Below are 143,372 nucleotides of genomic sequence, written 5' to 3'. Positions count from 1 at the left end.
GATGTAATTTTTGTTGACAGAAGTCCTGCCGAATGTAAACATAAAGGGAATTTGGGGGGAAGCTCTTACTTACACCAAGATTCTGTGGGAAATACCAACAGTGATCTTGTTTCAGGTGCTGTGTAGTGTCTCCAAGGGATATTTGCCTTGGAAGCTGCAACATAAGGCAAGGTGTATGGTTGACTCACCTGGTATATGATGAAGCAAAAGAAACCCCAATTGTTGCTTGCCTACACACATGTACTGATGCTCTGTTTGTTTCATATCTCTTTGTTTCGTAATTACAGTTTGGGGCTAGGGATGTGGGAATGGGAAAGGAAGATTTTGATTTTGTTTGTGTGAGAGTGTGTGTGTGTGAGAGAGAGTGTGTGTGTGTGTGTGTGTGTGTGTGTGTGTGGTAATACTAACCTAAGAAATAAATTCAGTTCTACCACGTATCAGATTTAGTCAATACCTGGCTGTTATAGTTAGCACATGTAATGTATCCCTGCAAAGAAATATTGAGAAGGCAAAAAAAAAAAAAAAAAAATCCGAATGTGTATAAATGGAAAATATCTTGCAGACCTGCAGGCAAATATACTGGGGCTGAGTGCCCCTCCCCCTCAAAAAAAAATCAAAGGCCAGAATTAATTAACACAGGGAGTTAATGCCCCCAATTATTTTCTAGTTTTTCTCATTTTCTTTCTTATGCCCTAGGCCATCTTCAGGATTATTCCAGAACTCTGTTATGTTCACTCCTGCCTCTGGCTTGCAAAGCCTGTCCCTTTACCTCAGCTAGCCTACCTTCCTGGTTCCTGATCCCAAGCTATTCTATAGTGGCAGAAGATGATTAGCCTTTGTTCATCTGCTCAGTTATCCTTACATCCCACTCCATTGGACTTTATCCTTATCTTCAGGATAGAGTTGGGCAATGAAGGGGGTTTTAGGGGGGCCAACTATGGTTAGAGTGTTAGATAGTGGAAAATAGTTTTGGAACAGTATTAATTGTTAGGGAAAGTGTTTAGGGTAGGAGAACAGTCTTCTGGGGGTACTGGTGCTATTTGGAATAGAAAGATAGGGGATTGAGTTGGGAAAATAATGTACAATAATTGAAGCTTGTTTCCAAGTCTGAAGCAGAGAATTGGATCTGACTCTAGAAATCTGGTTAAATACTGTTTCCATTAAGCACCACTCCAGTTAATGTCAACCACAGTAGGTACCTCAAAAGGTGGGGAGTCAACAGAGGTTCATGGATGCAGGTACCATATCTGAGAACAAGCTGCCTGAGCCTAGAATCACCTGCCCACTTTATTATTTATTTATTTACTTATCTATTTAATTACTTAGCTTTTTAGAGCTGCACCCACAGCATTTGCAAGTTCCCAGGTTAGGGGTCAAATCGGCGCTACAGCTGCCAGTCTACACCACAGCCACAGCAATGTGGGATCCGAGTCGAATCTGTGACCTACACCACAGCTCAAGGCAATGCCAGATCCTTAACGCACCAAGCAAGGCCAGGGATGGAACCAGCATCCTCATGGATCCTAATCAGGTTCATTAACCACTGAGCCACGAAGGGAACTCCCTCCACTACCCACTTTAGATGGGGCATCTTCTCTGCTCTCTGCCACAGCCTGTGCCTAGCCCATTAACTGAGAGTAGACTAATCAGGCCCTTGAGTGTGTGAGTGTACTCCTCCCACTGTAGAGGAGTTTGTAGAAGAGAATCTAGACATGTTTCTTGGGTTAAGACGTCTCGCCTTATTGATGTTTTATAGGCAGACTGTCCTTACCTTCAGATAACCATTGATGGTGGTTCCCTGAATTTTTAGACCTATACTTTACACTCCTTAAGATTAGGCTGAAGGCCATCCCTTCTTCTCAGGCTCTTTTCTTCCCTAAGAAATCTCTCTCTCTCTTTTGCTTTTTAGGGCTGCACCTATGGCATATAGAAGTTCCCAGGCTAGGGGTTGAATTGGAGCTGCAGCTGCCAGCCACAGCTACAGCTATAGCAGTGTAGGATCCAAGCCACTGTGACCTATGCCACAGATCACAGGAATGCCGGAGAATCCTTAACTCACTGAGCACGGCTAGGGATCTAACCTGTATCATCTTGGGTACTAGTCAGGCTCATAACCTGCTGAGCCAAAACCAGAGCTCTTCTTCCCTATGAAATCTCATTCACACAATGACTTCAGTTATACAGGGGCTCTTTCATGCCTCCAGCCCAGTCTCCTATTCTGAGCTCCAGGCTTCATGGATGCTTTAAGGGCAACTCACTTAACACATGTAAGACTGAACCCAGGATGTCTCTACAAAACCTGATTTTCCTCCCAGTGTTGTCCCCGGGGCAGACACCAGCATCTGTCTAGGGGATCAAGTCAGAAACCTGTGACCTTATCTCATTTCCCCATATCCAATCCATTGCTAGGTCCTTTTGATTTTACCTACTTTGTATCTCTTGAGTCTGTCCTTTTCTCTCTAATTCTACCCCTACTATCCCCATCTAAGCTACTTCTACCTCCCTTAATAACTAGTACTGCCTCCCTTTCTAACTGGTCTGTTTGCATCTATTTTGACTTTCCTCTTGCGTGTTTTCCAACTAACTCTAGTATGCTCTTTTCAAAGGCGTATCTCGTGCTAACATATTTTTCCCTCAGGGATGCTTTCTCAGCCCTTCACCTCACAGATCACTGTGGCAATTTTACAGTTCTGAGTGTGACTCCTCAACTACAGCCTGCCTTTCCCCATAGACTGTCAACTCTTGGGGAGTAGTGGCCATTGCTGTGTTGGCTTATTTTTCCCATGACCCTAGCTCTTAGTGTGATAGACAGCACAGAGTAGGCATTCAGCAAATATTTCCCATAATACTTAGCACAGAGTTCTGTACTTAGTGCTCAATACAAATTGGGCATTTATAAAAATACCAGATATCAATGGAGTAAAATGACATTCAATTTCAAAAATGGATTGATAATCAGTTAACAACCTATCTAGAAGTACAAAGGAAGGCTGTTACCCTCTATCTTCCGTTAAATACAAGGGAATATTTGTCAGAGTTTTTGGCTGCAAGTGATTAAAGATGAGTCTGGCTAATTGTGCAGAGAAGAAGCTTGTTAAAAGGGTGTGGAGGGGGCTAGTTCCTGCTGTGGCTCAGTGGGTTAAGGACCCAATGTTGTCTCTGTGAGGATGCAGGTTCAATCCCTGCCCTTGCTCAGTGGGTTAAGGATCTGGTATTGCCACAAGCTGTGGCATAGTTTGCAGATTTGGCTTCAATCTGGTGTTGCTGTGGCTGTGGCATATGCTGAAGCTGCAGCTCTGATTTGATCTCTTGCCCAGGAACTTCCATGTGCCACAAATGCAGCCTTAAAAAGAAAAAACAGGAGTTCCCATCGTGGTGCAGTGGTTAACGAATCCGACTAGGAACCATGAGGTTTTGGGTTCAATCCCTGCCCTTGCTCAGTGGGTTAAGGATCCGGCATTGCCGTGAGCTGTGGTGTAGGTTGCAGACGCGGCTTGGATCCCGCGTTACAGTGGCTCTGGCATAGGCCAGCGGCTACAGCTCCGATTGGACCCCTAGCCTAGGAACCACCATATGCCACAGGAACGGCCCAAGAAATGGCAAAAAGACAACAAACAAACAAACAAACAAACAAAAACAAAAAAGGAAAAAAACAAAAGGGTACAGGGGAATTCATACAATCATTGAGAGGGTGGAATAACCAGGCTAGAAGCTAAAGTTCCAGAAACATGCCTTCAACTATGCAATCAGACTGGTCTGATGGGGAAACTGTGCTGCTACCACCACACACTTGACACTATCTGTTCTGCTGCAACATCTGCACCGGAAACTAGCCTTGCTGCTCACACTAGTGCATCTGATTGGCAGAGCCCAGGGTCATATATCTGCACTAAAGCTGCAAGGGAGATGGGAAAGTGAGCTGCTCCCCAAACATAAGAGGCATATCGAAAAGATGTCAGGCGCCACCAACATGACTGATGTCCTCTCCAAATGGACAGTCATAAAGTCTTCACTTGTCCCTAGATCATAATTGTGCACCTGGATATCGGCATGTATCAATAAGCATAGTTTATAGATGAATGATAAGTGCTGTGCCCAGGGTGCTCTAAGCTCTTTCCCTGACTTTGTAGCTGATTTTGTCTTTCACCAGTAAATGCTTCAGTTCAACCATCTAGAAAATTAATGCAAAGCTATCTACCAAATGCTGAGAATCAGCAGTAATAGGAATGTATTTTGAGGTAAAAAGCACTTTAAAGATGTACCATATCATTATTTAAAATAGATGATTTCTAATGAAAATGCTAAGTTTAAAAGGCCTGATGGTTCCTCATGATGCAAAATGGGCAATACTTGGTATATTAGCTTAAAAAAACCAGTCCCAAAGATGTTTGCCTAACTCTCTTTCCCACTCTTCTGTGGCCCATAGGAGGCAGAACCATGCAGGAATGGTAATGGGTGTAATCAGTCACAACACGCGAGCTTATTATATTGGCTGCTTGCACAGTTGGAGTTTTCTGAAGCTAATCACAGCCCTTTTGCAGAATTCACTGGGTTGGACTTGCTAACACATCCTCATCCCAGGTAGCAGGTCAAGAGGCAGAGAAATGTCAAATGAGGCCCCTGATAGCACCGTCTGCCTACGTGCCCTGCAGCAGGAGAGACTTGCACGTGAAAAACACAAATCCCTTTTCTTTCAGTCGTGGGCACTGGAATCTTTTTCAACAGGAGAGCATCAGCAATTGATTTCCTCTTACAGCTCTCCTTTCTTTTCTAGTTCTTTTTTTAAGAAACATGTTTTAACTACTTTTTTCTTTTTTCGTAAGATTTTTATTTTTTCTATTATAGTTGAAATACAATGTTCTGTGAATTTCTGCTGTACGGCAAAGTGACCCAGTCTCTCTCTCTCTCTCACACACACATATTCTTTTTCTCACATTATCTTCCATCATGTTCCATCACAGGTGACTAGATGCAGTTCCCTGTGCTATACAGCAGGATCTCATTGCTTATCCACTCCAAATGCAATAGTTTGCATCTACTAACTCCAGACTCCCAGTCCATCCCACTCCCTCCCCCTCCCCCTTGGCAACCACAAGTTTTTCATCCATGTCTATAAGTTTGTTTCTTCACTGTAGAAAAGTTCATTTGTGCCGTTTATTATATTCCATATATAAATGATATCATATGATATTTGTCTTTCCCTTTCTGACTTACTTCACTTAGTATGTCTCTAGTTCCATCCATGTTGCTGCAAATGGCATGATTTTGTTCTTTTTTAGGGCCAAGTAGTATTTCACTGTATGTACATACCACATCTTCTTAATCCATTCATCCATTGATGGACATTTAGGTTGTTATCATGTCTTGGCTATTGTGAATAGTGTTGCGATGAATATAGGGGTGCATGTATGTTTTTCAGTGAAAGTTTTGTCCAGGTATATGCCCAGGAGTGGGATTGCTGGATCATATGGTAGTTCTATATTTAGTTTTCTGAGGTACCTCCCTACTGTTTTCCATAGTGGTTGTACCAATTTACATTCCAACCAACAGTGAAAGAGGGTTCCGTTTTCTCCACACCCTCTCTAGCATTTGTTATTTGTTGACTTGTTAATGATGGCCATTCAGACCAGCGTGAGTGCTATCTCACTGTAGTTTTGATTTGCATTTCTCTAATAATTAGTGATGTTGAGCAATTTTTCTAGTTCTATTTTTTTAAGCTTGGTAGCCTTGGTTCCATTCTTCCCCAAGGCTGCCAGTCAGCTCTTTGTCACTAAGTCTTCTTCAAAGAATGGCATCCCTAGTCTCTCAAACTCTCTTAACCTCTTGCAGTCTACCTCTTTTTTCCTATCACTCTCCCCAGAAATGCCTTCATGGATCCTCATCCTTCCCTGGAACCCTCCTTATTTTCCCATTCATCTATCGAGTCTCCAGATTTCCAAGATAGGTTCACAATGCATCTATGCCTCTCCTTTTTTTCCTAGCAAGCTCTGATCATTTCTTCTTTCTCCCTTTTGCTCATCACCTGGAACAGATACACTGTTCTTCCTGTGATAGACAATGCCTCCGCAAGCAAAGAGAATCTCATGAGAGGGCCCCCACCTTATAAGGTGTAAGGTGCTTTCTGTGGATTGTGGCAAGTTCTCTTTGCCTGTCAATAAAATGGGCCACAAAAAAGACGGGTACATCAGGCCCTGGCATCACATTATACCAGCTGAGCTGATCCTAGCTTAGCAATAATTTAGAGAACTCTTCCAATCTGAGTATACCCAGGTTTATTCAGTGGCAAGCTTATTTGAAGGGAAAAAAAGCATTGAGGGTACCTTTTTTTGGAACAGTCACTAGATGCAGGCACTCAAAAAGGTTTTTTTCTGAGCTGAATCTGGCACCTGGTCAGCCAGTGATTGACTTTGACAAAAGAAAGAAAGGCACAAAAGCCTTCCCAAACGGCATACAAATTACAGTGGGGTGGCCATAGACTGCGAGGATGTTGGCGGGAGATTGAGTATTTATTAAAATATCTTTTGTCAGCCAGATTTATTTTCGTCTTTCTTCATAAGATGTGATAGTTTTGCATCAGCGCATCTAAATGAAATAATTTGCTAAAGGTCAAATGCAATTCCCTCCAGCCAGCTTTCATTTACCTTCTAATTAATAACTAAATGTTCACACATGCATTAGCCTGAGGCTCATGCATAAAATTGTAACTGCCATTTATTGATCACCTATTATATCCCAGGCATTGTGAATACATTATGTCAAATCCTCACAGACTCAGAAGGTAGGAATACCCATTTAATAGAAGAGGAAAATGATGCCTAAAGAGGCTAAGTGATTTGCTGTTGCTCATGCAAATTAGCATCTGAAGGCTGATGCTCCTTGCCTTCTCGTACCACGCTGTAGGGCAGCAGCTTCTTGCAAGGGTTTGATGGCTGGTGCCATCTGCTCTTCCTGACAAATGTGAAAATGAAAGATCAGTACGGAAGACTATGACTTTCCGAGTCAAACACTTCCCCACTGGAGGAAGTTGCATTGCCCAAAGCTTGTGTTCCTTGATGGCTGTCATGGTGCTAATAGCTGGGTAACTGAGGTGGAGACCTTGGAGAGTGGGGCCAGAAGAGCCTCTGAAACGATGAAAGCTTTAGGAAATGAGCCTGCTGAGAAATCTTTGACTCTACTGAGCCAATGTGGGCTAAACTTCTCTAAGAAAGTACGTGTCTTGGTATATTTCAACTCATATTACTTCTCTGGGTGGATGGGTACCCTGAAAGGTCGGTGAAAATAGATCTTCCTCTGCAGAATCTAGGTGAGAAGCCATTCTTCCTACTTCTCTATTGACTATTGACAGTCGCCCAGGCATTCTGGGAAGGGAAATGACAAAGATTCCTGGTATCAGGACCCTATCATTACAGGGAAATCTCATCCTGACAGAAGGAGAGAGGAGGATGCACGCAAGTATCTGGGGGGAAGGGGGCAAAACGCTGTCCAGCACAAGGTTCCTTTTCATTCAACTCTGTTTTCTTCCCATGTCTTCTCAGTTGAGGGAGGGGTTGCAATGAAATCAGAAGAACATGCTTTGAACTGGCAAGGCAGATTTGGTCATGCCTCACCTGGAGAGGCAGGTTTGAATAAGGCAAAATGGAGATTTACAACAAAATAGTGATTTTTTTCTCCTTCTCCTCCTCCCCCCTCCCCTCCCCCCTTCTTCTTCGTGGCCGCACCCTGGCATGCAGAAGTTCCCAGGCCAGGAAGCAGTGACCTGAGCCACAGCAGTGAAAATGCCAGATCCTTAACCCTCTGAGCCACTGACGATTCTCCATAAATAGTGATTCTTAAGTGTGGGCATTAACAAATTAGTTTGAAGTTTATTATCAGGTCATTACTTCGACAGAGAGGCAGGCAGAATTGAAAAGTAGGTAAAGCAAGTTTCTCGTTTTCTGTGTTCTGGACTTCCAAACTCTACAATGAATTAGCCATTATACACATCTGCTGCTTATTTTTTCTTACATGCTACTTTCAGTATTGAACTTGTAAATTCATCCAAACCCCTTTTAATTCTCTTAATATTTTAAGTTTGAACAAACCAAGTAACATTTATTGAGTAGTTATTTGACGCCATCACATTGAACTTGTAAATTCATCCAAACCCCTTTTAATTCTCTTAATATTTTAAGTTTGAACAAACCAAGTAACATTTATTGAGTAGTTATTTGACGCCATCACATTTAAATGATAAAATCACTACCCTCTGGCCTCTCAGAGTTCTCCTTTCCATTATGCCTGTAATTTTGATACATTTCCATCTGGTGGTAATTCCTTGCTCCAGATGCATAGATCCAGGACATTACCTGGTACATAAATCACTAGAGTGGTTTCTCAAAAGAGAGATGTAAATTCCTTGCATTAAATTGCCTGGGACCTATTACCTTGTTAAAACACAGATTCCTGAGGCCCCACGCTACATCCACCTAATTAGACTCTTTGGGGCCTGGGGTTCAGGCATCTCCATTTTTAAAAAACATCCTTGCTGGTTCCAATGTAGGTTAGTTTTGAGCGTCATTCATTTTGAGAAAAACAGGAATGTTAATAAGAAAACCTAAATATACAGTGGGCAATATAGAAAGTGATACTCTGTAGAGAGCTTGGAACAACATACAAAGAACTACTACACAAAAATCTATGTTTAGGTTAAGTTCTTCGTCCCACTAGACTTTGATGACTATCAATCATTGTTCCTTTGTGACTCAACTTTTCCTTTTTTTCCCTTTAAGAAAAACGTCTCGATTTTCAATTACTCTTGGTGTGTAGACTAATCCCGTGGTCTCTCCTCACAAGCTACGGGAAGTCTTTCTCATCTTGCAGGTTTTACTGGAAACCTTTAGGACACTGATCTCTTCACAGCGTCTCATCACCTGGTCCAAGTCCAGCCAGTCTCTTTCCTATATAAGCCTGGCTTTATTAATCTCGTGAAAGTACCTAGACCACATTTCTACATCTTGTGGTTCAACACTCAGAGACACAGAAAAGGAAACACACAAAAAAGGATAAGACAAAATGGTAATTTCTAAAATTAAGTTTTTTTTTTTTTTTTCTTTTTAGGGCTGCACCTGCGGCACATGGAAGTTCCCACACTAGGGGTTGAATGGGAGCTACAGCTGCCAGTCACAGCCACAGCCATGCCGGATCCAAGGCTCTTCTGCAACCTACACCACAGCTCACGGCAATGCTGGATCCTTAACCCACTGAGTGGGGCCAGGGATCGAACCCACATCCTCATGGATACTAGTCAGGTTATTAACCCACTGAGCCACAACTGGAACTCCCAAATTGCTAATGTTAAGATTTTTAAAAATCTTAATTAAAGATTGGAAAATGTCCTTTTGGCAACCAAGTCACACCTTTCCTTCTACAACTGGTTCCTCCAGATGTGGCAGAGGAGTGATTTTTGCTTACCTGGATGATTATTCTTCTGCTAAATTCATAGCTACATGTATCCCAGCTGTCTTAATTCCTTTCCCACTACCTGGATATTGAATTTATAAAAATCAGCCAAACCTCTTTTTTCTCTTAGTATTTTAAATTTGAACAAGCCAAACAAGTTTTGAAGCATTTATTGAGTAGTGTTACTTGACAATATAACACAAATACATTTAGGCCTTCAAGGGCAATATATTAAACTGATCTGCAAAATGTTCCTCTTTTACTATATTCAAGACATTTTGTTTTCACTTGCCAGTTCCTGATGAAGAAATTAAATATTCGTTTTGTTTCATCTCCAGCTTCTGCCTACTGGGAAAAGATTCTCTAGCAATTATCACAAAGTGTCAACAGAATGAAAATCATTTGGATATTTTGTTAGTTGAAGGGAGGGGCTGGATTGTCATAATGAGGTATTACTTGTATAACATAAGAATTATGGTAGTCCATCAGTTGACTAGTGAGTCATTCATTCATTCATCCATTCATTCATCATTTCAACAAATATACATCAAGGACCTACTTTGCTTTGTAGTGTTCTAGGTGCTGGGAAGGAAAGATAGATATGAAATTGGCTTTTCCATCAAAGTATTTGTCAGAATTTATGGAGGATAAATGCAAGACAATATAGATGGTACATGTCTATGTACAGTTTTCTCACAGAGATACTTGGTTCCTGAGGTCCTAGGCAATTCAGAAGGGGAAAAATTCCCAAGGTAATGTTGGGATTCGGTTTGACTTTCATAATATTTCTACCCCCAGTTCGAATTGAGTCCTGGAGTCTTCTTTTCTCAACGAAGGAATGCCACCATCTGCCTCTGACCTTGACTTTGTGTGCCTCTGGATTATTTTCTTGATTTATTGGTACTCCTGGAAGTAATTCCTCATCGGTCCTCTTAACAACTTCAACCTTTTACATCTCTTAGAGAGCTTGTGGGAAGCCTTGAGAGAGCTGCTCCCAAGAGCTGTCAAGTTGTCAGAAATGGAAGAAATGTTTCCAAAAAAAAGGGGTGCAGGCCCCACCGAACATTACTGTGGGTCTTAAGCAAGGGTGAACCTAGCATTCATTCGACTTGATGGCATGAAAGATTGCATAGCCCCACTGACACAAATGAAGGTGGGCAGCCTTTACTTCCAAATTAGCCCAACTGTGTTCCGGACAGAGGAAGATTCTGTTGCGTAAAATAGTTGAGAAGAATGATTACGTGTTTGTTCAATGTTATGTAGATCATTTACATTAAAACTGGGGGGTTCCCACCTATGGGCTTTGGAGCCAGGACATCCTTGTTCCAATCTGGCCCCAGCCTTTACTCACAGAGTGATACCAGGCAAGTCACTTTTCCTTTTTGGATTTCAGTCTCCTTATATATAGCATGAGAAAAACAGTAAAACCTACCTTCCAGGGAATCTTGAGGATAAAACCAATAATTCCTTTAGCACATTGTTGGTTCCCTGATACATGCGAACTATTACAATTATTCATAGTTCAGAAGCACTTCACATTCTGCTTCCATTTCTCAGGGTTGCACCATTCTGGAGACTTGTGAACGTGTCCTTTTAAACTTAAACCATGTTATTACTGATAATTACTGTTACTACTGATTCATTCATCCAACCCATGCATTTAACGAGACTTGGAGTCCCTCTGCTCACAACAGTGGCACTTATTACAGGGTGGCTGTGAAAATGGGCACTGCCCGTGTGCCTGAGACCTAGCAAAGTCCAGAAAGCTGAAGAGAACCTGGCAGCTCACAGAATGAAATACATTTTTTTTTTTCATTTGGCTTCCTAGAAATCGAAGTCCAATGGCAAGTGCAAAAGTGATGAGAAAGACGGCAGTTATGGCTTCAGTTGTTACAGTCAATTGCTTCTGTTCTCCAAGCTCCTTCCTGTCCCAGGGACCCCCACGTAGACACATGGAACCACTGAGAAGTGTGAATGGGAGCCCCCATATGCCTTGGAGTCTGCGTGGGATTTTCTGGAGCCCTGAGAACTTTTGTAAATTATTTTCCTTTTTCTTTTAATAGCCACTTCCAAGGCACGTGGAAGTTCCTGGGCCAGGGATCTAATCTGAACTGCAGTTGTGGCAATTTGGCAGCATTTAAACCACTGCACCAGGCCAGCCATTGAACCTGCATCTCTGTAGCAACCTGAGCCACTGTAGTTGGATTCTTAACCCACTGTGCTGCAGTGGGAACTCCCAATTTTTTTGGCTTTTTAACTAGGTAACTCATCCACATGGCTCATACATTAGAAAGTATACAATAGTCATCACGTGGAATTTCTCCTTCCTCCTAGTACTCACCACCCTCATGCATAAACCTCATTATTTCTTATTTAAATTTCAGGTTTACTGCTTGGTAGCATCCCAGAACACCTGGCTTCATAGGGGTGGAGAATGAATGACAGGGACCCATGGTCAGGAGGGCTCTGAACTTGGCCTAATGCTCTGCTCTTGCTCTCTTGGAATTCTTGACAGTTTTTGAGCATCCTCAGTTTCATTTGTCACTGGGTCCTGCACCTTACATAGCCTGTCCCACATGCTAGACATGGTTCTTCACTTTGCCTTTTTGCTTAACTATAAGTCTTCAAGATCTTCATATTTCTATATAAAGAACTTTCCAGAGTTCTCTTGTGGCGCAGTGCGTTAAGAATCTGGTGTTGTCACTGCAGCAGTTTGGGTCGCTGCTGTGATGCAGATTTGATCCCTAGCAGGAAACATTTCACGTCAGGAAAAAAAAAGAAAAAAGGAAAAATGTAAAGGAGTTCCCATTGTCATGTAATGGAAATGAATCCAACTAGTGTGCATGAGGATATGGGTTCCATCCCTTGTCCTGTTCAGTGGGTTAAGGATCTGACGTTGCTGTGAGCTGTGGTGTAGGCTGGCAGACATAGCTCTGATTCGACCCCTAGCTGGGAACTTCCATATGCTGCAGGTGCAGCCCTAAAAAGCAAAAACAAACAAACAAACAAAAAAAAAAACAAAAACAAAAAACTTTCTTCTTCAATTATTATTATTATTATCATTATTATAGCTGCCCAGTAGTCTATCCTTGAGGATTTGAAAATATATGTATAGCTACTTTAGGAGTCCCCCAGGGATCCTTGTTTCAATTTTCCAGTCCTTTGATGCTTTCAAACTTGGTTGAGAGAAGTACCAGAAAAATCTTCCCTCTAGGTGAATCTCCCATTCCGCCTGCATGGTTTTAGAAGCTCTCAGGGGCAACCTCTTTACAGCCCTTTGGCCAGCAGTGCCCCCCACAATGGGTTGTTCCCTGCCACCCCCATCCTACTTTACCTTTCAACTCCCTGTTACAGAGATGCTTGACGCAGAATCACCTGAGCTCCATCTGTCACCGCAAACCACTTCTGTCTTTGCCTTTCTTTGAAGACAAATAGTTTGGACTGAAGGATATAGTGGCCACCAGAGACCCACGTTTAGAACTCCCCATCCATTCCTTCTTTATTTCTCTGAATCATCATTTCTAAATAAATCTAAGGTCTTGGCTCAACAATTTGCCTATTTTTGAGAAGACATCTGAGGCCCTCCACCCCTCCAACCAGAGTCATGTCCTGAAGCTCATAACTTCTTTTGAATCGGACAGTACCTCAGTCTCCATTCCGGACCTGTATCTCCAAAACCCCCTCTGGGAGTTAGAGATGAGTGCCCAGTCCTTCAGGAAACAGCCCCACATAGTAGGACGTATAGCCTTTCTGAGCAGCCTTCCTTTTGGAGAGAACAGAGCTTCCTCTGAAGCCTACATTCCCTGAGAGGCTGGTGCTGGGGGCCTTGTACCTGGGCACATGTCCGGCCTGCCACCTGTCCTCTGGCCATGGCTTGGGTTTGAAGTCATGGATGCATGTCATTGCGTTAGACTTCGTTGACTCAGTGTGAGCGGTAAATGATGGCAGCTATCCTGCGGAGCCCAGAGAGATGCTGGCAAACAGAAGTGCATAGCAGCCACTGGGTCTTGGCCCTTCTAACGTGCTGGATGCTGCACCCACTGGTGTGCACTCATGCAGCACAGACCCACAGAAGTGAATGGTGAGGCAAGTGGGTGGGGCAGGTCCACCGCATTGCTGCGTTACCGCCTCTGTTCCCCACCAGAGAACCACAAACCCCCAGGGGCTTACCGCTCCTTGCTTCAGTCAAGCCGTGCTCTCGGCATCTGATAGGAAGATTATCTAGATGCTAAAAAGGCACTTTGGAGTCCAATTCCGCTGCCAGGGAAAGCTTCCAGGTGCTCTGAGACTCCACCGGGAGAAAACAAGGCTGCAACTCCAAAAAAAGCGGCACATCCACTACTCTGGTCTCAGTACACTTGATTTGTTTAGTTTATTTGAATATATGATAACAGAAGTGTGGGGTGGCAAGAGCTAATTAAAATAAGAAAGAATGATCTTAAGAGAGAAAGGGGGAACAGGCAAAGAAGCTGTAGATGGTTTCTCCCCACACCTGCCAGCAATTAATTAATCACTAATCCGTTCATTATTTCTAACTTAGGAATCTCTGTCCCCTGGATAAAAAAAAAAAAAAAAAGGTTATTATTTTTAAATGTCTAATTAAGATGTGTTGAAAGACAATCTCTAAAATGGGTTTGGCCAGCTAATCACATCTACAGTGTGGTTGGGGGTTGCTGAAGTACAGTCCTGGGCTGCCTGGAATTGGAAAAAAAAAATCTTTTCTCATCAAAATGCTGAGCCTTGAAGCCCTGTTTTCCTCCCAGCTCACTGTGTGTTGCTTCTCACTCCAGGCGTGGAGGGGGCAGGGGCAAGGACAGAGTGAGAGCATCCGCAGTGGTCTCTTCCTCCTTCCTGCATGGAGCGGGGTGGTGGTGGGGGGAATGGAGAATTTCCACTGCAGTCGGCCTGGCCTCCTGGTTGGAATATCTATATTTATAGCAGCGTTACTGAGACATCATTCATGCTCCGAAATTCACTCTGGATTATATTCACCCACTGCAATTCACTCAGGGCTGCATCTCCTCTTTGGCTGAGGACAGGTGGATGGAGTTCTGAGTTTTGGATATTTCCATCCTGAGCCAAGGCCGGGTGCCAGGTCCAGCCCAGAGCCACACAGCTGCTTGTGGCCCTGTTTTTCTATTACCTGCTCGCCCTTCTCCACTCTTGGCAGCTGGGGATCTTTCCCCAAAGTGATTTACGGCGCTGTGTGTCAGGACGGGTCTGACACTGATTGAGTCCCTTATCTTCCTCCTGTGTCCTCCCCGCTGACAGCCTCGCCCCCAGGTATCAATCAGTGCAGCAGCTCCCCACTCCTGGGTGAGCCAGGGGCTGTCAGGGATGTGCTCTGACTGTCATCTTCATCAGAACTGCCACCTGCCCTTCACAGCTTAAAGAGTCTCTTTAAGGCTTACAGGGGAGAGGAGCTGCATAAACTGCCACAGCTTGGGACGATCCCGTGCGTTTCGCACAAATTTGAGGAATGTGGTCCCCAAATTGACTCTTTGCTAAAAGGCAGCACAGGGGACATTTATCCGCATCAGCTATTCAACCTCCAAATCCCCTTCAGGATGTTGAGGGGGTGGCGGCAAGCTCCCCCCCCCCACCCCGCAATTGAACATGACGTCCTCTTAGCAGGGGCTAGAGTCACAGAGCGAGCTTTGCGAATTCTAAGGTGGGGCTTTAGAAGAGGGCACATGAGGATCATATAGGAGAAAGGGACATAAAGATGCCAAATGAACCCAGGAATGGCGGGTGTGGAGGTGTAGCCCCCGAAGACTCCACAGGACACTAAAACACCGGAGCTGCACAGAATGAAACAGAAAGAAGCTCCGTGTGAGCCTGGCTTTGGAATCGGCCCCAAATGCAGTGACATTTTCTTTTTTGGCTGCTTTGAAAAAGGAGGAGAGGAGAAAATGTAGACTCTGACATTAAAGCTGGATGGGGCTGAGACAAATTGAATAGTTTTGAAGGTTTCCCCAGCACTGGGGAGTCCGAGGGCATGTCTCTCCGGCGCTTCCGCGAGAGGCGGGTTCTCTTTTCCTTAAGCCCAGAGAAAGCTGCAAGATGAAATGGCAGCTTTCAGTCCAGGTCCTGGCAGGGCAGTTTAATATTTATCATCGTATTGGCTGGGGCTCCTCACCCCCTCTAGGTTAACATTTGCAACAAGAACTTGACTGTGCCTCTGAGTGGTGAGGGGCTTGGGGCTTGGGGCAGGGGGGAGGCCAAGGGGCTGAGCTTCTTGCTCTCTGGCAGAAGGTACCCACAGACAGCCCCATCCCAGGTCGAACCAGGCTGTCTCTGCCTGGCTTTGCATTTGACTTTAAATGCAGATCCAGCTGGCTGACACCCCCCCCCCCACCCGCCGCATGTGAATGGCATCTTGATGGAGCAGAAATCTCATTAAAGAGCTATTGACCCATCTGTCTGCGAGCTTTTGACTCTTTGCTAACCTTCTGCTTGTGGCCTGTGATTCCTGAACGTGGGAAGTGGTCATTGGAGAAGAGATGAGAAAGAGGAATGAGGCAATGACGGCATGTGACACGGACTAGCAAGGACTTAAAGGCCACTGGATCTATAATGTCCTCTTGGCCACCACAAAGTGGAGACTCCTTGTCCCCAGGACCCCAGCACTTTGGGGGCCAGAGTGGCTCCAAAGCCAGCACGTCTCATTCACCTTCGCCTCCCACAGTCTCCAGCATGGCTTCTGGGCTGGCACCCACGAGAATCTACATCTGTCTTTGTCTATGTTAGGAAAGGTTAGAAACACAGGAAAACCTGGGGGCCAACTGACACAAGAACTGGACACATCTATGGGGAACCACACGCATCCAGGATGGAAGCAAATTCCATGAACAGATTAAAAAACATGACTTATTTTGTTTTAATGCCACAGACATTTAACGCCACCAGTGCCAGACTACAGTGGTCATACCTGGTTCAGATTGCAAGGCGAGAATTTCATGTGGCATGCAGGTCGAATCTGCTTCCATTGGCTTTGGCTGCCACCATGCCCCCCTTTTTGATTAGTATAGCTGAATAAACTTCCCCCGCCTTTGGGTTCTGCTCCCACCATGCAACACAAATTGAAAAAGTGGGGTGGCAGGCGGCAGCAGTGGGGGCTGGGCTGGGGAGGGGACCGCGGGGACCTTCCATCTTGTTAATGTAAGACTTCCTTATGTGATGGGAGCCGGGAGCAGCCTGTAATGAATTTCTCCTCTGGTAATCATTCACCAGTGCATTGTGACCCGTGTGTTTTTGCTGTGCTACACATTTCCAGACTTTCGCAGTGACTTGTCAGCACCTAGTAAAAATGAATTGGACACGACCCATCTCTTCATGCGATGCCCTCCCCAGCTGCCTTTCGTCTCGGTTGAGAGAAGGAGTAGGTGGGACCACCTGGAACGGCAGCCGTAGACTTCGAGGCTGTGGTCTGATTCCAGGCCCATCTCGCAGGCAGAATAGCGCGGGCGTGCCAAGTCTGTGGGTGCTTTTGTTACACTGAGCCGTGTTCTTTGGTCCAAATGGTTCCAAAGTGGCCTTTGCCTTTTGCACCTGTTGTTTCTTGCTGCACGATGAGCTGTGCAGGCAGTTTCTTTCACTGAGAAGACATGGGTGCAAATGGTGGTACAATTAGGCATCTGGGCACCCCATGGGTTCTTACCAACTTTGGTGTGAAGATGCATTGATGGCGGGGGACAAGGCTATTGTCTGAGTCATAGGCATGAGCGTTGCCATCTGCAACTGTAATTCGAGCCACGTGGTCAATCGTAAGAAGGGGTTTATAACCGGCTTTTACTGCATTTGTGGATCATGATGATTAAACAACAGATGGGAAACCCAACCAAGATTTCTAATCTCTACCTCCTCACTGATGGAGTGAGTGAGGGCTGAGGGAGTCACTGCATGGCCTGTGTCTAGAGCTGAGTCTATAATCAGGACAGCTCCCCCCCCTCCCGGTTTTCTCTACTTGGTTTGTACACTCTTTCTTATCAGACCACAGACCACTTTTGCTTTTGAAAGGATGGTCCCTGAATCTTGGGAATGTTCCAGGAAGCCCATGGTGAATAGGAAGTTTCTCGATTCCGGTTGCCAGATAAAATACGGGCTACCCAGTTGAATTCCAATTTTGGATAAATAATAAATAAACTTTCAGTTTGGTATATCCCAACTATTACATGGTATTTTCACTTGGAGGGAAAAAAATGCATAAAAAATGTGGTAAATTTACATATCATAAAACAGACTATTTTAGCCCTAAGAACAATCCAGTGGAGTTACATACATTCACAATGTTGTGCAAGCATAACCACTATCCATTTCTAGAACTTATTCATCATGCCAAATTAAACAATAATACCCCATGAACAATAATACCCCATTCTTCCCCCCTGCCCCCCCAGCCCTTGGTAACCTCTAATTTACTTTCTCTTTGAAATCTGCCTATTCTTGGAGTTCCTGTCGTGGCGCAGTGGTTAAAGAATCCGACTAGGAACCATGAGGTTGCGGGTTTGATCCCTGGCCTTGCTCAGTGGGTTAAGGATCCGGCATTGCCATGAGCTGTGGTGTAGGTCGCAGACTCGGCTCGGATCCTTTGTTACTGTGGCTGTGGTGTAGGCCAGTGGCTACAGCTCCAATTAGACCCCTAGCCTGGGAACCTCCATATGCCACAGGAGCAGCCCTAGAAAAGGTAAAAAGACAAAAAAAAAAAAGATATCTGCCTATTCTTGGTATCTCATATTAGTGGAATCATACATGTTCCTTTTGTGTCTGGCTTAGCTTGCCTTAGCATAATATTTTCAAAGTTCATCTATTTTGCAACATGTTTTGGAATGTCATTCCTTTTTAAGGCTGAATAATATTCTGTTGTATGTATAGTTTGCTTTCCATTCATCTGGTGATGGGCATTTGGCTTGTTTTCACCTTCTGGCTACTGGGAATAGGGCTGCTATGAACATTGGTGGGCAAATATCTGCTTGATTCCGTTTCAATTCTTTTCTTTTTATGGCCACACCTGCAGCATATGGAAGTTCCTGGGATAGGGGTAGAATCAGATCTGCAGCTGGGGCCTAGGCCACAGCCACAGTAACACTGGATCTGAGCCGCATCTGCAGCCTACATCACAGTTTGCGGCAACGCCAGATCCTTAACCCACTGAGCAAGGCCAGGGACTGGACCTCCATCTTCACAGAGAAAACATCAGGTCTTTACCTGGCTGAATGAGAACTCCCTGGCTTTCAATTCTTTTGAGTCTATGTATTTGGAAGTGTAATTGCTGGATCACATGGTAATTCCATGTTTAACAGTTGGAGGAACTTCCCTACTGTTGTCCACAGTGGCTCATGGTATTTTTATTTGTTAAATCTGGTGACCTTCCAACTTTTCCAACAGTATTTTATTTTATTTTATTATTATTTTTTATTTGTCTTTTGTCCTTTTTTAGAGCTGCACTTGCAGCATGTGGAGATTCCCAGGCTGGGGGTCTGATCGGAGCTGTAGCCGCCGGCCTACGCCACAGCCACAGCAACGCCAGATCTGAGTTGCATCTGCAACCTACACCACAGCTCACAGCAATGCCGGATCTTTAACCCACTGAGCAAGGCCAGGGATCAAACTCGCAACCTCATGGTTCCTAGTTGGATTCGTTAACCACTGAGCCACGACAGGAACACCTCCAACAGTATTTTAATCTGTGTATATGTACTTATTTATTTATGGCTGCACCTGTGGAGTGTGGGAATTCCTGGGCTAGGGATCAAACCCATGCCACAACAGTGACAACACCTAATCTTAATCCACTAGGCCACAAGGGAACTCCCTATTTGCATATATTTAACCTAAATTATCATATTTAAGCAAGTAGTGCCCAGCTCTATACCAGAACTTGTGGGCATAATTTCCCAGTTCAGGCTCTAGAAAACTTACTTCCACATTTTCCATTATAGTGAAGCACAACAGCAATAAGAAAGAATTAAATCAGTGACCTTTTAGTCTGTACAAACTGGGCAGCTTGATGCCTGCCAGAAAGGGGAGTTTATACAAGTCATTTCTTCAACAAATGTTTTTTGGGCTTGCACAGTGTCAGGTATGAGTTGGGGGTCCTGATACAAAGGTGAATGAGATGCTTCTCCTTTATCTTCACTTTTGCTCCAGCCGGGTTTCCCTCTGCCTCCGAATCTCTGCACCTGCTGGTCCTTCTGTCTGACACGCTCTGCCCCTGCACTGCTTATCATCTGGCTCACCCAGGGATGTCAGGATGCTCAGGGGCAGCTTCCCTGGCCCTCCCACACACTCCCAGCTCTCTGAACTTCACTCTGTAGCTCCTGCCATGATTGTCAGGACAGATTTGTGTGGTTATATAAATGACCTAAGCCTCTCTCTCTAGATTGCAAGCCCCCTGAAGGCAGGGTCGGCTGTGTATACCATTGTCTCCTAGCCACCTAGCAAGTCACATAGTAGGCATTTAACATAAAACAGGTTGATTATACGAATGAAGGCATGTCTACCATCTTCCCCTAAGAGTTAGTGGGAGATAGACAAGCAAGCATGTCAATTTCTATGTAAACGGCTATTGGTGAAGGGCTCTGGGAAAAAGAGCTGTTCTGTTGCAAGGGAGCTTGGATTTGGGCCAGCTCCACAAGAGAATTGTGCTGGAAGATGTGCTTCCAGCCTCTCTGCAGAGGGGAGGCATCTGCAAAGCTTTATCCTCATTGCTTTGTACAGCACAGATTCAGACAACCGAGCAGAACTACTTCATCAGCTAGTATGTCAGAGTTTGGGGCTCAAAATTCATTGAACACAAATCTTCACTGTACACCTGGAAAAAGCAAGATGTGCATGACCTTCCCAAGGTCACAGAACTAGAAGCATACCTGAGAAGCGTGGGTGCCCAGCTCTGGAACCTGTTGTCCCACCTCCTCAGTACTCCAAGTTCAAGGGGAGAGGCGCACTGGTAGATTGCAAAATCCTTTAAAGTCTTCTCTGAACTCCCCCAGGAGTTAAAAACAGTTGGCTGGAAATAGAAATGTGAATGCTCAAGGAGAGGTGAGATGAGAGGTTGGGGGAGGGAAAAAAGTGAAGAAAAAGGCAGGTCCAGAAAGGCCGTCTGCCAGAGCCCTGGAGTCAAGGCTTGGCAATGCGGCGGGGCTGCCAGCGGGCGCTCGGAAAGGCTGTGCTTCAATTCCCCGCGGAGGCAGTCAAAGGCTTCAGGATGGAGATTTATTATCGGCGCTGGGCTCCAAACCACCGCAACCTGGCTCTTGCTGGTTCTGAGAAGTCCGGGCAGCTGTGGAGGCTGCAGCCCGCCCTTTGCAAACAGAACTGTCCCAGTTTCCAGGGGAGGCTGGTTTGAATCTGAGTAGAAGAGGGTCCATGCCGGACCACAGCTGGCCGGGAAGAGAGAGGACACAGATGTTACTATCTGGATAAGCTGCAGAAACGACTTGACCTATGGCTCTCTCGGATGTCCCTCGCCCCATCTTCAGGGAGACTAGGAGACGCGCATCCTTCCGCCAGGAGAAGAGCAAAGGAGAAGGACTGGCTTCGGCGGTGGGCGGGAGCAGGCTTGGGGCTTCTGAGGGGTGGGAGTTCGGGGGCAAGCCGTGCCTCTGCTGGTGGGAGTTCGGGGGCAAGCCGTGCCTCTGCCTGCGTCCTTGGACTTCCTCGCACCTTCTCTTTGGTTGATGGGAACTGGCGTTAAAGTTACTGTGAAGCCGCGGGCGGCGGGAAGGGAGCGCCAAGGGCCCGCACAGGTAGCATTTCCTATTCTCACCAGCGCTTTCTTACCTCTCTCCCTATCCCACAGGGAAGACGTTTCCCTGGGAGTTTTGCTTCGCTCAGCCTGCGACTGGATCCTGAAGCGTGTGAAAACTGGAAGAGACTCATCTTTCCCTGTGTTCTTCAAGCTCCCCACCCCCATCGCCACCACCACCAGCGTTGCCGGGGCAGAGGCACTTCGGCATCCAGATGGGTCCTGTTTCCCTCAGGGATGGGCCTGTTCCAACTTCATTTCGCTGCCTCCCCTGTGGATTGGGTAAACATTTCCAGAAGGATGCAGATAAGGAAGAAGAAGAAGAAGAAAAAAAAACCAACACCGCTTATGTAAACACTAGATGGCTAGGGACCAGGAGATATTAGTTTATTAGGGCTTTAAAAATACCCACAAGCTCAACTGAAGGAAAGCAGAAACTTGCTTTCATTTTAACCTCTGTTATTGTTCCTAGGGTCAGTAATGCCATACAAGCAAGCATCTCAAGAGACATGTGATATCATAAAGAGCGCAAGAGGGAGTGAGAGGGGAGCTGCAGAGAGACGGCTGGGGTGACCTTACTGGCCAGTGGAGTGGGGATAGGGTGCACTCCAGGGCTGCCTTTTTCTCTAAATTATTGAAGGCGGAAGAGTGATGCAAGACAGCACCTCCTCGCTCCCCTTGGAGACTCTTACCTGGCTCCCCAGTTTTGATACCGTTCCCCCTGTAGATGGCGCTTTCATTGCCCTGCTGTGTGGTGCTAGGAAAACAGCAAACTCTCACGGCAGGATCTTTATATGCTGTGCCTTCTATTATGAAAGCTTTCCCCAGGTACTTTGCTTAGCTAACTCCTCATCTTTTCAGGCTTTAGCTTAAATGTCACCACCTCAAGGAGGCCTTCCCAGATCAAGCATTTAGAGGCAGAGTTCTCATCAGGGCTCTGTAGAAAGGAATCTGGTATCCATGAGGACTCGGGATCCCTGGCCTCGCTCAGTGGGTTAAGGATCAGGTGTTGCTGTGAGCTGTGGTGTAGGTCGCAGATGCTGCACAGATCTGGCATTGCTGTGGCTGTGGCATAGGCTGGCGGCTACAGCTTCAATTCGACTCCTAGCCTGGGAACTTGCATATGCTGAGGGTGCGGCCCTAAAAAAAAAAAAAAAGAATTTAGAAGTAGTGACCCTGGAAAATTTTTTTTTTTTTTTTCCAGGGCCCAGGGGCATATGGAGGTTCCCAGGCTAGGAGTCCAATCGGAGGTGTAGTCGCCGGCCAACGCCAGAGCCACAGCAATGCTGGATCCAAGCCTCATCTTCGACCTACACCACAGCTCACGGCAACGCCAGATCCTCAACCCACTGAGTGAGGCCAGGGATCGAACCCACATCCTTGTGGATGCTAGTTGGGTTTGTTAACCACTGAGCCATGATGGGAACTCCTGGAAATTCTTTTTAAGAAAAATTTCCAGGAATTCCCTGGTGGCTCAGTGGGTTAAGGATCTGGTATTGCCACTGCTGTGGTTGGGTTTGATCTCTGCCAGGAAACTCCTCATGCCCTAGGTGCAGCCAAAAACTAAACAAACAAACAAAAAAACCTAAAAAAATATTAACAAAGAAAGTTTCTAAGACATATATTGTATTATATCAGATTTATTGGGTTTCATTATGATGTGCTGTTGACTGCAAAACAGATAAGTTATATTTAATATAATTAACCCCAAACCTGTAACACCAGTAATAAATAGCTGTGTTTTGGAAACATGAACTCAAGTGACACAAATATTATCCCTTTACTATCTAGTAATTCTCTATTAGATCGCTGCATATATTGCCTTCCTCAAATTTACTAAAAGCAATCCTTATGTTTTGGCTGTTTGCTTTCCATCCGCTTCACTGGAGTGTGAGTTCCAAGAGCTTAGAAAATCAGGAATTAACTCAGACATTTCTTGAATAAATGATTGAACTGAATGTGAACGAAGCTTCAGGATGGGGGCAAATTCAGCTGCGGTTCTCTGCTTCAAGTCTCGTGTGTGTGTGTGTGTGTGTGTGTGTGTGTGTGTGTGTGTGTGTGTAAGTCCATAAGAAGGTTTTTCCCTTCCCCTCCTCCTCTGGCAACTTGTACCGTCTAGGAGTGTCTTTGACCTCCTTCAGCTTCCCGTGGCCAAAATCTAGTTTGTTATGAATCCCCAGGCGACAAGATCCTTAATCATTTTGTGAAGTCAGGCCGCTTTTCCTTTCTCCTGGGCCAGAGGCTCTTAAACTTGAATGTGCATTGGAACCCCCTGGAAGGCTTGTTAAAATGTAGATCCCTAGGTCTTCCTTTCAGAGTTTTTGATTCAGTAGGCGTGGGGTGGAGTCCGGGAATGTGCAACTCTGACAAGTTCCCAAGAGAGGCTAATGCTGCTGGTCCAGGGACCACATTTTGAGAAGCACTGCGACCTTGCAATCACCAGAGATATTGACAAGCTAATGTTTGAGCAGAAAGGAAGCAGCAGAAGTTGCAAGGGGCTGGCGTGTCTGCGGAGGAGGAATGTTTGTAGGCATCTCAGAAATCTACCAGGCAAGGCTTTGAGCTTAAGTAGCCCACCTGGCCAGGTAGCCTATTACATGTCTACATCATATTTTCATTTTACAAAAGGCCAGGTAGCCGATCTACCTAATGACTTCATATAAAAGTGCTGAGAAGCACTGTCCCAAGAGAATGACCCACTGTCTTGATTTGGCTGGGACTGATGGGTTTCTTAGGACATGGGGCTTTAGTGCTAAAATCCAGGAACATCTTAGGCAACCTGAGATGCTTTGGCCATTCCGAACCCAAGTCTTTTTGTCTCCAATTAAAAAAAAAACATGCAGAAAAATAATCTCTGGTATAATGTTTATTTAAATAGTAATCTTAAAAAGGCTTTATACAAATCATATAAACACAGTTTGACATTGTTGTTTATTTTTTACATTGAAGAATCACAGTAAAAGCTCTCAAGTTCCCTTGATCTGGCTCAGCCAGCGAATGGTCAAATACCTTTAACTGCAAACCTTGGAAAAGTTAACCTTCTGTGTGACAGTTTAACACTTTCCTTTGTTTTCTTGCCATTCAGGCTCATTCCTCGGGCCCTCATCTCTGTCAACTCCCCATCCCCATCTAGGAGAGGAAGCAGCCCGGTGGTCCTGTGGACCGCCTAGTCCGGGAGAGCGTGGAGGTAACGTGTCATTCAGTACAAGGCAAAAAAGGAGATCAATACTGTGAGCTGGGTTTCCCAAAGGGAAGGACTCAAGGAGATGGTCAGCTAGCCTACCTGCAGACAGGGACAACGAAAGCACGAGGGATGCTCCTGGGCAGGTTCCACTCGGGCCCCCGCTGTCTTTCTGGCTTAGAACAGACCAGCCTCCAGTGCTGGCGAGAGGTATCTACATGTGGCCCTGGGCAGCCTGCTCTCCTTCACCATTCAGAGCCCACTCAGGGCCTCAAACCAGCCCATGGTGACTATGGATACAGGACTGTTCGGGGGATGCAGGTTGAGCTGTACATACTTAGAGGTGAACTGCGGGCCGGAGACAGGGCTGGTCTTTGGGGGGCTGTAAAATGGCCCACAGGACAGGAGGGGCCAGGACGCCTGGGGCCTGCTTCTGAACTCTCTTCTTCTGCAGGCCAACTCTGGAAACCCCTGGGCTTGCTAGCTTCCTGAACACTGAGCTACATGGGAAGGCGGAGAGGAAGGTGGGCAAACGAAGAACTTGCTTCTGCGGCATGCCCGGCTCGGGGGCGGGGTTGGGGGGGGCAGAAGCGAAGCCCTTGGGCTTGACAGCTTTGCTTTGCATCTCTAACTATCACTGTGCCAACGAGTGCCGAGATCAGCCGTGACACTCGGGCCCTAGGTCAAAGTCACAACAACACCACTGAATCCCACGTGACCATTCACATACACAGTAGATACAGAGAACTCAAAGGCGGCCAAAGACACACACACATATGAATAAATAGCTGTCGGTATGCACTCTCCCTCCCTGCATCCGAAGCACTGGGACATTAACCATCTGAACGCGCATCTCCATACGTTAACATTGAAAGGAACCAGCCAGCCCCATTCGCCCCGGGTCTGAGACAAATGAAATTGTGGGTGACCATAGCAGCAGAAATGGTCTGACAAGTTTACCATGGATGAGCCACGGGCTGGGCATACTGTTTGGGCTTCCAACGTATTTCCAGCACGCAGGCAGTCCTTTGCCGGTACAACGAAATCAAGATTTGGATCTCGACGTGGACAGTCTTATCCTTCACACAGTCTCGTGCTATTCCTGATGCCTCCCCTTTCGAGGAGTTGAGTGTCCTCTAGGGCTATGACCACCGCTCGGGTGGCAGGGCTCACTCCATTAGTAGGATCAGCGGTGTGGGGGCCACCGGGCGCGGAGCCACCGGGCGTGAGGGAGAGGAACGCCTTCACTTGTATGATATTCACTGATTTCTACATAGAAGGAAAATACATCTTTTTCTTCATTTTTTCAAGGCACTTAATAAAAAAAATACATAAACTGGTGTGTGTGTGTTTGTGTGTGTGTATGTGTGTGTGTGTGTGTGAGAACAAGCCTCTCTGGGGCTGAAGCGGTGTCACCACTCTGGTCCATAGTGCTTGCAGACTTCCGGTTAGAATCAGCTCACAGCCATCCTCATTCTGATGCCTCTGAAAGGTGGAGGTGGCGGCTGTAACCCCGAGGAGAAGTCAGTTACTCGCTCATCAGAGAGATCGGTTCATTCGGGATGTCTCTTCCAGTCTGCTCTGTGTTTGCCATCACATGATCACAGAGGATGGACCTCTTCTTCTCTCTCCGCTGTGCTCCTTTCCTTCCAGTGGTCACCAGTTACATCTCACTGATAGAGAAACATACCAATCGCCTGTGTTTCCCCACCCCCATCACAGAGAATATCAAACAATGCTGTTTCCTGGGGCTTAGAGACCTGAGAAATGTGTGTGCGTGTGTGCCTATGTGTGTGTGCATGTGTGTGTGTGTATGTGCGCATGTGTGTGCACGTGTGTATGTGTATGTTTTAGAAGAAGAAGGAGGAGGAAGGAAAAGAAAAAGCAAAACCACCACCAGAGGCCCCACAAAGTAGCCTCACAGCCACAAATTCTCGGTCTAGATTGAATGAATGGCTCCTATTCACAAAGCATGTTAAGGCTTGTCCGCTTCTAACATGGAGGCGCTTCTATGGATTTTGACATGTGAAGTTTCCTTTCTGGTTTGTTTTAAATCACATATAAGAAAGAGCTGTCCATGCTGACCCTAAAATGGCAATTTTCCCCTGGATAAAAAAAGTTAAAGGCAACAACATCCTACTGAAATGCTAGGACTGGAAACGGCAGCTTGTCAAGTTGGCTGGCAGAACCTACACCACAGCAAATCCTGCAAGTCATAAGACGATCAGAGGACGGGAAAAGCTGGGCGGCCTTTGGGGGATGTTATTTCCTAAGGATGGAAAGTCTGAAAAGACCCTTTGCTTTCCAAGTGTTGATTAGAGAAGGCAGGGACTAGTGGTCACCACTCTGCTCTATACAGGAAAAGTCACTCTCTTCTGCCTCTGTGAGTTACCCGCAGACCAAAGAAATAAAATATAATAAGAACAAATTCACAAACAAAATAGAACTGTGACCCCCAAAGAGATGAGCTCCCGTCTGTCCAGCAGGGATGCAGCCTCGAAGTCCCAGGTGGTCATAACCCCCTGCGTGGCTGCCTCGGCCCTCCCTCTCGACCCGCCTGTCTGTCCACCCCTTCCGTATTCTGCATTGCTTTGATCGAGATTATGGCATTCAGTTTCCAAAGGGAAAAAAAATGTAATCTTCACTAGCCCCTCTTGCTGGAATGAAACGTCAGATGTGATGTGGGTGCAATCCGTCAGGCCTCCGAGCAGCACTTCTGGTGGTTCATCTTGACCTTGTGCTTGAGGCCGTCGTAGAGCTCGAAGTTGTAGTTCTCCAGCGTGGTGCAGCTGCGGGAGCTCAGGCCCGAGTAGGAACAGGTGCAGTAGAGCAGGAGCCCCGCACACGTGGCCCCCAGCAGGACGCCCAGCGAGCTCATGGCGATGATGGTGATGAGGATGGGATCCAGGGTGTAGAGCCAGCTCTTCTCCTTGTCAGCCAGAGGGGCCCCGGACCCGGAGGTCGGGGAAGAAGAGTTGCTCCAGTCCACCACCTCGTACTCATCTAGGATGCAAAGTACACGAGAGATTGCAGACACTACTCCTTTGAGGGTTAGATCACTGAGGCTCCCCCAGCCCAGTTCAGATGTTCTTCAGAGCCCAGGGCTGAACCCATAGGACTCTTGAACTGCTCTGCCTGGCTTTAAAGCCCAGCCCTGCCTCATCCTAGCTGTGTAACCTTGGACAGGTTATTTCATGTCTCTCTATCTCTCTTTTTAAAAAATCTTTTTAGGACCACACCTGCGGATTATGGAAGTTCCCAGGCTAGGGGGCAAATCAGAGCTATAGCTGCCAGTCCACACCACAGCCACAGCAACATAGGATCCGAACTGCATCTGCGACCTACATACACCACAGCTCATGGCAACACCAGATCCTTAACCCACTGATAGAGACCAGGGATCGAACCCACAACCTCATGGTTCCTAGTCAGATTCATTTCCACGGTGCCACAACAGGAACTCCCAATTCTGTTGTTTAAGCCACCCAATTTGCGGTGCTTTGTTATTGCAGGCCCAGAAAACCAATATGCTTATATTTTTATAGTGTGGCCATGGCATGACCACATCCATAGTGAATTTTGTGGGATTTCCTAATGGTCCCATGAAGAAGGCAGGGCGATGGCATAATTAAAAAACAGATGAGGAAACTGAGGTTTTAAGCCAGGGACGAGTAACTCACTCGAGTTCCCAGAGTTAACAAGCAGTTACACTTAGGAATAGAAATCAGGCTTTCTACACCATCACCCTTTCCTCTCTACTCCATCCCAGGGTCTCTGCTGCTTGATCCACTGCAGCCTCTCTGGGAAGGCCAGGCGTGCAGCTTTGCCCATAAAAGGAGCGTTAGACCGGGCTTTGCAGGGAGAGCCTGCAGCCAGTTAACAAGGTGCTGTTTGGGTTAGTTACTCTGTTTCTATAACGACACTTGACGTGTTTGATGAAGGTCAGGTGAAAAGCAGCTAACTCTATAAACGGCTCTTCTCTTGGTCTAAAGCTGTTCTTTGAGGGGAACCTTGGTGATCTCTCTTGGAGATCAGCTCTGGCGCCCAGAGATGCCCAGAGACACAGACCTGTGCTGCTCTGAGTCAGGGGAAGAAATGACATCTGTGTATTTGCTCAGCGCCCCTCTGGCCAGGACTCCTGCTTCAGCCTCATGAAATATGTGTATGTGCAGTGGGAAAAGAGTGCTTTCAGTAAATATGAAAATGCGAGATGGGCTGTGTGGACGGGAAACCTAAATCCTACAACAAGCTCCAACCTGGAGTCTTGGAGAGTGTGAGACAACTTCTCAAAAGCCACGTGACTGGAAAGTGCAGCAGGCCTGAGAGCATGTTCACACTGATGCTTACTGACTCTGCCCTTTTTGGAAGGAGGTCAGTGGGGTCAAGCAGTGACATGTACAGAGGAGCCTGGCTTTCACTTCTAAAGGCTTTCTTCAGATTCAAAGTTCATCAGTGTCACTAGCTGCCTGGAGGAGGAGACCTGGTTCAGATGAGGCAGAGGGAACTCGATAAACTTTCTCAATTTCCAATTTTGACCTTGACAGACCAATTGATGGTTTCTTCATTCCTCTCTGGATTCTTGTCCCTTATATATTTCTGACTGATAGTTCTAAATCCTGGCCCTCCAATACCCATGGCATTATTTTTGTGGATGTCTTTATAGCCAAAGTTGAATTTCAAGATTATCTGCTAAATCATAGCAATTCTCACCATCAATTTCATCCTCGTAGCCCTCTCTGCCATGTAGTTCTGGGAAGTCCACTGTAATGAAAAAGAAAACAAATAATCAAGTTGTAACATGTTCCATTGCCATGGCAATAAAGCAGCGCTGCCCCCTTCCTGAGAGTGACTTCCAGCCCTGCCAGCGGCCAGAGAAGCACATCTGCCTCTGGATCATTTAGTATGTCCACTACTGTATCCTTTCCCCTTCAAATGGCTTCTCTTTACTTCCAACAATAACCAGAAGAGCAGAAACAATAAGAAAGGTCTTTAGGGTGAGTAAATGCTCACCTGTGCCTTTATAATGACTGCTGCTTATGACCAAGGCCGGTCTGAGTTTTATTGAAGGCCACTTGAAGGGCCCCTCATAGCCATCAGCTGTTGCCATGACTGTGATGCTGCTTGGTATAACACCCTGCCCTTCCTCCTATTCATGAGGCTGAGAGCCATGAAGCACCATAGTCTTTCTCCTCTGGATTTCAAATAAGCGTATGGTAATTTAAGGAAGTCACATTTCAGTCATTACATGACTTAATGTAGAAGTAGAACAGGGAAGACGTATCATGCCTGCCCACCTCCACGTATCTGCGCCAATACCTCTTCTTCTTCCTTCCCAGTCTATTTTTCCTGTGGGCTTTCTTCTTGGTTTAGAATAGATCAAACATGGGCATCCAATCTGATGAGCCCAGGCTTGAATAGCGCTAAGTTAATCTACTCTGAATTTCCTCCAGTATTATCACTCTCTATCTTTTTCTTTTTTATGGTAATTTTTTTGGGGAAGGGGGGGGAATACAGGTCTCTCTCTATTCACCATGCTGTCCATCTTATAGAAATCGGAGTCAATGGAAATGACCTGTCTAAAACGGTAAAATATTTAAAAAAAAGAGAATCAAATATGTGGTAAAGAGCAGAGTCTTATCGTTTCTTCCTACCTCACAAGTTAATTATGCCATCCTGGCTGTCAGCTCAAGATGGTGCAGGTGAATGTATGTGGCCCTTTAGGAGTTTTATTCAACCCAAAGTCAGGTGAACAAGCTTGTTGTTAGCACTATAAATTGATACCGCAAAATCAAGGCTTAACACAACCCCCAAATTTCAAACAGCTAAAGCATCAAGCAAAAGGGAAAAGAAGAACTCCAGACCAGCCTAAACGTCTCTCTCAGGAGTACAACATCTTGGGGAAAATGTCTTTGACCATGACCTGACCTGAAGATCCATCCATCACTGCCACACTGGAAATTCAGCCTCTTCCTGGGGGCAGTGGTTTTCATTGTGTTAGAAGTCTGCCTCCTTACTGGCCAAAATGCTGAAGCACATTCTCATCCTCTTGGTCACCAGTAAAAGATGCAGAGGGCAACTTGCCACGACCCTACTTGAAAGGATGGATGCCGTGTGGCACCCAAACTCCATAAATCCAGCCTCTTCCTGGCATGTTCAGAACACAGAAACTGGCACCTGCAGGCCACTCCAGCTTCCCCACCTCAGTGCCCATTCCCTGCATTACCCTTCAGGCCTCTACAACACACACAGGCTGTTTCCTTGGAAGGAAGATGGAAACATGAATCAACAAGAGGCAGGTGGTGTCTGTCATAGAGATCAAATTGAACTTGTGAAAATCGAGCTTTTTTTTGTTTAACCTTTGAAAAAACAAACATGGAAGAAACCCATCACATTCCCAACAATTAGTCATTTTGAGAGGATGCTCACATGTCTTAACACCTTCATGGTTAAAAGATGCAGAACGTTGGATAAAAATAGGTGAATCAGCCGAGGACAAAGACCATGGGGCTTCTGCCAGTGACTTTGGGGCCAAATCCTGTTCCTGCTTTTAAGGATTCAGTCTCTGCCAAGGATGTGACAAATCCTTGGAGGTGAGAATTCCATCATGCTCCATCTCACATCTCAGGGAAGAACTCTTAGAATGCTATTGACCGTGGGCTGGAAAGGAGTGGATGTGGCATTGATCTTGGAGAAAAAAGGGTAAAAGGGATGGAAATGATGATGAGAACATTCTGTCCCAGGAGATCACAGCCTCTTGTCTCTGCAGGCAGAGGGCTGGATGAGATGACCTCCCAAGAATGGGTCCATTTTCAAGGTTCTATGAAATGGATTGCCCAGATGTGGCTGAGATGTCTGCACCTGGAGGATCAAAGGCTACTTAAGGTGAAGAACACTTTAGGGGCTTGACTTGGCTTTTTGCATAATCACGGCTCCCAGGAGTTTGGGTGAGTGGGAAGGGGTCAAAAAAAGGGATACATTAATCAACATTTTCAAAAGCGCATCTGTTTACAAAGCCTTAAAGAAAGAAAGGCACCCTGGGGAAAAACCCAATAAAGGGAACATTTGCACAAAAAGCATTTTCCTGTGATAGCAGTTTTCTCTGGTCATATTCTTGATATCTGTGTTTGATTAAAAGCTCTCTTCCTCAAAACCTCTTTGCCCTTTACAGGCCACTTTCCTTTTCTGTTGAGCCCAGGAGGTAAACCTCAGCCTGTTTCCTCAGGATGCTGGCAGGGAGTGTGGTGGTTCACAGAGTCCGTGCAGTTGGAGCAAAGAAAAGGGAAGAGTGGGTTGGGGGAGGGGAAGAGGGGAGCCAGGAGTTCAAGGCAGACAGTGGAGGTGGCACCTACCGGGAAGGGGACATGACACAGGATGGAGACTTGGTTGGGGACTCGAGGCAGGTGGCAAAAGAATGTGAGGACCAGGGACCTGGAATTAAGTCATTTTTTTTTTTTTGTCTTTTCAGGGCCGCACCTGCGGCATATGGAAGTTCCCAGGCTAGGGGTTGAATCAGAGCCACAGCTTCTGACCCTCACCTCAGGCACAGCAACATCAGATCTGAGTCGTGTCTATGACCTATGCCATAGCTCATGGCAATGCTGGATCCTTAACCCACTGAGTGAGGCCAGGGATCGAACCTGCATCCTCATGGATACTAGTCAGGTTTGTTTCCACTGAGCCACAACGGGAACTCCGAAATTTTTTAAAATGAGGATAACTTGGCAATGACCCTCCAGGACTGTTTTAGTGGATGGGCGCGTCTGTCAGTATGAGGCGGATGAGAAGCAGTGGAATGTGCCACACCTTTCGAGAACACAGGTCAGGAATGGATGTTCCCACCCACACAACTTCCACTTTCAACCTCTGTGCTCATACGACCCCGTTTCTTTCTGGGTCCCCATGTGGATTCAATCTCAGGCCAGTCTGACTCCAAAACCTGAACTCTGACTCTCAGTACTGCATTAGGGCCAGAGAAGACCCTCCCCTCACCTGGTCCAGGCCTGCACTCAAGCTCTCTGGGTGGGCACAGGAGACTGCAGCTTCCCTATGTCATCACTACCCCACCCCCACAGAAAAAAAAAAGGGGCTGCTTTCTCTTAACCCTAGTGGGCCGGATACACATTCTCTGGCTCTTTGCCTGCACTGTTTGCTTTGATGGGAACTTGCAAAGACTTCTCGTGAATGTGGAGATGCGGTGATCTGAAATTTCGGGCTTCACGGTTTCCATGATAGGCATTACCCAGAGAGAGAGGCCTGATCTGCATTCTGAAAAGGGCAGTTTTCACTTACGGACTGAACCACCAATCAACCAACCCTCCCTGATTGACAGGCTTTACCACGTGCCCAGGAACCACATGGAGGACTTTGGGAAAGGAACGTGTATGGGACCAGCTGTCCACAATCCAGGGCCTTCAGTGTGACTGGGAAGGCCTCGCCCATGCCAGAAGAGCATCAAAGAAAGAGGGGTGCTCTGGAGGGAGCTCAAAGTGCTGACACAGTCTGGGGCAGAGATGGGGCAACAGAGGCTGCTGGAGAAAAACTGAGCGTGGGGAGGAGGCTGCTACAAGAGGTGGGGTGGGGAGTTCAGCTCCATTTCTGTTTGATGGATAGGGATGGTCTCAAATATGGTGCCCGAGCCCCTTAATGCAAACACTCATCTCTTGGTTTGGGGCCTGAATTCATTTTTATCAGATCCGCTGAGGAATTCAAAAAGACTGCCTTGCCGGATGACAATCTTCCACCCTGTATCTCCCTACGTGACAGTCAGGTCTCTGCCCTGCTCCCTTCACTGGTTGCGGCAGATCAGCAGCACGAGAGCAAGAATTCATGGGTGCCTGCAAGGGAGTTTCAGAGAGGTTGGGTAATCAAGCGAGCAGAGGTGCCACTACTTACAAAACAAGGAAGACACCCAGTTGAGCAAAACCTGGCCATTTTCATATTGACTTTGCATCTCAGCTGAATGGTCCCCTTGTTTCCCTTCGCGTCACTGAGAGGTGGGTTAGGTACCCAGTGAAGAGTGATGTAAAGTTTCACCTAGTTCCTATTATCCTGACCTTCCAGGACAAAAGACCCCATAGTGGCTAATTTTTGGATATCTTAAACTCAGTTCCCAGACCAGGGATTGAACTTGGGTTGCAACGGTGAAAACGCCGAGTCCTAACCACTGGATCCCCAGGGCCCTCCCAGTGGCTAATTATTAAACATTCCCTCCACCCCAGAAGAGTCACATATTCTCCTGCAACACAAGGGCACCAATGGGGAAACAGCCACGCCCAGTTGTGGGCGGAGCCTACTCTAAGGGGATGCATTTCTGGGGACTGGAGGGCAGTTTGGGATCTGGCGGGGTAAGACCACACATGCCATCGTGGGAAAGGCCCCGACACTCCAACCTGCGAGTGGAAAACTCCTCTCTGAGCATGGCTGAGGTCAAGACAAGAACTTTCTAAAACTTGAGAAAGACAAAAGCATTTTAAGTTTTCCTTCCCATTCTTTTCTTTCTCTTTCCCACTTCCCTTACGCACACACTTTCCTCTTTCCCTCATTATCTTCTGTTTTGCTTTTTTCCCCCTCTCTTCAGTTAGGGTCCTTTTGGGGTTAGTTTGCTCTTCTGCAGTTGCAGAAAAAAATTTCACCACGCCTCATGTGCTGTGGTCTGCCGTGAGCGTCGGGTCTTTGACATTGATTGTCCTGTTTACTTTTGGCTTCGAAACAGCACTTCACATGGTCACTAGGAGACTGAGGAGTCTGTCCCAAACCACTGGATACTTTTTGATAAAGGATTGAAGGCTGTCCATCCCTGGGCACTTGCACACCAATCGCTTCCGGACACCAGCACCAACATATGCTGGTTTTCACCGAAGAGCCCCTTCCAGGCCAATTCGGGGCAGTGGCTTGAGAGGCCTGGTGGAAACGGAGGCCAGGTTGGCCACCAGAATCTATAGCAGAGACTCTCTAGGGATGGTACCTGAAGGGGAGCAGCATGGGATATGGAGAACACTGGATGGCGAGAGCTCTGCGGGGAGCACTGCTCTGGGAGCAGGCAGCCTCCTCCTCATCCGATCTCTGTGATGCCACCCAGGGGTGGGAGCCAGGATAAGCCACTGACCTCCCTGAGTCTGTCTGGTCCTCTATAAAGTAAGCACTGCTGTTCTTTCCTGCTCGAGAATTCTATCATCTTTACAGGAAGAAAACTCTGAGTCTTTCTGTAGAGGGTTGCTGGTTGTAGACAAGGCAGCTTTTACAGAAAAGGGCTCACATCCCAGTCTTCACCCCAGGTCTTTTCTCTCCTGGATGTGGTCACACCCTGAAGACATCTATCTTAAAGTGTGTGTGGAGGGAGAAGAGGATGCAAAGGACCAGTGACGGGAAACCATGAGGTTCCATATTTTCAATGCTTGTGCCTTTGGCTTAGGAACTAGTCCTGTTAATGGGCAATTGACAGACACAGTGGGTAAATGATGCCCCAAGTTTTAAGCCTCCACTTTAGCTGAGGCAGGGCTGATAAAACCTGGTGAGAAGCCATTTAACCCACATGTCCACTCAACCTGCCAAACGGCAACCAGCCTTTAAATCAAGGATTGAAGAGATGCTTACACAGGAAATCATGGAAATCATTCATTTTCACAGGTACCAGGTGTCATCGCTTCTACTTTAAAGAGGAAGAAATTGAGGAAGGAGGGTAGAAAAATGCAATAAGTCATTGGAGAGATCAGCAGTAGAACTGAGAGTCGGCCACATTTTCGACACTTTGTTTGGGCTGTGATTTATGTGGGATTAGCCTCTTGGCCACTTGGAACCCTTGTTGAGTTGATTCCAAGTTCCTGAACCCCCCGAGTCAGCTAAATCACTGGACCAGTCAGATGGGAGTCGCCTTCAGAAAATTCTCTCAGCCATTTTGTTTTGATCCCAGCAGGAAACGCAATACTGTGATCTAAATAAATGAGAAATCATGAAGGACTGGGAGATATTTCTTGGCCCTTCGAAGTGTTTAATTTGGTTTAATATTTAGTATTGGCTGAAGGTTCCCACTCCCTACCACACTTAATTTCCCTAATTCAGTTTGTTCATCCCCAGTTGCTATAAGGAGCCAAAAGTTCAGATGCAGATAGAAACTTTGCCAAAACTCCTCCATTAGAGAGTCAGGCTACTTGCGAGCCGTTCATCCCGTGCTGGGTTTGGCTTGAATTTAGAAACACCACCAGAAGATCCTTTATCATGGGTTTTTATCTCTTGGGCTATAGCCAAATCTACGCAAAGTCATGGAAAAAAATTTTTTTTGAGATTTCCAATGGTTTCAAGTTGGAAGTTAAAGGGAGTTTGGTTTGTGTTATCAGAAGAGTTTGAACATGATTTTCTATTATTTTTAGTTGAATAACCAGGAGGAAGCACTAAAAAGGATTGGAAATACCAACTGCAAATGAGAAGGCTGGGAAATGACCTAATAATACTTCCAAGTGTGGAGACAGACAAGCAGCTGAGGCCAGAATGGCTCCACTGAGCCCCAACAATGGTGTGAAAAGAAGAAAAAGGCAGGCAGCAAAATGTTTAGTTAGAAACATAGGCTTCATGGTTGTGTAGGTTGGGGAAAAACCCAGTAATGTTGATGGAGGAAAATTCTGGAATCTCTCCCTGGAATATATCTTTGAAAAATGAGAGAGATTCTCCATGACCATTAATGGGTGTGCCAGCAAGAAACAGGCTGTTCTTTTGTTGGCTATCTTCTCTTAGGGTAGAAAGATGGGAAAAGAAAAGTTCAGGGAGCAAGTGTCCTCTCCCCCCCACTTTGTTCTTATTTTTTCCTGAGATGTTAGGGAAAAAAGTCTTGTATCTCCACATGTCAGGGAGTTACCCCATGGACTTGGACATTTTTCCTCTCCTCCAGTCCCAAGGTTCAAGACATGCACTTACTGGAAACACCACTCAGGTGGAGAGGTTTGGTCCAAACTAGGAGAAGTGAGAAGATGAAGAAGAAAGAAAACCACATCCATGTCCAATGTGAAAAAAAAAAAAAGTCTTCTTAAAGATCACCCCTCTATTTTGTAGGTCCTTGGGAAAAACTCTCTACACACAGTATCTCGCCAAGAGAGCTTGCTATGCTTAAAAATTAGGTTCTTTTGAACACAAGGATCCATGACTCTGTGATAAGATGTGAGGGGTTCCTAAAAGCCTCCTCTCTCTGCCCATTCAAGGGATGACGCCCTCCCTGCCCGCCCGCCCCGCCCAGAGTTTGCTGGTGATTAAAAATTGTGGTTATGACATAAGAGAATGATTCCTCCAACTTGAGGCTTGGTCTCCTGTAAACATGCAATTACTTGGAGGAAGCAAGCAATTAAGCCTTTGTGTCGGGAACCTGACATGCTTTTCTGGCAGAAGGCCTTGGTGGTGGTGGTAGGGGAGGCAGAGAAAGTCTAAGAATGCCAGAAGACAAGAAAAGGGGCTGCCAAGAGAGGAGGAAGGTGCAGAAAGGGGAGGCTGGAGGTTGAAGATGGACAATACCTGGCGCTGATAGGTGGATAGGTGCAGACAGGTCTTCCTTGGGGAAAGAGGAGGAGAGGGCGGCTCTATCAGGGGTTCAGAGCCAGGAAGTGGTGATGATGCTGAGGGCTCAGGGCTTCCCATGAGCACTGTCATTGAGCTCGCCCTCTTGGTCTACAGTTGGCTGAGGTGGATGAGGAACCCTGGGGGCTTTCTGAGAGTTCACCTCAGCCCCTGACTAGGTCCTAATGACTATCTCCCTGCCCCAGTACCAGCCTTCGGAAGAGCCCTAGGCAAGGACTGCAGGAGACTGCACTGGCCCCAAGGTCCTTAGGCCTCTCCTCTCTGACTAGATGGTAGTAGGGAGGTGCAAAGAGAGGAAAAATTTCTTTTTTTCTTTTTTCTTTTTCTTTTTATTTTTTTTTTTTAGGGCTATGCCTGAAGCCTATGGAGGTTCTCAGGCTAGGGTCCAAATCCGAGCCATAGCTGCCAGCCTATGTCACAGGCACAGCAACTCGGAATCTGAGCAGTATCTGTGACCTACAGCACAGCTCATGGCAACACCAGATCCTTAACCCACTGAACGAGGCCAGGGATTGAACCCGCATCCTCACGAATACTAGTTGAGTTCATTACCATTGAGCTGCGACGGGAACTCCAAGTTTCTTAACAGACTGTATGAGCCTCAGTAACCAGCGGGCTGACTGAGAATAAGACTTTGATCAAGGCCACCTCAGGCTCAAAGCTGTCCCTGTACTCCCTTCATTTACTGGAGCTGGCTGCTCTCTAGCAAGTTCCAGAGAACTCCAGTCCAGGCAGCCACTTATTGAGTCCTGCCACCTAAGAAAGAAACTGCTGCTGTTGGAAGCCAAGACATGGTAGACTATCGTTCCTGGTCTGGATCAGAGTCTTTGCCTTTGGGCAATGTTAGCTAATGATATTAAGAGGGTTCAATTTTGCACAATCACACATAGAAGACAAAACAACGGTGGTACGTGTATGACATATGTTTGATGACTTATCTGCAGCTCACCCACACTTCACTCTCATGCTGCTTTCTTTCCCAAAGCATCGAGAGTTACATCCAAGCCTCATGCCTGAGAGGGAGTAGTCTTGGATTTTTGGCAGGTTGGGGAATGCTAGAGACGTCCATGTATGGCCGGCCACACTATCCATTATGTTCAAAGTCATATTACTGTGACTCTTTCATCCTAGGGCACAGTAGGAATCAGGGCAGCAACTCTTGGAGGCATCGGTGTTTTGAACTAACGAGTCCCTTGGCTTCTCCTCTATTTGCCACTCCCTGCTGGAGCCACTTAGGACTCCCAGCTTCGCCCGCACGGTGAAACCTTCCCCTGGAAACCACCTCACCTCCTAGTACCTTCCCCTGGGTCACATTAGCCCTGAACCTCCTTGGAAAGAAGCTGGGCGCCTCCTGTCAGCCGGGCAGATCTGCTCCTCCCAGGGCCATGGTGGGAGCCTCAGGCACAAGGCCCCAAGGACTGGAGACTGTTTTGTCATGTGGGCTTCCTTGTGGCCGCTGGAATATTGTAGTTTGCAGCAGGATACTGTGCACTGACCTTAAAGGATGTTTTTTACATGAATTTTTTAGCAGAAAACATAAATAAATAACAGCAAGGCACAGCCCAGTCACTCTTTGAAGAAACCAAGTGGAACTCATTAATCATGGAGAACAGGGCTCTGCCTGCTGAACCCAGGGAGAGAATTAACTCCTGGGCCACAGTGGCCACAGCTCCAGCAAGATGCCACATAGAGCCAGTCCCCTATTTTCTACAAACTGGCATTAAAAATAGTAGTCCCTGAAATTAAAATTCTCTTCAGCTAAAACCACCCAATGTCTTCCCTGGCAAGCACTCCACCCACTTTAGAAAAAGAGAGAGAGAGAATATTGCAGAGATGACGTGGCTTGTGCACATGGCGGAGGATAAAATGGAGGACGTCCGTGAGTTTGTTATCCTCTAAAATGAGGGCGGGCTCACTTGAGAAAGCAAACCCTAGCCATCTGAAGCATTTATTAAAATGAAAACAGGCACATCAATTTGACCCAGATATTCCATCCCAGAGAAACGTGCACAGAGACAACCTCGAGGATGTTCACTGCAGTGTTGTTTAGCATAGTAAGAAAAACTAGACATAACCTGATAAGCCACCAATAGGGGAGCAGTTAATAAACTATGAGACATCAACATGATACAGAATGCTAGACAATAGCTAAAAAGGATGGGCTAACCCCGTTGGCTTGGGCCAAAGTGTCTACAAGGCTTTGTCAAATGAAGAGTAGCAAGTTATTCAGCAGAGTGAGCAAATGTGAGACCATTTACACAAGACCAAAGCAAGCTCCAACCAAAGCAAACCGCATCATTAGACATGCCGTATCTATTTGTAAAGGTATAAAATAAGGCCTGGAACTATCTACCTCCAGCTGTTTTTCTTGGTTATCTCTGGGGAAGAGAGTGGGATGGTTAACAATGAAATTGACTTCTTTAAAAAAAAATTTTTTTTTGCACTTTTGAGAATGCAGTCATGTATAACTTGTAAATTAAAAAGGAATGAGAAGAAACCTCACCAGGTACCATCCTAAAATTTCCCCTAATGACCTTCTTCTGAATCAGTCACCACTCTGGTCATGAACCCCCAAGAACAGGTGTTTTCTCCCCTCAACACCCTGTCCTGCCTCAGCATATCTATTGCGGACTCTTCCTATTTCTTGGTTCGATGCCCATGGGGCTTTAGTTTTTATTGGGAGCTTTGAGGTTAGTGACAGCAAAGCTCAAGAACAATTACTTTACGGGGAAGAGAGCAGAAGGCTTCTGTGTCTCCTGCCCTCTGGGCTTGGGGCAAGAATGGTTTCTGCTGCTTTCCTGAAGCACCAAGATCCTGCACTGTGTATGCAGAAACCATGCTAAAAGGGGGGTTGTTCTGTGGCAAGTCCCCAAAACTTGGATCTCTTCCATGCTTAAGTTTGGGGTCAAAGGGAACTCCTTCGCACAGTTAGTGCAAATGTGCTCTGGCTGAAGCCTGTGGCCTGACACCTTCTAAGGGTGCAGGTTTCTGATTGCATCTAACCTCTAGATGTCCTTCAATGCACCTGATCCACGTCAGGCTTAATTAAATCCTACGCTATTCCTAGTTTTTAATTTATTTGTAGAAGGCGATCTTTCCCCTGCTGATAATCAGATCATCAGCTGGTGTTCCCCTCTCCCCTCCTTTTCCTCTGGTTGGTCTTGTTTTGTATTTTCTTTGGGCCGTCATTGAAGTGGATGAAAGGCAAATTACAGCTGCGAGAGTCCCAGTGATGCACACAATCAAAGAGAGAAAACAAGCCGCACCTACAGATCTGCAATTTGGCTCAGATGTGGAGCCCACAACGCAGACAAATGAAAACTTAAAAATGAAGCCCTTTTCATCAAAGATTACAGAAAGGCCACAATGTTTGTGCAAAACAACTGCAGAGTCAGTGAAGGGAGGTGATGAAAGCAAACACAGGGCCACAGCCAACTGGCCGGACTGGGGGTATCTAGGCTAGGAGGGCAGTGTCTTGCTTCCACCACAAGGATGCACATTTAAACCAGCATAAAGGGCCAGGTAGGAGCCAAGATGGACCATACTGAGCCTTGACATCTGGTGTTTATGATCCGTGGAAAGACAATTTCTGTAACATTTATGCTTGGGTTAGGTCTGAAATATCATACTGATAACAGTGCTGTGTTTGACGCCTAAGATTAGAATCCTAACAGTCTCTGCTCTTTTGGGGAACAGAGAGTGCCTGCAGAATAAGTCTTGGGATTAGAATCAAGGCAGGAAAAGCAGTGATGAAATTCTCCAAGGTGGCTCCAAAACCAGTAATGCTAACGAAACACAAGCAATAGCTAATTGAATTCACTCTGGCAAATTTGGTCCCAGGCCAGCCCACGAAACTGTTGACTGAGCCTCGTTCTAGCTTGAAATAAACGCCTTTTGAGAAGCTTTCATTTCATCCTTTGCTAATAGGAACAAACAGCTTTAAGGATAGCCAAATGTGGAGTTCCCAATGTGGCACAGCAGGTTAAGGATCTGGTGTTGCTGCAGCTATGGCACAGGCTGCAACTGCGGCTCCAAGAACCAAATGTTACATGGACAAAATGGGTAACGATGCTTGTCTCTAGAGGAAGAAACAATGCTCTAACTGTGGACATTCTGCTCTATTCTCCTGCACAGGACAGACAGTGACATCAATACTGAGCCATCTGTACTGACAGCGCTTCCTGTGAGATCTGAAAACCCAGAAGCCTGTTTCCTGTAGTGCCACTTGGGCAGCTATAAAAAGCACTCCTTCCAGGATTTAGGTCTAGAGAGGAAGAAAAGCAGGATTCTGGCAGAAATTGGGTCTCCTAGATGATTTCCCTTTTCTTGGGACTTTTAGGAATGTTCTCAACTCCAAGGAAATCTTCTGGGTTGACGGAAAACATCTAAGACATGTCATGAATAGGAGGTGGTGGAAGGTCCTTCCGTAGCCCCTTTTGCTCACCATCTAGAACCACAAAGAGCTGGGACACTGCCTTTCCTAGATTTTTTTTCACCCCTAATAAATACCCATCTGATAGAGACATTTTATGCAACGATTTCACTACCTACTCAAGAAAGAGAACCAGAAGATAAATACCTGTCAACAAGATCTGGCCTTCTTGGGGGAGTGGGGGACGCACCTGTGGCACATGGAGGTTCCCAGGCTAGGGGTTGATTGGGAGCTGCAGCTGCCAGCCTACGCCACAGCCACAGCAACACGGGATCTGAGCCGTGTCTGCAACCTACACCACAGCTCATGGCAACGCCGGATCCTTAACCCACTGAGCAAGGCCAGGGATTGAACCTCCATCCTCAAGGATACTACTCAGGTTCATTTCTGCTGAGCCACAATGGGAACTTCCAAGATCTGGCTTTTTGAGTACGTTTCCCCAAGTTTCTCTCCTCAAAGTGTTTATAGAACTGTTCCTTTTATAAAATGCTCCACGACGATATTTCCAGGTTCACAGCAATCATATAAGTATCTTCATTATTTGCTCCAAAAAATGAAGTCTGGAATGTCTTTGAGTCTTGAACATGCTCTAAGTTCCCGTTTTGTCTGGGAAAGTGCTCATAAATTGGAGAGCCACGTCCCCGTGGAAGTCATAATTTGGGAGGCAAGGGGTAAGATGTCGCCACTTCTTCACCAAAGGAAGTGATCTGTCTCTGCAGAGCTGAGTACATGATTCAGCTTTGCTGGTCCCCCTCCCCCCTGGGGTCCTCTGAATGTAGACGCCAATCTCCAGGGATGTGCCATCAAGAGAAATTTTGTGGAATCACACGGAGCAATTTAGCACTTAGCAACTTTTGCAAAATCCCACACCAATCATAAAAGTTGGCTCAGCTGCACAAATTGGATAAAACTCCTAACAAGCAAGTCATAAAAATAAAAGAAGGGAAAGCTGGCATTTAGCCTCAAGGAGGAAACCCACCTACCTCCCACAGAAATGCCTCATAGCTCAGAGGTGATGTGTAAACTCTGGAAACATCGGTTTGTTCAAAGCCTACATTTCAATTTTGTTCTCACAAGCCAAGATGGGGGGAAAAAAAAAACCCAGGTGTTTGTATAAAAATATCATCATTTTATTACATTCCACACAATACATTTTCAAATAATTTCCAACGTCCACAAGATATTTTGACACACAGGCAACTGAGCAAATGCAAGAGATGTCACAGATATAGGGCGAGGGGATAAGAATAGGAAGTAAAAATCTTTTAAGTTTTCTTGTTTAGTTGCTGTTCTTTGGTAATTTTGGTGTTTACTTGCCTGCTAGTTTCATTTTAAAGACAGGATCTTCTTAAAGATGGGGTATCAACCTCAGAACTATTACTGGATTTCCTATCCTATTCTGGCTTTCATTCCAAACATGTGAGACAAGGGAAAAGAATTTATTTTCAGCATTCTGTTTTATCAATGGCAATGCTATGATCCTTTGTTTTTTTCTCCTGCCTTTACAGGCAATTAGGGGATAGCAATTGCTAGCATAACATCAAGGAAGGGCCTTCCACCCCTGAGGTCAGGGTTCCCCTCCTAGAGCTGTTAATAGGGAAGCTCTAAGGCAAACACTTGACCAGCCTGAGCTAGACCTTCAATTCATTCATTCATTTATAGTGCTATCACCTCTTTGTCTTCTGAGAAGCAATTCTAAACATGCATACATGCATTCACCTGTCCAGTCTATTTTTCTTAGAAGAGAGTCACCCTTCCCTCTCTCCATGGAATACAGGATTTTGCTTTTTAAAGCGGCAAGGCATGACATTTTACAGAAGAGCTACCCTTTTAGCACAGTACCTGGATAATACCATGAAAGTTGCTGGGGCTGAGAGAACAGAGAGAGATGAGAGGGAGGGAGGGAGGGAGGGAGCAGGAAAGAGGATTGTGACATCCCCAGCTGAAGTGCATCATGGGATTCACAAAGATTTGAGCAGTCTCATATTCTCAACGACAGCATGTACATAAAGATGACGCCACATGGGGCATCAGATAAAGATACAGCAGATTCGCAAAGTTGTTATCTTCTTTTAAAGAAGGGCAATCCTCAAGGGTGTATGGGAACTCAGCTGCTACACTGGCTGGACTTTCCAGGTATAATTCCCTGACACCAGGCCTCCACGAGGTGCCTGGAGGGATGTCAGTCATTTTGAGGGAATGCCTGGTGCCAAATGCACCACTGGCTGTGGACACCTGAGATAAAAAGCCCTTAGTGACCGGCAAGGAAGTCATCCTAAGGTGTCCATGGTACCCGGCTGCCCCTCCTCCCTCTCCCCATCCTTCTTTGTCCATCTTCAGCTGGGGGAAGACACTTCTTGAAATCCCAAGGTAGCTCATGCTCTAGCCTTTCATCTTTTTGCTTGGTAGGGCTGCTGTGGTTGAGACAGACCAGCTCTTTGAAATAGAATAAGAGTGGGAGAACACCATTCTTTCAGGGGGATGAAACAAACCAGATGGGAAAGTGACTGTGTGTGTGTTGGAGGGACCTATGTGAATATTCTGAAAGAACGCTAAGAGTCTCTCTCTTCCAAGCAGCACCCCCCCAAAATCATTAGTATTTTGTTCCCAGAAGGTATCCTGAGGCTTTCAGCCCAGGCAACCCTCTTTGGAGAGAATCTTCTACTTCCCCAGTGGGTTCCTAGCAGGAAGGTGAGAAATAAACACCCCCAAGGTGGAGCCCCAGCACACTGGGAATCTTGCTAAAATACGCACTTTCTATCAATGAAATTGACTTTGTTATTGAATCTATCCTTCGTACAATATCATTAGGCAATTTATCCCTAACATCCCTCTCCCTGCACTGACTGCTTAGAGAGGACAAATGGGCAGCAATGGATTTATCTTCATTTTACCTTCTCCTGATGATGCAGCAACATCTGGAAATGCCAGGCCAGCCTAGGAGGGTGTATTTGCCAGATGCCACGAATGTTTTAAGGGGGAGCACATCGGTACATTAAAAAAAGAATGGCAACCTTTTATTCTCTCATCATATTCAAATACCTCAGGTGAAGAGCCTTAGGTTTTAGTGGCTCTCCATTCAGGCACACATGAACACCATGAAAGGAAAGCAAATGACCCCTTTCCCCCCATAGTTTACAAACGCTACTACAATGACCAAGATCACATCAAAGAATACGTTCTTTTTAACCTTCTTACTCCACCCCATCCCGAGCAGGGCACAAGGAACGAACGCCCCTGGTGAGGAGGGTTTGTTTTGTTTTTTTTTAAAGACAACGTTTCCATCCTTCCTTCTCCTCCACCTCCTCCTGCTCTCAATTTAAGACGACAGCTTCTCCTACATCAGTCTCGGTCTTGTTATTCTCTATGACTTATTCCAAGATTGGACTTAACCGATAAAAGCTAAACATTCATTCGAAGCTTCTCTTTTATAAGGCAACATGAGACAGATTCGCTTCAGGGCTGGAAGTCGTGATGGTTCCACACGCACCCAATGGTGGCTACTTCAAAGACGCCTGAGACGTGACAAGGGGTCACGTCTGAGTGCACCGGGGGACCCTTCCTCTTGGGTCAGGCGGGTTGGGCATGGGGAGAGGAACGGGAGGGGCCACAATTCTTTTCACTGTGGCCTCTAGTTTTTTAGGTACCTGGAGATGACAATGGTAGCCAACAGAAACCCAGCCAGAGCTAGATAAGGCAACAAAAAGCTTCAATCTCTTCTCCAAGTAAACAAAACTAGTACAGTATATTATTTTCTGGAACAGGTACCCCGGGAGAAGTAACACAAGAGTTAAAGGGGGTCCTCTCTGAACACACCCACACACTCCCCCCCCCAACAATGAGCCAGTCTCTCTCTCACACCCACGCACACACAGAGCTATTCACACGCGCAGATGTGTACTATGTACAAACACACAGATCTGGGGTCTCCCCTCGAGTCTCCGGGCGGGCTGCCCACCGGGAGGAGGGCCGGGATAAGGCAAGGGGAAGACACAGGGAACCAGTCTCCGGAAGGAAAACGGTGAGCCTTGAGTTGTGAAGTGCTTCTCGTGTTCCAAGATGCAGCATTAGAGTTGGGGGCGGGGGAGTTGGAAGCAACCAAAGGGGGGGGAAAAAAAAAAAGAAAAAAAGAACCCAAGGAGAATGGTCGGGATGGATAAGAGCGCACAGGGTTTGGGCCCCGAGAGAGAGAGATGTCTGAGCGTTCACACAGAGACTAGGCGAGGAGAAAAAAAGTGCAAAATCGAGGCAACGTGTTTGCAGTCTTTCTTGTTTGTTTTTGGGTGCCGTCCTTGCTTCGGCCCTCAGCAGTGCGAGCTGCGGTCTTGCTCTAGCTTAATGGTTAGGGTGGGCTCCACCGCCAGAGGGGCCCCGTTGGTGTAGTGGGAGGTTTTGTAGGTGATGGAGTGATCGGTCTTCTTGGCCGCATAGCGGAACCGGTGGTAGTGGAGCACCAGGGCCAGTGCGACGGAGACCAGCACCAGCACGGCGCCCCCGGCGGCCATAACGTAATACCAGTAGGCTGGGATGGGCTGCACGGGCACCGTGTCCACTGTGGGCTCCGTCCCTGGTAGGAGGGTGCCCCCTGGTGGAGAGACACAGAAGAGTGTTGCTAGGCTGAGAGCATGCAGACTAATCAAAAAACTAATTAAAAAAAAAGAAAGAAAGAAAGAAAAGAAACACACACATGCTTTGGAGCGGATAGGGAAGGGGACAGGGGAATAAAGTGGTACTACGTATTCAGTGTGTGCCAAGCACGTTTCAATGATTGATGCTATTTCCTACTTACAACCTTGTGAGGTAGGTACTGTCAGACCCATTTTACAGATGAGGAAACAGGCTCAAAGAAGTTAAATGAATGGTTTTGCAGCACGTAAGTGCTAAGTGTGGCAATGAACCAAGAGTTGTATGATTCCCAAACTCTTCTTTCTGTTAAACCACAATTACTCTATAATACAGAGAAAGATTATGATCACACACACATACACACACACACACACACACACAAATACACTCAAGTGCATGATGCTGAAATGACTTCTGGGCTCCTATAGGACCAATTCTCCAAATGGGTGGAAATACAGTATTTGGTCTGGCTGGCCAGCATTCTCAATGTGTTCATTAGGCTGGCTGGACTTAAAGGTGAATTCCACTTTGGTTTGCCAAGGCTTCCATGTTCATTGAATCAGCCTGGTCTTGTCTAAACAGGTCAGCTACCACTGTCAAGCAATGATTAAACGCATCTTCTTTTTTTTTTTTTTTAAATTGAATGGAGGATTTAAAAAGCTGATTGGAAGGATGTTGCAACCAAAAAAATGTGGGCGCAAAATGATAGTAGGTATGTGTGAGCGAGAGTGAGTAAGTGAGAGCAGAGGGAGGGAGCTCATTCTAATCATGGAAAAGACAGAGGAGGGGAGAGAAGCTAGCAGAGGATTTAGAAGGCAACCACATTCACTGGCCAGCCTCTGGTTACCATGGAGATGATGTCGTAGATTTAAGCCCAGGGTAACTCTGGGGAGAGACTGGCTAGAGTCCCACTTGATGCAAAACAGTGCTACAACCTGATTCTCCAAACGATTTACATCAGATGAGAATCTGGCCCAGAATGGGGCTAGGGGCTGTGGAGCTTGCCGAAACCAGACATGATCTTCACTTCTGAAAAATGATGCACGCTTAACCTACGAAAAATTCCTCCCTAGCCGCTTACGTCAACTGATGGTGGCCAGAAAGATGCATCCTCTCTATCCATGGGGTACCCCAGGTGGGAGCCACGGGCGGCAGGTGCTACTGTCTGTCCGTGCACCATTAGTCCTACTCCGTGGATGTCTCTCTGTTCAAGACGGAGAGAAGGCTCATTTATAGTTTCAGTCTCTCTCCCTCAAGAGACTCAGAGCTCCTCAAGCAGAACTCACTCTAGTCTTGGCTTCTACCTCAGGGTAAGCACCAAGAAGGCGCTTCGTAAATGCTCATGATTAAAAGACTGAACTGAGGTAAAGACTCCTACTTCTGAGTCAATGTTCGCCAACTCCTGCAGCCCGAACCCCAGAGCTCCTCTCTTTGATCTGGGAAATAGCTGAGGGGAGAGCCAGACCTTCTGATGTCTTCTCAGAAGTGCTAGAAAGATGAGAATGTTTTTCTTGGAAAATCTTCCAGAGCCTGCCCACCTTCCCCGCTCTTAAGCCCTCGTTCCTCTAGTTTTAGGGATCCCGTTCTGCCAAGGTACAGGGTTCACTGGAGCCTCTCAGGCCATCAGAAGTGCCACGGGGTTGGAGGGGCAGTGACAAGGATTCGTCGCACAGCATATATTCTGGCAGCTGCACCTACAGCCCCCAGTGGAAAGATCTCAGAATCCCAGAGTCCACCCCCCCCATTATCTTCTTCATTCCTCCTTTTTTCCTTTATTCCCAAACCATTTCCATCTTTTAATGATTTCATTACCATATTTTAGAAAGCGCCCTCCTTCCCCCCTCTCTTTGTGACTGTACTGAAAATCATGCATAGGAGTGGAGAGAAAGGGAAAGCGAGGCACTGCAAACAGCTCCTTGAAATGGCCAGCTCGCGAGTCACAGGGAACTGGTGTCAACTCATTATTCAGGTCACCAAGAGGAGCTGCTGCCTGGCAACCAGGCTGCTGTTGGAGTTTCATGTGGGCTCAGAAGACTGCCCGAGAAACAACACAGTGTGCAGGCATGGGCTCGAAGTTCCTCGGTGACGCCTCCCCGCCCCCAAAGGGCATCCTCAGGTCTGCCTCTGACTTCGATTTGGCTCCACGGTGGGGCTGATCCTCTAATGAGGCTGCAGCTCACCGGTGGGAGGAACGCAAGGCAGTAACTCCACGGGGTTTAACTCCCCCACCCTCTGCGACCGCCCGAAGCACCCAGGCAGACCACAAGGCAGGGGCACGTGTTTCTGTCAGGCAGGAAAGAGTCACGACTGTTCACGTTCCCATCGTCACCACACAGTCTCAGTTCAAAGGTTTGCTTTCCTTCAGCCAAAATGCAGATTTTCCACATTAAATGTAACCCCCAGGGCTCAATGCACCGGGGGCTGGGGTCTAAAGTGTCGCTTATGATAAAGACAAAGTTGGGGCACAGTGGGGAGGACCAGGGACCCCCTGGAGAAGGAGAAAACCTATTACGTGGATTACAGTTTCAGAATCAGGGACAGACCTCTGACCTCAAGTTCTGCTCTGCTTTGGAAGATAAACTCCACTTTAGGTAGGAGACCCTCTTCCCCTTTCTGCTAATACTCCCCTCCCCAGAAATGGTCATCCTGCAGAAAATTTCAGTGACAAAAGCCATTCAGTAGACACTGTATTGGCTCATTAAACATTTTCCTTGGACATTTGTTTGGAGAAACGAGAACGCAGCCTATGGGAATTCGCGCTTTTAACGTTAAGGGAGTTAGAACAGAGAGGCCACACCTAACAACCCTCCTCTCACCCCCCTCATGCAATTTTAGGGGACCCGAAGTTGGAGTTTCTTAGAACATCTCCAGCTAAAGAGACTCAGCTCCTACAGGCCGGGGTTTGCTGGTTTGGAATCTGGCTTTGTGGTGGCTTCAGGGGCTGTAGGCTAATGAGGCTGTGGTTTGCCAGCCAGAGAAAAGGAAGGTGACAGATCGGCAGGGATTAAATCTCCTTACAAGGCACCTCTCCAGATAACAGCAGCAATCCCAGGAATGTCAGATAGATGGCTAGACGGATGGATGTGTGCCTGGATGGATGGATGGACTGGTGGGTAGATGGATGGGTGGGTGGATGGGTGGGTGGGTTGTTGAATGGGTGGACAGATGGATAGAAGAATGTATGTTGAACCAACATTCAGGTTCCCTGGGAATTTTTTTTTTTTTTTTTTTTTTTTTTTTTGCTTTTTAGGGCCACACTCATGGCATATGGAAGTTCCCAGGCTATGGGTCAAATGGAGCTACAGCTGCCAGCCTATACCACAGCCACAGCAATACGGGATCCAAGCCAAGTCTACAACGTACACCACAGCTCATGGCAACGCTGGATCCCCAACCCACTGAGCGAGGCCAGGGATTGAACCTGCATCCTCATGAATACTACTCAGATTTGTTTCTGCTGAGCCATGGCAGGAACTCCTTGGGAAAATGTTAATGACCTACTGGTACTTTATAGAATAGTTATTCTTGGAAAGTGCTAGGTTCTGTTAGCTCATACTGCACCTCTAGTCAAACTGCCAAAAGGTACCCTCTTCAGGCAGATGTGACCTAGGTTGGTGACTGGCTGTATTTTAGCCTCATGTGCCCCATCAGCCATATGGGGTGGCCAGGCCATTGCCTTACAACCTGGGAGCCTGGGCCATGTCCCCCAGGATGGGAGGAAGAACGCAGGTGACTTCAACCTTGCACAACACCGGTGATGTGCTGACTGGATGTCTCCTTTCATGGCTCTGACTTCCCCACTTGCTCACATACCTCCCCACCCCACGAAAAATGCTGTTGATGCCTGTTTTATTTTTCATTAATTTCCACCCTCTAATTCTCCACAACATTTTCTCATTGTGCAAGAGAATGAGAAACAGAAATTTAAATAGTCAATAACCCCAAGTGTATTTGCAAGGTCGAGCAGGCTTCCAGCCACAAATGTTCTGAGCCCCCCCTGGAGAAAGGGGGGTGATGTGAAGGTGGGGGATTTGGATTTTTGAGAAACAGGAAATTCTAAGACGAGGAGAAAAAAAAATTACACAGCATGTAGGTTCCTTTCATTCCTATTGTGCAAATAGGGTTACTGAACTAATAAGTACTGGGGACCATAACCAGAACTACAGCTGTAATGAGGGGACACCTTCTGGGGGCTGGGCTCTGGGCTTCCTGTGAATCAGCTCTATTGCTTGTGACTCTCAGATGGGAGAGCTGAGAACCTGAGAGGATAAGTGATGTGCTCCTGGTTTGACCTGGAGGAAAATTGAGGTGGAGGGCAGAGCCGTACATGGTAAAACCCTAGAGATGGCTCAGAGACCTTCGAGGAAGCTCACACTGCTGAGAAGTGGCAGCACTGGGACCAGAAGCGTGTGGACCAAATCCTCTGCCTGTGCTGGGACCTCGGGGTCAGATAATCAGATCTGGCTCCTTGCCTCTTTCTCCACATTTTGGAACACAGCTACCCTCATTGCATAGGGCTCATGGCTGCTTTTGTGCTGCAGTGGCAGGGTTGAGTGCTGGCGACACCGTGTCACGAGGCCCCACGTGCTTGCTATCCGTCCCTTTAATTTTTTTTTTCTTTTTAGGGCCGCATCCATGGCATATGGAGGTTCCCAGGCTAGGGGTTGATCGAATTGGAGCTGTAGCCACAGGCCTACGCCAGAGCCACAGCAATGTGGGATCCGAGCCGCCTCTGCAACCTACACCACAGCTCACAACAATGCCAGATCCTTAACTCACTGAGCCTCCTCTATGTCTTTTTACAGAAAAAGTGTGCAGAGCCCTGTTCTAAGCAGGGAGGAACAGAAACAGAAGCAGCCCTGTCCCCTTCCGCCTCTTGCGTCTGTCTGAACCTAAGAATGGTCTCAGGCAAGTTCTCACGGAACCACTGCAAAGAGGAAGCATCTCCTACATCTAGGCCGATGACACATCCTCCGGAGTCTCCCAGGTTTCCACAGACATGTTTCGAAAGACACCAAAGGTAAATCATCTCTCTTGGAAGGGAAAAAGAAAAAAAAAAAGAAAAAAAAGACTCCTTGCAAAGAAGAACTGCTTTCAGGGCTGGCCTGTCTGCAATCTTTTATGGAGAGGTAGAAAGTGGAGAGCCGGGTGAAGGGGGCTTTGCAGATAAAAGGTTTATTTAATTTGAGAGATTAAACAAACAAAAGAGAAGGTTGGCTCCTCTGGAAAAGTTTACAGAAGATAGTGGAAGAATGTGGTCACGCCCTCTGATCTGTTTGGAAGAAGAATGTAGAAGCACAAAACATCCCTGCAAAGGGACTCTCTGGGTTTGCCTGGGAAGCAGGGCGTTTGTCTGTAGGGGGAACACGGGAAGGTCTCCGCTAGGTTAGTGGGAACCCGGTGGCTCCTCTACTCTGTCTAAAATGCCTCTGCATTCAGATCCGTGGCTGGCTAAGCCTCAGACGCTTGTCCTCTCTTCAGTGGCACTTGGGCTACTTCTTGCAAACTAAGGCTTGTCCTTTCTGTCCTTGGCGAGGGGAAAAGTCAGCGTAAAAGAATCTCTTCTCCCCTTAGAGAAACTGACGTTGGCAGCTGTTTAGATAAATGGTAAACTTGGGGGAGGAAGGGGGCGTGTCAGGCTTCTGGGATGGGAGAACCTCACACAAGATGCCTCGCTGGTGGTTGTGTCCCCTTAGGCAAGCAGCGGGAGCCGGGCAGTGAGTGGTTCACACACATTGCACCCCCATGCTTCCCAGCTCAGCAACAGCTAGCCCTAATCTGGCAGCTGGGGACCCTGGGGGAGGGGGTCAGGGAGCGGGAATCACACCCCGCAGCTGCCTATCTGGAGCCCTGGCAGAATTTAGGAATACGTCTCTGCCTTTCATCAGAGGATTACTGCAAGGATGCCATGCAACCCTCGCTGTGTCTCGGGAGTGCTTCTAGCAGAGAGAGCCAGAGGAGGAAGAGAAGCCAAAGAGAGAGGGCATTCGAGGCCAACCCCAGGTCCAGTGCCCTGGGATGGGGGTCATTACACCGAGGGGCAAAGCCTCGGGGAAGCAGCTGCTTTGACAGCTTGATGGAAATGAGGGTGGGGATGGAAGGAGAGATGGGGTTGGGAAACGGCAGGGATGGGTCCGTTGATACCAAATAAACAGAACTCCAAACCCGATGCCGAGGGTCAAACCCTGGCCAGCTCTGTCATTTCCCCAAAATGGGTCCCCTCTCCATCCAGGAGACCGCCTGTGCTGTCCACTTCCGCCTGGTTTTACCTGGAAGAGAACTTCAGAGGACTATGGAAGTGAAGCCCAAGAGATGAAGCCCTAGGACCTAGTCTGAGACACAAAACCCACGTTTACAGCTGTGAGTAGGAGCTAGTGATGTTCCTTTTAGCATCTGTCAGTGGTGGACATGGCACTTCTGAATCCTTCAGTCTCACTACTGCTCACGCCTGGGATTTTGCCAGGTCTCTGACAGGTAGGGGAGCAGACTCTGCTTCTCTCCTCCTGCTTTGTTCAAAGCCCACAGCCTCTCATAAGAGCAAGAACTCCTTCTTCCCCTGAGACCGGCTAAACATCATCACCTGATTGACAATCATGGTACTCTGATTATGGGCTTTCTATATGTTTCCTGGCTTCCTTATTATTCTTTTTACTTTTATTGAGAAATGAAAGTATTGGTTAAAAAAAAAATAGTCCACCCCCTTAATGACACCGCTTGGTGGGTCTATCCCTCCCCCAACCCTTTACACACATTTTTTCATTTGTTCAAGCTCAAGTTCTAGAAAAAGATACATGACGGCACTGTGTCTACAGCCAGGGCTTAAAAAAAAAGAAAGAAAGAAAGGAAAAAGAAAAGCACACCCAGATTACATTGTTTAGAACAACGGCAAAGTCTTTTTAAACATCACATGACCACACAGCTTATTCATTCTCTCTCCTCCTTGTCCCTTCTCTACACAGCTCTCTTCTTCGCCGTGGCTTGTTTCTCATCACTCCTGACTCATACCCCAGTACACAATCAAAGTATCCCCACCAAGCAGAAACCACAAGGGGATTTGAATAAAAAGAAAATGTCTCATGGCAAGAAACGAGTAAAAGGCAGAAAACGAAAGGCACTTCAAAATAGAAAAGATCAGGATTATTTAATAAGACCCGGTCCAGAGGCCACTTTTATTGCATTTCCTTGAAGATTTATCTAGTACACACTGGCCTCTTCTGAAGAATAAGATTGCTTCTGTCTCATGATTAATTTACAATGAAAAAGAAAAACAACCCACATTAAAAAAAAAAAAATCCCAAAATACAAAACCAAACCATTCTAACAATGCATGTGCCTGTTGTTAATCGTGTTTCACCATTAACTCTGCATATCCTGCTTGCCCAAACCTGATTTCTCTGTTTCTCTCTCTCTCTCTTTTTTTTTTTTTTTTGCGTGAAAAGCCCTATTTAATCCCCAAGGCATCCACGCTCCCCCCAAGAGAGGGCTGCCGCTGCCAGGGGCGGTCACTAGATGAGATAAAGCCAAGGGTCCTCGCTCCTCTCCCAAATGGAAGGCTTCGCTCAAGTCAAAACACAAGGGTGCGCGCTCAAGTCAGAGGGGCCTCAGCCTGATAGAAGCCTCCTCCCCGGGTTCATCTGGCTGCCAAGTCAGAGTTTCATGTCACACTTGCCCGTGTGATCACCACGGGCCACTCTCCATTCCCATCCTGCTCTCCACTCCTCGGCCAAGTCTCTGCTCCCCATGACTTGGTTTCCTCCTTCCAAAGATGCTCGTTATTTCCCAAGACAACAGCCATGGGCCAATCCATGCCACTGTGTACTGCCTTTGCTTAACCCCCAAACCAGCCCGTTGGGAGTGCACTGGAAATTCTTACCTTCAAGTCCCTAAGCCCTGTGTTTATTTTGGCTAAGTGAGCACTGCGGCTCTGAGGATATTTCATTTATATATTTTTTGCAAGAGAATATGACTGGCCTGTGAAGCTTCACGGTAAACACAGCCTCCAGGATAGCACATGTGCCCTGGTTTGTTTATTCTCTTACAGAAGCAAAGTGCTTAGCCACCTCACTTGTCCATCATGGACCCAGACGTGCGTGCTCACGCAGCATAGTGTCTGCAGCGGTGGCTGTCAGCCTCTAACCAGCCTTTCCTGCGAGCTTTGAGTCTCAACAATCAGTAAAAGTCACGTGAAACCACATAAGCAGGTCTCACTTTCCCAGCATCAACATTACCTTGGGTCCTGAAGGTTAGAACTTGAATTTCAACTGTAATCCAAGCCGTTCGCTTTTGATCTTAGCCTTCCTTTCAATACTTTAGACTTGCATTAACATAAATCTCACACCCAAAGAGCACCAACACAGGCACATGAAGACTCTTAATACTTTCGAAGGTGCAATGGGGAGAGGGGGTGGGGTCCAGGGAGGCGGGTGGCAGGGTGGGTGGCAGTGAGAAAGAAAGATATTCTGTGTAGGTCTGTCATTCCCCATTCCTCCTCCTCATCTACAGACTTAGAGCTGTGGGTGATGAGTGGCAAATTGGACGAGATGATTTGGAGTCAGGGAGCGCACGCAGCTAGGTGGCAAACCAGGAATTCATCTCTTTCTAGGCAGGAGCTGGACAGATTAATGAGGGTGAAGACAACGAGTCTAGACTTCAGATATAAAAATGACTTTCCTTATCTCTGAAATGCTGCCACCTGGGGCGTTAAGGCCAGCCAATACAAACAGGGCACAGTAACCCTCACGATTGTTTGCATAAAATAGGTTCTGTCATTAGGTGAGGGTGAGTGTCTCTGAGTGTGCCCAGGCCAACTCCAGTGAAGCACTTATAGAGGGGCGTCTTTTTTCTTTTTAGGACTGAACCTGCAGCACATGGAAGTTCCTGAGCTAGGGGTCCAATCAGAGCAGCAGCTGAGGCCTAGGCCACAGCCATGGCAACACCAGATCCAAGGCGCATCTGTGATCTATGCTGCAGCTTGTGGCAATGCCAGATGCTTGACCCACTGGTGGAGGTCAGGGATCGAACCTGCATCCTCACAGACACCATGTCGGGTTCTCAATGTGCTGAGGCACAACAGGAATTCCTAAAGGGGCTTCTAAATGCTTAGCCTTGGAACCTGGGTGTCAATGAAGAGGACTGCAAAGAGGGCGAGACGTGGAATCTGCTGCCTTAAGCAGGACAGACATTAGCACCCCCAAGCCTGGCGGTCTTTCTTCTCTCCCGGGACAAGGCAAGCATCCTACATTCCTCTCTCTTTGCTCTGCTCTCTCTTTTACTCTCTTAGGGAGAAATGCCCTTTTCTGTGGCTCAGTCCTGTGTTTCAAGAGCTTTAACTCCAGTCACCAAATGTGCTTCCTTCTTCCTTTTATCAGACACCAGCTCCTGAATTCTGCAGCTTTTCCTCCTTAGGATTATCATTCCTGTGTTTTTCCCCCAACTTTCGTCCCTCACACAACTGCCTGCCAGTGTACCTCCCCGAGGGTTAATTGAGACCGCTGCCTTGCTACCCTGTAACTGGAAAGAAAGCATCTTTGGGCAAAAATAAATCATTGCCACCTCATTTCACTTTTAATTTACTACTGATTTTTTTTTTTTTTGTTCCGTCTCCCCACAGCCTCTCCATTCTCACCACTCATGCATTTTCAGCCTCATTGCTCTCCGTTGGACAATGCGAGGCTGAAAGGTTTATCTGTAACCTATTTGTCTCTATTATAGGTTTCTAAACTTTAATTAAACAAGAGACAGTGAGGATCTCAATCCGCCTTTCCCCGCCTCTACAGGTGTTGTTGGCGCCATCTAGCGGTGAAAAAGGTGGCATCTATTTTCTCTTAAAAGCTTTGTCAACTTTGGAGGTTTACTGCCTCCACGAAATTCACATCACTTGGGGGGAAAGGAAAAGGCATGCAGAAATTTATTACAAAAAAAAATTTTTTTTTTTACCTTTAAAATTCTCACCTGCAAAAGCTGAGATGGGTTCTGGAAAAAGAAACAGAAAAAAACGTTGAGTTAGATAAGGGGAAGAAAGAAGGTGAACACGGGGTATGGTGAAGAGGAGTTTCCTCGAGCTTTTTTGTCCTACCCCATGGAAAGGATCCCAGGTTCTCTACAGGCTCTAGCCCATGTCCAACACATCATTATCATGGAGGCCAGGTGGGTGGGGAAAAGATTCTCAAAGTTGCTTGGGAACAAAAAGTCCTTTATAGCATAATGGGTCCCCGAAGCATTGTAATCAGTCACTTACCACTGATTACTTTCTCAGAGCCTGGATTACTTTTAGATGCCCGGCCTGCAGAGCTGCCTGAAGGGACTAGGGTGGTCCCAGGTGCTTCTGATATCATCAGCCCCACACACACACCCGGGACCCAAGTGCCAAGAAAAGCACTTGGTGAGTTATTACAGTCACTCTGCAGACTGGAAGTTGGTCTCCTTCCTTCTCAGGATTCCCTCTTGCTTTGGGGAATGTCCATGGCTCTGATGGGAGATGGCCCTTGGGGTGAACTAGGTGAAATACATGCATCTCAGGTGGGCTGGCTGCTCAGCACTTCTGCCCAAGGTGACAGTGTCCTTCCCGTGCTGGTCACCTGACATGCAACGTTTAATCCTACAACTTTGGGACCTGAGGCATTAGACGTATTAGCTTCAAAGCAAGATCGAAACTCTGACACTACATGCCATGGTTTGCCCTGCCATTCATTCATGTAAAAGAACGACTTGGGTAATTGTGTTATCACTCTGATATAACGTATGTACTATTTTTGCTCACCAGCGAAGGCTTCCATTAAATCCATCAAACCTTTCCAGCATGTAATTCTGACTGGCAGTTGCTCTTGTCCTCCAGCATTTTTTTTGCTAAAAGCTGGAGCCTGATGATGGGGTCTTGGCACCCTGAATCTCCATATCCTCAGTGCATGTCTATTTCGGAATGGGAGTGGGGACAGAAGCCCTCCCCTCATCTCACACCTCTCCCGTCCTGAATGCAGCCTAAGACACAGCTGCATTCCCCCCTGGCCTCCTGCACAGACTGGCACTGCCCCACCCACTGGGTAACAGCTGTGTTTGAAAATGATGTGCAGTCTCCTCTTATACATCCCAGCCCTTGGAAGAGCCACGAAGAGACAGATATTCACGTACCCATACAGTTCTCCAGTGGGACATCGGTGCTTATCCGAATGTCATCAATGGCAATTTCTCCTGAACGTCCTTTTCCGATAACTCCCTCGAACACAATCTAGAAGCCAAAAGAAAAAGAGTCATGGTTAACTGAGCTTGCTGGCCCGAACAGTGCAATGATTTCCAATTTTCTGTTAACTGCAGCTTAAGGTGTGTGCGCGTATGTGTGTGTTACTGCACCTGGTACACATCTGTGGACCACATGGCCATGGCGCTTGAAATCTTAATTTAAAAAGAGTTGGTTCAAATTAAAGGCATATTTGAAGGGATTAATATAGATATATATATATACATATGTATGTGTGTATATATACGTATGAAAGTGATGGATATTGTTGTCCAGTAATTAGGAGGTATTGACTAAAAGGACCACAATCAGAGCATGCTTAAAGGAGAGCTGGAATTTCCGTAGCTGCTGTTGATGTTTTTCCCTCATGAATCTTTCAAATGCCCAATCCAGGCATTTGGAAACTCAGAGGACTTGAGCAGGACGGGGGAAGGGAAGAAATGCAGTAGACAGGTTTGATTCACTTTGGGGGGTAATGCTGGCTTGTGGCTCCATTATTACAACTAGAAGGGAAGTGCCTTTCCCTCCCCACTAGTTTACTGAATACCTCCTATGTGCCAGGCACCAGGACAGTTACAAAAGCCCTGCCCGGAGAATCTCACCACCTTTCTGTGAGACAAAAATGCCAACAGGAGAACAGATACTGACTCACAGATGCTGAAAAAACTTGATTTCCAAAGGAGGCAGTTTGGGGGCGGGGAGAGGGTGGGGGGATGTGTTGGGGGCGTGGGATGGAAATCCTCTAAAATTGGATTGTGATCATCCCTGTACAACTATAAATGTAATAAATTCATTGAGTAATAAAAAATGATAAAAATAAAAAATAAAAAATGTAAAAAACAACATGCCAACAGGTGCTGACAATACAGTGCTCTGAACACAGGAGATTGCATTTGAATGGGAAGGCGGGTGGGGGCGGGGAGGAGCTCAGGATGCCTTAGGGGTCCGGGCGAGCGAGCAGGACTGCAGGCTGCACACGGAGCCCCTCTGCTCTGTGGTCTCCAGGCAGCCCTCACTCTCGCCCTCCCCGGGTTCTCTCCGCAAACGAGAGCACACGTCCTCTGGCAAGCTGAGCGAGCAGTTGGCCGCCTCACCAGCCATCTGTTGCTGCTTCTCGTCTGGGGAGGAGCAGGTTAATGCTTTGGCTGGTTCTCAGTCACCTCTTCCACAGCGTGCCTACTCCTACCCAAGTTTCAGCCACAGCTGCCTGTCCCCATCTGTGCCTCGGTCTCTTGCTCTGTGGGGGCAGAGATAATAGAACTCAGCTCCTGGAGCTGGTGGGAGAGAAACCACTCACTTAGGAGTCGCTCTGGTCTGCTGGCCCCTGAGCACATACAGCTACCCTCCCCTTTCCGTGTTCACACTCGCTGGGCCAGGGCTAGGAGGCTGCTCCCCTCTCCTCCTCCTGGGAGTCTGAGGGGCTCTACAGGCCTCTTCCCTTGCGTGTGGAGGGTTTGTTTGTTTGTTTCCCTGGCTTCTGTGTCCCTTTGTCAGCCTACCTGGTAGCAATCTAAAATAAAATGGAGAGAAGAAACATTTGTTGGAGAAGATTTCAGCAATATAAAAGGCAATAAGAGGAACAAAGAAGCTAGTCTGGGGGTAGAGATAGGCACATTCTGAATAACAAATAAGAGTGTCATTTAGTTGCCATGGTAACGTGAGAAACACAATGAAAACAGCGGCGCTTAACCGCGTTCCCTAATGATGAATGGGCACGGCCCTTTGAAATACTGAAATACAGATCACAACGATCCCCTTGGATCTCCGTATCGTCTCGGGTCGCCACCCCACCTGGTACTCCATGTCGTAGCTGGGCAAGATGATCCGCCCGTGTTTCCACTCGCTGCCCTGGTCCTCGCGGATGACCCAGAGGAGCTTGCTCTCTTGGCTGGCCTCGCGCACCACCTGCAGCGCCACCCCGCGGCCGCCCGTGGCTTGGTACTGAAACTCCATGCACACGGGGCTCCTGGGCAGGTGGACGGGCGGGCTGATGAGCCGCGCGTACTGGCCCTCTCTCCGGCCATCACTCTGCAGCCGCAAGAAATTCCGGTCATCTGCGGGGGACACAAACCCAAACAGAGGTTCCTGGTAAATGCCTGGGGGAGAGAGACACCAGTTGGCAGTTGTGGCCCATGTGGCCGAAAGCTGGGAGAGTTTGGGTGTCTTTTGTTTATTCATGGACGTGTGTGTCCCACTTTTAAGGCTCCTTCAGAGCCGTGATTCGAATGCTGCATCCGCTTGAAGCCCTTTCTTGAGTATTGCATCAAGTAGGTACCCCCTGCCTATTTCCCTGCTTTGCTTCTTTTGTGCTTTTTACATATGGCAGCCGGTGGGCGTCATTGGCCTTTATGTCTTGACTGGTTTATTTGTGCTTGTCTTTTCCCCCTAGATTTTGAGAGGAAGGCCAGACCCACGTTTTATTCATCCATGGTTTACCCAGAGGGCCAGTGCACTCTCATGAACTGAATAAGAAGGGGATGAAGTGGATGCTAGACTAGAGGATGATTCTGGCCAGGTGGTTTATGCTTCAAGCCTTTATAATCTTGGCTGGGCGCTGTCCAAATGAAAGACATTTAAAACCTTCTGTCTCCAGCAGTGCTACTAGATGATGCCTGGCCTAGTAAATGCAACTGGAAGCCCAGCATCGAACTTCGAGCAGAACGAGGAATGGTGGCTGAGGGAATGGTGGCTGAGGAGGGGTGATCCAGGTGGCCTGTTCCTCACTCTCGCTTCCCTGCATTGGCCTTTCTTAGAGAGCCAGGCAAACGCAGCCCCAGTGAGAGAGGTGCTGTCATCATCACTAACAAAGGCTATGGGTTTAGCAGAGAACATACACATACTGGGAAATTAAGGTTTCACCCAGACAAATGTTGTTTGAAGAACATATCTTTCAGCTGATTAGATTTTATTTATTTATTTCTGATTTTTTTTTTTTTTAAGGGCCGCACCCATGGCACATGGAGGTCCCCAGGCTAGGGGTCCAATCAGAGTTGTAGCTACCAGCCTATGCCACAGCCACAGCAATGCCAGATCTGAGCTGTGTCTGCAACCTACAACACAGCCATGCCGGATCCTTAACCCACTGAGCGAGGCCAGGGATCAAACCCGCAACCTCGTGGTTCCTAGTGGGATTCGTTTTTCCTGCGCCATGATGGGAACTCCTGATTAGCTTTTACATACATCAGTACTCTGTGGGAGACCGAGTTCCTATTCCTGCTGGCAGGCCCCATGCCTTGTAGACATAGGTGTGGGGACCTGTACCAGCAAATCCAGCTCAGGGAGGAGCATGGCGGCCACTTGCCCAGAGAATAAGATGGCCTTTGAGGAGAAAACCTCACTGCCTCCTTTTGGCCCTGAAACATCTTCTGTTGAACACTTCTGCAAGACGGCGGGGGCACTTCTGCGCCACCTCCACAGCACATCAGGCACCTCAAGATCATGTTAATCTGAGACTCTGTACAGCGTTTTCTTCCTCCCCAGGGACTGTGGTGAACATACTGGGCCTGCCAGGGAAGGAGAGGCGAGGACTCCAGAGCCCAGAATCAACAGGGCGCGCCTGGACCACTGGTTTGCTGTTGTTATTCCTGCTGATGTCATCTTTCTAGTGAGAGCGGAGCCTGTGACAGTCTTCCCATCAATGGCCCAGGAACAGCTCCTTCCTCCCCTCCTCCTGACCCCCTCTCTTCCTCTTCCCCGTCTCCCTGAAGCCCATTCAGGTTAGATTCTCCAGGACTATTGCTCTAGAAGCTACCCACCCCTGGAGTCAAATTAGACCAGTTTAGGGATTCTAGTTTGTGTCTCCTTAACCATCCAGAAGCACATTGGTCTAACCCCCCCCAACATGGGACCTCTTCAAGGCCAAAGTCAGCACAGATCAGCAGGCAGCTGTCTACAGCAGGGAATTTTAATGATGGTGATCTGCTGAGGAGACACTGGTGCCACAACCAGATACTCAAAGATCTTCCACACCTATGCTCTCCTATCAGATCTCATTACTACCGCTATTAATGATAATAATTGTAAGTCACATTTGCATAATGCTGTACAGGTTACAAAGCATGTTGATATGCACTCATAATTTAATCATTGCTATATGCTTATGAGCTAGGTCTTATTAATCTTTGCACAGGATGCAGAAACGGAGGCTCAGAAAGGTTCAAGTGGCTTGTCCAAGGTGGAGTGACTAGAGAGCAGCAGGGCTGGCCTTGACTTTGGGTTTCCCCACCTTCACACAGCAGGCCCCTCACCACAGCTGTGCCCCCAGTTCTTCGTCCCAAGTCCTTGCAATCAATCACACTCTATTCAAAGCAAAACGGCTTCTCTACTGGGTGCTGTTCCCCTTTCTCCTCTTACTGGTAATTCTCCACCATCCCCACCCCATCACCCCCACCTCCACCTACCCCATTTCCTCGGTGGGTTCTTCTCCTAACCATGCTGGCACATTTCTTCTTTTATTTTTTTGTCTTTTTAGGGCTGCACCTGCAGCATATGGAGGTTCCCAGGCCAGGGGTCGAATCAGAGCTGTGGCTACCGGCCTATGCCACAGCCACAGCAACATGGGATCCAAGAGCCACGTCTGCAACCCAAACCACAGCTCACAGCAATGCCAGGTCTTAAACCCACTGAACTGGGCCAGGGATTGAACCCACAACCTCATGGTTACTAGTTGGGTTCGTTAACCACTGAGCCACGATGGGAACTCCTAACCATGCTGGCATATTTCAACATTAATTCACTTCTTTTCTCAACACGTCGAGCATTCACCTGCTGTACCACTGATTTTACCTTGTTTTTGAAAAGACTTGAGGCCCTTGTGCATGCGTTTCAGCAGGTAACCACCTGCTGCCTCGTTCTGTAACTTAACTGGTTCAGTGTGTCTTTCTTATCGCCCCCGTTAGACCCTAACGACCTGGTCTTACACATAGAAGGGTTAATGCTCTTTCTGCCCCTTGACAGTGACAGATATACGCCACTACTCAGGAAAATTTTGTTCCCGTGAATGAATGACACACACATGTATAAAGGATGCGATGAGGCTGTCTGTTGGAAGCAAGATCAGAGGGGAAGTCGGCTAGCCTCTGGTAATCCCTCAGGTTCACATAATCTCTTCACAGTTCCTGCCCATTCTCCTGAGCCAAGGCCCTTTTCAGAGGTGAGGCGATTTTTTTTTTCCCAGACTTTCCTTAAGAAACATCGATACTGAAATATGAATATGTATAAATACAAATGCACAATAACTTTGGCAAAGGGACTATACCTACAACCAAACAGGGTGACCCATAGAAGCATCGAGTCCGCTGAACCGCCCGTGAGAAGCCCCCAAAAGCTCCCGCGCCCCAGTCATTTCCAAGCTTTGACTGTTTCCACCTCACACACAGAGGAAACCAGATTTCGGAGACATTATTCAGCCTTCTTCCTTCACAGTTTCACAAATAAGACCCAGTGGCTGCCTGAAAATTGCTTGGCAGAAATACTGTCACTTGTGTGAATTTACATTCTTAAGCAGCAGGGGAATCATAGCATAATGGTTAGAATTTAGTAAGTAAAATGTGTGTGGAGGTGCAAAGAGCCCAGCCGGCTGGATTTTATCCGGGTCTGTCTTATTTACCCGTCCTGTTGCTGAAACTTCAGGCACGCTTAGGCTAAAGGTTTCACAGACGGCCTCCCCCCGGGGGCTTGAGTGGACCCCCCTCCCCCTTTTCCCCCCACTTTCCTCTCTGCTCTCCTCTCTCTCTCACAATAAGATGATAATCGCTGTGCATGATTTAAAGGACCCCTGGAAGACCAGGGAGTTAATGCTGGTGGCGTGCTAAGCACGAGCAGCTGAAGGATCATAATTCAGTGCTGACATCTGAGCTAATCCACTAGTTTGCAGAATCTCAAGACAAGCAGGCCTCCGAATTTCACTTAGCTAAATCATTTGTGCCCCACTTGTCTGTTAAGTGCTATGAGCTCGAGGGAAGAAAGATGATATGTAAATTTAAGGAATTAGCCGTAGACATCAGTCAGAGGGACGCTGAGCTGCAAAATGTCCCTGCCTGTCACTGAGAAAGGACTGATTAGAAGCAGGACATCATGAAGGAATGGCATTGGCCAGGAAAAGCCCAGGGAGGGGGAGAGGAAGAGCGGGGGCATGAGAACTGACGTCCGTGGAGCACTTCGAGGTGCTGGCGCTCACACCAGGGGCTTTGGTGCCTTATGTAGTCTTCCCTGTGCACTAAGTGTTACGTTCTCTGCTTTTACCACAAAGAAAAAGGAGGCTCTGAGAGCTGAAGTCACAGATGCCCAGAGAATGATGTGAGTGGGATTCGTGGCTTGAGTAAAATCGCCAAAGCCTCGCCTCTTTCCGGGCTGGAATCCTAATGCTCGCTCATCTCTTAAAGCCTCAGTCTTCCCATCTGCAAAATGGGTAGAATAACAGTCATACCGATAGGGTTGTAAGGAGGGGTAAATGGAAAGAGCCCTGTAAAGTGCTTTGCATGGGAACAGGGACACACAGAAGAAGCTCCGTAAAAGCTATGACCTGTATTTCTACTATGATTACTACACACACTGCCTCCAGTGCTTGCCTTTTTGGGTTTTTTTTTTTTTTTAGGAAAAAATAGTCAAAAGAGCACCAATAACCCAGAAGACCAATCTAAGACTCAAAGGAAGTAACATTTGGCTCAAGGATGGTAAAGATGTTCTCTGAAATGAGATGGTTCCCAAATCCATCCTAACTCCAGAAACCAGCCAGCCCCAAGTTGTACACCAGCACGGTTTTACCATGTCTCTTGGGTCAATCTACAGTAGATGAAATAAAATAATACATACTTTTTTTTTTTGGTCTTTTTTAGGGCCTCACCCATGGCATATGGAGGTTCCCAGGCTAGGGGTCCAATTGGAACTACAGCCGCTGGCCTATGCCACAGCCACAGCAACACCAGATCCGAGCTGTATCTGCGACTTACACCACAGCTCACAGCAACGCCAGATCCTTAACCCACTGAGCGAGGCCAGGGATTGAACCCGCAACCTCATGGTTCCCAATCAGATTTGTTTCTGCTGTGCCATGACGGGAACTCCAAATAATACATATTCTGGAATAAGAGTGGGACCTCAAAAGATCGTCGAGATGGGGCCAGCCCTGCTGCCCTGAGGAACCACGCTGAACACATCCCCAGAATAGCTGTTCACCCTTTGCTTTAAATTCTCCAGAAGAGGAGCTTCCAGAAACCAAGTAAGTCAGCAATGTGTTTTCTGGGTCACAGCCCTAACTGTCCAAAATTTCTTAAATTCAGTTTTCAGCTTTCCTGCTGTCCCCCTCCTTTTCCTGATGGAGTGCAGCCAATCTTTGTCCTCCGACGTAGAAACATTTTCACTCATGAAGAATTAAGACCCTGGTCTTTGTTTCCTCAGGAAACACAACCCTTGTCTCTGTGAATGTCCACTTTTCAGGCCTTTGGTTGTGGCCACTGACCCGCCTTCACACCAAGTGCTTCAGTTCTTTTAAGACATGGTCCCCCCAACTGTGCTGTGAGAGAAGCACTGTGCTATCCATGACATTTGTTCTTCTGGAATATTCTAACGTATGGCTCACCACTGCCAAACACAGGGGAAGTTTTACGCCAACAGTGGCTGTTGATTACTTGATAGAGCAAAGGGTTGACATGGCACGGGCAGGCTGCTTTACTGGACTGCTTAGACTTTAGGGGAAAAGCCCTCTGGATTGTTAGGAGGTCCCCCCAAATGGCAACTGACTGACTAAGAACCAGCCCTGGAGGCTGTCCTGTTCTTGTTGCCCATGGCAGTACTGTCAGCAAGGGAGAGCTTCCAACAACAACAGCAGCAAAAACAATGCAGAGGAAATACATTTAGTCACAGAAAGAAAAGGAAGAAAATACATCCCAGAGATACAATCCCTTTCCTGCTGGACCTGACCTACTTGGGAGGCACTTTGCTGAGACCCTGACTCAAAACATCTGTTGTTGCCCAGGACACGGGGAAAGCAAATCGCAAGGGAATGAACAACAGGAGTTGAAAAGGGCAGAGAGGAAGTGCAGAGGACAAGGTCATTTGGGCGTCTTAACCGGCTGCTGTCTCTAGAAAGGGTCTCCTGACATTTCACCTGGCGATTTACAACCACATCTGGCTTCAGCTGCCTGAGTGTCAGGGGATCACGTGACCTGCTTCTGGCCCAACAGCAATGGAATCAGTTGTGCCGACACCTCAACCAAACCCTGCGATAAATCACCAATCTGATCCCCTGGCTATCGCGAAGCCAAACACACCATCTGTCCAACACACACATCTCCTGGCTAACACCTTGCCCTCCTACTAGAACAGCCATCTGAAAGAATATTTAGTGCTGCAGGAGACCAAGTCTCTTTGTATAGGTCATGCTTAAAACATGAGTCAGCCCCTCGGCTGGCCTCCCAAGGTCAGCCTATCTCTGCGAAGGTCCTTAAATTAACAACTGGTTAAAGGAAACATTGACTTTGGATGAACCTAGCAGGATGTTCTCAAGGTTTACAACTGACCATCTTGTGGCCATTTGGGATTTCAGGTCTGGGCTTTGCAGGAGTCTACCTAGAGCTGTTTTAGGGGTACGTCAGCTTTCATGGCGGTTTGCAGTGGGGTCAGTCTTGTTATCCCTCTGCCCCTTCATTATCAAGCTACACACTCCACCAGTTATGACTTTGAGAAAAAAATGAATAATGGCTTCTCCTCTCTGCTGCTGTCTTTTCTACAAAGCCAGAGAGGTTTTCCTTCCTCCTTTCCTTCAAAAAGGGCCTCTGTACTTTCTTCTTCCAGCTGAAATTATTCGGAATACTGGCTTTCTTTTAGCCAAGCTGTTCCTGGTCTTTAATTATCTAGCATGGTCTAAGCCTGGGAAGTTCCCATCTGCATTCGTTGTGGTTGTGCCCCGGCCAAGCCACAGCAACCTCTTTCCGAAGGCAGTTCAAGCTAATGCCAACCAGTGTCTGGGGTGTCTGCCACCATCAGTCCCATCTATGAGGAAGGTCTTTTGAGATCAGAGAATTTCATCTTAATTCACAGAACCATTGTGAACTCACCACCCCAACTCAAGCGCATTGTAAGCAAGTTGAGTCATCAATTATTTCCTTTCATTTCTTTGTGACCATCTACACACCATGCCCACCCGCACTTGATCCTCTTGTGTGTATGTCCCCCAGGGAATCACAGCTTTGGTCCTCCACTCGTGGGGTTTAGTCAGTGGCCCGATCTTCATGCACACAGCCCTCGAAGAAGTCAGCAGGCCTACCACTTACATCTGAATGCAACAGCTGCCAGTTGTAAAATTTGGCTATTTCAGAACATTGTAGTCTTGACTTACTCTCACTCGGACCTGCTTTTGCATCCAGAGTAAAGGTTCTGGTTTCTCAATCCAACATACACATAAATGCTAGTCAGCCAAAGCTCTGGCCTTTGATAAAGGCGTACCATTCCAAATAGCCTTGGCCTGTTTTCTTTGTATCACTTCCATGACTGGAAGTTGTTGAAGTAATACCGTCATCATACTTCATGAGGACAAGAAATATACCAAAAAACACCTATTTAGGGGCGACTCTACACTTGCAGATTCTGAAACTGACCTGGCATCATGCCCTCTATCTCCAGGCTTCCTGTCTCATTCTTGATGATGATGATCATAACGGTAACGATTATTGATATTACTTAGTATTTATTCTTTTTGATGGACTGAAATAGCTCCTGGACTGTCTAATGCTATGTAACTTGCTTACTTTCCTATGGCTGCTCACTAAGGTGGAATGACACAGTGACAACACTACCAGCCACTGAACACACTCACCAAGGGATCAGAGAGAAGGCACATTCATCCCCCTAATTATCTGCCTTTAGGTTTACACCCAACCAAGGAGCAACAGCATCAGTAAGGGCCCTGGAAATTACTCTTAAGTTCATGCCAAAAGGTGCTCCAGCTGGGCTGACCAAGACAGCATCCTGTGACGGTGGCGCCTTCTCTATCTGTGCCGTCCCACACAGAGTGGGTACTGTGTCCTTGGCACATGGCTGGTGTGATGGAGGAACTGACATTTTATCTGCATTTAATTTAATTAATTTATTTATTTGCTTTTTAGGGCTGCACCCACGGCATATGGAAGTTCCCAGGCTAGGGGTCGAATCAGAGCTGTTGCTTCCGGCCTACACCACAGCCACAGCAATGTGGGATCCAAGCCGTGTCTGTGACCTACACCACGGCTCATGGCAATGCTGGATCCTTAATCCACTCAGCGAGGCTAGGGATTGAACCCACATCCCCATGGATACTAGTCATATTTGTTACCCCTGAGCCACAAGGGGAACTCCTATCTGTATTAAATTTTAATTCATTAAAATTAAAATAGCCACTTATGGCTCGCAGCTACCGTGCTAAACAGGGCAGCTCTAGACACACGGGCTCACCATAGCATCTCGAGGAGGTTGTGCCTTGTTTCTTAAAGACCTCAGTCTGATCTTCCTCAAAATTCTGTTTCTGTGCAATGCACTTGAGAATGTCCATAGGAGGTACAGTGGCTTTCACTAGGGAAGACATTTCCTGTGTCATTGTCATTACGGAGCAAAGGCAAAGTACCTTCTGGGAGGACATAGTACTGCCCCCACCCCCAGCCACCAGGGGTCAGTGAATTCGGCACAGGGTCCCCAGGGGCTGGTATGAACACACTCCAAGCCTCTAAGCCACAAGCAAAAAGCTAAAAAAAGAAATTCCGAGTGTCTTGAAAGACTATCTTGAAAAACAAAAACAGTGGAATAAAACCAGTGGGTGTCTTGTTCAGCCTTAAGCAACCATTACCACTAGCCCAAAGAACAGAACTAATTGCTTACTTAAAAGGAAAAGAAAAAAACAAAACACGAGAAAAGAACTAAATCAGAAAACATCTCAGGAATGCAAGTAGTTTCCACAGACACTTCTAATCAAATAGCCTGTGTATGAAATTTCAACTTGGCTATTTCCTTTCTTCTTTCCTCCCTTCTCCCTCCACACTTGACGGAGACACCTCCTTTCTTAAGGGTAATTACGTCTGTTTATCTATCTAATAAGGGGATAAACACAGGGCACACGTCTCGTAAAGAGCAGAGATGTCTCCTCTTTGCGGAGTGGTGAAGTGTGGGTGACACAGCGGCTTTCAGGTTTGACTTGGAAGGTCCTGAGACTCTGAACCCATTAGCATTTGCCCTGCCCCTAGCCAAGCACAGCTGTTTCCTTTCTCCCAACTGCTCCCCTCAGGGCCCCCATTTTTTTTTTTTTTTTTTTTGAGGAAGAAAGGACCACCCTGAACAGAAAGGGCTTTCTGTCTCCTCCTGCTTAAAGCCCAGGATCATATTTTGTAAGGAGAAGGAACATGGGAACTATCATGAATGATCTTTGAAACCATCAGAGGATGGACAGAAGGGCTCTGAGAACAATATTATGATTTTGTTTTCTGGAGGCAGCGTCTAAGTGCCACTTTCCCAAACTTCAGGGCTTCCTCTGGAAGGGGAAAAGAATTATTTTCTTTCTGGATGTCTTAAGGGAGAAACACCATTAGATCTAGCCGTTCCTTCTGGCCCCGATTTTCTTTCTGTCCCCAGCCAGCCAGCCAGCCAGCCAGCCAGCCAGCCAGCCAAAGGTTGGACCTCTGCCCGTCCTGTGAGATTGCTCTGAAAAGCGCTCCCAAACCGCAGGGTGTAATGAATCAAGGAGAATGAGGGCAAGGATGAGGGTTCCCAGCCAGTAGCCGGGGGCCACGACGGGGCATCAGGTGAGGGTGAGGGCTGGGCGAGGAGGGGGCAGGGGGACGTGTCAAAAGGAGAGTAACTTAAGCTCTCCCCAAAGTGTCACTTGCTAATTGGTAGCCTTGGAGCCTGGACAGGGCTGACCTCAGGCATTCTTAGAGAAAATCTGCTCAGAAGAGTGTAAGAGAGGAGGCTGAATTTTTAGAAAGGTGCTGAGGATGGATGCTGAATAAGGAGCAGTAAACCCTCTCTTGCTCTATCATTTACATCTCTTTGCCCAAAGCGCCTTTGCCGAACTTCCCTCTTACATGCACTATGCACACGCAAGTGTGAGCACACACCACACGCAGAAACCACAAACACACTCAAACACAAACATGCGGACATACCCAAACACATACACATAGATTCGCACGCAAACGTAGACACAAACACACACAGATTCACACATGCATGTAAACCAAACACATGCGTATACATATTTATAAACACACATCTACACATAAAATCACAACATGTGCCCATACGCAAACCCACAAATACCTTGAGAGAGAAACACAAACACAAACACATACACACAACTCACAAACACATACATATAAATGCTATGCAAACACACACACGCACATACCCCACAAACCTTCTTTATGTTCAGATCAAAAGTGGGGGTTGGGAAAAACAAGCAATTAATTGGGCCAAGTCTCAAAGGAGAGGAAATGAAATGAAAAAATCCAGGCTGGGTTATAAAAATAAGTATTTTTTTTTTCCAACGTGCAGGAGTCTCATTATATTAATTAAACATTATTGCAGTGAACGAGAGGGGGGGAGGGTGATTAAGGCTGGGACGAGGGTAAGTGTTCTCTCCTGTTGCCCGAGGCCGTGGTGATCTTCAGATATTAATCTCTCTGAGCACTCAAATGCTGAAGAGATAAACACTTGAAATATGAAAATGTTTTTCTCTAGAGCAGACGCTGTGACCCTCCGGGAAAGCGAACGCAGGCTGTGTCAGGAGGCGGCCCGCAGAGCTCTCCCAGCGTCTGTCCCACTGCCATCCCCTGGGGACAGGGGACATGGCCAGTCTTTGGGGTGAGGGGCAGCAGAGCAGCTCTGGGGGACTCTCCAGAAGGGGAGGTCCCTCCCTCCTTTCATTCTCTAGTCAGGCAACATATGATCGTCTGATTTCCAGAATTAACCCCTTTCCTCTCAAACGCTTATGGGAGTCTAAGATCCAGGAACACTGAAAGCTAATGTGTGGTATGCTGGAGCGAGATGGGCCTGAGGGAGCCCCTTGTGAGCTTTTCTGGGATTTTGCAAGGCAGCTGTTAAATGGGAGCATTCTTTAAAATGAAATGATATAGGAGTTCCTGTCGTGGCTCAGTGGTTAAAGAATCCGACTAGGAACTATGAGGTTGTGGGTTCGATCCTTGGCCTTGCTCAGTGGGTTAAGGACCCGGCGTTGCCGTGAGCTGTGGTGTAGGTTGCAGACGCGGCTGGGATCCCGAGTTGCTGTGGCTCTGGCGTAGGCTGGAGGCTACAGCTCCGATTCAACCCCTAGCCTGGGAACCTCCATATGCCGCGGGAGCAGCTCGAGAAAAGGCAAAAAGACAAAAAAAAAAAAAGAAAAAGAAAAAGAAATGATATAAAGTTATAATGAAATGAATTATATTAAAAATGAAAGAAATTCCTCCAATGCAACAACACTCCCTAATTATTTTAATATGTTTTACCAGCATTTATATCTATTGTAAGGGCAGGATGGAAAGAAGCCCTCCGAGGCTATGTTACTGCACTTCTGGACTCCACCTCCGATGATGTCACGTTGGTTGCTCCCATCCAACCACAGTGGCAGGGTTTACACTGGGGGGAGTGGCAGACATTACAAAGCAGACACATATATCTTTTAAAACTTGGAGAGCTGGTTGTTAAACATTTACTAGAACACCACTGTAAATGCGTGTGATGACGGAGAGAGGGGACAACTCTTGCTTCTACCTGTTTAGAAGGGCTAAAGGCAACCCCTCTCTATCAAGAGTGCCAGGAGAAGCTCTGAAAAATGGCTCTCTGAACACAGAAGGGCGACATCACAGGATTTCAAGGACCGGCAATGACATTATTCGAGAGGCCAAGGCCAGGCAGCCCTGCTAGACACCCATGGGTGTGGTGGCGTTTTAGGACTTTGACTTGGTTGGGGACAGAAGTGGGGATACCTTTCAGAAGCACAGTCAGACGCAGGGCCAGGCGTTTCCCAACGTGCCCTTTTAGGAACGACACCCACTTGGAGCTGACAAGAGGCTCTGTGATGGTGGTAGAAGTGCTGGCCAGGGGAACAAAGGGACATTGATTCGTCCCCTCTCCTAGGACCTCCCAATGGCTCTTTCTTTCTTCTCCTTTTATCTTGGCCCCTCTCGCTCCCTCCCCGCTTCCAGGCTGCACAGTAATCACAAGAGAGGGCTCCGAACCACCAACCAGCTTTTCTGTCGGGTGACGTCGTGAGCAAAGGCTGGTGGTTTGCGGGCAAAGAGCAGAGGACTGTTCTGTGGTGAGCAGTTACGAAGCTTGTCAGGGGCTGCGGAAAACGCGGCACAGGCTGGCCTTAACCCTCTCAGCTCTTCACTGGCGGCTGGCTTACCTGGAAAAGTCCTGTCGCTGGGGCTGGAGCTGCTGGTCCAGGTGCTCCTGAGCCACTTGGCATGGTCATACACCCAACCACAGGGCTCCTCGGGGAAATCGAAGTTGCAGTTGAATCCTGAAGGGAGTTGCAAATCTTTGTCTGAAAGGGGGGGAAAAAAACCCCTGAGTCCAAACAAGGCAAATGAAATGCGTTCAGAGAACAGCCACCGTTGGTGCTATTTAAAAGGCTGGCAAGGCCTAAGGGGAGAGCAGAGGAAGAAATGGCTTCCTTTGCTTATTCGCTGAACTCATCTCGGGGCTTGCTGGCTTTCGGGTCAGCCTTTGGTCTCATCCTTCCCAGGCATGAAAGTCACGTCTGCCAGTGGTTCCCATAGTAAGCAATTATAAATGAGGCCACCAAATGGCTTCAGGCTCTCATCAGCCGCTTCTCTCCACCTTGGAGAGCTGACAAATGCGAAAATCGCTGTCCCAAAATGCCAGTGAAGAATGTCTCCCCGGTGCCTCAGTGGCAGGCGGGATCCTGCCAACCCGGCTCTCAGAAGTGATGGGCGACCCACTGGCATCCGGAGGGCCCGATATTCGAAACGGGAGAGGTGCTGGCCAGGGAGGGGATGGTGACCTCAGAAACAAAGGAGGCTGTTTGCCCCCCTCACCTCCTTCTGACAGGTCTCTTGTTGCAGAAGACCAGTCAGCTCGCCATCCTGCTGGGGAGGCCCTGCCAGGTGGACGATTTGACGTGAGGGGGGCCAGGTCAGCCCGCTGACCAGCTCAGCACTGATGCGGGGGGTGGGGTGGTGGGGGACAAGAATTTCATCTGGCCCTGGGTGCCTGAAGGCCAGGATTCCAGGGCCAGCAGAGGATGGACATCTAAGAGGAGACCACATAATGGCTTGTCCCCGTCCACACAACGGCTTGTCCCCCTCTGCTCCGCTATCGGCCTTCAGGCAAATCAATGAACCCACAGAGTTTCCTTGGAGGTTCCACTCAGCTCTAAAAATCCAGTCTGAGCTGGTGCCAAACATGTGATTACATGGGGGTGGGAGTGGAGGTGGGGGAAGGAGAGGAAACGGGAACCCGGATTTGGACTCTTGCCGGCCGAGGCTGCGGAGACAGCGGAAAAGTGTTGGCTAACGCTGGTAGCAGGGAGGAAGTGGGGTCTTTGGCCTTTTCGCTTCCCTTCTCAGGGTTCCCAGAGAGGCATTTCCGTGGGGAAGGCCTAGCGTACAGGTTAGGAAGTCTAAGGGAACCAGAGACGGGTGGAAAGCCAATTGCTCACACCCCGGGGACAAGGAGGGCTCACCTCTGGGGGGGAGGGCTCGGCTGGCCTCAGGGGCTCTGTCTGTGCCTCCCCTGCCCAAGAGAGAATAGTTGCTATTTGCCCACCCTTGGCCAAAGTCATCTTGAGTCGAGAAGAAACACATGGAATCTATTACAGAAACATCAACCTGTGGCTTGGAAAAGTCAGCCCGGAGACCTCACCATCCCCTTCTCCCAACAATTTCTAAATTTCTATTTTTCCGTTCGAAAATATGGAGTAATTCAATATACCATAATTCCTCTCTGATGTTTATGTGCGTACACTATCTCAGAAACCCAATTCCACAAAGAGGTCTTTTTGCAAAAAAAAAAGAGAGAGAGAAGGGAGGAACCACCAAAGAAACCTCAAATGAAACAAACCACTCTAAACGGGAAAATTACATTAAACTTCTGAAAGTTTGCAGCAGAACCCTTCCATTTTCCTCAGGGTTGCCGTTTAGATCCAACACCCATCTTCTGCCCTCTACACAGCTAACCCTGCTATTCCGACACCATATATTAACTCCCCATGCCTTTGCCTGTTGGCTCTCCAACTCTTTTAAACATGTCTTGGAAGATCCTCCAAGACATTTTCTCCTCTTCATAAAACAAAACCAAGTGCATTAAAATGTCAGAATTCTGCATTCAGCTATCCCTGACCGAGAGGGGTTCCCCCCCCCCCGCCCACACAATACACAAAAGCACATTCCTAAAAGCATATGCATTAAATTATCATTTTGCAGTCACACAACTTCAGCATTTATTTTTGGCTCTCCTCCCGTCCTTCTTTGCAGCCATTTTTGGGAGCCGTCCACTCGATCGGCACAGCTCCTCACACCGGCGAGGGGTGTGGGTTCCTGGATTGCACCGTCTACCTCTGGACTCGGTGCTCCGCCTTGAAGCCTCCATCCCTTTCCCAGCCTCTCCACCAATCTTCCCTCGTTTGGTTTAGTGAACATTTAATAATGATCCGTAATGTACTGTAAATTGAGGCCGTCAAGCATTCAGTTCTAGCCAAAAATGCCAGGTGTTCCAAAATTTGTGGTTTGTCAGGAATGTCCTCATACTCTGTGACCTTAGCGGGAAGATAGGATGTCCTTTTGGGCTCTGCCAAGTATGGTTTTTTTTTTTTTCTCTAGCTCTGATATGCTTAGAAGTTAAAATGACAATAATACAGATTTCCCATGTGACATGATGGGAAGTGAGGAGCACCTGAGTTTCCGCACTTCTGCCTTTGTCACTGACCTGCACTCGCCTCGTGGAGGAGGGGCTGCATTATCTCAGAGTCATAACTGTCAGGGGTGGTGAAACACACAGGGCAACGCACTTACGTCATCGTGGCTAACTGCCGAGTTGACCTGACCATGCTGCTCCACTGACCTAGTCACCCAGGTGACAGCCAGCCCTTCCCTTGACTGTACTGTGGCGACACAGCTTAGCGGGAAGAGCGATCCCTGCTGTGGATCCTAAAGACCCGAGGTGAGGGCTAGGAAAGGAGACTTCTCAAAGGATGGGTCCTGCTTGGATGGGCCCTTGTCTCAGCTGATGACCAGGGAGGGGGGGGGGGTGTCACGCCTGTACGACTGTCCTGATTATTCCAGTATCTGAATGCACCTAGATAGGTTATAAATAGCCAGTGCCTCTAAGCAGCGCACCTCCCCAACCTTTGACCCAGGGGACCCCCAGGGCCCTTCCCCAGCCACCTGTCTGGGTGGGGTCAGCCCCTGTGCCATCCTGGGTGAAATAAAACCCAGGCCCCATCCTCACCATCCTCAAAGCTGCAGTTCTCCCCACACTCCGTGGCCTCCTCATCAATGGGGTAGGGGGTGGTGGTCTCTTCGCTCTTCACAGTGGGTCCCAGCGTCTCTACCGTGGGCTTCGAGTCTGTGTCATGGCAAAGCAAGGGAAGTGAATACTGCAGGCAGAGCCCATGTCAAAACCCAGCGGGAGGAAGAAGCCAAATACTGCCTCCTCTCCCAGCACACACCTTTCAAGAAGGAAGAAGAAAGGAAAACCAAGGTGAACACACACACACACACACACACACACACATCCCTGAAGTCACTTCTGTGTGCTGTCCATGAAGTCAGGACTGTGGCTTGAGTTAAGGAGAACAGTTCCAAGCTGCAGAAACAGCTGTGACAGAGGCTCAGACACAAGCCCATGTTCTTTCTACACAGTAGAGACCCTGAGGCCAGGACAAAAGGCCACACCAGGCAGTGATGGATGTGGGTGACACTGACCCCAGGTAGGGCTCAAGCATGCTCTGGGTATTCTGTTTAAGACACAGGCATGTGACACACACATACAAACACATACACACACACACACACACACACACACACACACACACAAGCAATGAACGACACCCATCTAAAATGGTTTGAAAAAAATATGGATTAAGGAAGTGAGCTTCTGCCCCATGGAAAATACCTATCTGTGCACAGCCCCTGGGGTGGCGGCTGACGTGCCTCTGGCCCAGCCCTGCTTGCTTTGGAATAGGCCTTCTCTTTGCAGCCTTCTCTGAGTCAGATGGGCCTTTTTTGAACCAAGGCTAACCCGACCTGGGGGCCCACCTATTACAAGATAATCAGAAGCACAATGGCTGAAATCACGGCAAAGCCACACAGCTCAGGAGGTGTGACCCCTGATGTTATTGTTCGTGTTTGCACAAAACTGGATGGGAAAGAATATGGGCTCAAAGGGACTCAGACTCCATTTGGTGGAAATAATTTGGGGCTGCGCCTTTAGGTCAGGGTGTGGCAAATTCACACGCTCCTAGGATGCAGATGGCTGCTCTAAGTGGGGATGGCCCACTGGGGTTTGGGAGAGTTAAGGGTGGAAGACAAGGTGGCGGTGAGACCCGGCACACCTGGTTTCCAGGAGGCCATTGCCTTGAGCACCTGAAGAGCACCTGAAGGGGGGTGGCCCAGTGTGGCCAGATCGTGCAAAAAGACTTTTTTCTCCATATAAAGAAAAAAAGAAAAAAAATCCCCATGGAAAATCTCCAGACCTATCAATGTTGGCAACTTATTCAAAATACTGCAAGCAGCAGGCACCCAAACCTGGCCGGATCAAACCTGGCCGCAGGCAGTCAGCTCTGACCTCGACTCTAGGTGATTCATGTATCCATCCATTCACTGGCTTATTTGCTCACGCTAATCATTCATTCTGCAACTATTCAAGAAATGAATGACACCGTGAGTCAGGCTTGGGTGGGACCAAGAGGAGTTCTGGTAACCTGCCTTGAGGTCCCCGTGTTGTGGGGTGCGGTCTTCCTCCCAAAGCCGCCCTCCAAGGAGACTCCCAGAATCAGCGGGTGCATGGTTCCTCCCATTTCTATACCTGTCCCTTTGCACCACTGTATGTGATTAGGAGCCTTTGTCAGGCACCCTTCAGGATCCCATTTAATAAAGCCGGGAGCCGAAGGAAATCGCTAAATACGCTGAATAGCTTTTTCACGGTCGACTTCCCATCTTTCTGCTGTTAAATACTATGCACATAACCTTTCATACTTCCTTTCGCCGTCTCTGCCTCTCGCTTACAGTAAATAGCAAATAACCTCGAAGCGTCCTAATTTGTAAGTTCAAATTTGTCACTGTGTCACAGAATCTCAAACTCCATTGTAAAGCAAACTATGGGCAGCAAGGCAAGAAGTAATCATTGGGAACACAAACAAGCCAACAGGTGAAGCAGCCCTGTCCAATTATTTAAGCTGCTGCAACTCAAGCCGGCCCATTATTTTCCCCGTTTTCCTTTTGGGGAAGGAATGGAGACGGGAACAAAGATGAGTCGCACGAATAAATGGCAATTTCGAAAGCAGAGAGCCACAGGGCCTGGGAAAGCAGTTCCTGGAAATGTTAGGTAGCCGAGGGGCTGAGCTGGTTAAGTCCAGAGGCGTGGGGCGGGGGTGGGCGGGGCGACAGCGAGAGGGCGGGGCGTGTGAATGAAAGTGGGGAAACGGCAGCCAGCCTCCGTGTCCACTGTGTTTGTTCTGGACACTTAGAGGTAACTGCCCATCAAACTACAACACTCCCTGGCAATTGAAACCAGATGTCAGAGATTTCAAAGGGAAGGAGGCTGGGCGGAGGGTAACAAGCCCCCACTCTGATCTTCCAAGGAATGGCCAGGAGGACTTTGAAATGAGAAACCTGCTGCTGACCATCGCCTGTGTCACTGGGGCCAGCTTGGGGTGGGGGTGGGGCAATAAAAGGAAAAGGCCATTAGCAATTGTCCAGTGGGTCATAAAACAGGGCTGGCCTGGGAGAGGCCCGGCCGGGAGGGGTGGGCCATAGGAGGGAGGAGGGTGAGTCAGCCCCCAGCCAGCGGAGCCGCTTCTGGCAAGTGGCTCAGTTTCCCCCTCTGTGAAAGAGGCATTGGCCCAGATGGGTGACTTTTTTCAAACTGTATGTCGCCCTTGTTTAAGAGGTTGTAGATCAGTCTAATGGGTCGTGACTTGCGTTTTAAAGTAGACGCTATAACGTTTCAGAGCGTACTCACATGGTAAGGCTGAGGGCTGCTTCGGGAAACTTTTCTTTGAGTCACATTTACTTATTTTAACAAGTTTATTAGGTGCCAGGCAGCAGGCTTAAGACCTTTATAACAATTATTTTATTGAATCCTCATAACAACCCAGGGGTGTAGCTATACTAGGTTACCCCCATTCTTCAGTTGAGATTACCGAGATCGGCAGAGGCAGGACTTGAACTTGGCAATCTGTCTCCAGGGTCCAGGCATGTAATGATATCCCTATCCCATAAGCACACACCTGTGTGTGTGCTTGTGTGTGTGTGCGTGCACACGCATGCTTGTAAGTCAAGTGGGTTGGCGATGTAAATTTATTTTAAATTGCGGATGATGGTCAGAAATGTTTGAAGGCCACTGGCCTAGAAGCCCTTGGCTCCCCTGCATCTCTCACCTTTTGATTCTGGCCATAGAGGCCAGCTTGTGTCACTGCTGGAGGGCAGTTTTCAGCACCTGCCAGAGGACAGGTGATGCACATCCAGCAGGCTGCAGGGAGCTGTGGCCTCACTCCTACGTGATGGGGAATAAAGTGTCTTCCCACTAAAACGTGTTCACTGGGGCTTGCCTTCCATCCAAAGGTGAGAAAGGCTAATTTGGGCCCGACTCCCAGCCTGCGTGCCTTAACGGGACTCCTCCTCGGCGCCATCCTAACCGCTGCGCAGGCAGCACTTTCATCCCTGGGAGCCAAAAGCATTTCTCTGACATGCCCTTATTAATCCTTCACGGGGCCCTGCTGGGTGAGCTGCTGACAGGTACAGCACAGACAGGAAAATGGAGATACCCGGAGCCCTGGGTCCTGCCTGCTGCTCTTGCTGGCACTGGCTCGGCTCCCCCGAGCTCCGTTTGGCAGGCAGTGAGCGAGCTACGCTCTGGTTGAGTCTGTGCCAGCTCTGCCGGGGGAAGAGGGCCGGTGCCCAGAGGGGAGATGGGGCCTGACTTGAAAGGATGGGGTGCTTCCAGGGAAACAAGAAGGCCCAGTGGGGCTTGTCCTCATTCAGGAAACTCAGAGATGCTCCCAGGGCCTGGGCCGCTGGGTGGAGGTGGGATCAAGCAAGGCTCTGGCCGCACCGGCAAGAAGTCAGGTTCCCAGCAGCTCCCCCGCAACAGGGTCCCTCCTGAGCAAATAAATGCCTTTTACAGATGTGGCTTCAAAATGAAAATGAAGTCTCTTAGCCACTGACATCTGGAGGCCAGATTCAGACATAAACCGATTACTTTATTATCATGAGCCTTTTTTTTTCCCTCCCCTAAATCAACAGCCACAGCCCTCTGGCCTGACGAGTCAGGGTCTAATTGAATTTGGGTGGGTGGTGTGTGGTTACAGCTTGTTTTTGAGAGACTCAGGTTGGAGGACCGAAATGATCCTTTAAAAAGGACAAAGCGCGATCCCTTGAGAAACTGTCCTGAGTCCAGAGGTTGCAATGCAGGCAAAGCAGAGCTTGGCAGGGGGGCCCAGGGCAGGCAGGGGTCCTCAGAGTTTCCAGCTGATGGGGCTTCACCAGTGATGGCTGTACCTCTGCCCCCGTCTTGTCACAGTCTAACCCCGCAGGGCATCCCAGGAAGCCGGGGTCACAGGACCACGTGAGTGGGACCCGCAGGGGAAAGGGCCTTACCTGTCCAGTCACAGCCCAGCACCTCTAGCCGCATCCCAATGCCCGCTGGCGACCACCTCTCAGGGTACACCCGCACGTACTGCGCAGGAACAGGGTCGAACCTCCGGATGTCAGGGGTGTCATAGTGCATGTTCCCTTCAAACAGCTGCAGGGGAGACAGGCTGCTCAGTCTTTCTTAGGTGGGACCCCCTCCTCACTCCTCCCTTTGGCCCCCTCCCCTCCCGTCGTCTCCCCTCCCCTTACATCCAACCAGAAGGTGGCTTCAGAGTTAAGCCACTGCTCATTACGACCTATGGAGGCTCCATTCTCAGACCCAGGGTGTTATTCATTTGCGAGGTTATGAGGGTCCCAGAAACATGAAAAATGGGGAGCAGGTGAAAGTGGAAATTGCCAGGTTCTGTCTTCTCTCCTGAGATTGAAACTGAGGATTCAGGAAAGAATTAGGGTCCAAATGAGTCTTAACTGGACTTTGTTAGAAAGTAGAGAGGGAGTTTGGGTTCTTTTGTCTGTTCTTTTTTTTTTCTTTTTAGGGCTGCACTCGCTGCACATGGAGGTTCCCCAGGCTAGGGGTCCAATCAGAGATACAGCTTCTGGCCTATGCCACAGCCACAGCCACGTCAGATCTGAGCCTTGTCTGCAACCTGCACCATAGCTCACGGCAACACCGGATCCTTAACCCACTGAGCCTGGCCAGGGATTGAAACCTGTATCCTCATGGATACTAGATGGATTCGTTTCTTCTGCACCACAACGGGAACTCCAAAATAACCATCCTTTAATGCTTAAAAGTCTAGATTTAGAAAGTCCAAGGGATCCCTGAGAGGCTGAAGGGACAGTGACCAGCCCTTTCCTAGGCTAATGACAACTTCCACTGTTTCATACATTGATGGTCTGAGCCTGTGTTACCCCAACCTTTGTTTAGTGGAAGAAATTCTGTCAAAAGAAACGTCAGCTTGAGCCATACTACATGAAACTGATGAGAGTGGGGCTGCCCTGACTGAAGGTGGGGGACCCAACCCACAGCACACCTGGGGACCTTCGATTTAAGGGAATGCTGGTGTCAGGTGTGCCATGGCCCGTGGCTGATTAGCCACCTAGGAACGCCGCAGAGCCATCTCCTCTTGCAGGAGGCCCACAATTCCAGAAGGGGGCGCTCTCATGGGAGGACAGGCTCTGACCCTGGCTGAGATCATCTCCTTTCCCAGGCCCCCAGAATGGTCGAGAAGAGCCAGGGACAGCTGGCCCTTAGGGAGCCTGTGGTCCAACTTCTCTTGCTTCCACTGAAAGTTCCAGTTACCAAACCCCGAGCCTTTCCAAGTCTCTGGAATTATGAGCTGGGAGTTTACATCTGGTAATCCTCCAACCCAACCCTTGCCTCTGCATTCAGAATAGAAACATTTGCTTAGCAAAGGGGGTGATAGCCTTTCCTCATTAGGGCCCTGCTCTCCTGAGGCAAAGGAGAGGTAACTTAGCAATGAGGGTGGGAATGCCTAGCTGACCAGGAGATTAACCTGGAGAGGGACAGAGATGCGACATCCTCTCCCCTTCTTGGGGTGCCTCTGTGCCCTATGTTGAGGGCTGACCTTCACTCCTCCGATGGAAGGGGTGGGTGGGCTACACTGGCCTGCACTTCTGGCCTGGAGGTAGTTTCTCTTGCCTCTCTCCAGCCTTGGCGGGAGAGGAGGGAAACATCTAAGCAGCTGGGAGCAGGAAAATGCAAAGGCGTGCAGCAACGGAGTTGATTTTGGAAGTCACCCCCTAGTTTCTATAGTTGAGCCTCCAAGAAACACATCCCCTTTGGATGTCTGGCCAGTTCCAAGGAAACTTGATCTGAAAGAGGGTAAAAAGAGGGTCCCAGGTACTAAAAAGGCAGTGTTGGGGGGTGGTTAGGCCTTTGGGCTCTGGAGTGAGACTCGTGTCTGAATCATGGCTCTGCCACAGGTACCGAGTAAGCCTGGGCATGACATCAAGGCTCAGTTTCATCATCTCTAAAATGGGAGTGACAAAAGGATCTACCTTCTAGAGATGTTGTAAGGATTTAAATAAGGCCTTTAGCAGAGGGTCTGGCACAAAGGAATCTTTCAGAGTGGCTTATAAGAGTTTGGTGATGACTGTCTAGATGGGAATTCAATGCCCCCAAATCACCCTTCTGTTTGGGCCAAGGTTAGGGGGTCTTCCGGGAATAGCCTACCTTCGGCTGCTGGGTCCTGGGGTCCTGGATATGTTCCCAGTCCTTGCCGTTGAGGCTGTAGGCAACTTTGAACTTGCGCACAAACGCCCTGGCTTCCACGGCGGTGATGCTGTCTCCTCCCCGGGCCCCCTGGATGATGACTCCTTTCACGGTCTTAGGTGCTCCCAGGTCCACCTGAAGCCACTCCTCACCTGGCTGGGCCTGAGGGATGCGAGGGAACCAGCCCGAGCGGCTACTGACCAGGCGGGCGGCACTGGGGCTCCAGAGGTACTCACGGGTGGAGGAGGCTGAGATCTGGGAGTCGGCGATGAGGCCCGAGAGCATCCCCAGCATGTTGGAGCAGGGGGCGTCTGCGGAAAGGGAGGAAGATACAAGAGGTCATGCTGGCACCCTGTGAACAGGGACCACCCTCCATCAGGAGGGAGCTGTGGAAGATTTACCCCACTATCAAGCACTTTACGTCAGAACCGATTTCTTCATATTTCATGGTACTATAGCCCTGTGGTTACCAGACTGCTTGGCTTTGGGTCTGCTTTGTCACTTACCAGCTGTGTGACCTTGAGCAAATGACTGAATGCTCTGAGCCTCAGTTTCCCTAGGCCGAAAGGAGGGCTGATGGGAGAACTTACTTCTTGGGGGTTACTGCGAGGATTCCATGGGTTGCTCTACAAAGCTCGCAGTGTCTCATGCTGTAAGCCAAGGATGTCACATCCTTGTTGGTGACAGAGTCCGCACAGACCCTCCTGGGGGTGGCGGGCACAGGGGAGCTCAGCTGAGCCTTGAATTGTTACTTTGGTGATTGTTTCCCCATTTAGATGTAACCCTTCCTGGGGTTCGGTCTTTCCGTCCGTGTGTGTGTCACAGCTCTTCACGACCCTGCATGGTTCCCATGTGCTGTTCTCACCCCAGATGCTCTTCCCTCAGTCCTCATCAGCCTACCCTTTAGTCACCCCCGAGCTTAAGGGTCATATCCTCAGAAAGGTTGTCCACACACCTCCAAGCAGCACTCATCCAGGTCCCCTCAGTCACTCTTAGAGCATCACATGTTCATCTCGGTGTATAATTATTTCCGTACTTGCATTTGCTTATTATCTATCTTGCCCACCAGCCTGAAAATTCCGCAATGTCAGAGACCCCATCTGCTCGTTCCCTACCCTAATTCACTTCCAGCTCCCAGCGTGGGGCCTGGCACACAGCAGGCCTTTCATAAGTATTTGTGCAGCAAATATGAGTGAGTGGAGCGTGAGTGAGGAAACAGTACCAGGCAACAGAGGGTGTAGAGTCAGTGTGCGTTCAATACCGTATATATAGAGCCAGTGTGCATTCAATACCGTATATACAGAGTCAGTGTGCATTCAATACTGTACAGACAGAGTTACAGGTAAAAGCGAGCCTTCTGGAAAGGTCACAGGGTGCAAGCATGCAGTTTGCAGAGGGCTGGAAGGGGGAGCAGAGCCCAGCACACAGTCCACTCCCTAACCTTAAAGGAGCCCCACTTCACCTGTGACCCGGCAGCCGAAGAGCTCCAGGCGGAGGGCGATGCCTGCGTGCCAGGTCTGTGGGCGGACCCTGACGAAGCGCGTCAGCAGAGGTGCGTGCAGCTTGTTCAGAACCACCTCCGAGGCATCATTGTTGGCTTGGAACACCTATAACACCAGACGCAATCCATGTTATTGCAATCCCTGTGTGTAGCTGCACTGCAGTCTTTGAAGGGGTGGGGGAAGTTCTGTTCAATTTTATTTCCCTTAAGCTTAAAAATAATCAGTGGTTTTGTGGTTGGGGGCTGTTTTAGAAACATTGTGAAAAAATTTAATTTCTTACACCGCTCTATCTGGAAAACAATAACTGGTCTTCACAAAAACTTTTGGAGGGAAGGAAAATTTTGCCTCTGGACCTGAGAGCAAGCCGAGGAAGGTGCCATGAAAAGGAAAACACTGTCAGAAGCTGAGAGAGAGGGAGAGAGAAAAGAAACTATCCTTTAAAAAATGGAGCAGCAGAGTTCCCATTGGGGCTCAGCAGAAACGAATCCGACTAGGAACCGTGAGGTTGTGGGTTCGATCCCTGACCTAGCTCAGTGGGTTAAGGATCTGGTGAGCTGTGGTGTAGGTTGCAGATGCGGCGGGTCCTGTGTTGCTGTGGCTGTGATGTAGGCTAGCAGCTGTAGCTCCAATTCGACCCCTAGCCTGGAAACCTCCATATGCCATGGGTACGGCCCTAAAAAGCAAAAAAATTTAAAAAAATTAAATAGAAAAAAATTTAAATGGAACAGCAATGTCATCTTTTAGGGCTTGCGCCCCTCCCTCACTAGCTTGAATTTGACTTTCCCACTTGCTCAGGTGGCAGCCATATAGAAAGATTTTCAGGGTATCATAATCACAAAGTGCTTCACAATTGTTTTTGTTGGTTACTTAGAGGCCTCCCTGCTCCATGGATGGGTGAGAGGGTGGGGGGCACTGTGTACCCCCAATGCCCTCATGTCCATGTCTTGGTTCTTTCTGGTCTTTATCGCAGGGTCAGGGTTGCAGAGAGACCTTTCAAGTCCTGCTCTGGCTTCCTCTCACTGCAGTCCCCGCCCTGTAATGAAATCCATCCCTGTCCCCATCTGACCAAAGACTCTCTTATGGCAGGAAAGCCTTTTCCAAGGAGCTTCTAATCCAACATGGTAGGAGCAAGTTCTAGCTCACCAGATGGCCCAAATCAATAGCTGCCATATGGACCTTATGCTTTTTTGTGCTTGCCATTAAAAAAAAAAAAAAAAAAAGGCAAAAAAGAATAGCTGGGACCAGTCTACGTGAGTTTCTCTTGGTTTTTCTGGATAAAGGTGGAGCAAAAAACCAACTAACCAACCACCACTCCTAAATCATACCTGTCATGGGCTCTGACAACCAAGGGACTGTTAGTCTACTCCTCGTAGACAGCTCTGCAGCGACCAGCAATTTCTCCTGGGGAGGGGCACCAGGTGCTTCAGCTCATGGCACCTTTAACATATGAGCTGTCTGGGCCCTGGCAGGGCTGAGATGAGAGGAATGGGGAGACTACCATATTTGAATGCCATTGAGCCAGACACCGTGTAAACACAATTTGGTTTATGGCTTACTGGGAGGTAAGTATTATTATTTCCACTTTATGGATGATAAAACCGTGGGAGTTCCCATCATGGCTCAGTGGTTAACGAATCCAACTAGGAACCATGAGGTTGCAGGTTCGTTCCCTGGCCTCGCTCAGTGGGTTAAGGATCTGGTGTTGCCGTGAGCTATGGTGTAGGTCGCAGATGCGGCTCGGATCCCATATTGCTGTGGCTCTGGCGTAGGCTGGCGGCTACAGCTCCGATTCAACCCTCAGCCTGGGAACCTTCATATGCCGCAAGTGTGGCCCTAATAAGACAAAAACAACAACAACAACAACAAAACTGTGGCCCAGAGGTGTCTGTCAGGATCTCAATCCCTTGCCATGTTTTCAGGCTTTAGGTTTGTGGTTTCCTCCCTTGACTCTTCTAATACATTGGCAGTGTTTATGTTGGTGGCTAGGAGTCATGGAGCCCTTGAGGTCCCCAAGCACGGGTGGCATGGAGGTAGAGTTGCTGCTCAGTGATGTGTTCCCAGTGTGCTGATCACACCACGCAGAAAGCTCTGGGTACCAGCAAAGAGCAGCACAGCTTAGAGCTAATTAACCATGTGGTCCTTTCTTCCTTAGGAACCGTAACTAGGAACTCTGCCATTTGGCAACCTAGAACCTTCTGAATTTCCCCCTTGCTAAGGGCACAAGTCAGAGCCATTTAATAGCACCCCATGGATAGTGGGGGTGAAGGCTAAGAGACATACTTTTGCAACCAAGTGAGGGGAAGTGGCCTATTTAAGAGGAAAGATGAGGAAGAAACAGGTTTTCCTGGGTCCACTGTATTCAGCTGAAACCCCTTGTTCTTGGTGCTGAGCCCATCAATTCCAGGAGCACTCCTGCTCCCCCCCCCCCACCAATCTGGATGCTCCCTCTCCTCCCTTGGGGAGCCTCTGCCCTGGTCCTCAGGCTGCCAGTTTCCTTCTCTGCTGCTCACCAGTCCCTTAGCTTTGCTGTGGCTGCTTCCAGCACAGTGACTGAGGACGAAGGGGGCGAGGAGACAAAGCACAGGAAGGAAAAGGGTCAGGAAGGCAGAAGAAAGAGGGTAAGATGCCAGGTGCCCAGGAGAAGGCCAAAGGGAAGAGAGAGATGCTCCAGTCTCTGTGATCTAATCATGGGGAGGGACCACTGGAAGGAGGGCCCAGGCCTCACCGTGCCTGTTTCTTGGCTTCCTCCGCGGCTTTGAGGAAAGGGATGGAGGAACTGAATCCAAAAGGAGATGAATCAGTTCTCCTAGAATTCAGCATGAGGCAGAGGCTTTTTGTTTGTTTTCATGTTTTGTTTTGGCAAGGAAGGAGCAAAAGCAGCCCTCTGCTCATTTCGGACGGGTGCTGGGAGCAGCGGGGGGGGGCACCGCTGGCCTGCTCCCCGAGGATGCCGGCGATGACTGTGTGTGGCCTCCATCAGGAGATGCTAAGGAGTTCGTATGGGGGGGGGGCTTGACTTGCCACGTGAATATATAACTGGAGTGTCGAGCACATCTGAACTTTAACACAGCTGCTAATCCACAGCAGACACATCACGCTGGTACCGTTTAGAAACACAGCACGTCTTATGTGTTTTTAATGTCCAATTTTATCTCATCTGACCCCTTCATTTCTCAGCCTTGGCAGACAACATCAAGGAACCTTTTTCTTTCCTTCCTCGGTAAGGAAAGGGCTGTGTCTTTGGACAGCCCTGGGGAGGCTGGCTGCGTGTAGGTGTAGGGGGGCCCATGGGCAGTGGTACACATCTGGGGAAGGGGCTGGTCTTCCCGTGGATGCTGGCTTTGGGGGAACGCCCTGGATCTCTGCCTACAGGGGCATCACCCAGAGAGGCAGGCAGGCCCATGGTTTATCGACCTCAGGCCATCTACCTGGTTGCTCAAATTGAGCTTCAATTCTGCTTTTTAGTTTTGCTTACTCTTCTCCCACCCCTGGAACTAAAGGAAGGCTCTTTCCACGTGGCCTCAAGTTACCTTTCCTGTTTCCAAGCCTCGTTGTTTTCAGTGTCTTGTTTGCTCTTGACCTTGTGCTCCTATCTGCCCTCTGCTCCTCAGACCCTTGGCTGAAGGAATACCTACCACCTTATCTCACTAAATGTTTCATACACCTCTCCCGCTGAGGTGGGTGTAGTGGAAAAAAAAGTCCAAACACCACGGAACCAGGAGCCGGACTCCTGTTAATTAGTTCCTAAGTGTCGACAAATATCTCGAACGCCCCCAGGCCCCAGTTTCCTCCTCTCTGAAATGAGGGGATTGTATGAGTTGATTTGTAAGGTCCGTTCCGGCCCCAGAGTCTAAGGCTCTCCTTCCAAGAGTTTCTCAAGTAGAGCTGCACTGGGAGTGTCCACTTTGTAACAGGGCGTTTTTAGTTACCATTGTCCCTTACAGCTTAAGCGCTTTTGTGGGCAAGTGACATGGATTTTCATACACTTCGCAGAGTGCCCAGAACACATTCTGAGTGCCCGCACCCCGAGGGCGAATATACCTTGTTGATGCTTTGGGTCAATAACAGTTCAAATGATTAATAACAAAGAGTAATGAATAACACCTTAGTCCTTATATACTGTCTTTCGCCCAAAGACATCAAAGTGCAATGGATGAAAGTCCACTTTTAATGAAATATTAAGCAGTTTCTATTTCTCCTGACCCATTGGATTTACAAGGTCTCTATTTTTCTCCCTGCACCTCCCTATTTATAGCTGGTAAATGCCATCATATATTATACATCTTTATGACTTTCTCAATGCTTCTGTGGTTTCAGAATCACCCTTCATATGTTTTCTGATCAAATTCTCTGAGATGGATTCTTGGCTTCCAGTCTAGGCATTGCAAGGCAAGGGGTGGTATGCTTGGGAAATGATGCCAGGAAATTGGTTTCATTCCCTGCCGACTCACTGAATCACTATAGGCAAATCAATAAACCGTAGGTACCTTGGTTTCTCCTTCAGGAAAATAAAGTCACTAACAGGCTTGCAGATAGACGCTAAAGTTTACCAGCCCTCTCTGCTGGCTCCAAGGCCCGCACTACAACCCAGGACAGATGTTAGATGGGCAGCTATGTCACCAGTAACAAAAGGGTCTTTGTTCCACTGGGGGAGTTCACGTTTGGAAAGCCACTGACTCCCAAGCCCCAGCTCGAGGCCAAGAATTTTCTTTCAGACCATAACTTTCTAGCGGGGAGTCCATATTGCTGAGAAAAACCAGTGGCTTGTCAGCGTATGGCACACCCAGATAGGCGGATATCAAACGTGATGACCATATTTTAACATCTGCTTTAAAAGCTGGATGTCACAGATGGCATACATTTTTGTGAATTTTAAAAGAAAAAAAATATTATTATGGTTGCTTTTCCACCCAAAGCAAAACCAGAAGTTCAAGGTGACCCTAGTTTTCTTAACAGGTGGGGACAGCATTGATTATGTTTGAATGATCAAATATGCATATATATGAAGCTATGTTGAACATAGAGATTCCTTCAAGTGTACCTCTATAAACTGAGTTTGAAAAACAATTTAGGGCACGGAGCAGTTTGGATAATCTATTCGGTGCCTCACTGAATTCTGAACATAATCCAACACTTTCCAATTGATTCTCAAGACCTTTGGTTTATTTTCAGTAAGACAGAACCTGAAAGCAGCAGCACTTCATGGATTTTCTGATTTGCACCTCTGGGGGAAGGGGGGCATCTGCCAATTAAATTGGCTGCTATCCAATATCCCAGTTTGGTTATTATCTACAACACCCCCCCACACACACACCTCTCCCCACCCAGGAAAAGAAAATCAACATGTTTCGACCATGCCTGTGAGCTCATAAGGCATGGACTATAATACAATGTAAAAAAAAAAAAAAAATAAGAGAAGAATATATATACTCTAATAAGAAACCTTTGGTCAGAAAGCATCACCGCCTACCTTGGAGGCCTCTACCCTGGGGGTTCTCTCCCGGCCCTAAATCCCTCTCTAGACATCTTTATATCTGCCCTCAGCATCTGGGTGCCCAGGCCAGTATAGACGCTCCACGTCCATCAAGGTCTTGGAGCTCCTTGGTGGCTGTTTAACCTTCCTCTGCGAGGCAGGCTCTTGGTGGACAGGTGCAAGCCCACGTTCCGGGCACCGCCTCCCACTTGAGCAGGGCTTCGTATTCCGTCTGCGCACACCCGTCTCCTCATTACCCACAGTGTGACCCACGGTTTATTTCTATTTTGCTGTAAATATCTGAACGTGGCCCGCTCCAGGGACCGCACACAATGCAGGAAATTTTTCAAAGACAACACAGTGCTGAAGCCCTGAGGTAGAAATTGTGCAGGAGATAGTTGTCGTCTTCTTCTTCCTGTTTTTGCTTTTTACATAAATATTTCTCTCCACTAATAAATGTTTCATTGCATCCAAAGTTCTCCTTTTCACTCTGCTTGGCACAGACACTCAAGGAGGAGAACAAAGCAGGCCGAGCAGAGAGGTGGCAGGAATGGGAGGCGGCGACGAGGAAACCAGTAGCACATTTAAAAAATCTGTCTCAGGAACAATGGTGTCATTGCGGAGCCAAGTGCCAGCCCTCCCCCTCCCACCCCTTCCCTTGCATGTTCTCTAAACCCAGCCATTGAGGCTACATGGAGAAATAAACTGTTAATCAACGGTTGCCGTTCTGTTTAATTAATTTGTTGCAGCAAACAGGCGGGGGCGGGGAGGGGGGGGCGGCTGCACTTGGGGAAAATGATGTTAAGGTAATGGGCTTTTTTTTTTTTTTTTCCTTTTCCTGTTTGTAAATCACGGTCCTGACATTTCTCTCTTAAAACTCTTCCTTAAAAGACGATAAAAAAAATTTTTTTTTGAAGTGGCTTTCATTCTAGCAAATGTGGGAACTTAGCCAGATACAGAATCAGAAGTGATGTCTCTCATATATAAACTCAAGACAGAGAGACAGAAAGAGACTAGAAAGGAGGCCGAGGCGGGGTGGGGGGGGAAGAAATTCCCTACCCACCAAATGCTCCTTTATGATCACGATACCCTCCTGGCTCCGCCTCCTTTACTTTAGGGCTGTTTTTGTCATCAAGCAGTTTTGCTGATGTGAAGGAGGAGACAGAGGAGCAGGCGCTTGTCATGGAGTGGAGGGTGGGGAGGGGGGTGGGGGGTGCTTTCTTTCTGGGGGTGCGGGCGGGGGTGGAGGTGGGTGGGACGAGCCCATCTCCATCTGTGTGTGCGCCTGGTGGGCCCGTTAGATTTACTGCGGGATTAGGTTACCCCCATCGAGACGCTGAGCCCTGGAACACAGCATCCTAACAGGATTAGGGTTTCAGGATTGGAGACAGGAAAGCATCACGGAGGAGAGGAGAGGAGGGCAGCTCAGGGATTTGGGGCTGGAGGAGAGATGGGGTGGGGGACAGGGGAGCATCCGAGCCTCCAGGAAGGGCTGGAGGTCCTCCGGCGAAGGTGGGGCAGAAACAGCCATTCTAGCCGAGCAGGAAGGCCCTCCACACCGAAAACCCACGTTGTTATTTTATTTTTTCCCTTAGATTCAGACTTTATTTTTTAAATTCTTTTTACGGCCACACCTGTGGCATATGAAGTTCCCAGGCTAGGGGTCAAATCGGAGCTGTAGCCACCGGCCGACACCACAGCCACAGCAACACGGGATCCGAGCTGCGCCTGCGACCTACACCATAGCTCATGGCAACATCGAATCCTTAACCTACTGAGTGAGGCCAGGGATCAAACCTCCATCCTCATGGATACTATGTCAGGTCCTTAACCTGCTGAGTGATGGGAACTCCTAGATTTAGACGAAATTTTTTTTTAACTCCATGAATTTTACTATGATCGTGGTTTTGCAAATGGCCACATTATTTACACCTTTAACTTCCAGGTGGGGAAAAGAGAGGGGGAAGGGTACAGGGAGTGAGGCTGCTGAGTCCACTTGCCACCTGCACTGCTCTTCTGGGTGGAATCTTTGTAAATCACAGAGCAAAGACCTTGACCAGCCACCTGGTGAGGCGTGCACCCAGTGCTCACCTAGGGACGCTGGGGTCAGGGCAAAGCGAGTGCTTTCCTAGCCCAAGCCAAATCCTGGGACAAACCCACAGGTCCTGCTTATCTGCTCTGTCCCACTGGCCCCAGTGCACAGTGGGGCCTGGGAAGCAGGAGGAATTTAGCATCCAGGCTATAAGCGCCATGGAGGCTGGCCTCAGCTCCCGGAGACAATTCAGCACCCATGGGAGTTGGGCGAAGCCAGCCCTGGGAGCTTGATGGAGAAAAGGATCCAAGCTTATGTATAATGAAATTTTCCCTTGAGCTTCCTAAGTGGAGAGGCTAGAGGTCTGAGCTCATCCCACGGCAAATGGATAAGGGACAAACTTAATTACCTAGGGCCCTGAGTTCTTCTTGGTTATCATTGAGGGGGGCAGATAAACTGGGGGGCTTGGGTTTGGAAAGAACATCAGCCCTCTTCTGAACACACCTGACCCTAGATGATGCAATCACACCATGACTTCTCCAGTCTGATACCCATTACTGGCTGATGGTTTGAGTTACTTTCTTAATCTTATGTACAAGAAACACAATTACTACAATAAAAAGGAAAAGGGAAAGCCGGTCACCCACCAGGGGGCTTTAAAAAAAGGCACTTTTTGAAAACTCAAAAATGTTCATCGGAGGAATAATTGCATTTCTAACTGAAGAATGAGGGGTACCGTTTACCCGAGGCAGCTCAAGGACAGGCCCCATCAGATGCAGGGAGAGGTCTGGATGACTTATCAGGGCCCTTCCAGACCTATGATTTTAAAAGAGGCAGATAAATATCCCACGGGGCCTTGTTACTTTTTAAATTGATAACTCGCTCCTGCTCGCGAAGAGCTCTGTGGGTCTAATACATTAATTATATCTGCAGAGAGCCTTCCATCCACAGATCCCAAGGTGCTCTGCCAACAGCACCATTCCATCTGGGCGGACGGGCACACTGAGGCCTGGGGCTGTGAAGAGACATTACCAAGGTCACACAGCGCAGCACCCAGGAAGATCTGAAAAGAGACGCCACGTGGTTCCAGCCGGCAGCCAGCCGATCTGGGGGGTTTGGTTTTACGACACCCCCCTCTCTCTCTCTGCCCCAGTCTCTGACAGCTTCACAGAGGGTTTTACATTCTCAAATGGCTTTCACAGTGATTTGTTTTGATTTGGGAACTAAATAGAGAACAGAGGATTTCTGAAGTGGACGTCTTTAAAATTTGTTCAGAGGGATGGGGCCAAAGCAAACGCAAAGCAACTTCCTTTCAGCGCTGCGTCCTCGGGGTCCTGTGACGGAGCCCCAGGTCCAAAATGATGAGCGCTCAGGGCCTTGTGTCCAAGCTCGAATTGCCTCCCGATTGTCACGATAGCGGAGCCTCTCAGGAACACGTCCCCTTCTTGACCCTTGGACTGAACATCGAGGAAGCCAATTTCCCCCTGGAGCCAAGATGGCAAGCCAGGCCTGGATCGGATCGTGGGAACACCGGCCTGAAGTCAAAGCCTAGTGACAGGTGCCTCCCACAGGGACTCCCCGGTTCCCTATGTCCCTGGGGCAAATTACTTCGCCTGAAAGCTTCAGTTCCACAGTCTGAAACACTGTTAAATTTTTAAGCAAAGAAGCCAGTGCCTGAGGGTTCTCTAAGCCCCCTGGAAGTCATTCCATGAATATGATGAGCTCAGAGCACTTCTGCCACTCATTACGGGGTAATTCTGAAAACTCCTGCACCCAAACCTTGTTCGATCCCTCCCATCCTCAATCTGTCCATCGGGATATAGATATCACCTGACAGACCATTTTAGCCCAAATTTCTTCCAAATATATCAGAACAGCCCAGCAATGCTATGACTAAGAGTGAGGTAACCAGAGCCATGTCAACAAGAAAGATGCCCAAGTTTACCAAATAAGGGAGAATTGAAGACAAGGGCTTTGGTTGAGACATCTAAAGGCATGGCCTCTGTCCTCCAGCCCTGACACCAGCCTCCGTCTCATGGCCTCTGGTGCAGACTCGTGGAACCAGCCTCTCAGAGGTGAGCAGCATCTTGGCCAAAGTCTCGTGCCTTCCAGCTCCTTCCATCTTTTCTCTACACCCCTCCCTTGGTCCGTGTGTACATAATTCTGCCTATAATTATAGACACATACACGAAGCTTCTACTACTGTATTTACAACGTTGTCTCTATGTTTGGGGTGTTATTAATATAGCTGGGGAAACCAAAAGCAGTAGTTTTACACTTGCGGTTCCTGAAGAAATATATGTGAAGCAATTTGTATAATCTAAGGGAGCACATGGGCTGGATACAGGCTCTAACAGGCGGAAGAGCTCGCTGCTTTGTGGTTACGCCATAAATACATATCAGGAGGGTCTGCCCCGTAGGAAAATCCTAGGTTCCTTTTTTTTATGGCATGGGGAGATAGATAAGGATTTGGGGATGTGCTGTACATGTGGCCTGTGTAACTGGGCTGCATTTTGCCAGGAGGATGCTGGCCATACCCCAGCAACAGTGTAATGCCTTTCTCATGGGCAACCTCACCGTTACCTGCTGGATGGAAAGAGACTAAGAAGAGGCTGCTTAAAGGTCATGGGAGGCTGGAAAAGAGTTCTTTAGCCCTCCTTGCTTCCTGACCATGAGTAAGGCTCCTACTCATCCCATAGGCTCAGGCTTTGCTTCAGCCCAGCCTGGGTCCAAATAGTAAATAGTGTTTTGCAAGGTAATAGCACAGTCATCCCCCACCACCTTAAGCACTCATTAATCTTGTTTTTCTCTGACGTCCCCAATTCCCTGGTCTTTGGCATCCTGCACTGGGGTTGACCGTGACCAGGGAAATGAAGTCAAGTTCTCCCATTTCTGCCCCCAGCATCAGCATCCCCTCCTCACACTCTGTGCCCTGATTTTGCATCTTCAGACCCACCTGCCTGCCTGCCTGCCCCACAGAGCAGAGTGGGCTGCTGCCTCCACCTCCGCTGCGCATGGCTCACAGGTCCTGCAGTCTGAATTTTGCTTTCAAGCCCACCACTTAGCCCCACTTATTTTGGCATGGTGCCCACCATCCAGCAGCTCCAAAGAGAAGCTCAGTAGTAGAGCTTGGGGGGCATGGACGAAGCACCCCCCTCCCGTCCCCCACGCCACTGCCCCCAAGTCCCCTCCTTGCCCCACCTCCCCTTCATGGCATCAAATCAAACTGCAGCAGACTTGACAAATCTATTTGGCACGGTTCAGTCAACTATTTCAACCCGAACAGCCAGAGTGCTGCGCTGACGCACCATGAACGGTGTGGAATCTGCACATTAAATACAGACATGTGGGGGTTGGTCTGCTAAGGAAGGAGCCGCAGAGATCACCCTTGGAGGTGAGGACCAGGCAGGCCTCCTCCACGGTCCGCCGCACTCGCAGTGGTGGTGGGCGGGGGGGTGCAAAGGAACATGGGGAGGGGGCAAGGCTTAATTGGCAGGCTTTCCGATCTCCTGCTTCCTTCTGGGTACCAAGAAGGTGAATTTCGAATGGGGCCAGAAAGGGCTTTTCCTCTGCCCCAGCGCCCTTTACGTGGGCAGGACTGACTCACTAAAAAGTCAACACCACCACCACCACAAAAGTGAAATTATCTCTTGGCTCCTAGGGAAAGATATATAGCCACAAGCGAGCAGACAAGGCAAAGGAGGCGGGGTGGGGAGAGGGAGAGAGAGAGAGAGAGAGAGAGAGAGAGAGAGAGAGAGAGAGAGAGAGAGAGAGGGACCTGATAGGAAAAAGTTGAGAAGAATGGTTCTAAAGGAGCCCAGAAAGCTAAATTCAATTCTCAAGAATATCTTCCCTACAGAATAAATTCCAGGGATAAAGCCAGGGAGGACAGCATTCTATCAAAATGTGCAGTGCTAAGGTATTTCCAAAAGCAGATTTCCTACAAATGGTGTTTTAAATAGTATCCTGGTCCATCTGCGTGCTTTTAAAATCAGCTTATGCTACAGTATCCCTTTGGCCAGCGCTGCTTAGTCACTGAGCCTGGACGGAGAGGCGGTCAGATGAACCCTCCCTCCACCCCCAGCACCCACCCTGAGCCAGCTGCTTGTCCTTGCCTCCCTGGCTGAGATTCTGGGTTCTATCAGTTTCTTACTGCAAAGGGTGGGTAGAGCGAGAAGGCATGAAAAGGAGGGAGCAGGGCTCAGTCCACAGTGCTTCCAGCACCCAATGCCGACATGGGCTTGCCATGTCCAGTGATGTTCAGTATCTCTTCCTGAAACTAAGGAAGCTGATGGGAAACCAGACTTGACCCAACAACCTGGCAAGGTGCGGAAGTCTTTGAATTGCTAAATGCATCACTTTACCTGTGAAATGGGCAGTGTGTGTGTGTGTGTGTGTGAGAGAGAGAGAGAGAGAGAGAGAGAGAGAGAGAGAGAGAGAGGAAGACCCGGTGATATCTAGAAGCCATGACTTCAGATGAATGGTGCCATGTTACTATGGCGATCTGAATTTAAAAAAAAAAAAAAAAAACCCACTCCTTCAAAAACTCACATTTCCAGAATGAAACATTACCAGCGTTACAGTTTAGGATTTTCCGGGTCCAAGATTTCCAATGGCACCAGCAAGGGCAAGCTGCCTTGGGGGCAGTGACTGGAGTTGAGGAGGCTGTTTGAAAAAGACCTTTGGCCTCTCTGGGTTGGGACACCTGCGGCCCATTTTCATAAATCACAACCTGACGGACCACGGTGCTGCTGGGGCAATGGCACTGTGAGGGGAGACCCTGTCCCTCAGTCCCCGTTCTACTCAGGGAAGGATTCGAGTTCTTCTTCCGGACCTGAGAGCCGGCCTGCAGTGAGCAGAGGGATCCACCTGCCCAGGGGAGACCCCCACCCACCCCTGGCCATTTCCAAGAAGCCCCCCATAAGCTGAGAATAGCTTTCGAGCAGTATGTGCAGTGCCAGCGCCAGCGGCAGCCCTGTTTGCCAGCAGAATGCCACGTGTCTTCAGGAAGCTGAGCACCAGACATCATCCACACGTACAACAAAAGCCCCGCATCGCCCACGCGGACACACCTCTGGGAGCCCCAGACACTGAAGGCACCAGCCGAGAGGATTCAATGCCTCGCTGTCAAGCATGACTGCCGGCTCAGATCCCATTCCCAACAAACCAAATTTCTCCTCGTAATTTATTGTCCTCTTTCTTCCCCGGGACATGGTGATTCCCTCTCAGGATTTGTGCCCTTTTATTTCCAGACCTCGGTAACTCCTGCACTGCGGTTTCATGCGGTTTTGTGATTGTTAACCCAGCATGTGGAAGGGACTCAGGCCATAAATGCTCAATGAATCCTGGATGGGGAGGCACGGGCTGGGAACACATTTTTCTCCTTCATTTGCAGTCAGAGAGCACACTGCAAGCTCTGTTTCTCTCTCTGCTGTGCAAGATGCAACAGCAGCCAGGCTGTCAGAGAAATGGTGTTTTCCAATCACTTTCGCCTAAGGAAGAATATTTTCTGGGCCAGTGTCTCCTGCCTCCATCAGTAATGCAAGCCTCACTGAACAGAGCCTCCTCTTCCACATGGGGTCAATTTGGAGCCCCTCCCCTGCCCTGCCCCACCCCAGCCTGCCTTGTTGGTGGGGCAGTGCTGGTACCTTGTGGTTTTTGCCATGCCGGTACACCATCCAGTCTTCGCCATTGGTGCTGACTTCCAGCTTGTACGATTTGACGTAGTAGCCATTCTGCGTTTCCCTGGAAATTGCTCCCTGCGTTGCAATGGCCGTGAGCACGGTGAGAAAGCGCAGGTCCACCTAAGGAAGAGGCGGGGACGTAAGGGGACCATGACTCCTGACACAGGGCGGCACCTTGCTTTTCCTTCAAAGGACACAGTTGTAACACTGAGCTCACACCCCGTGTCTGTGATTCACTCACAGCTACTGGTGATCAGTAGCTGTCTGCACCCACTGGACAGTGAAACCCAACATCTGTGAACTACATTAGAGAACTTTGAAAATTGATTATTTTTTCTTTTTTCATCTTTTTTTTTTTTTTTTTTGGCAAATTGGGAAAGACAGGATTAAGTTTATTCTAAAGAAATCACTGAACATCTAGAACTATGACCCCTTCTTACTAAACCACGGACTGCCTTGGATAGTGAAAGCGGATGCTGGTTTAAAGAACAATGGCTAAATCCAATCCAATCCACTTCGCTCCGATCCTGTCCAATTCAATCCAATTCACTTACGACGCCCTAGTTGCAAAAGTCTCAGCTCTGGGCTGTTTCCCCTCCCCTTAGTCCCTCCCGCCATTGTGTATTTAGTGGCTCAGGTCACGGAGGGGTCAAAGGGCATGCAGAGTCTGCCCAGGCAATTAGGCTTATGCACCAAGTCCTGACCTTTTGCCCGAAGAGGAGGATGGCCAACGTTTTGAGGCACCTCCCCTCCCACGATACCAAACCCATTTGGAAATTGCTGGATGTCATTCCTTGGCTGGCCACGGTGTTTCTTAGTGGCAGTCTCCGTGTGATCAATATATAGCCAGCACCTCCTGGTAAAATTTGATTCAGTAAGCATTTATTGGCAGCTTAAGATGTGCTCAGCATAATGAGGCATTGAAAAGAAGCACGCAGTGCTGTATATGTGTATGGTAAACAGGTGAACAGCAATAAAAGAAAGTATTTTATTAAGAACCAGAAATGAGGACTGTAGTCAGTGGAATACTGGCTTAAAGGAGAACGTTCTGGAAGCTTTGCAAGATGAAAAGGATTTTCAGAGAGGCAGAGGAGAGACAGTGACAGATGGCCTTAGAGTTGTGCTGTTAGAACCTTTGCAGACTCCCTGGAAGTTTCTAAGAGGACTTTCTCCCTTTCCTGTTGTCCGTTCTGCAATGTCCTCCTCAGAGCAGAGGTCACCATGTCACATCAGAGCTAGGACAGGCTTGTCAGGGGGTCACAAGGCTGTCTGCCGTGTGTCATAAAAGCAGGCATTGCTCGAGCATGGGACTAGCAGCCTGCCCTTCTCTGGGGAGGAGAGCTGGACCAGTGTGTAGTGCAAGGGGAGGTGGGGGTTACTCAGCAGGAGCTGCAATTCTAATTCAGAAGGAAAGCAAACAACAGTCCACAAAGATCCTGCAGGGTATCTGAGCAACTGGAGCTTCATGGCTGGTAGTAACATTTCCCCATGTGTTCTTCTGATAGCTCGAGGCAAAAATCTTCTTGGCAGGGTTCCTTCCCAACGGCAAAGATCATGAGAAGCTGCCATGCTCAGCTAGCAACTCAACTGGGCTGCCCTTAGGAAAAAGCCCTCTAAATCTCTGATGCCTCCTAATGCCAAGAACGGGGAAGTTCTGGAACTGTTCATGGAAGTTCCTTGGCTATCTACAGTGATAGGGCAAACAATTTCCCGGCCAAACAACCTCTCCAGGGCCTGGTAATCTTCACAAGGGAGGGGCAGTATCCATCTTACTCATCATTTCACTCCAGCACTGAGCACAGTGCCTGGCATGGTCTATTTGTGCCTGGAACCTGGATGTCTTTGGATGGATGGATGAAATCGGTTCTCAAGTGTGTTCTGCTTTTTTTTTTTGTCTTTTTGCCTTTTCTTGAGCCACTCCCGCGGCATATGGAGGTTCCCAGGCTAGGGGTCTAATTGGAGCTGTAGCCACCGGCCTATGCCAGAGCCACAGCAACGCAGGATCCGAGCCGAGTCTGCAACCTACACCACAGCTCACGGCAACGCTGGATCGTTAACCCACTGAGCAAGGGCAGGGGATTGAACCCGCCACCTCACGGTTCCTAGTCGGATTTGTTAACCACTGCGCCACAACGGGAACTCCTGTTCTGCTTTTTCTCTCTGTGTTCACTCTAGGGACAGGGCCAGCGCCCTTCCCCACCAGTACACCCACCCTCTGCACACCCTCTGGTATCTGAGTCAGTACCTGCAGATACTCCTTGCTGGAATCCAAGTTGGGTGTCCAGCCATTGTCATCACCATGGAGCCGGCTTTGTTGAGGCGTCCACCTCCCGTCTGAGTAGCTGGATGAGGCACTGATCTGTTCATTAGCAATCCGGCCAGATTCCATTCCCAGGGGGACATTGCACTGAAAGTCTGGGGGATGAAGATGGTCAAGGGCAGAGTTAGGTCTTTCAACCTCAAACCCCCGGGACTCCCCAAAACGCTGCTCCTTTCTAGGGACCAGTCCTTGCAGGCACTCCCTCATCTTAAAGACCTAATTATACACTCACATTTGAAAAACAACTATACCAAGTCATAGAGTTTGACAACCCCTCTGGGTCTGAAAGAAACTAAGTTTGACCTAAAAGAAATCAGGCTATGGATAAATAAGAATCATCAACAAATTAAAAATACTATCTAAAGCACAAGAACTGTTAGTGCTGTAGGCTACAGAGGCTCACAGATGCCAGATGCACCATTACTGAAATACGGGTAAAGGTGTGATAGACTCGGGGCAATTTGGGAAGCCTCCTTTATTTATAAACACCCAGGAGGCACTTCTGCTTGCTTGCTTCTTTCTTTCTTCCTTTCTTTTCTTTCTTTATGGCAAATGTCTCATGAATTCTGGCACAGAAGACAGACATTACAAAGCAATAAATACCTGTCTTTGGGAGCCCTCTCTGTGAGCACACACATGTCACTCTATATTACCCTGCACTACCTGTCTGGGCAAATGGACCCAGAAGTCACTGCTTCTGGCCTTGCACTGTCAGTTTAATTGCTGTCCTTCCCCCGTATCCTGTGGACACTGGCCAATATTTGTGTGCATGTGTCAGATAAAGACCAGCAATCTTTTTCAGATCTCACATCTATTCTGGAGCTCTGGCCATTTGTAGAACTTGGTGCAACTCACACGACTGTTTTGTTTTGTTTTGTTTTGTTTTTTAAACCAAAACAATACTAGTTTCCTATTGATCAATCTCCACGAGCTCTTTGGAGAAAAAACAAAAGCAAAACACCAAATAAAACCCGTTAGTCGACCAGGCTGCTGTGTCTGCAGATATATGTACGATAAGCTGTCTACAACCATGGCAGGGTTTTCCCAGCTCTAATCATCCTTAACATGTGCCTTTTATCCTTCAAGTTATCATTTGAGTTTCAAACACATGTCCAAGAGCAGCTGATTTAAACACGTAGCTCGGGGCAAGAGGTTGATGGCAAGTTCCATGACCGCTGGGGTCTGGGTTATACTTTTTATGCTTTGCAGAGTGCCTGGCACACGGTAGAAGCTCAAACAACTATGTTTATTTCAAGAATGAAGTCAAGGTCCAAGCATGTACCAGCCTAGTGAGAGAAACTCTAGCCAGAGCCAGAGATGTTTAATGCCAAAACATATGTATATATAGAGAGGTTTAAAACTTCTCAGTTTTTTTTTTTTTTTTTTTTTTTAGGGCTGTACCTGTGGCACATGGATGTTCCTGGGCTAGGGGTTGAATCCAGCTGCAGCTGCCAGCCTTCACCACAGTCACAGCAACTCGGGATCCAAGCCTTGTCTGCGACCTATACCACAGCTCACAGCAACACCGGATCCTTAACCCACTGAGTGAGGCCAGGGATCAAACCTGCATCCTTATAGATTCTAGTTGGGTTTGTTACCACTGAGCCACACAGGAATTCCTAAAATTGCTCAGTTTTTTTGACAATGTCCACAAAGGCTTGGCAAGGGAAGAAAATGGCCTTAGACTCAAAAAAATGTTAGCACAGGAGAAGATTCTGTATAAATATCCTCACTAGCCTCTCTTTATTCTGAGGCTTGAAATGGTCCTTGACTTTCCCTGGAGTAACTAATTCTTGGCACACATACTTTTTCTTTAAAGAAGTGAGCATCCAGATTGACATGTGTTTAGTTTTCATTAATCTCCCTCCAGCAAGAAGATACAGCTCTCATTGCCTGAACTCAGATGCCATTGCAAATCCCACAGAATTCCCATCTTTTTCTCTTGCAGGGCAGCCTCTCTTCATCGTACACCCTCACGGCCCTGATACAAGGACAAGAGGTTCCCGACCGGCCAACTCACTGTCCTGCGGCTCCTGGGGGACCAGGTAGTAACGTGCAGAGAAGCCATCCTTGGCCACCGCCATGTCCGTGTGAAAGGTCAGAGAGAGGATCCCGGTGGCCGAACGGAGTTCCGAAGGTGTTTTGGTCCCGCAGTACTTGCCAATCAGGGGCCCGACTGGACATGCAGGACAAAGAGAGGTCACAGAAATGGAAACGGCAAACTCCATTTGCCATGTATTCTCCCCTCCCACAACTGCAGACTCATTCGACAGAGCGTCGCTTCACATGCCTTGGCATAAAAGAACGGCCAGGGATATGTCTTCAGAACAGTGTGTAATATTTCTCCCGCACATCGAAAAGAACTTCCACTGACCTGGCCTCATTCTCCTCTCAGCCCTGGGAGATGGGTGGAAAGGTATTATAATGCCTGTTCTACAGAAGAAGAAATTGGCGTTTGGAGAAGGCTCATGAGTTTTCACTGTTCATACAGCCAGGAAATAGCAAAGCTGGGGCTCCAACCCAAGTTTCCTGGCTAAGTCTTATGCTTTTCTCAGGAAATGAAATTGCTTAGTCATCAGGTCTCCCTGACAGTGCAAAATCCTTAGAGCGACTACAAAAGTGAAAGACGGGTTTCCTCGCTGATACTGAATATACCCAAGACCTATGTCGGTCTCCACCTGAGGAGTACAGGTTCCTCCTAGCCTTGGGGGATGCACCTTTTAAACACCTATGTCTATATAAATGGTAATAAAATTATACTATTACTGGTGATGATAATAGCAGTTTATTTATACAGATAAGACACAGAGAGGTTAAGTAACTTGCCCAAGGCAGCAGAGCTGCTAATATCAGAACCAGGATTCAAACCTAGTCAGTCTGGTTCTACAGTCCCATCTGGGCACAGACAGTGGTCCCTGAGTCACTTGCTGTGGCAATCCTGTCAACCTGGAGCAGAAAAGAATATTACCTACAGGTGTTCTCATCCTCTCCAAGCATCTCCTTAGCCTCCTCCTATCCTTTTCCAAAGAAATATCTCCAAGAGAGGAAACTGGTTTTTGCACTTTCTCCGAAGTCATCCTTGGTGAAGGATAAGGAGAAAGTCATCCTGGGTCCTAGACAAACCCTGAGAAGCTTCCAAGTCTTTGTTCTCTCTGTCTATTTTTACTGCTACTAAAGCAATTAAAGGGCAAAGGCGAAGTTGCTGAGAAGTGCCCGGGGACGGCGCCATCACTCACCGTGCGGGATGCCATCCCAGATGTCCAGCCAATCGTATTTGCAGTCTCCCTCTCCCACCTGCAGAGGGTCGTGCTCCAGGTCAAAGGTCAGGAACTGCAGGATGATCTCCATCTTGGGTTTGGCCAGGATGGTGAAGGTGCAGTCCAAGTTGTGTGGGTACTTTTCAGGGAACCCAGGAGACTCGATGGTCCCGTTGGGGCTTGTGAAGTTCTTTGAACAATCTTCGGAGCCTGTGCGTACAAGAGAAACAGTAGCCATAGGAGGGTGGAAGAAGATGCCTTTCTCTGCTGCCTCTGTCACATGGGTTATTTAAATGTTTGGGCCCACATCTCCCTACGCACCAAGTTTTGTTTCCATTGGAGTGGCCCTTGAAGCGACATACTTTTCCCATCCACATTTCAAGCCCTTAAGCAAGTCCATCTTTACGACAGAAATTAGGGAGGCCAGCGGTACAAATTAGGGTAAGAGCAGCAATTGAGGATTTGGGAGGGGGGCGGTGGAGAAAGAAGTGTGTGTGTGATACAGAGAGAGAGAGTGAGAGAGGGATGGAATCTCTTAAAAAGAGGAACAGAGTCTTCTTTCTCAATTACTCAGCTGCTTGCTCCAGAAATGTAAGTTATTTCAATCCTTAAGGAAGGCTTGCGGATTGCCAGCAGGGAAAACAATGTTACCCCTTATTTATTGCCGACCTCAACACTAGCCCCTATTGTACCAGAGCCAACTCTGTGCCCCCGTCTCCCTCCAAGATCCAAGGTGCCTCAGGGGAGGGGCAAAGGGGAGCTCGGGTCTCATTCATGTCATGACTATATTAAAACGAGCGGCTCTGTAGTGGCCAGACAATTAACAATTGAGGTTTGTAGCTGGTGGATCGCAGCAGGGTTTGGGAACGTTAAAGGCCGCTCCGGCAGCAAGTTTGGAAAAAAATGTGGCAGCGCATTGACATTTGGAAGGCTTCTGGTTCCTTTGTGGTGGGGATGGCCTTGTTTCTCTCCTAAGCTCTTGTGTCTGCTTTCTTGGGATTCACGGAGGCATCTTATTAAATGCTGCACACATTCCCATCCTGGTGCAGGCTTGGACCCCAGCCGGAACGCGTCAAAGGATCACAGCCACTGTTACCGCCTAATGTCTCTAGGTGGAGTCACATTAAAAGGGTCTTCCTGTGCTGTGACCCAGCCACCTTTGCCAGGGCAGGCCCTGGGGCGTCCCAGGACACTGTAGCCCAGACCACGGGCCCAGGGAGCTGCACTGAGCCAGAAGTTTCTCAAGTTAATGCAATGAATGTAAATGCTGCACAATTAGAATTGATTTTACCACGTCCTGATTTTAAAATTTAAAACAGGAGCAGGATTTATGAGAAGAATAATAGGCACTCTAAGCATGGAATAAAAAAACACAGAAATACTAGATAAACCAGGTGTTTACTGGCAGGAAGCGTCCTCTGGGGATCCCACTGAAATATAACTGTGTGATGTCAATACGCTGATCTTAGCCCGCAGCGATGTCTTTATCCGTGGTTCCTGCAGCAGCCCCTCTGCGAGTCTCTTTATCGATGATGGGTTTCTGGAAGGCGGTCGACGTCTGACTTGGAAAAGGTGCCATGCAAATAAGCGGGGGAGGGGGAGGGGGACTTTAGCGTCAGACAGGAAGTTCTGATATCCTGCCCACCTGTCCATCACCTCTGCCCTTCTACCCAGCACCGCGCCTTGGCAGGGTGGGAGGCCGGGGCAGCTGGGTCGAGAGCTAATCTTTTCAGGATTCTTCAGAGGCGCTCTAATGCTGCATCCCAGAGGCTCTGCACCCCAGCCATCCTTCAGAGGCAGGGTGGCCCAGTGGACAGCCAGGCCCAGAGGGAGGAGCTGAGAGGACCCCTCCCCCGGTTTGTTTATCATGGAGCCCCCAGCTTTGTTTTCCATCAGGACCCCAGCTCTGAGGGCCTGCTCAAGGTGCAGGATGAGGCAGTTTAGCAAAGCCAAGCCAGCTGGCAGGTCTTCAGGGGGCCTAGAGGAATTTGAAAAAGGTTAGCATTTATGGCTGCTGGACTATTTAGCCAGAGGAAATTAAACTCTATTCGCAAGTTGCTTCCAGAGCTAGAAAAAGCATCCTGAAATTCCCTCCTAGAGTTTGCTCCATTGTCATTCCTTTCCAAGGCCAGGGGAATCCCCGCCTACAGGGACTGGGGAATTTATCCTGGAATCTTTCTTTGGTCCCTTTCAACTATGGGGGACAGGTGCTTCCACAAAGAACACTTAGAAAGCCTGAGAGAGGCCTGCAGAATGCAAGATTCTAAAGTCCCCACAGCTTCCAAGGTTCTGTGTTCTTATAACTGATTAGAACTTTTCAGTCTGATGTCCTTAAGGCAAAAGGAAAAAAAAAGTGTGTACCTATCTCTGACATATGACTATATACAGTGTATCCTGTGGCTTATGTTGAAGAAGGGAGAAAAACAGTTTTATCCTTTTGATGCAGAATAATCAAGGCTGGCCCTTACCATTGCGCATCCATCTAAAATTGTACCATCTCACTCTTTGGACGGTGATCAGTATTGGAAAGCATGTGGCTGAATATTAAAGGTGGAAGAGAAAACCGTGACCATCTTTGGGTCAAGAGTTGAGTCTTGTAGATATTACCTAATCCAAGATGTTTTTCTGCAATGTGTTAAAAGAATTAAAGGTTAAAAAAACAGCTCAGTCAACAAATACTCAAGTTCATGCAACGCTAAGATTGTCTGCAGAGGCTGGGGGGTTTCGGCTGCAGTGAATGATTTCATACCAAAGGATTCTGGTATAAAAAATGCCCACTTGGTGGTTTTCCACTGTAAATTTTACAATAACTCTGCGAGCAAAAGTAGAATCTGTACACGTAAGGCTACTGAAAACATGGCGGATTCAATCACAGTGAAGCTCGGTCTGACCACAAAAGGTGAATCCAGTTCTTCGATTTAGGAAGTGGGAGTAGGGGGCATTCCAGGTTTTTTTTCTGTCTACGGATGACCCCAGAGACTTCAGTTTCCAAAATGTCACGGGGCACCAGGAAAGAAAACTCAATCTTGAACTCTGGTCAAAGGACAATCCGAAAACAAACAGACATACCAAAAAACCACATTTTCCAGTGATCCAGTTTCCAATGCTACTTTTAAAGTTATTTTTAAATTCCATCCTCTGTTCTACTCATGATTTGGTGATTTGGGATCACTTAAGTCAGCGAGTTGTTTGCTTTACCCTTTTATATGCAGACTGTCTGCTCATGCAGAGACTCTTTTATAAACCACTTCATGCAGGGAAGACATGCACCTCCCTCTCCAGCCACTTGTCCCCATCTGTACTGAATTGTGGGTTTATTTTTGTCAATAGAACTCTGCAGCAGAGCCCTGCCTGGGCGGTGTGCTGTCAAAGGCTTCCAGAGTCGTCTGTACAGTTGTGTATCTGTGTTTACAGTTCCCCCCCTTGCTTTCTCTTTATGAATCTGATTAGCAAACATAGCTGTGTTTGTTTGGATTTCTTCAGCATGTTCATGCGTTTCATTCAAGTTCTGCGGATGACGTAACTTTGTGCAGTTTCTCTCGGGACACCACCAGTGGAGATGGGGGTTCCAAACAAGGCACATCCTCCTAAACGTCTCGATTTTGAATTTTGCACCCTCTCCACCTTGTACGTGTATCTGGTTTAGGGAGGGTTGACTTCCAGGCTGAGAAGAGCTCTTTCCAATGGGCATGATGGCAGGGGTGAACAGCTCCAAGGCCACAGGGCTCCAATCTTCTTTCTTACATCCCCCAAAGGATGGCTGTTGTTGACGGGACTGCTCTTCTCTACCTCCCACTGCAGTCACCTCTTTCTTCCTTCTGTAGGCAATCCCGGTCTCTAACGTAGATGGCCCCACTGCGCCATGCCCAAGCCCCCTTCCTTGGCTGGCTCCATAGTTTCTAGGCAGCCCACACATTTGCTGCCTCCTTCAAAATCCTCCATCAGCCTGTCTTCAAAATAGCAATGTGAGTCGTGATCCCCTCTTGTGTGTTTCGTCTTTTAATATTGACCCTTCAAATCTGCGTGATGGACAGAGTTAACATTCACTTTTTGTGTGTCGATTTCTGGAGGGTGTGGCACCATCCTTTGTGAAATACTAAGTTGGGGAGCATGAAACAGAGATGCGCTTGAATGGTCCTCCCCGCTCTTGCTGTGACTTCCCGTGACTAGCTCCCTGGAAGACCTGGCTTGGGGCTGTTTTCCTTTCATGGTCAGCACAGGGGAGCTGAGTGGCAGCTTTAGCACAGGGGACCTTGCTACCTGATAGACTTCCCAGATCCCCCCCGCCCCCCCGCTGCCCTCCTGACAGGTCAAGGCACCAAACTACTTCCTCATTTTCATAACCATAGCATGTTAATCGTACCCTAATGCTTAGTCATTCTGCTTCATGTTATAGCGTACCTTTCAATTTACATAACTATTTACACATACTCATCCAATACCATCTGCTGTGCATCTGTTATGTACTGAGGGTTTATACACCTGTCTTCCCCACCAGAAGAAGGTCAATGCCCCAGGTTATTCTTTTTTCTCTTCTGTCTCCCCACAGCTCCCAGTGGGTGGCACTGACGCATCTGAATCTTGCAAAGCACTTGTGAGAATGTAGGTGGGGTGATTCGGTAGCCTCACACCAGCCCCGAGCCACTGGACACACAGAACCTCAGTCCCCGTGACCTCAGGTGGTCAGGAGCTGGATGACCCGTGGCAGATGGGCTTCCTTGGGACTCGTGCCCTGTGAGTCTCGGCTCCCACTCTGGCTCCATGTAGTGCCCTGGAACCCACCCCTTCCCTGGATTCGACGACCGTGTTCTCAGGCAGACAAATCCGGCAAATATTTAGACAGCGTGGATATAAAAAGTGCTTTCAGCAGCTACCACTTCCTTTCAAGAATTGTTTGGCGGAAAAGAAAATATATATGAATAGTTCCCCTCACACTGAACTCGACAGGCGCCAGACTCGGGCCCCTCGATGACAAGGTTGACAGCCTCCCCTTTCAGCAGACTCTGAACGCAAGGAGTAAAACTTAGGCTGCCAGAGAGGGAAACACACTCCTAGATGGGGCGGCAGGTCCCGAGGTGGGGGCACGAGCGGGGGTGAGGGGCGATCTGGAGGATCAGCCTCACTGAGCCTCAGCACAATGAGCTCACACATCAGAGGCCAGGCACGCTGCTCTGAGTGCTTTAGTGGAGATGCTGAACCAGCGTCTTGTGAATCAAAGTTGTCTCTACTCAGTTATGGATGTCAAGCATTGGCCCACATGCCTAGGGTCTAAGGTAATCTTAGGCGGACCTGATGGAAAGCAAACAGTCAACTGAAAAGAGGTGCGGCATTTCCACCGTCACCGTCTTTTTCAGGGTGTCATCTTTCTTCATCAGCATTTAGGAAGTGGGGGTTCAATGGGTAGGTGTGAAACAGTGGACCAGCAAGGGGCACGTCTAGGAGTCGTATTTGAACTTAAAAGCTACTGCATGACTCCATCAGTGGTAGTGGGGGTCACAGTCGGATTTTTCGAGACTCCAAACACCGAAAAGAGTACGTCCTTCTGCCCCATGTAATTCCAAAGAAAGGCTGTGTTAGATCATGAAGTCCTTAGGAGGAAGCTCAGCCAAGTTTTGTTGTGACTGTGAAGTTGCTTGTGATTTTTTTAAACACACATACAAGTCTAATTCCTTCCAAAAGTGTTTTTCCATCTACTAGATGTACCCACTCTTTCATTGCCACAAACACGCAAGAACTAACCCAGCAACTCGCCCTCTTAAGTTGGATGGTAACCTAAACCGGCTTTCATCACAGGCTGTCTCCAGGTTCGCCATGAACCCCTCTTGCCTCCAGCCACTTGCTCAGGCTGGAAAAAACTAGAACCCTTACCAGCTGTGTCAATGCACCAGGCTCCATCTATGAGCACATAACTAAGATGTAGCCCCCTTACTCAGGGCCCCATGGCCAGGTCTAGACGGCAGAGTACCATCTTCCCTCCACCCAGGACCACACTAACCTGTCTTGAAGATCTCGTAGCGCAGGGAGAAGCCTGCCCCCTGCCGGGCGTAGTCGGAGGTGAACTTGATGTAGAGGACGGAGCCCGAGGAGATAATGGTGGGTGGGGCGATGTTCCCACAGTGCTTTCCCAGGAGGTCTGCGGACTCGCTGTCCCCATCCCGAATCTCGATGAAGTCATACCTGGGCGAGGATGGCACGGGAGAAAAGATCACTCTTAAGAGATGAAAAGGACTATTGTCTCCCTCCAGCTCAGGTGCTCTCCATTCATTTCTAGACATTCAGGTGTTTCGTATTGATAAACAAAGGGCACTTCTGTTTGCTGGTAGCAACTGGCAAACACAGATATAGGAAGTTGAATTAAAGCCACAGAGAATGAGCACCTCAGAGGATGGCTGGATTTTAAGGCCTTATCTCTTGCCCACATAAGAGTAGTAGCATCATTCTAGCAAATGTCTCAAACATTTGTTGTCTGCGTTCCGTGGCACCATTTTTATTTCCATGATGATGTCTCTGAGTCTTAGTCTTTTCTTCTTAATTCTGTATCTCTGCAAGTTACTTAACCCCTGCGAGTGTCAATTTCTTCATCTGTTGAGATGAGGATAAAAATATCCACTTCAGAGGGTTGGGATGGAGATGGAATGAAAACATATACGGAAGGTGCTGAGCCCCGAGGGGGATGTTTCAGAGAGACGGGTTTATTCTCCTTTCTCTCCCATGTTTCAGTTTTCACCTGGGTTCTCCTCTCTTCAACTGTTAGTGACAAAGACTTCCCAACTGTGGGCCACCTCCTTCCCTGAGGTGACTTTGCAAAGTTCCCACCCACAGTGTCTAGTCAACAACACGTTTTAAAAAGGGATCAGACCATCTCAGCTAAGGCAATTGAAGCCTTTCTCCAAAAGCAGGAGGGGGAGGGGAATCCCTGGGACCCCAGAATCTCTGAGCCCAGAACCATCAGGCTGAGCAAGAGGCAGAGCGGGCTGGCCTCCCTGAGGCAGAGGCCTGAGCTCATTTCAAACAGACTCAAACTGGTCCGAGTGAGGGAAGACACGACAAAGGCGTCCTTGGCTATTTTCACGGGACAGCACCCATCCTGTGCCCTTTTATCTGTACAGTCGCACGCTCTCAGTTGGGGAGCCTGCTCCGGCCGTCCTCACGGGCTGAGATTGTGCTCCCGGTCTGGGCTCCCAGGGGACACCCCATCACAGCTGTGGAGGTGGGAAACATCTTCCCCACCAGCCCCCTCCAATTGCTGGCCACTGCACCATTCATTACTAAAACCCCATCCATCTCCCTGTCCCTCCCTGTTTATTTATTTTGCATCAACCTGTTAAACCAAACATGCATGAAATCTCTTCTTTTGGGTAAAGAGAGGGACTGGAAAGGCTACCCTGCCTGGGAAGTGCCTGCCGGCTCTGGCCACACACACACAGGGTCCGTGGGAGCTGGGGGCCAGCAGAAGTGGCTGGTTGGAACCGGAGTGGGCTGAGGCCTCATGGCAGCTCCCAGGAGCCGAATTTCAGATGGCTCAGCCACTTGCAGATAGACAGGGCTGCGAAGGGAGCAGAAGGAGTGGACCAGGATGAGTTTGTTCTTAGATCCCAGGGTGCCAGAATTCTGCAGAATCACAGAAGCTGGTTAGGTCTGGAGAAGACGAGATGGCAGGGTTTTCCCCCAGGAGCTCTGGAGAGATGGCCAGAGAGATTGAGAAAGGCCGTGGGGGTTGGGGGGAATCTGTTTAGGTCTGTGATTTCAGTGTGGGAGATGGTGCTGACTTTAAAAATGTGCTTCCTCACGCCCAAAACAAAAGTGTAAGGACAGTTTGTTCTCAGAGGAAATTCCCCCTGAACTTCTGGAAAACCCCTCCTTGTCATTTCCACACTGAGGTAAGCACGGCTGGACAGTCACTCTCAGCTGAGTAACGGGGATGGGGTGCATAGCGGTTGAGAAGCACCTCTATCCATCGAGCAGACATACCCAGCTGGCCCGGGGTGTCCCCTTGGGCCATGCCCACTCCGGAAGGTGACAGAACAGGGGTCGGATCCCAGCTCAGACTTATTAGCTGGGTGACCTCAGGCAGTTACTCAACCTTTCTGAGCCTCAGAAATGGGAAAACCAACAGCAAAATAGGGATGCTAGAACCTTTCTCTTAGGGCTTTTGTGACATTTAAATGACCCACATTATCTATATAGTGTGTCCTAGCACACAGCCTGGCAAGAAGTGTGTGCTTCATACATGTTCCCTGGGGTTTGCTGTATTCTCACTCCCACTTCAGAGGTGAAGAGGCTGAGCCACAGAGGAGGAGAGACTTTTCCCTAAGAGATGAAATGAGTAGAGGTGCAGCAGAAGAAGGAGCGGACAACTGCTCAAACATTTTAGAGGGCATTTGGGCAAAAATGGGACAAAAGTTGATATGGACATACCCTTTAATCCAGCAATCCCACTGCTAGGAATTTTCCCGAGGAAAATAATCAGACAATTGTGCAAAGATGTATATGCATCTTTGCGTGTGTGTGTGTGTGTGTGTGTGAAAATGTGTATGACAAGTGAAAAGCTGCTTTGTTTATAAACAACATTCTGTCTAAAAGTCCAACAACAGTGGCAGGTAAATCAGTTTGGGATATTGATATAATGGAAGACTCTGTTGCTATTGTAAATAGTACTGTAGGTCTAGCTTTTTGCTTTTAAGGAAAAATGTCCATGATCTACTGTTAGGTTTTAAAGCTTTTGCTTATATATAGAGCTGCACCTGTGGCATACAGAAGTTCCCAGACTAGGGGTTGAATCGGAGCTGTATCTGCAGGCCTACACCATAGCAATGCTGGATCTGAGCTACATCTGTGACCTGTGACACAGTTTGCGACAACGTGTGGCAACACCAGATCCTTAACCCATTGAGTGAGGCCAGGGATTGAATCCGTAGCCTCATGGACACTGTGTCAGGTTCTGAACCCTCTGAGCACAATGGGAACTCCAAAAATGTATTCATATTTTTAAAAGCATGCTTTAAAATATATATGGAGATATATATATACACATACATATATATATATATATATACACACACACATACATACATACATATATATCCTTGTATATATGTACAGGAAACGTCTGAAAGACTATATACCAAAATATTAACAGTAGTGAGATATATGAGGATAATTGGTACCTTTTACTTTCTTGTCTCTTCTATTACCTGATTTGTTTACAATGAGTCAGCATTTCTTTGAAATAAATAAAAGATGCTCCCATTAAGATTTTTTTTTAACAGGAGAAGAGCTGAGGAAAACAATCCAGCTCTTACAATCCCGAAGATTAAAAAACCCCATCACCATCATCATAATCGTCATCTCTCTCATGGAACCACAGCAAAGATGACATAAGACAGAGGGTGTTGAGGCACCTAGCCTAGTGCCAGAGGCATGGCTCGCATGCAATAAACCCTTAAAAAGTTTTTTTCCTAAAGACCACCAGGGCACTCCGGTCTTTGTGTTGCCAGTTTCTAGATGAAGGGCAAAAAGAGGCCCTGACGTCCCACTGGCTGGTTTGTCAGAAGTGGGAGGCTTTATCTGGTTGCCTAATCACCCATGGAGTAATTTACGGGATTAACAGAATCAGTGGTGAAGCAAGGCTACCCCACATATGTCATGGCTATAAACCTGCCTCCATTTCCTCAACGGATATGCCAACCAAATCCTACTGGGGAATGCAGTAGCTGCAAATACATCCTTACATAGCAACACACACATGGATCAAAGGGAGGCAGTTTTGCAAATGGTCATAGAAACCAATCATATCACACATTTTCTCTCTGAGCTTATGATGGAAAGGACCCCTCTGGTGAATCCTTTTGCGAAGCAAATAATCAGCCCTTACTTGACCTTGTTTAGAAAACCCGGATTTTCCTAACAGGTTTGCTTTGAGGGGAAATCAACTCAGAGTTACCATTCGGGGGCGAAAAGCCCCCTTCCCTTCAGGGTCCAGGTTGTTCCCTGCAGACAAGACCCAGTTAACCATCAGGTCTTCCGGCTGGGGTTTCCATATAAAGGGCACAGCCCAAATGACATGCTGCCTCCGCACATAATGTCTCATTTACGTCCTGTGTGACTCGCTCATTTGGGGACATTTTTTTATTATTAAGGATTTGCTACAGCTGGAGTAAATCTCCTCAGAAATTTCAGCATTGTCAGGTTCATTTGTGAAGAACTAACAGAGGTTTAAGAAGTTTTTGACTGTGGAATAAATACGACTTTGCATCTAAACTCTAATACCATGCATTTGGTAAAGGACTGGGCTACAAACACAGAGTTCACCCCCGCGACGGTCAAGCAGGCTAACCTGAAAAGCCATTCCTCTTATTCATTTTCTGGAAAGAAACAGAAACCAGCTCACAAACATATTAACTATTGTGTTTGCATTTCATTATTCCTAATCTCCCTCAAATGAAAAAAATTCCTTTCAAAGCCTTAACACTACCATTTCTTATTTTATTTATTTATTGACTTTCCTAAGCTGGTAGAGCCATCTCTACTCCAGTTTTTTTTTTTTTTTTTTTTTTGGCTTTTCTCTCTGAAATGGTTCCCCAAATGCCTTTTTGCTTTTCTCCTCACAGATTCCGACATCTGCCTGTTGAGCATTTGTCTTCAGAATGCTTTCCGTGCTTTCTGTCTTGACTTCAAAGTCTTAATTTTTTTTTCTCCCCAAACTCACACTTGGGGTGTGCGAATCTTTACGGTGGAATTAATTTTAAGAGTCTGCAAGAGAGGAATGAAAAAGCAACAGTCTCAATCTCCTCTTCTCATCACCAGGCAGATGTGAAAAGAAGCCTTCTACTTTCCATTACTCTGTCTACACTTCACGCTGCCCAGCAGGCCACCGAAGGCTGGGTTGGCCAACTGAGCCGGTGCTGGAAGATGCAGCATGTGGAGGCTCTTCTCTTAGGGCTAGATGATGTCCAGTACCTTCTAGACTCTACCTTCATGGATGCCACATAGAACTGCTTGTGAGGGGACTTCTATATGGTAGGCAGAGTCCTTAGCTGTTCTAAGGAAGAACGCTGGGCCCAGTCCATGGGATTTTTCTACACATCCGAGCACCTCTGTGCCCAAGCCGTGAAGCCATGACTTTTACCAACCAAGCAGTGCCTCTTTTCATGCCACCTGCATCATGAAATGTTTAAGCCATCACATTTTGTTCATGGCAAGTTTTTTCCAGCCACTGGGCCTTTGCACCTGCTCGTTCCTCTGCCTGCAATCCTCTTCATTAGCTTTTTGCTATGGCTGGGACTTTCTTATTCTTCTGAGTGCAAATGTCACCTCCTCGGAGAAGCCTGCCCTGACTTCCCTATTTCAGTTGACCTGCCATTATTCTCTCCTTTCCCACTGTCTCGTCTTTCTGGCTGTTACGGTCATCTGTATAGGTCTTGTCAATATACTTGTTTATTTTTTTTAGAATCTCTGTCCTGCTCTAGATAGTAAGCACCAAGAGGGCAAGAACCTCACCTTTTCAAAGTGGGAAATTTAATATCTGAGTGGTACACAGCCCATAGGAGGGCTCATTACCTCTTGGTTGAGTGAAAAAGTGAATCAGGGGCTTGAGGTCGATGTTACAGTGTTATGAAGAATACACTCTGTTTTCCAAAGGGTTTGATGTGTTTGGTGAGTTTTATACTCTGCCTTTGTGCTCCCAACACTCTCCCTGAGCTATTCTGGTTGTATCTGGAAACCACAATGTTGCCTCATGACTCAAAAACACGAAATATAACATTTTGAGTGGAGGAAACATCTCAAATCATGCTGACAGCATTTTCACTATTAGCGGCAAACAAATCAACTATAATTAAAATGCTGTCAAAGTGATTTGAGATTTTTCTCACACTTTCAAAGTTCCATATTTCATGAGTAGATTATCCAGGCCAGAGAATTTATCGCCTCCTGGAGTGCCTTTCTTCCAGGAAGCTCAAAGACATCCACAAACACTGTCTTATTAATCCTTACATAAAAAACCTGCAGGGAAAATAGGAGGAAAAACCAACACTGCCATGTACAACTTTCCCAACAAAGAAGCTGCCTGAGACCCCAGGAAGCTGGGGGGTAGGTCTGCATGATGCTAAAGTCTCTGGTCAATTCAGGCCCAAAGCCAGGTCACCTGGTCTGTGGCTCAGAGGGGACATCCAGCTTTTATGGAGAAATCAGCTCGCTGTCAGGTCAGCCTTTTTTAAGACACCAATTTCATTCCCTTGACTTTCTCCCTTTCATGGGTACCATGCGTTTAATAAGAAGGTGGTGTATCAATGGGAAGAGCTGCCATTTACTGAGCATTCGCAGTGGGCTAGGCCCTTGCTCCGTTTAGATGCTATTTCATTTAACCCTCACTGAGCACACGCCAGGGCCTGGTGAGAGGACCATCCATTTGCAGGTGCAGAGGCTGAGGCTCAGAGAGGTTAAGTGACCTGCTCCAAGTCACACAACAAGGAAAGGTCAGAGGCAGGCCTTGCCCAGGCAGGGCACACTGACCTCACCTCCATCTCTTGGCCTCATGGTTGAATGAAGACAGGAGAGCCATAAGGATGCCAGGTTGCCTGAACATTTTAACATTAGAAGGTGCCAGGTCCAAAGAGACAGTTCTGTCTCAGTTAGAGACTTAACAAAATCTTGCTCCTTTTATTTAGCTGTTTTGTTTAAACAAAGCCTTTAGGACATGCCAAATTTAATAGACAAACCACCCATACAAGCAGTAAGTAGGTTTAGAATTCATGGTTTCAAGACTCATTCAGTAGAAATCTAGCTTCTACGTGTTCAGATGGGATAGCATATTAATTTTTGCAAGTGAAGTATTTTTATAAGCACATATATTCCCATATGTGAACATATGGTCCATCGAGTGAGAAAACAGTATCCTGTGTATTTCTATGCTCTTAAAGTATCATCTAGATGACATATTTTTAAGCCCATGGATTTCCAGTAGGGTCCACAGACGAGTTTAAGTAGCTGGAGAACCCCTATAATCCTAGGCAGAGATTTTGGGTGTATGTACATTTTCCTAGGGAAGGCATCTACGACCACCACCAAAAAAATAAATTAAATTACAAAGAAACAAATCTATCTGTATCGGTGTGTGTACTCTGGGAAATGCAGGGCATGGGTTTTGTGGACAGTCCCAGCTGGTTCCTGGCACTTGCTACTGGTATGATTTCACGAGGCAATTAGCTTCTCTGGGTCTCAGTTTCTTCATCTATAAAATGGAAATAATAACATGCCCTGTCTTGTGGGACTGCCGAAAGGATGATGAAGGTACATACAGGGCCAGCACAGCACTGGATGCCTGAGAAAGTACCTGGGAGGCACTGGCTATTTTTATTATTACCTGGGTTCTACAAAACAGGTCAGCAGGCTTGGGGGAGAGAAGAGTTACCTACACATGATGCTTTGGAAACTGAACAGGTGAAGATGACAAGTCATCAAGTTAGAGAGAGTCTCAATGCCCCCAAACCTTGGTGCTATGGAGGGTGGGTTCTAAAAATCCTCCTGCACAAATCCATCAATAGCGCTTCATCACTTGAGGTTCTTCCTTCCTTCCTTCCTTCCTTCCTTCCTTCCTTCCTTCCTTTCTTTCTTTCTTTCTCTTTCTTTCTTGATTTTATGGCTGCATACGCAGCATACGGAAGTTCCCAGGTCAGGGGTTGAGTCCAAGCCACAGCTGCAACATATGCCAAGGCTACACCAATGCCAGACACTTTAACCCACTGCCCCAGGCCAGGGATCAAACTGGTGCCTCTGCAGTGACCCAAGCTGCTGTAGTCAGATTCTTAACCGACTGCTCCATAGTGGGAACTCTATCACTTAAGTTTTTGAGAATTCCTTTCAATCCCACATTTCTTAGCCCAGGCTCTAAAACCAGCTGGCCAGGCTGGTTCAAAACCACCCCCACTCCCACTCCCATTTGCTTGGTCTTGCACAGCTAGACACTCAACCTGCCTGGATTTGGTGAGGTAATGCATGTCAACAGCTCTGCACAGGGCCTGGCACATAGGTAAATGCTCAATACGTAAATGTTAGTTGTTATTGCTGCTGCTGCTATTATTTTTTGTTGCTGTGGTCTAACTTCCTATCATGATTCCGTCTTATCTAATATTATTTATCTAACTCTAAGGACTCACACAGTGCCAAGACTCATTCGTTTGCGTATCTGCATTGGTGCTGGTGCCTTTTTAATAGCGGCTGTTGGGCACTTTCATTTTCTTCCTTGATTTCTTCCCACCCCCAAATCTCTGATATTTTGAGTTTCTTCACAATCCCCTCACAGCCAGGGTCACCCTCGCTCTTTAGAAGGGAGGAAATCTGACCACCCGGCAGAGGAAGTATGCAAAGAGGACAGCCCAAAACAAACCAAAGGACTTATTCCAAAAAACCTTGAAGGCAAGAAAATGGAAACGGCAAATAACATCTATTTATAATTGCTGGTTGTTTTTCCGCAGAAGCCCTGGGATGATGAAGAGCGCCCCAGCGGTCTCATTGTTCCTGGTGGTGCAGGCTGCCAAGAAGGCCTCGCGACGTGAGGAAGAAGGCTGCTCCAGACAGGCTGGCTGATAAGTCTCACTCTAGATGAACTTTCAGCAATTCAAGGGCGCACAACAAAGCCCGGCCACTTCTTCCCTGACCCTTGGGCTAAACACCACTCCCTCCGGTGACCTGCTGCCCAGCAAGCACATTCCTCAGGCCGTGTGGCCACCTATCTGCTCAGCTCCTGGACCAGCAGGCACCCTGGAGGCTGGCTCTGATGGAGCGTGTGTTTGCTTATGGAAGGAAGGATTTTCGAGGCAACCGGTGCCAAGGTGAAGTTTAAGGCTTTGGGGCAGGCTGTTTTCAGCCTGACTGTTGTGTGTTTTCTTTCTGCCTGCTCTATGCATCTATAAAATCGTCACCCTCCACAGTCAGCTCCAAGGACCCCTTGCTGGCATTTTGTAATAATATCAGAATTGAAAGTAGGGAAGAGGAGCCCACAGTTTATATCCACTCACCAGTAGGCTGGTGTTTGGATGGGAAGGTGAACCCCAGGAGGGCCAGAGACTTGCTGCCTTGTCCTAAGCTGGCCTGGGTCAAGCAAGCATGCCTCAGTTTGCCTCAACTCATAAATGGGTGCAAGAACCATGCCTCTGTGCCTCTCAGGGCTGATGGCAGGGGGCAGAAGGTGACTGAAACACATGAGGAGAAAGAGTACACCATTTCTGCACCTGGTGGACTGGCAGTGTCGTTGAACTTGGCCGGATGAACAGTTCCCTCTGGGGTGGGTGCTCACTAACCCTAGTTCCCAGAGGGTCTAATTGTGAGAGGGAATCATAACCTTTCCATCTGTCCCCAAAGTGGGATCCTGCTGGGAACGAGGTGTGCTGGGCACCAGGAAATGAATCATTGCATCAAAACAGTCATTTATCCCCCAAGGCTTCAGGCTCCCCATTGTATTCCTATCCCCCTTTGCTGGCAGCCAGCTTCCACAACAAAAGCCAGAAAACACAAAATTTGTCTGAAATATGTGCCATGTGGAAATCCAAGCTGGGGACAGAAAAGGAAATAGGTGGCAGGTGTGACGGGCCCTGTCCTTGCATTTCATTCACCCAGAGCTTCAGGTTACAGAGCTCAGCGCTTCTCCCTGGCTCCAGGGGCAAACGTGTCACTACTGTGCAAAAAGCACCGTGGCGTGGAAATGATGGGCCTGCGCTAATGTCCAAGCAGGAAGGGGCTGCTGCCACGCCAGGGTGGAGATTCTGAATATAGCACTTGGTGGTCAGTCAGCTGGAACTGCTTCCGCCTCTCACACCGCCCCCTGGTAACCGGCTGTCTTCGATGGATGGCTGTGTTCTGAAGGCTCCGTGGCTGTCGGAGCAAAAGCAGGCCTGTCCACGCAGGGCACGCACGTTAACACACCCGCCTCTGCCCATCACAGACGGGGCCCTCTGTTCTAGAACTGCCTGCAATTTATTGGTAGGAGGGGGAGGCAGTCAATGAAGACTCAGAACGATGGGCTCTTGGCTGAAGGCTCCATAAGACCAGGAAGCAATACGTCTAGGAAGGACACTAGTGTCCACGAGAAAGGGAACCAGATTGCAGGAAGTCTCCCCGCAGGATGGGAGCAGAGTGTGAGTCAGACCTGGAAGGATTTTTATTTATCCCACAGCCAGAGCAGGCTCTTTGCTTTGTGTGCAGAGCTGCTGGCCGGCTGGTGGGATGGCCAGTGCACTGCCGTGGCCGGCAGGGCCCTCAGCGTGTGCCAGGGGTGAGTCTCGGCCCCACCAGGATAAGGACCCTCATGGGCAGTGGGGCAGTAGAGCCGCCCCAACAGAGGCGTCAGTACCCCAACATTTAGCCCAGCACCAGCAGCCTGCCTGGAGGCCTGGACTAAATCCTGTATCTGCTTGGACCTCAGTTTCCCAGCAGATAAGACCAAAAAAAAAAAAAAAAAAGAATACTTTCTTCCCCTCCTACGGCTCTTAAAGGGATGACACGTAGATAAATCACTTTGAACTTTCAGATGAAAGGTGCTCCATAAACCTGAGGTCTCATCAACTGTAATTGTTACAGTAATTATTTTAATGATAATAATGATGATAATGGGTGGAGGGGGGTGAGGTGGGGCTGAAACCTCCTACCTTGAGACAAAGAAAAACTCTCCCGTTACAACCTGCATCACGGATTCCTTCCGCGCCCGGGCTCTCAACCGTCTCTTTCCAGCTGCCAGTTCCTGGGCTGAAATATTATTTACTCCTTTCCTTTCCAATAAAACAATTATTTGTTCCACCGTTTTCCCGCTCGCTCCCTCTTTGGTGTGTCTGGCTTCGCCCTGACAGCTCAGCCGTGGACTGTTTACACGTCTCGCTCACCCCTCCAAGACTCTGGTTCAGCTCCATTGACACTAAAGGCAGGAGAATTCTCTCTGTGTGAGGAATCAATTACTTCCGCTGACACTCTATTACTAGCCCTCACATCTTCGGATTCCAGATGAAGAGTGAGGTGGGGGGGGTGGCAGGGAATTTGAAGAGGATGGTGGGGGTGGGTGGGGTGGAGGGGACCAGGGAAGGAGGAGGTGGATGGCAGGGTGGCAGAAGGAGACAAGTGACAAGCATCAGGCCTCCAACGAGTATTTAAAGACACACAAAGGCCAATCTCTCTCTCCTTGACTGCCCTGTCGGCATCCGGAGGTGACCACGTGGCAGGAAGAGGCAAAGAAAGGGAAAAAAAAAAAGAGGAAAGGAAGCAAAAAGACTTGTCAAGGATATCTAAGGCCCCAAATACCTAAGCCTTGGGACAGCTTTGGGCACCTGAACACAGGTAGACACAGGGAGTTTGGGGCAGTGGGTTTCACATCCCAGCCCACCATTACTATATGTGGGCGCCCTCTCTGGGCCTCGGGATCCCCATCTGTGAAATGGGAATAACGGTAGTACCCACCCCACAGCGTTGTTATCACAGTAAAACACGGCAAGTTGTTGGTGTAATAGTATCTACGCCTGTCAAATGCTCAATAAATATTTGCTATCATTGTCCAATGGACAGTGCCCCCACACTACCTACAAACATACAGTTGAGGCCCTAATGGGGCAGAGCAGGAAAATTTACAGGCACTGCCAAGATGCTTGGCTACAAAGCCAGGGGGGAAAAATGTATAAAAAATCAAGTATAAAAAATCATAAAGGATTTCCCTTTATCATGTGTAGTTTTTCTGCTGCCCTCCTCAACGAAAGCCCAATTCACACTTATTCTTTCTTCTTTTTTAAAATTTTATTTTGAACCAGCTAATATTTTTCAGGGATTTTTCCTTCTAGGAAAAAAAATTCTTTTTGATTATGTAAATTAAATACAACCATCTACTCTGCAATCAACTGAGATGAGTTGTGAGGCCCTGGGTCTCATAATGAAGGACGATTATGGAAGCTCTTTTCTAGAAGGAAAGACAAGGGCAGTTAATGTATTTTTTTTTTTTTTTTCTGGGATGATTTATCCAGGCAGAAGTAGAAGAATGGAATTAAATTATCTGTTGCGTTTCTCCTTTTATCCAAAGGTTGCAATCGCCCTGCCACTAAAAAGGACAAAACGAAGAGAATATATATTTTTTTATTCTAAAGGACTCATGACTACAGGAAAACACACAAATCCCTTTTTAGAAAAACCGAATTTCTTTACTTGTTCTATTTCCTTCTCCTCTTTCTCCCTCCACACCAGGAGCTCCCACTGCATTTCTCAAGACAGACTCTTACCCGGTGTAATTAGATGGGAGAATTACATGGAGTTACATGGGGTAAGATGCTGGCCTTCTGGGAATTCTGGGTTCAGAGAAGGTGCCAGGGTAGAGAGGCAGAACAAGTGGGATTGTGTACTAGAAAATCTCAAGTGATTTTCTCAATCAGAAGATAAAAATGCATTGTCAGTAAGGACATCCACAGTGAAGCTTCTTGCATTTGGAGAGTTGTGATTGCAACATCGCATATTTAAAAACAAACTGCCAAAAATAACCGTTGTCCCAACTGCTCTTTAACCTTGGTAGGCGGAGGAGAACAATCTGTGGGGTGTTTTTTTCCCACTTCTTCAGTGAGCTAAGTTGCTGGGTGGAGTCCTTGGTCAAGGTTGGTGGGTGTGGGGTCAGCTGCCAGCTGAGGGTCAGTCAGCAGGGCTGTTCCCGTTTATTGCACCACGTACCTGGAGGGGCTGGATCTGTTTCTGTCATTAGCAGGGTTGTTGCAATACAGAAAAGTATTGCTGCTCATTGGCTCCTTGGGGGAATCAGAATATTTCTGTGGTTGGGCAGGCAGTAAATCTGTAACAATGTCATGAGAAATCAACCTGAGAGTCCCTCCTGAGGGCAAGACGCCCTTTTGAACCACAGAGAACTCTCATTTTGCTTTGATTTCCAGAGATGTGGGTGGGCACCAGCTGCAGCCACACCTTTAACTGGGCAAAATGCCCTCCTGCCCGCCATTCATAGGAAAGATGCGTATTCAGAGGGAGTCTTATGTAAACTGATGAGCAGAGCTTAATCCAAAGTGTTACCTGGACTTGGCCAGGCCAAACCCCACGTTCAGGCATTAAATTGGGGCGGGGGGAGGTCCCTGGATATAGAGCATGAAACTGTAGAAACTCTGACCACGGAGAGCGTGACTGCAGAGTCCCCAGAATCTCAGTCTTTTCTGCTGCCTAACCAGAGCCCCTCTTCGAGATGCTGGAAGTTGTCTGGCCAGGAAATAAAATTAAATAGCATTGCTCAGGCATCTCTACACCAAGAAGAGCGTTTAGCAAGTCACAAGGATGGCCCTTCATTACTGTGGCTCTTGAAGGCATCAAATTCTCACCCCTTCTTGTCTTTGGCATGATGCTCTCTGTCTGGGCCACCAGCCATACCCACTCCCCCTTTGCCTGGCTAAGTGCAGGCATCGCCTCCTCCGGGGAGCCTTCCCTGATCTCCTCAGCCAGGGCTCACTGTGGGCTCACATAACAAGCCATATCATGTCCCCAGTCAATACGCATGGTGTTGGCGGAGGCAATTGAACAGGAGAGGAAAGAGCCCAAGTTGCAAAGTGAGGTATTCTGGCTTCAAATCTCTTCTCTGCCACTTTCAAGAGTGGGACCTTGGGCCACTCGCTTACCTTCTTTGAGCCCAAGTTTCTACATTTGTAAAATGGGAAGAGGAGCAACGACTTCATGGGTTTTGTTGTAAGGATCAAGTGAGATGATGTAGGTAAGGCACTTAGCAAAGCGCCGGGTTCACAGGTGATGCCCCAGATGTGGCAGCTTTATCATCAGGAACCATATCTTTTTCACTTGCTTCCTCCTCCCAAACTCTAAATTCCATAAAGGGCGAAGAGTACGATTTACTTACTCCTCACTGCATTCCCAAGGCTATCCTCATGCTTGGCACATAGTAGATGTTTAATAACTAGGGACCAACGGAAGGTCTATTGCCTTTTTGCTGGGGAAAGACCAAGTCACAGAGGGCTTGGTAACTTCCGTGATCCCGTGTCTTATCTTCCTGCTGTCATTATGTCACATCGCAGGATAGACGACTAGGAAAGATTGCTTTGCTGGCCTCCCAGCGTGGGTTCGTGCCATGCTGACCTACGTCCTGGCAACTCAGATGTAAAAATATCACTGAAACAACCATCCGCATGCACCTGCTCAGCCCCTTCCAGGACTCGGTGCCATAGGGGGTAGAGACAAGATACGTGTGGTCTGTGCCCTTAGAAGCTTTACATGCTCAGAACACAGGGTGACGACGCACGGACAAAAGGCAAGCACATCAAGGCAGTAGGCAATGTGTGGGGAGTTCTGAGTAGGGGCCCCTAAAGAGAAGTGGAGGGAGAGCGGAAGGGGAGGGGAGCACACAGCTGGGTACGGGAGGGGAGAGGGAGGAGAGCCTGAGCCCCGGCCCTCACAGTCCTCAGGAAGATGCTAAGTGGCTGTCTGACTGCAGTGGGGTGAGTTTACTGAGTGAAGGGAAGCTGTGTTGCCTGGGTGGGGAGGGGCCAGATCACTGAGGTCTGGGAAGTTCCCTCCACTTCATGCAGTCAACTTATCAACCGGAAAGTGTTCCTTTTCTAAGATATCATCCCCTGTGCTGGGAGAAACAGACACATCTTCTAAGATTTAGAGGGCGCCTCTGGCTGTAACTAAACACAGGAGCGCGTTGTTTATCCAGGACACTTAGCTAGAGGCCACATCCCCAAACCTCAAGTATCCAGAATGTAGGGGGTGGGGTGGGATGGGGGCATGGTTTCAGAAGAAGAGATGCTGAGTAGCGCAGCTAAGGCCGAGGGCTCCAGGCACGGAAGCTCTCAGGCTCGGGGGTCCTTGGGAGAGCACCCCAGTCCTTGCTCTGTTGTGAGCATCGTTGACTACAGCAAACCAGACATGCTGGCCCTGAGAGTGCACTGTCTGGAGTTAAAGCTTAGACTCTAGAACTAAACACCTCCTGGGGGACACCAAAACCTCCTGAAGCAAAAGCTGCACTCAAAATTCAGGAATAAAGAACAGGTCAGAGAGGCATACCCATAACAGAACGTGACAGCAAGAGTATTGAGAGGAAAAAGTCACAAATGTCCCCAAAGTACAAAGATGGTAATGCAGTTGCTAATTTACCCGGTATCTATATAAACAAAACACCAAAACCTTGTCAAGGAGTTACAATTGTCAGCGGCCTGGGAAGTTTAAAAGGTCAACAAAAACTCAAAGCTAAATCTACCTGATCCAAAGAGGACATTACCCAGCCTCTGTCACAAAAGGTCAAGTTTAGAATTAAAAGCCTGAGTCATGGAGCAAAAGATAACTCTCCTTAGTACTGGTTTCCTTTCAGAGGGCAAGGAAGTGTGGCACATGACTTAGAAAGTTCTTAGACATCTTTCTAAAGAGGAAATTCTGGAACTTGAAAGCAGTAGGTTTTGGTATCTGGGAATTTCTTTCTTTTCTTTCTCCTTTCTTTCTTTCTTTCTTTCTTTCTTTCTTTCTTTCTTTCTTTCTTTCTTTCTTTCTTTCTTTCTTTCTTTCTTTCTTTCTCTTCCTTTCTTTCCTTCCTTCTTTCTTTCTTTTTCTCTCTTTCTTTCTTCTTTGTCTTTTAGAGCCATACATCTGGCATATGGATGTTCCCAGGCAAGGGGTCGAATCACAGCTATAGCTTCTGGCCTACACCACAGCCACAGCAATGTGGGATCTGAGCTACATCTTTGACCTACACCACGGCTCATAGCAACGCCGGATCCTTAACCCACTAAGCTAAGCGGGGCCAGGGATCGAACCTACGTCCTCACAGATACTAGTCCTGTTCATTACCGCTGAGCCACAATGAGAACTCTGGCATCTGGGAATTTCAGGGCTGCATGGCATATGAGATCTTGTTGTGCTGACCACACACATATAATTATTAGCACAGAATTCTGTGTGGGTTTTTTTAGCCTAAGAAATGTTCTTTCAAGCCTTCCTAGTGGTTTTGCACTTTCTGAAGCATGTTTTTCAAGATACCCATCTAGAAACAACCAGTTCTTAAAAGGACTCAGACTCTTGATCTTGGTTTTATTTGAGCCTCCAGGATGGGGTGCGACGCCAGGCCTATGCAAGCGCTCCCCAATAAGCTGTGTATCATACACAGGTGGGTGTTTTCAAGAATTCATATATTCTTGAGCTCAAAAGTGGAAAAAAATATTCACGTTTGTGTGCATGTTTCTCAAGCCTAACGTGGCGGCACTTGGCTGATGACTCAAGGGAAAGGCAGAAGCAGGATCCTCTTTCTTTGGCACCTGGCAGGGCCACTGGGGGTTCTGGTTTCTGCCCAGAGGGGTGAATGGGCCTCAGAGCGGCCTGTGGGTGCTGGGGCTTGGGTTCCTGCGGGTGGCCGGAAGGAGGAGGCCGGGAGCTCACCACAGGTGGCGGCCCTGGATTTGCACTGACTCAGGCAAACTGGGGCTGGTGAGTGAAAGTTTCCAAGCAGATGGCAAACTTAAACGGAACAAAATTAACAAGCAACGGTTAAGGGGAAAAGGTCTGTCTGTCTGGGGTTTTTTCACCAACGGCCTCCACATGTGGGCAGTTGGTTTCAAGGGACAGACAGCCAAAAGCATAGGGGCCACTGGCCAGGCTAATTCTCAGGTCATGGGGCCGTCTGTGTAGTTAATCCTGCACAAAGGATGAGGGTGGGCATGCTGACCATGGCCCTTCCTCCACAGAAAATTGGGGCTGATTTTTTTTTTTCCCCTGACATTCTTACTCATTTACCTTTTTGCAGGGGTGTTGCCACCGCACTGTCATCAGAAGCATCTTTGGGTGGTTTTCTCTTGGTAAATATCCACCTTGTGGGCCTTGAGAGCCAAATCCAATTGGAACCATGCACCCGAAATGAAAGGAGAAAAGATGCTAATTTCCTTTACTAGTAAGTGCTTTCCCAGCTCAGGAGCTTCCTTGGAAGGAAAATGAGAGCGGGAGAGAGGAGCGACAGGACAGAACTTCCAGGACTTCAATTAGATTAATTGTTCCCCTTCACAGGAAAGTGAAACAAGGTAGCAGGGGAGGAGGAGCCCATTTTCTCTGAATGCAAATGACAGGGAAGGCTATTAAAAATACCCGGCACAGGGGAGCTCCTGCTGCGGAGCGACGGGATCCAGGAGGCACAGCATCTTGGGAGCGCTGGGACATGGGTTCGATCCCCGGCCCCAGCACAGTAGGATAAGGATCTGGCGTTGTTGCAGCTGTGCCTTAGTTTGAGGCTGCGGCTCAGATCCGATCCCTGGCCCCAGAGCTCCATATGCCACAGGGCAGCCAAAAAACAAACAAACAAACAAAAAAAAAAACAAAGACACCTTACAGGGTGAGAGACAGAACCAGATGTGTCTTTCCAGGTCCAAAAATGAATCAGAATGAGAGAGAAATGGGGAGTGGAAGAGAAGTGGGTGAGGGAGAGAGAAGTAAGGATGAGGTTAAGTGGAGGAGGTGAGTCCCCAGTAGAGCCTTCCTGACACTTGGCACAGGAGCAAAGAGACCCCAGGAAGTTTTTTTCTCTGATGTTCCTGAACATTTTGGTTTGCACTAGAAGCATGGAATGGAGGAGTGGGGAAAAAACCGGGAGCTCCTTCGGGTGGATGGTAAGCTCCAGAGGCATCAGAGTAACCTATAACTTGCCTGCCTCCCCATCTCATCTCCAGCCAGAGACAACGTCTTTGTCCCTCTGCCCCAGAGGCTTGGGAGACCTTGTGCTCTCCCCATCCCTGGGGCTGAGTCCAAGGGGAAGGCGCGCCTCCCCCTCGGCCCCAAACAGGGAGGGAGCATGTTTTCCTGGCCTCTCGTGCTTCCTGACATGGTCTAAGCCATGCTCGCCAGCTCCTGAGTTTTCCCTTCCAAAAGCCATGCCTTCTCTCTGCCACTATGAATATACATGAGATGACCTCTTAGCAATTTCCCTGGGAGATTTGCTGGCATAAGCATAATAGATTTTGGCCCTCAGTGGAGAGAGGTGCTTAGTCAAATTTCTCTGCGCTCAGACCCAAGCTCTCAGTACATTTCGCTTCAGTTTGTGCCAACTGTCTGTAGCCCCGCCAGAGGCACTAGGAGCCGCAGACCTTATAAAGAAGCTCTTCTAACAGACATTTTTGGTAAAGTTCACTGGCAGGCAACTGGCAGCCTTGAGATGCGGTGCAAATGTACACGGGCTGTGCATTTCACTTGGGCAAAGAGGAACCGATGAGTTACCCTCTGCCCTTCACTGAGTCAAGAGTGGATCTGGGATTAGTAACTCCATCTCATGACTCTTTGTCACATGAAGTGTCCATCCGGGAAACCCTTTGGTTTTCAACAAAGACTACCTCTTGTTAGGGAAAAAAAACCATTGTGAAGGTGCAAAGGAGCCCTAGGAGGATAACAGTGACATTGATTCACTGTGCCCCACAGTCTAGCTCTGGTTAAAGAGGAGCCTTGTCCCCTCCACGAGGAAGGGCTGGCTCGGACCTAGGCCTGCCCCCTTGTGCCTCTCCTGCCCGCCTTCTCCTTTATTAATTTTTCAGTCCTTGAGATGCCTTGGTTACAGGGAATGCTCAGACTATTTGTTCATCACACGGGGCCACTGAATACCCATCAGAGCAGTGACATGTTCTAGGCACTCATTTGGGGCAGGACATGGTCGTTGGTCCATTCTATCCTGCATAGAAAACGGCCACTTTTGTTTCAATGAGGAAAGACTTTACGAGCCCACTAGACAGTACAAGGCGTTCACAGCCTTGACAGTACAATGCCACCTCCTCGCCACCTTAACTTATAGGGACTTTGTTGTTTACATGGCACTTCTAAGGCACTCACAGATGTCTAAATATCTGCTGTTCTAAGGTGGCAGGACTTGATGCTGTGAGCCCAGCTGAGTCGCCTGGAATAACGTACTCAGTCTCTCTGGGCTTTGGTTTAGTCATCTGCAAAATGGGGGTCCCAACGGCATCAACTTCGCTTGGCCACTGTGAGAACTGAGTGGATGGACATTCATAGAGCAACTGGAAGAGTGTTTGTTAAATAAACTGGTAACACCAGCTTTGAGACTCTAACCTGGATGGCTACCAAGCACAGAGACCAAGAATCAATGTGAATCGTAGACCTACCAGTATAGACAGATTTTTGCCTCTCTTGCTAAAAGGAAACCAGCTGCTGCTTCATAAAATAACAGCCTGATCCTCCACGGCTGGATGCAGAGGAAGTCTCCACTTGCAGATCTGGCTACTATTTTATGAAAGGAAGCTACTGGGGTTCCTACATGTGGGAGCAGCAGGGGAAAAGGGGAGACCTCCCAGAGGAAAGAAACCCCGGAGTCAAGAGCTGACGTTGTGTTGCCCACATCCTGCCCCATGTGGAATTCTCCTCTGCTGCCAGCCTTTGATTTTAGGGGGCCTGCTTTACACTCTTCACTCAGAAAGGCTCTTTCCTTTGTACTAAGGGCTCAACTAGGCTTTTATTTCCCCTGAAAGAAATAAACCTGTTGAGGTTTCCTTCTGGGGCCAAGATGCACCACTGTTCAGCAGGTCCTGGGGGCGGGGGGCTGCCATGAGGTGGTGGGCGTTCTGGGAGCCCCTGGGGAGGCGGGTGGGTCTCATGGACGCAGGGCCCAGGTTGGCGCTTACTTGCAGTCGTGCTTCTCAATTTCAAAGTGAGGGTTGAAGTTGAGAACGATCTTCTGGTTGGGTTCGGGGGCATAAACAATCCACTCGCAGTTCTGATGGGATGGATAATCCTGGGGGTAACCTGGGGACGTGATGTAGCCAGCATCTTTGGAATTCAATCGACCTCCACAGGGTGGATCTGGAAGAGAAGGCAAAGGAAGCAAAGAACTTCAAATATGTTACAGCCTGGTTTTTTTTTTTTTTTTCCTCTCCTTGTTTCTCTTCTCTACCAGTGGCTGATTAAAACAGTTTTACAGGCCTTTTATGGCAGTCCAGAAGACTAACCTACTTACTCACTCAGTGGAAGAGATTGTTTCAACTCACCCCCCACCCCCCCACCACACACACACACACACACACACACACACACACACACACACACACACTCCTCAAATGAAAATACTCCAGAAAATAGTCATAAATATTCCCAATTACATGGCCTGAGATGAAAACAAAACAAAACAAAAAAACCCAAGAAAGCTATAAACGTCACATGCCTCCCTGCCTTTTCTTGTGTCCCCTGCTTGGTCCATCTTCTCCTCGTTCAAACCTCTCATTTCTGTCTTCATCTCATAAATCCTTCATGTTATTTGGTGTCTCCCAGCCCAGCCCAGGCAGCCAGAAATAAAGACTCCGGGAACTGACAATAGTGGTTTTGTGGTGCCGACCCACAAGCGAGCCTGGTAACAATTACATGTGATGAGGAGGAAGCATTTTCAGTTTTGGGCCAGAACAGACCCTGGAGGGTGATTTCAGCATTTTTTTTTTTTTAAGAAAGAAAAAGCAAAACCCCTAAACACTTAATTCCACATACACCACAAATTTGATTTATTATTTCATTATACACCGAGTGGAAAAATCTGCATTAGAGAATCCACTGGCTCTGACCTCAGAGCTCTGACAAAAGTGCTTTGTGCTGAGGGGATGCCTGTGTTTTCTCCGAGCTTTCTGCCCGCTGTCCCTCCTGCCTGGTCACCACCACCAGAGTGTGCTGCTGCTTTGTCCAGCGGCGACCAGTCATTGGAAAGGCAGCTGCAGGCCGGTAGCTGCCCCACCTCCCCGCCACCCCCCCACCCCCCAGCAGCGCCCAGCTGGAGGTAAACAGCTTCCTGTGCGCCAGGAGGGAAGGGGGCGATCTTCAAAGGCAGCAAAGGTGGGCAATGACATTTGAAGCATCTCCTGTATTTGGGAGTGAAGTTCTGTCATCCCCAGAAGGGGTTCCCGGGAAATGGGGGGGGGTGTTGCTTAATACCACAGTAGAACAGAAGATAGGAAGGCACAAGAGACCTGGAAATATTCAGAAGCCTCTTGGAGACCTTCCTAAGATGTGCGCCTCTCTTAGCATCAATCACGATTTAATATCGCCATCTGCATGGAGCAGCACGGGCCCGTGAATTATGCATTCGGCTCAGCGGCTACCCTACAGGAAGGGGCTTTCTCCTGTGTTCACTCTTTGAGGGAAAGGGTCATGCATTTTTTAACTCTACAGGTGCACTCTCCTATTCCCCATGTCTGCTGGCATTACTGTCTTCCAGACCTCTGCTTTAGATTACCAGCTTGACAGGTTTTAAATGCATAAAAGACGGGCATGCTGCACAATGGTGGTTGGGATACACAAATCCACACAAGTAGCCTTTTAGGCATCGTGCCTCCAAGAGCTCAAACTGTGCCGTGTTGAACTGCCCAGAATCTAATGGATTCAGGTTCCATTTCCTACTGGGTGGAAAACAAAAGCAGGCCATTTCCTCTGCTCGAAGAGACCACATCATCCTCTAACTAATGACCCTGCACCCTCCCCAGCCCGGGAGGACAATGGGCCCAGCCTTCCCTCCCAGACGGAGATGAGGCCAGCAGTGAGGTCCGGTTCCTCTGCAGCCAATCCTGCAGCCTCTCCGGATCCACCCCACCCCGCCATGCTGGGCACCCAACATCATCCAGTCCATCTGGGGCTTGTTTTGGTCCTGGCTCCCGCATGGGAAACAGGGCTGAGCGTGGCCCTCTGAGAAGGTGGGGGCTTAGATCACCAGCTGCTCGTACCAAGGTGCAGGAGGGGAAATGTTCTCCTGGGTACAGCAGCTCTGACAGTGGTTCTGATGAAAATGCAGCCCCACCACCAACTCACCCCAAACCACACTTTTTCACCTTGGAACTCGGCAGAAGCCATCTGAGCTGAGCTCCTGCTCTGTAACCATGTCATCCAAAGCCACTGCCCCCTTTCTCATCCCTTCCCTGCTTACCTCCACTTACTCTTGAAAGAACTTCTTTCTCTCAATCCCCTGCCTGGCACCCCCGCCCCCGCCCGCCAAGTTTAAATGTTTACTAACTGGACCAGGCACACGTCAGCAGCAGCAAAGACAGGAAACTTCCTCATAGGAAGGTTTCATTTCTCAACCACACCAGGAGTAATCATTTCCCCACTTAAAAAAAAAAAAAATTTTTTTTAAGCTATATATATCCCATAGCTGATAGTCTGCCTTTGCTGCTGTTAAAACTTACTTCGCCAAAGGACAAAGGAGTAACCCATTTCTTTCTTCCTGCCCTTTTTTTATCTGAAGAAAATCAAGGCACTTATTGCAATATTTAAGAACTCATTAAAACACCTGCTTTGTGTGCGTGTAGTTAACCTTTTCTGTATCCAAACATTTATAAATTCACATTCTTGTTTGGACGGCGCTCACACTCAGAAACACACACACAAACATAGAGATGGAACATACTTATCAGAAATTCACACTTCAGTCCTGTACACACTTTCACACCCTCTCATAACATACTATACATCATTTGCACAGACATCCACCCACCAAGATACATACTAGAGTTTCCATCTCTGTTTTTCTTGGAGAGAACTGAATTCTTGAAATCTATCATCAGTAAAAATTGTAAAGAAAACATACTTAATCCTTCTACACCTCCTCTTGATAACTGAGCTTTCACTTCCAGGTTTGAGGACCCTTCATTTCTTAAATACTAACAAGCCCCCCACTAGAAACGAGCTAGGCTGTCTTCTAAAGAGCCAGTCCATCCAGGGCTGCGGTGGTCTCTGTCGTGTTCCAAGAGGAACAGCATAAATGCTCTCTGTCCTGTTGCAGAGGAGTCCAGCCCAGCTGAGAAGGAGTTGAACTCAAGGGCAAACCCCTTTAGGCTAATCTCCACATACAGAAGGGAAGTTTCAGCTACTGAGCCAGTTTGGCACGTTGACAAGGGACTTCTTTCTGCAACTATTTTGTGAATACCTTCCACCTGGGGCAAATTCATTTCCCAAAGAGAAGTGGGCAAACCCAGGCCTGGATGGTTCCGAGGCGGTTTTCTCCTACATCTGGGAGGGAAGCCTAGGCGAGGGGCCAGGTCTGGCCAGATCAAGAACCTCGAGGGCCCACGGATGAAAGGAGTCAAGTGACACCTTTCGACGTAATTTGAAATCAAGGGGATACTAAGTTCTTAAGTCACAAAGTTCTGTTCCCCTCCCCCCTAAATGACTAATGACTATTTAGGTGTTTTTATTTGACATACAAAAGGTCAGATTATTTCTGACCTTCATATCTTTCTGTTTCTCTCTCTGTTTTTCTCAGGACCTAAGTACCATCTGCTTGCTACGGACCTAAGTACCATCTGATGCTGCCAAGGGGTAACCTGGCCCTGGGCCAGGTAAAGGCATTTCGTACCCACCCACTTACAATTCTAAGCACTCTGCCAGCTTCAGAAGGAACTCATCCTTCTATAGGACACAATTTAAGACGAAGCATTGGTTCCTTGACAATATTCGCTGTTTTGGAGGTCTTTATGAAGGAGTAGAAGAAGATCTTTTTAAAAAATCTGGTCTGTCTCCTAAGGAAATTCAACTGGATTTATTTATTTATGTTTGTCTTTTTAGGGCCACACCTTCGGCACATGGAGGTTCCCAGGCTAGGAGTCCAATCAGAGCTGTAGCTGCCGGCCTACACCACAGCCACAGGAACGCATGATCTGAGCCATGTCTGCTACCTACACCACAGCTCACGGCAACATTGGATCCTTAACCCACTGAGCGAGGCCAGGGATCAAACCTGGGTTCTCAAGGATGCTAGTCAGATTTGTTTCCGCTGAGCCACAATGGGAACACCTCAACTGGATTTATTTTAAAGGAACACATTATGGCCAGACCTTTTAAATAGTCAGATAATGATGGCCAGGTGACATTGGCAAGAGACTGCAGGCTGTGCCACCCCAGAAGAACAATCAGATCACCTGGTTTAGCTGAACTGAAGGAAAAAGCTTCTTGGCAAAAACAGGGGAACACAGGCTGGTTGGACATCAGATTGGAGAGTCAGGTTGTTGTCAAAGGTGAGTCTGGGGTAAGGGGGATAGATTCCCAGGGTGGGGGGCTCTGGGTTGTGGGGGGGGGCTGGCATTAGCAAGAAAAGGGGAGAGAGCACCTGGATCCTTAACTCCCTGGGACCTTCCTGGGTCTCAGCTTCCTAAACTGTAGTTCAGTGAGGGGAGTGAATTGTGTGGAGTTTTCAAAGTTCTTTTTAAGATGTATTTGTTTTTTCCTTGATCAAAATTCTAGCCAGAACCCCAGTGGGTAAAGCAGCTCAAAGTGGAGCTCTTCTTGGGTGTGGGATGAAGGGTGACCAGAACCAGTGCAGCGTCCCGCCTTGAAGTCCCTCCCCTCCTGTAAGAACAGCGGGGCTTCCTGGAACAGGGCTTGAAACCTACTGCACTAGGGCTCAGTTCCCTTGCTACTTTAAAATGCCATGGAAAAGAGAAAGAGTAGGAGGATTAGGAGACACCAATTTCATATATACACCCGAGGGCACTTGGTGGAGAAAAGCGGTCTCATTTCCCCCCCAAATAATACACTTTATTTACTTTATAATTTGTCCTTTATTCACAGCACAATCCCATCCTGTTCCTATTTCCACAGCACGGTTTTTATTTAATTATTAGTAGCAAAGAAGCTCTTTTTCTGACTTAAAAAGAGAGGGGGTTGTCCCTTGCCACTTAAGTAGTAAGAAGCCTTGTATTCAAGTATGGTTTCCCCCCCTGGCCAGCTGTGTGACCTCGGGTAAGTTAGTAAACAACCCTGATCCTTTGTTGTCTCATCTATAAAAGGAGGGCAGGGGTTCTGAAGGTCCGTTCCAGTTCCAAAATTCAAACGAGGAGGGGAAAAGACCCTATAACTCATGAATTAACCCCAGATTTAAGGGATTCTTTACTCTTCTAGACAATAAGATATTTATGCAAGGTGTTACCTCCTCTTTCACCTTGGCAAACCTGAAACAAAACTCCAGGATTCCTCAGATGGACATTTCTGTCTTGCATTATGGACCGTTCAAATGCCTCTTTCAAGCACGTTAGTTCTACTGATGTGAATTTCTTCACTGAATCTGTGGCTGCATGTTTCTAAATATTAGGGGTACACAGTTCTGTGTGCGAGCATCTCAACAGCAGTGCTGCATGAAAAGGAAGACCCAAAAAGAGTTTCTTCCGATTTCTCACTTAAGTCATCTAGGTCTTGGCTCAGGATTTGAACCAAATTTTGCTCACTAACCCTGGATAAGCTGCTTTTTTAAAAAAGTGATTTCTGTGAGCTGAGGCTGGATTTTGTTTTATTCAAAGCGACTTCAGCCTGTCACAAGACAGTCTCATAAAATCTGTATCTTGGCCTAAGCTGGGAAGAAATGAGCCAATCCATCAGCCCAGGAATGCGGCTGTTTGACCACTTCCTAAGGCAACTGGGAAGGGAGGCAATCTATTCAATTTATGGGGCTGGGTGGCAGTGAGTGATACACTCCTGAAGGCACAGCAAATGAAAATCCCCGTGAACTTTTGCAATGATAAAGCTCAAAATCTGAATAAAAGAACCCTCTGGGAGGGCAGGAAGGAGGGAAGCAGGGAGTGGGAGAGGAAGCCAGCACAGGAGCGTGGAAAAAAGGGGTGAGGAACGAGGCAAACAAACTCCCTCTTCTAAAACACCTCCGATGAATTCACCCAGGAGGGAGCTGGAGATTGAGTCTGGAAATAGGGCCTTTGGAAAATCTCTTCCCCTCAATCTGGATTCTAAAAAGGAACCTTCATTTAATCATTAAAATGTAAGTTTGATGTGATTATGTCCCCTGACTTCGAATCATGCCACCTGTGGTAACCTCGTTATTTGTCATCTTATATCATAAACAAATGCAATTCCAATAGGGCAGCCAATATAATATCATTAGTTTATATTTATGTCCACTCTTTCCAAGCCCTCATTGCAAATGCAATTTTGATGCCATTGATGAGAGATCTGGGATTACAATTCCTGACCATTTCAACAGACATTTGGGGAAGGAAATAGAAGAAGAATAATTTTAAGGTCTCTCCAAAAGGTAATATAATTTTTTTCATTTATTTTGATTAACTGAAGGCTTCTGTTGAAACGTTCATGGCTCCCCATTGGTTAGGAAATGAAATCCAAACCCCTTGGCCTAGCAATTTGGGCCTTGCATTTGGCCCAAGCTCTGATTTCCAATGTTTTATTTGCAATTATTTGCCTCTACACCATCTAAACTGCAGCTTCTGAGTATTTCTTAAACAAACCCAGTGTCATTTCTCTGCTCCCATTTCCCCTTCCCCTGGAGTGCCTTTTCCAGCTCTAAATCCTATCTATCCTTTCTGTCCGGGCTCCCAGGCCACCACCCCTCCGCCCCGCCCCAAGACTCCCTCTCCAGGAGTGATCATTCCCAACCTGTGGGGCTGAAGTTCTTCAGCATCTTCTAAGGTGTGAGTGAGGCTTAGCCCTTCTGCTGGACCCGCTGATTCATCTTTGGCCAACCTTATGGGATCAAACCCCAAAGTTGGACTCAGTGAGCCTTGATGAATTCATGAGTTAATTACTGACTAGGAGAACATCAGAAGTATCAGTAGGGATCACAAATTCTAAGAAAGCAAGCCTTATCACAAATTGTTCTGCTTATCCAGCTACTTCCCTTCCTTCCCAATCCATGGCTACTCTTAAACGCAAATGTTTCTTATTGCCGAAGTGAGGGTTTTAAGAGAAATTTTCTGGGATAATAACACCCAACCAGGGGTCAAGGGAGAGCTAGTATGAACTACGTCTAGCAGGACACAATAACCTCCAGTAATAAGGATGAGGTTCAAAGGATATAACATCTTAATTCTAATAATGGCCAAATTAATGTATCTGTGGGGTTTTCTTGTCCCTGCCCCTGTTCTATCTTCCCACCCTCCCAAAGGCAAGTTCTAGATATTTGTTTTCAGTAGCACCAGGAAGATGCAGACAATTACTTCATCCCTAAACTGCTCACCAGTAAAGGATTATCTCTTGCTGGGTTTTGATTCACTTCTCTCTACCCATCTCTCCCCAGCTTCCTCCCCCCTGACCCCCAATGTGCCTTTTAGACACATCTGTTTTATTTTTGCCCTCTATCAAAACAATGATTATCGCCACTTGGTCCAGTCATTTGCAATTCCCTTTATCTTCTTTGCCGAAAGACTGGCCAGAACCCGGATCGCTGGCTATCACAGGATCTCGAGAGGCGGCGAGCAGGGTATCACTGGCCGGGTGCATTCAGCTGGCCAGCAGCCCCATCCACTGCACACGTTCCCTTTGTTATCCCCGGCCCCCTCCCTTTTTTTTCCTGGATTAGATCATGACTCTTTTATGAAGACCCAAAGGGAAATGGGATTATTAAGAGGCTTGCTGGGTAAAAGCTATTTTGTCTTTTATGATGACTTTTTTTGAGTTCAGCCGCTGAGGGGGCCTCAACGCCAGCGTGGAAGTTATCACACATTCAGGAAGCCCCTTTCACGCAGTGCCCCCTGCCGAGCACACTTTCAGGGATGCAGGATGGAAGAGGAGAAAAGGAAAGAAAAGGAGAGAGATGAAAAAAAAAAAAAACAGCAGAGGCGAGAACACTGAGAGTAGAAGACTAAGGTGAGAAAAAAATGCAAAAAGGAGCTGTAGATCTAAGATGAGACTCCAGCAGAGAAGTCGTCTCTGAAGAACAGTGGGCTGAGCGATAATCTGATGCTTATAAAACTAGACAAAGGTTTAGTGGGGTAAGAGCTGAGAATGAGTAATTATTTACTTACTGGAAAAAAAAAAACCCTCATAAAAGTAACAGACACTTACCACAAGGGTGTTCCTGTGCTTTCTATCTTTCTATGATCACCAGATACTGTTAACCCCACTGAAACTGTTTGGAAGATTAAATGACTTCCGAATAGGCAGCTGAATACGCACTAAACAGCACTGTACGCAATCTGACGTCGCCCAACCACCCTAGGAAGCAGCGATTGTGATCAAGCACATTTCACAGATAAGGACACTGCGGTACAGAGAGGCTAGGTTCTGAGGATCACAGAGCTGGATTTTAAACCAGGCAGTCTGGCTCCATCCAATGTTTTGGAAGCTGGGAAGTCCAATGAAGGTCTGCCCCAAACTTTTCAGTGACAAACTTATTTCATGGCATTTCGGGAAAGACAAATGTTTGGCCTGTTTGAAAACCCCGTTTTTCTCTCCCCGTGCCAGGAATCTGTGTGTGAACAATGAGAGATGTGTTTGAGGCTAGGGTGTGAGTGGGCTGGAAGTATTTAACACCTTCTCCACCCCCAGCACACAGGCTCTGGGATCCCTGTCATCCTGGCCCTCTTTGCTGTGTCCAGGAAACCAGGGTGTGTGTTCAGGAGGAGGGTGTGTGTGTGTGTGTGTGTGTGTGAGAGAGAGAGAGAGAGAGAGAGAGGGAAAACAGGAGCCTCAAGTCTTAAAACCATGTGTCACAAGTCGGAGAGTTTTTATTCTTGGCAGCTCCCATTCCTCTCCTGTCTCCTCAATCCTATTCTTCCCCATCCTAAATGCCACGTTGTTATTGTTCTACTGGATTGGGGCAGCATTTTCAGAAATGGGGGATTTATTTTTATAGCACAGCTGGTCTGCCAAAGGTCACATAATTTGGCAATGTTCCCAGTGGTTAAAAATTAATTTCTCCTTATTAATACAACCAAGGTCCCACAGGATCGGAGCTCAGCGTTATCTAAACTTGACAGCTTCCTAAACCTTTAGAAGATGCCTTCTCCTGGAGGGCCAGCCGTGCTACAAGGCCACTGTGTCCTGGAATCCAACCCCACTGAATCCTGTTAGGTAATGAGACCATTAAGCCTTTCAGCTATTTCTCATCAAGGCAGATAAACCTTTGAAAAAGGCTGTAGGCTCTCCAGGACAAACTTCTGCCATATCTTCCAGGAATGGGTTAATTAAGAAAAAAAAGTGAATTCCTTACCTGGAAGGAGGAGTACCAAGACTAACTTCTGGGGATCAAACGTAAGGCTACCACGCAAGGAGGGTGTCGCAAAGATTATCCAGTGGCAACTGATGTTCAGATGATAAAATACCTCAAATATGTTAATGATACTACGAACTCCTGCCCAGATGTCACTTTTCAAGTATTTTTTCTCATCAGTGCCAGAAATTAAAAAGGTACTCTGCTTCTGCTCCATCTTTTAAAAAAGGAAAGTCTCATCTCTATTTCCTAAAGTCTTTCCAAACTGGACCTTCTGGGAATATATTCTGAAAATACTTCATCAATGAACCTGGCGCTGAATTCTGTCACCTCAGAACTATCTTACACTTGAGTCACCCAAGGTCAGCTCACGCTCTTGGCTGCTTTAATGAGCAGTTGAGTGAAATGAAAAACACCAGGCAGGGTCCTCAGAAGCATCGAGCAGTCCATGGTGTCTCTCCCCACTGATCCCTCAGGGGCCTGTCCCCAACTTTACTTGCTTTCATGCCTCATTGCATACAAATTGGTATTGGGACTCCTAGCCTTGTCTACAGCATGAAGATAACTGGCCTTTCCGGTGCAAAATGTGAACGATATAGGCAATAGTAGGAGATGAGAGACATTTGGTGGACAGCAGCAGTCCAGTCTGGATAGCTTGGGGTTCTAGTCACTGCTGCCTTCCAACATTTCATTTTGCCAGTTGGGTGCTCTGTGACTTAATCTGAAGGCTCCACAGCATGACACAGAAGTCCAGACCTGCAGCACTGCCTGGGCATTCACAATGCTGCTAGGCACAACCTGAACAAGAAGGAGCTTGCCCTGGAGCCCTCATGGGGAGCTCTCCTGTTTTCACTGTTTTGCACTCTGTGTTCTGTTGGCAATTGGCACTAGCTTCAGTTGGTCCAGTGGCTGCTTATGGGGTAAAGTTGACTGGGTACTCATTGAATGCCAGCACAAGAGCAGTCTCCAGGGCCTAGAGCAGACTGTGCAGAACCCAGAAGTTTATTGTTCTATTTTGCAAATGTTATGCCTGCCCACCTCCATCCCACAATCTGGGAGAGGCAGACTAAAAAAGAACACCCTCTTCAAACTCTGATCAGACCCCTAGACCATCTTTGCTTCTTTTTCAGGTCTGAACCCAGATCTGTCTCCCACAGCCAATTTACAGCTCTTATCTGATCATCCAGTCCAGAACGGAAGGTAGTATTGACTGCGTCTGCCAGTGTCCATGGCAATGGTGTTAAAACCCAGGCACAGATCAAAGCTCTCCAGACAAGGGACGAAGGGTGGGTTGTTGTTGGTTACAGGGTGTAGGTTCTGTTGGCCCCAAGCGATGTGTGTCCCGGAGGTGGGGGAAAGTCAGGGCTGGGAGTTGTCACTATCTGAAGAAACCTATTGTCAGAGGGCCTGAATGTTCTCCTGAGCCAAACCCAGTCCCTCGCGGACCACGATGAAGTCCGGCAAAAGGGAGTTTCGTGGCCAGGCGCTGACCGGGAATGTCTAGCGCCAGGGGGCTCTCCTCCGTCTGAAATCCAAACGAAGGGAGGCGGAGGGAGGCGAGCCGCGAGCACAGAGCGCCGAGCCCCTCCTGTTCCAGAGAAATTCAAGGGAGCCGCAGAAGTGGCCACACGGTTGAGCCGGATAGCCTAAGTTTGGCCCGAAAAGCTGATTCCCACCCCCTTGCCCCCCATGGTTCCTGGAGGGGTGACCGGTTCGTTCCACCACCACCCTCCCGGCCAGCCCTTGACGTTAGCTCTGCGGGTGCTCCCCACCCAGCCACCGGGCGCCAGGGACCAGGTGGGAGAACCGCGGTGCGCTCGCCAGAGGCGAAGGGCTGGGGCAGACGTTTAATCACTGCTCGCCTCGCCTCCATTAACTTCTGTTGATATTAAAAAGAAATCAATCAATGAAAATGAAGCATTGGCCGTGAATATTTCTTTTTCTCAAGTGGAAAGGCAAAGACCGAGGTGGCGGGGGAGGGGAGGCGGAACTCTCCGGCGACTGCAGAGGTTTCTCCCAAGCAAAGAACCGCAGCGGCGACTTAACTTTCTGGCAAAGGGCAGAGTGGAGGAAATGCCGCAAGCTTCTCCCTGGGGGTGTCCTTAGTCCGGAGGAGGAGGGGACAAGGCTAGAGGAGTTGGAGGCGGCCACTTAGCTCAGGCTTGAGCTTCGGTTTTGCTTTCGCTGGGAATATTTTTTGCCTAATAGAATGTTTATGGATCGCTCGGCTCTGTTTGTGCTGCGTAGCCCAAACAAATCGATGCGGCGTTAGAGACGGCGCGGGGTGGGGGTGGGGGTAGGGATGGGGATGGGCTGCGGGGCCACCACGTCCCCACCACGTGGATGCCCGCGCATCGCGTGCTCTTCACCTGTTCGCGCGCACTGGCGGGCGCCCCGCGCGCAGCCACACTAGAGGCGGCGCAAGTTGCGCGCATTCCCGCGGCTCAAGCTGCCTCCTTTCCTCCTTTCCAACCTCCACACGGAATCCCACCCTGGCTTCCCGTCACTCAGCTTAGCCAGCGCTCGGACTCCCAGCTCCGCCAGACCCAGCCTCAGCCGCTCACAGCCGCTCTCCCAGGGCGTCAGAGGGAATGCAGCTCAGAGTGGTGCGCGGGAGGCAGGATGGGGCGCTGCCCGCCGAGCGGCCCGGAGTCCCTAAGCCGGGGAGGGAGGGAGACAGGCTGGCGGCGACGCTGCTGTCCCGAAAGGCAGCTGGTGTGGCGAGGATTGGGGGTGCCTGGTGAGCAATGCCCACGCGGCCTCCCAGACGCCTGCCAGTACGAGTGGCCGCGCGCGGTGGCCACGACGTTATTTGCACAGTTGCTCCCAGGCTTGCACCTTTCGCCCTCCCTCCCCCTACTCCCACTCCTTCTGGGAATGGGTTTCCGTCGCCGCCTCAAGCTGGGCTCGGCCCCCTCCCGGCCGGCGCGCACCCGGTGAGTCAGAGGTCTAGCTGGGCCTCGCCCTTTGCCACCGGCTGCCAGCTCCCCCGGTGCGAGTCAACAGCTCCGACGGAAAAGCTCGAGCGGCCAGCGGCTTGCGATCGCCTTTCCGGGACTGGAGAATATCCCCCAGCTGGCGGGTCCCAGATCCGCTTCCCACCAGTAGGTCCCACCCTGGGTCCGAGGCTGCCTGAGGCCTCGTAGAAGGTGACCTGACCCGCGGTCCGCGCCTCTGGGCTTCTCTAGAAGTGACGCAGCGCGGCCCTGGGCTGGGGTGGGAGGGGGCTCTGCAGAGAGCGCGGGAGGCAGGTGGCAGAGCGGGAGTGGGTCTGAGCGGGTGTCGCGCACACACGTACACACTCCGCGCAGAGCTCAGGGACAGCTGTGCGAACATCTGGGGTAGGAGATGGCCCCTGAGTCTTCACGATCCCTCCCGTTCAGCACATCTCACAGAACCTGAAGTTATGTATGTGTGTGTGTGTGTGTGTGTGTGCGCGCGCGCGCGCGCGCGCATGTGTGTGTCTCTGTGTCTGTTTGTGTGCCGGTGTGTGAGCCAGTGTGCGCGCGCTCCCGCGCCAGGGCCTACCGGAGTCCGTGCCTGAATACATAATGTACCGTGGGCATTCTGAGCGCGCGCGCGCGCGCGCACACACACACACACACACACACACACACACACACAGCGGATCACACAAACATACATAATTTATGCAGCTTTCAGGTCTGTGGGAGGTAATTTAATTTCGCTTCAAGCTGGGAACTTAGAATTAAGGCCACAGGGAATGGGGAGCCACAGTAAATCTCCCCAAGTGGGACCTGCGCCCATCTCTTTGATAAGATTTGCAGCTGCCCTGAAGATCAGTTATGGCAGAGAAGAAGGAGCACCCTTGTGGATTTGGATAGCAAGGGCATTCCTGAATCTTCCTTCCCCTCAAATAAACACCTAAGATTCAAGTGGTGTGTGTTCATGTGTTGAGGAGTGAGAACTAGAGTCCCAGGCTCCCACAGGATCCACTCGCATGGCTGTGATGAAAGAGGGCTGGGGAGGCTGCAAGGGCTTAGTCCTCCCACTGCCCAGGCAGCCTTAGAAGTGCCTCCGGGTAAAAGCACTTCAGGAAGGCTTGTCTTCTCTCTTGCTCTTGTCCCTGGTGCCTCCAGGGATGGCTTTCCCATTCTCCATCACCTGTAGCAGTTTCTGAGTTTTGTCAGAAGCCAGCCACTGCTGTCAGAGGGGAGAGAGGGTGACCCTGGAGAATAGGGTAGGGAAGCAAGATTAAGCCCCACTGGAGTCCCTGGAACCAGAGAGCCCTTCTCTGAGAATGTACCCCTAGCCAGGTTTCCCTCCACAAATTCTGGCCCCAGACTGTTCTGGGCCTTGCAATGCTTATCTCTGCAGTCTGTCCACACACCCTTTTTGGCAGTGGTTGAGAACAAATTCCACTCCAAAGTTTCTAACCACTTCACAAGAGTGAGAGACCTTTGAGAGCCACACAGTTTGTTTTATCTAATAATTTTTTTAAAAGAACATATGATTTACTTCCCCAGAAAACACATGGATGCAGGAAAGAGAGCTGGACAGCCAACCACCTCGATTGCCAGCAGCACCCAGCCCCAAGCCCCTAGCTCAGCCGCTAGGCAAGTTACTCCATCAGCCTGAGCCCAACAATTCTGAGCTCACCCACACATTCCTCAAAGAATCTACAGCATTGGAAAACCCAAACTAGACTCTTGTACTTCCCAGGCCCTTCAGTTAGCATTGCTCAATGAGTGTAGCTAAGTGGAGAGAATGCAAATGATTTATATTTTGCTGGCTAGGTTGAAGAAACTCATGGGAGATGTGTTCTGCTTCAAGACGGGAAAAAAAATTCCCCAAAACTGTAATGCAAAGGCTTTGTAGTATTTTTAAACCTTTGATTCAGTCCATATGTGACATCTGAACACCGCCAAATTCTGTCTATGTTTCAAAACACACACACACACACACACTCACACTCACACACTCCTAGCAGGAGAGAAAAGTTGAGTTTTAGCCGTGGTGGTGCTGGTGGTGGTGCTGCTGCTGGTGGTGGTGTAGGGAGGGATCTCTCTCTAAATAATTCAGTATCGAGCATCCTCCTTCTATGCTATTGCGTGTGGCCCCCTGCATTAGCAGTTGCTTTTAAAGGTAAAGGCATGCTGAAATAGATTGGGGAAAAAAAAAAAAAAACCGTTCAGGGGCTTACCTGGTTGGCCTGTCACTTGGAGTCCTGAAAAGTAGAGAGCTAAGAAAATCCAGGTGAGAGGAAACATATCCATGTTGGAGAAGGAGGCTTTCTCCAGAGCTGTTTTGGTAGCTTTCTTGCACAATTAGAAGTCTTTTGTGTTTTTCTCTCTCTTGTGTTCTTCCTTGCAGTGTCCTCTGCAAAGGTTTCTACTGGTCAGTGTTTCCCTCCTGGCTCTTGGCGGCCGGTCTTCACCTTTCTTCTTGCTGGGTCCCCACCTCACCAGGAGGAAGGAGGGTCGCTCCTGAAGTCAGCAAAGAGGGAGCAAGCCAAGAAGAGAGGACGCGTTTCCTCTCCTAAAAACAAAACGCATCTATGTCCTCTCCAGTTCCTCAAAGTATCATTTCCTTTATCCTACAACATCACGAATATTTCCCGTAAGCCAAGGGTAAAACAAGACAAAAATAATAAAAATAAAAGCCAAGACTTGCCTTGGGCATCACACGGCCCCCAGGCAGCTGTGCGATCTCAGAGGCGTAAACTGACACACATCCCCCGGCACCCGGGACCGACACGCGGGCGGAGGCACCGACCGCCGGACGGCCCGAGTGGGAGGCGGCCGCCCAGTTCTTGCCCTCGTTGCGTTCCCCTAGCGGGAGCCTTCCCTAACGGCTACACCCGCTCGGCCAGCCTCACGAGGGGAGTCTGAGGAAGGAAGCTGCGGCGGCGGCGGCGGCTGCTGTTGCTGCTGCTGGTGCGGCGGCGGCTGGGATCGCCTGGGAGTGAGCGAGCCCCTCTCCGAGTTCGCTCGCGCCCGCCCTCACCTCCACCTCGCCCAGCGCCTTGCCCAGTGTCTGCGCGTCTGAGGATGTGCTGGGGGCGGGCTGCGGGCTGGTGCCTCGCTCGCGTTCTCTGCTTCCCCTCCGGCTCCCCCCTGCCTTTTCAGGCCGAGCAGCATGTGGATGTCAGAGCCGCGGCAGAGCTATCCGATTACGCGCCGGCTCAGGGCCCGCCCCTTCTGTGTTCCTGATTAAAGAGGCAGCCGCGGAGACGCGCGGCGCAGAGCCGAGAGCCGCGGCACCCAGCTCGGGCGGGGCGGCGGCGGCGGCTTCCCCCCACCCCCTCCGCGGCCGGATCAAAGTTAAGGCAGCTCCCACCCTACGGCCCCTTGGCCACCTGGCACCTCCCGCCCACCCCGGGCACCACTGTGCCTGGCTGCGCAGCGCCGCCCGTGCGTAAAGCTGCAGAGAAGGAGCGCCCCCGGGTACCGCCAGGGCGCACTGCCCTTGGCGGCTTCGCCCCCGCCCGAGGGAGACTCCGCGGGAAACGGAGGAAATTCTTTTTCTCCCCCGATTCCCTGACTCCGGTGCCACACACGTAGAATCCAACACAGTGCCACGCGCAATGGCGTTGCCAGAGGAGTTGGGTGGCGAACGGTGTTTGGAGTAGGGAGAGAGCCAGGCGGCAGCTCAGCCATGCGTTCGCACAGGCAGCAGTGCGTGGCGGCGACACATACGGTCAGCCCCGGCTGAATAAAACCCCAAACACAACCTGCGTTTTACTACTCGGTGCCTTCCTGGTGTCCCAGACATACTGCTTTCTTTTCTGGGGGAAGATTGAGTTTTCCCTGGGCTCCTAACTTGTAACCATCAAAAGAAGGGGAAAGACTTTCTTCAAAGAAAATTTGCAGGTAATTACATTGGATTCCCCCAACCCTCCAGAAAAGTCCAGGCACACGAAGGCTTCTCAAACTGCTACTGTAACTACTTCTAATCACATTTTCCCCATGGAAA

The 143,372-nt window shown here is 48.2% G+C and overlaps 1 protein-coding gene and 1 long non-coding RNA gene across 6 annotated transcripts; both read right to left on the bottom strand.

The window, feature by feature from the left end:
- Nucleotides 1-13,785: 13,785 nt before the first annotated feature.
- LOC110256920 (uncharacterized) lies at nt 13,786-21,305 on the bottom strand. 2 transcript variants are annotated; one of them, XR_014829109.1, is made up of 3 exons: nt 21,220-21,305; nt 20,307-20,819; nt 13,786-17,035 (listed from the first exon to the last, which is right to left on the bottom strand). It is a non-coding gene; the product is annotated as an uncharacterized LOC110256920 (long non-coding RNA). The 2 variants fall into 2 exon arrangements; XR_014829110.1 differs by having other exon boundaries at nt 16,297-17,922; nt 19,096-20,819.
- A 2,734-nt stretch (nt 21,306-24,039) lies between these two features.
- Nucleotides 24,040-142,523, bottom strand: NRP2 (neuropilin 2). Of its 4 annotated transcripts, none has more exons than XM_021076239.2 (17): nt 141,601-142,523; nt 127,138-127,315; nt 107,511-107,692; nt 101,495-101,725; nt 100,279-100,434; nt 98,184-98,353; nt 95,903-96,058; nt 82,710-82,854; nt 81,209-81,558; nt 79,018-79,162; nt 74,648-74,764; nt 71,583-71,723; nt 59,006-59,268; nt 57,109-57,205; nt 55,918-55,953; nt 29,076-29,126; nt 24,040-27,368 (listed from the first exon to the last, which is right to left on the bottom strand). In XM_021076239.2, the coding sequence occupies exons 1-17, from the start codon at nt 141,671-141,673 to the stop codon at nt 27,061-27,063; spliced, it is 2,799 nt and encodes a 932-aa protein (XP_020931898.1). In that variant the 5' UTR covers nt 141,674-142,523; the 3' UTR covers nt 24,040-27,060. The 4 variants fall into 4 exon arrangements, with proteins under 4 accessions (XP_020931898.1, XP_020931899.1, XP_020931900.1 ...); XM_021076240.2 differs by having other exon boundaries at nt 55,933-55,953; XM_021076241.2 differs by lacking the exons at nt 24,040-27,368; nt 29,076-29,126 and adding an exon at nt 42,464-45,940.
- Between the last annotated feature and the right edge of the window lie 849 nt (nt 142,524-143,372).

The sequence above is a fragment of the Sus scrofa genome, chromosome 15, assembly GCF_054392235.1.
Source record: "Sus scrofa isolate SSC_HxYL_T2T_F1_AM1 chromosome 15, Sscrofa_HxYL_maternal_Yorkshire_Landrace_v2.0, whole genome shotgun sequence".
Classification (NCBI taxonomy): domain Eukaryota; kingdom Metazoa; phylum Chordata; class Mammalia; order Artiodactyla; family Suidae; genus Sus; species Sus scrofa.
The sequence above is the reverse complement of the archived record's forward strand: the minus strand, read 5'-3'. Positions and strand labels throughout refer to the sequence as shown.

Coding starts and splice junctions, on each gene's coding strand:
- NRP2 (XM_021076239.2), bottom strand. CDS start 141,673: ATGGATATGTTTCCTCTCACCTGGATTTTCTTAGCTCTCTACTTTTCA. Junction 101,726..107,510: donor CTACGAGATCTTCAAGACAG/GTTAGTGTGGTC, acceptor TTGTACGCACAG/GCTCCGAAGATTGTTCAAAG. Junction 27,369..29,075: donor CTACGAGGATGAAATTGATG/GTGAGAATTGCT, acceptor TTTGCATCCTAG/ATGAGTACGAGGTGGTGGAC.